Source organism: Lagopus leucura, unplaced genomic scaffold (genome assembly GCF_019238085.1).
Source record: "Lagopus leucura isolate 7727_CA_CO unplaced genomic scaffold, USGS_WTPT01 Super-Scaffold_741, whole genome shotgun sequence".
NCBI classification, from domain to species: Eukaryota; Metazoa; Chordata; class Aves; order Galliformes; family Phasianidae; genus Lagopus; species Lagopus leucura.
This window is the reverse complement of record NW_024962256.1, coordinates 8,628,516-8,772,694: the sequence shown is the minus strand read 5'-3', so window position 1 is coordinate 8,772,694 and position 144,179 is coordinate 8,628,516. Positions and strand designations below refer to the sequence as shown.

At 41.1% G+C, this 144,179-nt stretch overlaps 2 protein-coding genes, 1 long non-coding RNA gene and 1 other non-coding gene across 4 annotated transcripts; 2 read left to right on the top strand and 2 right to left on the bottom strand.

Moving 5' to 3' along the window:
• The first annotated feature begins 26,335 nt into the window (after positions 1 to 26,335).
• Positions 26,336 to 91,238, top strand: CPXM2 (carboxypeptidase X, M14 family member 2). The gene is made up of 13 exons (XM_042863887.1): positions 26,336 to 26,808; positions 49,531 to 49,640; positions 53,752 to 53,891; positions 64,985 to 65,069; positions 65,546 to 65,696; positions 72,348 to 72,436; positions 77,325 to 77,448; positions 78,558 to 78,754; positions 79,620 to 79,799; positions 80,704 to 81,001; positions 84,076 to 84,215; positions 84,466 to 84,565; positions 89,843 to 91,238. Exons 1-13 carry the CDS (start codon positions 26,481 to 26,483, stop codon positions 90,094 to 90,096), a joined length of 2,196 nt encoding a protein of 731 aa, XP_042719821.1. The 5' UTR covers positions 26,336 to 26,480; the 3' UTR covers positions 90,097 to 91,238.
• TRNAH-GUG lies at positions 78,285 to 78,356 on the bottom strand. Its single transcript has one exon. It is a non-coding gene; the product is annotated as a tRNA-His (tRNA).
• Positions 91,239 to 112,675: 21,437 nt separating the features above from the next.
• Positions 112,676 to 125,117, bottom strand: GPR26 (G protein-coupled receptor 26). Its single transcript, XM_042863930.1, has 3 exons — positions 124,450 to 125,117; positions 119,212 to 119,325; positions 112,676 to 112,907 (listed from the first exon to the last, which is right to left on the bottom strand). The coding sequence occupies exons 1-3, from the start codon at positions 125,115 to 125,117 to the stop codon at positions 112,676 to 112,678; spliced, it is 1,014 nt and encodes a 337-aa protein (XP_042719864.1).
• An 8,668-nt stretch (positions 125,118 to 133,785) lies between these two features.
• On the top strand, positions 133,786 to 139,855 carry LOC122175716. The gene is made up of 3 exons (XR_006177486.1): positions 133,786 to 133,809; positions 136,114 to 136,272; positions 139,481 to 139,855. It is a non-coding gene; the product is annotated as an uncharacterized LOC122175716 (long non-coding RNA).
• The last annotated feature ends 4,324 nt before the right edge of the window (positions 139,856 to 144,179 follow it).

Below are 144,179 nucleotides of genomic sequence, written 5' to 3'. Positions count from 1 at the left end.
TGGAGCTCTAGTGCATGATGTATGACTTATACCTTGGTACCTTGTCGGGAGTTAAATCAGTCATTGCAATTAATAGGAATGTGAAGTTTTAATGAGAATGATCACTGTGTGCCTTGGATACCCATCATTTTGCATGTAGGTTGGGATTGGTCAGTGCCAGCAATGGTGTCTCTCCTTTTGTGATATATGCCCTTTACATTTTTAGGGATGTCGTATGGAATGAGAAGAGAGAAGGAAACCCTTGGCCCAGGCTTACTTATCTGGAGGAATTCCCAGATTTTTGTGATTGAGAAGCCTAAAGCACATCGTTCAAAAAAATAAACATATATATATATATATTATTAAGCTGAGTTATTTACTAAGATTTTCAAAGACATTTATATATGGAGGAAGACTTCCAAGATGTTCCAGGAAGGACTAAGAAATCCTGTGAGTGGAGTAGACTTAAGCAGCAAACAGATCTTAACCCTTTCTCAAAGTAGTAAAATCAGCTGAGAGGATAAGTATCCAAATGTTTTCAAACTGTTCTGCTAAATTTGTCAGCTCGAAGGCAATATTTGCAGGAGTCAATAGTGGAAGTTCATTTGCCATCAGCTCCTCCATGCTGACTTCTGAGGTTTTGTCTATGAGATTTAAGCTACATTACTGTGTCTGTTTGTAAGATGTTCTCTTGACATTACAGACAAGTTTTAATTTTCCTTTTATAAGGAAGCTGCCTTTTTAAGGTTCATTTTACTCCATTGAGATTTGGACTTGTTTGTGTTCAATGTTAAATTCACATGTTTCAAAGCCCACCAAGATTTTGTTTTAATTGTGATAGAGTACCATTCGGTATGACTTCCAAATATTGTCTTTTCATTGTTTTAATTATGCCTGTCATCCTCAGTGGAGGAGGAGGAGCTGCACATAATTACTACATCAAACAAAAGTTTTCCAGATGTTGAACCACAGTAGCAATAGGTTTGCATGTCAGTTCTGTGCATGGCCTAGCTGAAAGCACCATGCCAGTTTGTGGATCTTCCGAGAGGGAAAAAAGAGGGCACTTCCTCATCAATTCTGGGTTTATCCAGAAAGATGTTTTCACTCATACAAAACAAATGTTTCACCCATACTGTCAGCAGAACGTCTCCTTCTGCAAAGGTGCTGCATCAGACCTCTGATAGAAGTCAGTTTTACTGAGCACTCCAGAGATCTCTGCTCTTGGATCGCGGTGTATATCACACTCGTGCAAGAAAACAGATAATCTCTAAAAACAGGGAACCACACAAGAAATCCTAGAATAATTCAGGTTTAATTAAAATAAGAAAAATATTATATATTACATGTGCATTGCTGCTAATCCCATATACTAAAAAACGTGACTCCAATGCCGTGAAATGTGAGAGAAATTAAAATAAAACATTTGGGCTCTTTCTGAAGATTGCATTTTGATCCACTGGTTTCTTATTTCATTTTCATGTTTGCCTTCCCAACCATGTGGGCTAGAAACAGCTTTTTTTAAAGGAAAGTTGAGATTCTTGCACACTAAATGAGTTAAGCTGGTGAGCCTCTAAAGAAAATATTCATTACCAGGCAACTTTCAATAACACCTTTTGGTGGCTGCACGGTGTTGTTCTTGGGCTGGCTCAGGTGTTTGGCCCACATTGCTCCCAGGTGACTGGCTGATCTCAGCCCTCAGCCAGAGTCAAGGCAAATGCTGAAAGCTGGTGTGATTGCAAGGCAGAGCATTGGCCCCATAATGCTGAAAGTGTGTTGGCTGCTCTATGGGTGGCGTTCCCACAGCATTGGGAACTTGTGTCAAGTATGTGCATTCATCTACTGGGATAAGAGATTCTGTTTGTGTTTTTGGCCTTAAGATAATGCCTTTCTATGCTTTTACCATGACAAATACTATATAAATAAAAATGCATTTTTTTTTCCTAATGCTTGAGACCGTTAGGAAATACCACATCTATGCCGAGTTAAAAAAGGGGGAACTGCCTACCTAAGAAAATAAAGCAGGCCTTGAACCAATTAGCACCACATGATTCCAGTCAACAAATTTATTATGGTTTCTAATAAAAAGCCAGAACTTGCTTAGTTACATAATGCTATCATTTTGCAGACAACAGAACTGTAACTGTTTTATAAAACATATTATTTTGGCTCATGATCCCATGAACAACTTTCTCGCTTTGCTTCTCTTTTTATGGAAGCAGGCCGAATCTAGAACCGACAGCCTAGAAGGAAGCAGGTACTCATTTTGTGTAACTATTTGTGTACTAACCACTTAAGTGAAGTGAGGAATGCACAGCCACATTTCCAGTTGCCATCACATTGAGTTGGGTACCACTGATGGAAGAAATCAGTGTTTTGTTCCACGCAGTGTTTTGTCCCACCTCTTCATCCTTGTGACTTGTTTTTTTCCATATTGAGTTATACATTTATTGGTAGTTTTGTATTGCTGCTTACAAGCTTTCCATACACATTTTCGTATATGTTTCCAGATAATGTACCATTAAAAGACTTGTGGTGTCTAATACTCCTCTTGATGCCTGACAATTTTATATCATCCTTTTTCATGAGAAAAAATTCACCTCACAGTTCAGGACAAGGACTATACCTACAATACCCTGAGTGTTGAGTACACAAGTTCTTGCCTCTCTCAATCTAAACTAGTTAAAAGGGCCTGTGGAGTTTTCACGTTATTGCCTCTGAATTCCCGCAATAGTTACTGCACGCTAGCACATAAGATAATTGTAGTCTTGCAAATGCTAATTGTTTTTAAAAGTTAGATGAAGATTATATTCTTGACACACAGACAACTAGAAAATTACCCCTTTGTTAGAACTCTAACCTGAGGAGAAAAAACTTTGACTCAGGACTCAGAACATTAAGAAATACAATAGGATCTTTCCTCCTTTTTTAATTTTCTCTCTTTCTTTCAGTAATAATAGTAGTAGCAATAATAATAATAACAGAGCCAGCCATTTATAAACCTGAATATATTGCCTTGATTGTAATGCAGTGAGATTCACTTAGATTGCCTGCAGTCAACGTGGCATTTATTTCTCCAAATTTTTAGTAGCAGAGCTGGGTTTCTGTTTTTCTTTTATGTTAATCAGGAAAAAAAAAAAGATGCGTTTTGCTTCTTTTCAAATGAAAATAAGACATGCAGTTTACTGCAGCACCAACACCACCACGTTTGTTATGCTTGATGTTCTTGCACGAAGTTCTGGCACGAAGGGCTGCTAATGAAGATGTCAGACGTCAAACTGTCACAGGTCCCACATCTTTGGTGACACATGCCTCTGTCTGTAGCACAAGGAAAGACTCCATGGTCTTGTTCTTCAGCAGGCAGCTTCTCCTCCCAGGGACCATGGATGGATCCTGGTTTTGGTCAGAGGAAAGCTTTGGGATTTGTGTCATCACCTCTGTTACACAAAACTTGGGTTCTGTTGGCACCATCATGGCCTGCTCCCAAGAAAGAGGCCCTGCATGCTTTTCCTCAGCATGAGGGTGGGTCAGTGCCACTGAAATCTCACTGGTGGGCTGCTCTTGCTTGTTTTTCTTCACTTAAAACACGTATTTGGACGTGCTATTGTTACTGGAACAAACTCTGGAAAGCATATGACGACTGCAAGCAATAAAACGTATTTTATTAATATCCTATGGGTGATTATCAAGACACAGTTGGAAATTTGAAAAAATCTGTTTTTATTTAAATATAATAAATGAAACAGGCTTGAGCTTTGCAAAGATTGTTTAATAATATTTCTTTTCATAAGCATGCATGTGCTCATGATAGATACAAAGCACAACTTCATGCAAGTTGTAATGGAGAAAAATGAGCGTAGGAGGGAAATTAAGGAAAGGAATCTGAAGCATTAACCACAGCCTCATGGTATGGGGAAAAGGGAAGAATTCTTGCAACTTTTCAGAGAAATGTATTCATCACACTGACATTTTGAGGCTGTAGTTGGGGGTGCTTTGAGAATAAATATTATTATACAAGGAAAAAGAGTTTGTAGGGTCCTGACAAAAGCAGATGCCAAGAACTTGATTCATTGCCTCAAGCAATTCTTCTATGTAAACAGAAGCTCCCAAACCCACTCCTACATACTACTGAATACATTCACTGTTTTGTTTAGTCAGCTGTTGAAAGTCATATCGCAGTTTGTATAAAGAAAAAGCCTTTTGTGTCTGAAAACATATTCTCCAGGAAATCACAAGAGACCAGTCTGTATAGCATAACATGCAACAACCTGAGATCCACGGAAACTCTTACCCTGGGAATATGAGGGTAAACAAAATACATTTCCAAACCAAAATATCTCTAGCTTCCTTGAACATATTGTGCCATGAACCCACCTTGTATGTAGCTTATAAAATATGGGCAGAGATCTTAAAGGAAAGAAACATATTCCATTAATTTTGGTCCTTTGAGGTCTCTCCTGGGGTGTTATTTATTATTTCTATTGCTATATCCATATCAACAGTGTTTGAATTCACTGATACAAATGTTTCTACCATTTCTGAGAAATCCAAATACGTCACAAATGTTCTGGTAACTTTTTTTAGGGGGAGACTTGACTTATTTTTCCTCTCTACCCTAAATATTTAAATTTACCTGCAACTTTGGGATCTGCCATACACATTTCAGACCCATCATTTACCACTTAGCATGTGATGATAAAGAAGACTAATGGGCCAGAACAGTCCAGCTCCTCACCGTAATTAGAACAACCCAGCTACAATTACCCTGTTGTATCTTGGCAATCACTTGAATACTTCTGGTTTGGTGATCTCCCAAGAAGTCAAAACTGTCCAGACACACAAATAAAAAATAGAGAACAATGTATTTTATTTCTATCTAGAGCAGATCAGAAAACATTCTTGTATTTATTTTCCTTGTCTAAGTCTCAAACAATGTCCCTAAACTGTTCTGTTTGCATAAGACTAAGTCAGGCAAAGAATGAAAAGCAGAGAAATATTGAATAAATATTTATCAGGGTAGGTGACTGTGATAGTCCATCCATGAGAACACCCTGGCCTACAGACTTTTTACTCTAAGGGAGAAAAAATGTTTTCCACAATTGTTTGCTCAAAAAAAAGATTTATAAAATAATTTAAAAACCCATCTAACCTTATATTGAAATCCTGTAATTGTTAAAGAAGTCCTAGGTACTCTCTGATTAGCTGAAAATAGAGCTATTTTCTTAATCTTTTTTTTCCCAGTTAATACATAATTTTTGCTAATGAATGGATGCGTCCATCAGAATGTTTCAGCAGCTTTCTGTCTTCTTTTAAGACTGACTCAGTATCCATAAAGACAGCAGTATGCCATCAGCTGCATCCCCTATGGCCTGGGACAGAGTTCTGCCAGTTTGCCATCCCAGTGAAGTGCTTCTGATAGAGTAAAGTACAGGAAGAACTTGTTTCAAAAAAAAAGAACCCATAATTGAGACAGGCCATTCAGGGTAGGGGACGATGACCTAACTGAAGACACTCCAACTAGACATGGTTTCTCATCCATGCAGCAAAAAGTCCAGGTTAGCCAGGCTTTGCTTTCATCAGTTTGCATTCAAAGCACACTCATTACTTTTTTTGCAAAAAGCCTGAATGCTTTGCAGATAGCAGGCTGAAGTCTGTCTTGCTAAGCCTTTTTCAATAGCGGTCTTCACGACTATGTACTAAGATTATTTTCATTTCCAGAGACAGCAGGAGATTGTTGTTCAGATACAGCGGTCTGAAAAGGCAGCTGGAACGTCCTCACCCAGTCATTAATTCCTTTGTGCCTGAACCTCAGATTTACCTATTATCCCCTTAATTTACCCATTGGAAAAATCTACTGAATTTCATAGTTAAAGCATTTTAACAGGAAGATGAGAGAGAGAGAAGACAATGGAACCAAAGGGGTGAAAATCCTTCATCTAATCCTTATTCACCAGCTGAGATGCTTATTGCCTCACATGCTTACACCCTCACAAGTCTGAGAAGTGCTCAGGTCTCAGCTCAGCTCCAGTCCTGCAGGTTATGAGAGGCGAGGCATGGCATGGCATGGTGGGTTGCTGCTCCAGAGCCAAACCTCCCACAACTGCAGTTAGAAACAGCCGTGAGGTTCCTCCCTTTGTGCATTGGAATGGAATGAGCAGGAGTGAAAACTGCATCTTGGAAATGCAGAGTTTTCCCAAATCACAGAGGAGGAAAAGAGAGTGGGCAAAGAATAGCTGGTTGATGATGACAACCACAGTGGCACAAGGCTGGTGATGGAGATAAAGAAAGGTTTCCTGCAGACTGCAAAACCTATGTCACTTTGACAGAAGATGTTATTTTCTTTCACACTGCCTGATGTGATGCCAGAGACTCCCCAGGGCCCACGGGGTCTCTGAGCTGGTGAGCTCATGATGCTTATACTTCCAATAATCAGAAAGTATTCCCAAGCATCTGCACTGATTGACAGACTGGCAGGATCTACCTGCAGGGTAGGAATAGCTCTGACACCATAACAGCAGCCCTGAGGGATTGATGTGGCGAGGTGCTGGGTAGGTTTGCTCAGCACTGGTGCAGGAAGAGCAGTGGGCAGAGAAGAAACAAGCCTGTCTTTTCTATTTTTTTATTCCTATATTTTCCTGGAAGCCCTTTTAGATGAGGGCTTTGGTTGTAAAGAGTTCAAAGTAGTAAGATTATTTACTTCTTTTCTTTCTATTAGTCCATGCCTTTCAAGAGGCATAAGTCTCACAATGGATTTCTATCTGTTTCAGCCATGGCAGTGCCACCATCAGGGGGTGGCTCATGATGGCACCAGGAGCAATGTCCTTTGGGGGTTTTCAAACCTCCACAGGCTTCTTCTAGGGCAGCAGGACATCCCAAACTACCAGCTGGGAACCATTTTAGACACCATAAGAAGGTGGAACCTGTGCACTGCGGCTAGAAAGCCTGTGGACACAGATTGCAAGTGGGGACATTGCTTCTCTTCCCCATCACCTCTGCCTTTGTGCCCAGCACTGGCTGTTAGAGGTAGGAGCTTTCCTCCCTTCTATGTATTTCTCCTAACTTCTGCCATATTCAGCATGTGGATATTATTGCTCATCTTGTTGCTTCTTCAGTAATGCTGTATTCTTCTTATCCTTTGAATTCCCTGGGCTTTGCATCCTAGAGGAGTGACCATACACTCTGCTTGTGCTGGTAAACCTAAGTTACATCTCTAACCCCATTTGTATGGAAGATTAGTAGCAAAGCGAGCTGTAGAGAGATGGTGAGTCAATCATTGAATTAACCTCCTGGTTAAATGCCATAGTATGTGACAGCACAAATGCATCATGGTCCCTCTTTGTTTTAGAAATGCAAATCTCAACAAGGGAGATTAGTGCAGTTTATAATGACCTAAAATGTTTGCCTTAAAAAAAATGATATTCCAGATGCTGGCTGGCAGACAAGGATTCAGCTTCTTGAGTCTCAGCAATATGCTTGCAACATGAAAAATGTGCTCTTATCAAGGAGTGAAGACTCCAGGCACAGTATTGATTTAAATTTATGAGAATATTTCAAAAGGAGCAACAGGTTTATTTAGTGTAGACAACTGGCTGAGAACAATGTTTACCTTGCTTCCCAGGGCCAGCAGAGGTAATACTGCATGTGCCAGGATTCCACCTGGAGCAGAACTGCACACATCCCCTTAATGTACAAGGGGGAAGCACAAATCCATCCAGTCAAGTGACAGAGCAAAAAGACCACCCAACAGCCTTGAAGGATCAGCTCTGGAACAGAATTTTCACGGAGTCCTCCTGTGTTGCTGGGGCATCAACAGAGGTGGCAGCTGGTGTGTGGACAACTTCAGTTTTGTGTCTGGAAGGAGAGAAGACAGCTGATCCCTGGAGACACTTAGATGAGCTTCTTTGCTCATTAGTGAGTGCTGAGGAGGATCCCATCCCTTTCCTTGCACTTGCAGAAGGGATGATTTATGACAATGACTATTCAGTATTGGAAATTTACTGCAAGCCTCCTAGTTTAGCTGTGGGTTGGCCAGCTTTGGCACAGAACTCTTTCTGAAGGCTCGTTCTTTAAGTGTCTATTATGGATTGTCTTATGTCATCCTTTTCAGCAGGTCCACACTCTTTACTTTAGCTGCATATAAATTAACTCACTGGTTAGCAAGAAATTAGGCTATTCAGCTTGTATAAATATCCCTCATATCTTACTGTGTATTGGCTGATGCAGAGTTCTTATCTCTCTTTTAGGACAAATGTTACATATGTTTTAGGAAGGATTCCTAACTGATTGAAGCTTGTACATACTTATATAAGTTTTTAAAGATTAAAAGAGGGATTTGGGATTTTATTTTACAATTAGAACCTTTCCTTCTGCTTTTCAAGATCTCAGCTATTGCTTTTCCCAAACTCTTCAACTTTCCAGGTGTGCACTCTCCATTAGATGGCGTGTGTTTATCTGTGATAAAATACTGCAGTTGAGTTCTTAATAATTTATTTCACCAAATTTCCTCTTTGATTCACATTTTAAACAGCTGCATACAGCCTTAAGAGAGTTTTTAAGCATCAGAAGAAAATAAGAGCATTCTCAGTACAAGGGTTCTTGACTTTTCTAGGCTGTTCTAGGTTGATCTAAAATTTTTAGAAGTATTTATTTCCACGACCAACGCATTTTCCACAACTGGCATCTTTTTAAGAAAGAATTTGTTTTATGCAAAACAAAAGTTCATCTGTAACCAATACACCACCAGACAATAAGAAAATACATAAATAGATACATCCCTTATGGCAGTCTAGGGGAGACTTAGAGGAAGGGAAAAAATGAGATTGAAAATCTGTCACAAAGCATTAAGCTTCTTACTTAACACCTTTATAACAAGAATCTTTGCTGTTTGCATGGTTCATAAATATGACAGGGAAATACAACAGCTCTGTGCATTAGTGAGTGTGAAGTGTCTGTCTTTTAAGTTAGGGCCATTCTCTGAAGATAAGAAGTGTTATGACACAGGGATGTGCCAAGCTGACTGACACATAGATGTGTGTATTACATTCTACACTATATTTTGCAAATGGACCCCGAAGAAAGAATTTCGCACTTAAAGGGAGACTAATTATATGACCTTTGTATTTTGAGGATCCGTCCGGAGAATTTTAATCACTCAGACAGCATGAATGATTCAAGTCAGCTCTACTTACAATCAATTCCATGTAAGCAGCTTTACTTGTACCATAAAACAAACTAGCAAGAAAAATACCTTGACAGAAATTGCACTGTTTGCACTGCATGCTAGAATACACATCATGATTTCTTAATTTCCTGATAGTAATCAGGAAGTCAGGACACCAGTCCTGCTGAATGTACAGCAGCCGGGACAATGCTAGGGCAGGACGGCACCAAGAAGCAATATGTTTTCTAGTTTAAGAACATTGATTTCTTTTGTTCCTTTTTTCCCCCTCTTTTTAACGTTTTGTGGGGCAAGCTGTGCTCTTTTGTGCTGCAGTTCAATGTCATAAACAACTTCAGCATCTTTAGTACAATGATCCTGCTACTCGAGCCACAGAAGACAAAAATGCCCAAAGGACTGGCACACCGTGCAAGTGAGGCAAATGCACACCTGGAGATTGTTCTTAAGGAGCTACAGTGGGGGTTGCAGTGTCACACGTCAGCTACAAAAGCCCTAGGCATTTTATAGGCTCTGTGTTACACAGAAACTTTGCCTATAGTCCCTTTTGGACAGAGAAATATAGTGAGTTGGTACAGGTAAATAAGGAGATAAGATATATAGAAGAGAAAGACTGGATGGAGAAACTGGAGGAACAAGAAGAAAACATTTTGGAGCTGCTATAATCATGACGTCAAGACTGAATTTTGATCTTATTATCTCGGACTGAGCAGTATAATTTCTCTTAATTTGAAGTCCACTTGAAGACATTTTTTCATCCTGTGAATAAAGCAAACTGACAAGAGCCAACAAGCCTCTATGTCTGCACATCTCTCCTGTTTTCTGCTTTTCTGATGAGGTGTTGAGGCAGTTCATTAAGAAGTACTGAACATTTGTGTGAACTTGATCTAAAAGGTGATTTCTCTATCCGTGTGCCAAATGACCCCTTTGCTGTAAGAACTTTCTGTAGCATATCACAAGGCTTTGGCCAGCACTGCTACAACGATGGTAATCTGTAGTGGCTGTAAAGCCAGCACATACATGGTCTTTGCAGAGTGTGTGGGCTGGAAGTTGCTTGGAATCTACTGTTCCCAATTATCTGCATAATTCTAGGGACACCACTAGCCAGACTTTGAACATTTCACTGCTATAGAGCATCAAAACTGTTAAAATCCTAAAAAGATGAGAACTAAACCTTGCTGAACCAGCAGCCATAATCTGATGATTTGGTATGCTTCTACATCCAGATCTAAGGCTGGAAATTCTTGTCTTTGTGATACTGATAGTAGTAATAAAAATAGCAGCACATTACTAATATGAAATACATTTTGATTTCCTTTCTGAACACAGGTCCTGCTGTCTGTTGGCAATGGATGTGAATGAAACTCATGGGAGACTGAAAACAGCATTTATAGGATTAGCATTACCCAGGCCTTGTGCCCCTATTGCTGATCATGTTGAAAAACATGCTGGTATAGCTGGAGGCCATATAGAGATTTCAGACCTAGATTCCTATAGGGAAATTAAATAAATAAATTTCTGTTTCAACAGCTGTAGGAAATGCTTAAATGTGCCCTTTAATTTCTCCCATCAATCAGTTAAGATTGTTTTTAAATGGGGATCCTAGGGGAACCATATGCTTAGAGATACTCCTAACGTTGTTCAGCCCAACAGAACTGAGCTTGCTCCTTAGGAGGCTAATTTTTCACCATAATGTTGTATTCTGATTGAATTTCCTAGCAGTGGGTGGTCGGTTACGCTGTACATCAAGGGCCGTTTCGATGAACTCCAAAGGAACGTGGCAGAACAGTTCTTATCTCACTTTCTTCTAATTGCTTAAACCATCTCCATATGTGAATGGTAGCACAGAGGCTTTGCAGCGAGCAGCGATCAAGGTCGGATCAAAGCAGGAGATTGTTGTGAGATACCGTCTTCATTACAGGAAGGAAATCTTTCCTTTGTCACACTGACTCAGAAGACCAACTTATGTACAAGCTCTGAAAAAAATTAAAGATTTGAAGGTGATTGTGTGTGGAGGTCCTGTCTCAGATCCCCTTCTGTGTGAAAAACTCCTTCCAAAATGAGCAATTAACTCTGAAAAGCTGCTGGCACTGGAATGGCAGAGATATCCATAAACACCCATATTTTATTTTCCCAGCTTTCTATTGTTTATGAAGGAGGCCCTTGGAAACAGAATGAACCACCTTTCAAGTCAACTCTAAACTCTCCAGCTCTGCTCCCAGAAGTTGCCTCTTGTTACAGGAAGGCTGAAGGCTGGGGCTGACCTCCAGCCTCTGCAGCTGAGCATGTGGACATGGCACACAGCTCTGTAGTACATTGGAAAGATGCAGTTTATGGTGTCAGCTCACCTACAGTGAAATGCCTTAAAATGGGAGAATTTCAGTTTTGCTGATGTTATCTCTTTCAGTGAAAGGAGAAACACTGAGCTCAAAAGCATATATCGAATGGATCAGCAGCAAAGGAAAAGTCTGTGTCCCGACTTAAGGCCAATAACTTGTTCATATGTGTTCACAGCTTATTGCCTGGAAAGGGAGGGTGTTTGGGAAGTGAGGGTTGACTTGCTCTTGCTCTTGAAAGGGAAGAAGCTTCTGCATGGGCCTCAGACCAGTGTCCAAGAGCTAACAGGACACATTACCTCTCAGGAAGAGGAGGATGAACACTCTTCAAGGCTAATGGAAATGCTGGCACTGGGCATTGCACGAATATCACTTGGTTCTTCTTTCAAAGGAATGTAATTTGAGACCAAATCCATTCTGAGCAAGAGATAATACATTAAAACTTCTGTTCATAGGAGGAAAAAAACCAAGAATGCTGCTTCTTTTGCTAATGGCTCTTTGCAGCCTTTGGCAACAGCTCAGCTTGGGAAATACTTTATATAGCAACATCTGGTTACACAGTGCAAATTAAACAATTTACACAAGGGCACGTGAGAAGATTTGACATAAGGTATTTATTTATTTGTTTCAAAGAATTGCCTGTATTTAGTTTCCATTCAGATATCCCATATATCCCATGAACAGACCCCATATGGGTTGTACAGAAGACCAGACCATTTTGGTGTATTTAGGCATTAAAATAACTGCCAATTGGCAGACTCAGGTTAAGCAGAGACTCATTACAATTTTCACATAGCACAGAGAAATATGGCAATTTTCTGCAAGAAATATTAGCAGTAAATTCAGAACTGGGAAAGAAGTCATCACAGTTCATAGTTAAGGGGTTCAGCACCAAATACAGGCCATCTAATTTATTGTAAGACATCTCCTATAGGGCATTAAGCACCAGCCATTAATAGCAAGCTTCGATCTAGAAGTGACGTGGAGTCTTCCATTAAGTAGAAGCACCTTTTATTGTTTAGATGGAACATACAACATGGCATTTTCCTAGTGCTTTTCCTCCTGAGAGAATAAAAAGTGTGCCTAATAAGATAAAAGTCATAGCTGTGCACATCATTTAGTTCAGTTCATGGTGATCGACTCAGCCATGACAAGCGTGTAAACTCTCCACATCTACATGCACAGCTGTTCATTTCCGCTCTTATCTTCCAAGATCCTGAGTATACAAAGTGGCCTCAGGAGTAAAAGATGCACGACTTGATTACTAAATTACAGATCTATAATGTCAACTTCATGTCCCTGTGGGAAAAAAAAAGTATCATTTTACAGTGATCAAGAGCAGTAAGTTAGCTAATTTCAACTACTTTACTCTGATTTCTTTCCAAATATTAAATCCAAGCCTCAGATGGGATTTCCAAATACTTTGTAAATATACTGAGCCGGTGAACTTGCATAGCTGAAACTCAATGAAATGTGAAAAATCTGTAGACAACATTTCCATCAAAACAAATTTCCAGAGCAGCAACATATGAAGCCTAAAAGTTAGAATCATATTAACCCCAGATCCTCATGTCATGACATTGCCTGTAGAAGAATGAGAAGCTGTGAATTTGGAAGCGATTTTAATGGTTATCCGGCTTGACATACTGCACAACAGAGACTAGAAAGAAAGATTGTTTAGATTATTTCTACATCAAAATTCATAATTATAAAGACATTCTCAGTTCTCTACTACATCTGTTACCATTTAAGTTTTTTTTCCAGTAAAGTTAGCCTTGCCATTAAAAACTTGCAGCTCATTCCTATTATGCTTTTTATTTATCAGTTGTTTTCAGCTACTAGAGCTGATAATTCTGGCCGTTGCTGAGCCAAAAGAGCCCTCTGCTGTTTGAAACCTACTTCCACGCAGGGGACTTCCAGCCCACAGTCAAGTGTTCTGTTGCACAGTGTAGACAAACTGAGTTTTCAGTTTTTGGAAGGCAATATTTCTTATTCTGATGTTCTTCTTGCATCTCTGTTCTGAAATGCTTCTAAAATTGCCAACAGTTGCGTGGGTTGGCATTGCAAATACTGGCATTTCGGTGAAAGTACTTTCAACCCTCTCTCCTTTTCTCAAGTTTTTAACTCTCAGATTTCACCTTCAAATAGGTATTCGTTAGACATTGTCTTTGGTGTGAGCTCAGCCACCACAGAAATCGAGAGACGTGTCACTGGTCATCCTTATAGAGAAGGCAAATATTGTTTGGACTGTGCCTCACAGCACAACCACTTCAACCAGAGTAGAAGAAAGAAGGATTTTAAAAGGCAAGATGATAGTGCTTGCAAACTCAGTCAAGTCTAGCAACACTCCAATGAAGCCTTTTGTAAATGTAATTTATTTCCATGGCTCTCACAAAAATGTGGCTCTCATTAGAAGTACAGACTTCTAACGTAAGCTCTGCTTTTGCTGAGTGAAAGCATTTGGCTTATGTGTCGTGGTGCATTATGTCCCTGTGCCCACCATAAGCATTAAGGGGACATCAAGGAAGAGAAAGGAGGAGAGCACAGTGCATGTTGGCTGGCAGCATGGTGGCTGCAGTATGACAGTTTTGACAGTACAGAGTAAATTCATTCAATGGAAACCAGGGCTGGGTAGTCCATTCCAGCCAATGCAGGCAGCCAGGATGAAATACTAGTTTTCTCCATAGCAGATTTTCAGCAGCTTAAATGTGTGCTACAACCTCCTATGGGCAGTTTGAAGCAGCATGCCTGGTGAATGGAGCTGATGGGACCCAGCATGGGCCATGCTGGAGGCTGGGTAAATGAACATGAACCATTCTCACAGCTGCTTTCTTTATTAATTGTAACGAGCATTTATGTACAATGTTATTTAAATGGATCCATCACACCTGAGAGAATTTCAAGGAAATGTTCAAGAAGCCAAAAAGAAATTATGCCCCTTGAGCTGCATGGGCTGCCCCTGGCTCTGTAACTGGCACAGCAGATATCTCCATGGATCTTATTTCATAGTACCTCCTGCATTAATCCATGCCTGAGAGCTGATCTGTTCAATACTCCACTCACAGGACCTTCCTCACCTTTGTCTGACGGTCAAGGGAGACCTGAAAATTACAGATTATTGCCCCAAAACCTCACAGCATGTTAATTGAACACATGTGATTAGTTTTATTAGTGCTCTGGATATTGTCATCAAATCCCAGATTGATTCTCTAATTAGCCTGTTTTTTCAATTAATTAGGCTTTTACATCCATACTGCCAGAACGTTTCCTCTAATAAATTTTCTTCCCATTGGCCAGACTCCTTGGGTTGCAACAGAGAACACAGAGTATGCAGAGATTTAAAGTCACTGCTGACTTCCTTTCCCACACGTTTTTTTGGTATGAAATACAGATTACCCATGCTCTGGGTGAGGAACAGGCCATAGCTTGAGCTGGCTTCTTCACAAATAGCACAGAATTTATGAGGGGAGGCACATCACGAGTAGCTCTGTCACAGTAAAGCATCATTTATCGTCATTTTTGTTGCAGTGGCTGATAACGTAGTGTAAATGTCCAATAGCTTCTGTTCTGGTTTTGAGGCAGATTTTTTGCCTGATTTTGCACTGCAGCTACTTCCCAGCCTTTGCAGCTCTGTTCAGCCTGGCCAACAGAGCCCAGGGAAAAATCAGCAAGGGAATGAATGCAGCTGGGGATCTCCACACCACTGAGGGCCATATGGTGAAACCCCAGAGGTGTTATGCAATAACATACCAACACAAGAGGGGGGGGAAAAACTGAAAATTCAAAATAAGGAAAAATAATTATCACAAATGAACACTACAGCAACACGAATGAAATGATGGAAACTCATTGTTTGCTAATGCAGACTTTGAGCTGCCACATTAGCTGCTTTGGAAATAGGAATAGTGATGTGGTCTGAAATGATTGGCAGTGAGTCTCCATCACACAACACGATCTGTTCCCAGATTTCCATTTATGGTTTAAATTAAGGTGTCGTCCTGGATGTGTCACAGCACTCAGGCTGGGGGCACTCCGCAGGCTTAGGCAGAAGGGGCTGTGATCAGAATAAGAATCAACCCAGAAGCAAGAATCCTCCTGAAACAGCATCTACCTGCACAGGGATGGGGATGCTCGCACTCTCCCTCTAACAACTCATCGTCATTTCTTTGTTATACTTAAAGGCTGGCTTGGCTGTTGCTGCTATTTATTTGGTATTATGATCTGCATTTATTTTGGGCTGTAACAGTAGCAATTCAAACTAACCCATTCTGACAACTATGGTGTGACAGGAGCGTTAATCTTCAACTCTCCAGAGAGACTCAGACAGAAGAGTTAATTAATAATGTTGACACCCACACACGTTGAAGGAAAGCTGCATGATGTCACCAAACATCCAGAATGTCAACAGGCATTTCTAAGAGTTTTTATGCAGCTGCTGCCCAAGACCACTCAGCTCCTCTGAGCTCCTGTGAAAGGAGTTAAAAATCCAATTATAACAATTTTTGCCATCCAGCTCAGGAGCTCATTCCTCAGAATTAGCCTGAACTCACGATAAGCTTGGAAGAAGTTGCACATCATTATCAGCTGCATGTTTTTCTGGACAAAATCCCGAATCCCTGACCTCATTTTGAAACTCTCATTAGCAGCACCTGTAAAGGAGATCAGCCTGCCCCATCCACAGAATTGGCTGAGCACACTGGGGCTATATGGCCAGGGGCACAGTGTGCTGTCCATCAGGCTCCCAGAGCAGCATCACCTCTTGCTAATGCTGGCAGAGAATCAGATACCAATCTGAAGTCTGAAATGATAGTGATTCAGAGCAGGTGCATTCAAGAAATCAACACTGATAGAGCCAACTGCTTATGAGGAGCACAGTTTATACAAACACGATCCTATTCTGATATTAACCCTAAATTTGGAAATGATGAAATTTTCTGAAAACTCCTAAGTTTTCCTTCTCAGTTCCTTTCTCCTTCACATCCCTGCATTGAGGGTAAACAGCAGCAGCCTCTCTAAAGCAATCTGCTAGCAAATGCAGTCCACCTGTGCTCTCCCAGCTTTTCCCATAATAGTTAGCACAGATGGGCTTCCCAATACCGTGTTATTAACTAGTTGTAAACAGCTACACACAATTTACATTACAATTCTAAATTTACACAGACATAAAATCCATGTTCCAGGTCCCTTCCAACTTAAGCAGTTCTATGATTCCATCTTAAGTTGTTTAGGTTAGAAGGGGCTTTAAAGATCATTCTGCTTCAACCTTTCTGCTGTGGGCTGGGTGCTCCAGGGCCCCCTTCAACCAGGCCTTGGATACCTCAGGTAAGAGCAGATGAAGAAAGTGAGTTATGGGAGCTGCAGCTTTGTGGTCGTGGTCACAGAGCACTAAGGAGCTAAAGGTAGGTCTTGGCTTTAAATATGAACTCCTATTCCCTGAGATAATTGCTTTTGGTATTTGATTTACAGAACTACAGAATGTATTTGTAATCCAGAATAACAACTATCCTATTGTGATGCTTGTTTATAGCACAGGTCATCTTAATTACAGTGTTAGAGAAAGGGAGTTGTGAATTGGAGCTGGGAGCTGCTTGCATGAGGCCATTCACGTTGGGATGCTGCTGCAGGTGGCATCTGAACCTGTGTACAGTTTTTCTTTCTGAGTGGCTGCAGTAGATGAGTGAGGGAGATGCTATGTACTTAACTACTAGGAAGTTTAAACCAGAAGCCACCACCACCATGCTTTCAGCGATCTCAGAAATTGATAAGTTGTTTGTTTGTTTTCCAGATCAACAACCATTTGTAGCATTGGGCTCTCTATCTGGAATATATGTCTTTGCCTTCTTCTGCCCTACTCTTTTGTTTTAAGCTTCTGGTGTTTTCCAGAGCATTTTCAACATTGCCTTATAAGTAATTTTTTCTTTCATGCCAAGTAGGCAAGAGGAATTTACAAATGATTGGGTGAAATAACATAAATATTTTCCGTTGCAATTACAAGATTGGCCTCCCCATACAAATTATTTATGGAAAAAAATGCTCTTAATGCTGTTACCCACATTTTCCAAGATAAAAGAGGATGAAACTGAGGTTGCTGCACTGCAATCCATTAGCCTGGTATGTATGATGGATCACAGCTAGATGCAAACCACGTACCAAGGAGCTCTAAGTGATCCTCCAGCTGACCCTGACTATTGAAGCTTATTTTCCACTACCCAGGTGCTACAGCCCAACAGAACTTTCTAGGCACGTGGCATCCATCCTCCCTGCTGAGCTGGCCCTCAGCTAGCTCGGAGGCACTTTGCTGTGCAGCTCTGGACTCTGCAGGTGATGTGCATATGGGAAATCTCATGACGTGAAACACTCCACACTGGAAAATGTAATGTTGGGAAACAGTTTGTCTGAGTGGATTCCTGAGTGAATTTCAGTTAATGTTGCCCTGCAGAACATTGCTGGATGTGTGCAAGGACACGTAGGGGAGGTGACTTGCTGAGCCAGCCAGTATCTTTCAGGGCCCTCTGCTTTTTGTCATCATAAAAATTCAGGAAAGATACCAAAGACTGCTTTCGTGTTACTTTATGAAAGAAACTAATCATGGTGCATGCTCACAGGTGTTAAAAAGCCCAGAAATTCTTAGTTGTTACCCATGTTCTACAGAGAGCAACTTCACTGTGAATTAGGACAAACATTGCAAATGCAGTTTCTTTCCTTCTTTTTACATAAGATGGATTCTATGTGATTTATATCAAATGTGCCTTGGAAGCTCCCTGCCATTTGGTGATGTGCTGCATATGTGCCTGGAGCCCCCTTAAAGAAGAGCTTTGGGCAGTCTGCCCTCCTCCCTGCTTGCATTGTGTTACTGGGAATGTCGACATGCCGGAAATGTTGGTGCAGAAATGATGTTGAACCACTGCTGACTTTTGCACAAAAACATCAGTGATATCTGCCCTCTGTGGATGGTGGATTTTCCCCCAGAAGAGACCCAAAACATGGGTCAGTCCATGGGCTTGTTCAGGGACAGTGGGACAAGATGGCCATAGTAGTCTTTGGAACAAGGCTGGTTTAGAAGAAGAAAACTGAGCTGGCACTGTGTGCGTGCAGAGAGGACACTGAGTATGATTCCTTGCCAGTCTCCATCCTGTGACCTTCTGTAATGACTCGATGCCTCTGATTGCCCATCACAGCCAGTCTGGTTTCCCCTCATGTCTCCTGCTCCTCCATCCGGAGTGAGTACTCTTGGCTCTTTTCCACACTCTGTAATTGCCGTCTTGGCAACAGGTTTTGTGTGCTTGAGTTGTTCTGAAAGTGTCTGTATGTTGGTAAATCAGCTCGCTAAACATAACAGAAAATCATTAAATTCACAGTGCAGTTTTCTTCTCGAGTTCCTGGCTTGGCTGTTTGCACACCATTCACCCAGTTTTCATGCTATATGAAGTGAATTTGGCTTCTATGTTTGGTTGGAATGAAATCCACCTCCACCAGGGATTCAAGCACTGTTAGGAGTAAGGCGCTGCAAACAGACGTAGTCTGGGAGGACCAGAGGACAGACAGTGCAGTGCAATGGGAAAAGTGTTTCCAAATGCTCTACCACAAAAATCACCTTCCATGGGCCTGGAGGGAGAAAAGAGGGGTAAATGGTGCTTCTGTAACCATCTGGATTGGTCAGAGGTAATCCAGATGTATAGGTAGGGTGTAACATTGGAGGTATAATCACAGATTTCAAATGAGTGTTTCTAAATGACTTGTACATCATGACCTCATAAGATTGTAATCTCTTGTATTAAAATACAAAGTACTCTTGAATTCTAAAGCTGTCACTCAGTATTAAATGATCAAAATATCTGAATGCATGACAGAGTTCTCCAGAGACAGAGAGAGAGGAGAAAGCTTTTCATTTTTGCTCATTTGCTGGTGAAGAACCTTTGGTAATGTTCCCTGTAAGTAATCTGGAGCTGAAGTGAATGAAACCTGGATGATGAATGTGTTTGAAAATGCTTGCTTATGTTTTTTTGTTTTTTTTTTTTTTTTAAAAAAAAGACAAGCATTTTAAAAAAACAAAAAAAAAAAAGCATTTAATATTGCTTCAAACCACCTGTGAAGCTAACCAAGGAAGATAATGGCAGAGCAGTGTTAGTCCTCCATAAATCAGAAGCCAACTCTGAAGCTCAAGAAGTGTTCAGTCCCTGGATCTCTCATCCCCAGCCTTGCTGTCAGTACAGTCAGGAGCTCCAATACCTCATTTCAAAACTGCTGCAAATTCTCTGCATTTTTCACAGAAACTGAGCCTTGAGCAACAGGCAGGTATAATGAAGCAGAACACAACACCAAGTGTGGATGGAGATCTTGGTAGCAAAGTTTGTATTCAAATCTTGGTGCAACAGTGAAGTTTAGGGGAGCTTGCTTGGGTAGGTGATGTCTCAGCATCAGGAGAAGCACTGTGTTACATCTCTGCTGCTCTCAGGGCTAGACCAACCCATGCCAAGGCCAAACCAAAGGTGGCTAATCCCAAATCAGATGTGCAGGAAATATGGATGGGAGAGGATGAGAAGTTCTTAGGCAATAACAGCCTCTACATGGATGACAGGAGAACCTAGAGATTGCTTTTTACCACTTCTGGTTTTCAGTACAGATTGAGAAAGAAAATTTGTCTGGATAATGTTCCAAAGGAGGCAGCAGTTCTCACTCACTATTAGTCACCAGTGATTTGCATTAAAAATAATTTTTGTTGTTATTGTCATTTTTTGTGACGTAAGCTGTTAAGTTCTGATGGATGCTTCTGGAAATAACTCTGTTCAGCTGACAAGCTTACCTGACCCCAAGTGAAGCTGAGATATTTCAATTGCTCTGTGTTTGCCATACCCAACATGGAGCAAGAGAAAATAGCCTGAGCTGTATTTTGGGCTGCATTTGACTGTAGTTCAGTGTCTCTAAAACTCAAATTCAGTAATCCAAATGTTAATGATGTTCTTAATGATATAACTCTACTGAAGTCAAGAGAATATCCTGAACAGTGCAGTTCCCATTAATAAGGGGCTGCACAAGCACATAGTGAGAAATAAAACCTTCCTTGGAGATCTTGTAGTCTACATGTTAGAGAGAGGAAAAAGGAGAGGCTGATCTCCTGGAGTTCCTTTCCAATCCAAGCTGCACTGTGATTTTAGGAACTGAAATACTCAAGATGGATTAAAAAATGTCAAGAATTAGATTTAAAAAAAATGCAGTGATTACTATAGCAGAGCCCTGTCCTTTTCCCCATCCTGTGTTCTTGGCAGTGCCCAGGATCACCATGAAGAAACACATTAATGCATTTCTCAAAGCGGTGCATTTGAGATAATTTATGCTATGCTGCATATTAGTAAACATCTGCATTGCCTTAAAGCTTCGCTGCATCTTCAGAGCTGATCACTTCACCTTTTGAACAGCTTCATCAAGCGTGCTGGCACAAGTCCTTTTTTAACAGCTATAAGTCAGGTTCCAACAAGTTTATTACACAGCTGTGAAATTATATTGTCATATCCAGTAATGTAAGTCTGACATGAATCTTTGATGCCTACTGTATGACAAGTGAAGGCTCATTTCAGAGACTATCTTTCACGTAATTTCTTGTATTTTCACTGCTTTAATAGGTGAATCCATTATGGAAAGTACTTACAGCATATTGTCAAGAACACAAGATTATGAAGATTAACAAAATTGGCTTTTGTCACCTTCAAACAAATAAATCAGCTATAAATACCAACATGTCACCAAATCCAGATTTGGATAGAAGCTCTGCGGGGACAGAGTTGTTGTGGAAGTATCACATTATGCATTTATTAGACCAAATGGATCACAGCCACGAATACCACTCATATCTGAAAGGAATCATTCCTTGCTGTTGTGTTTAAAAAGCAGTCCTTAAATACAGAATTTTTAAGGACTACTCTCATGATGTCACCATTTATTTAGCATGATAAAGACTGTTATATTTATCCGTTGCCTTCAGTCCCACTGGATTTTTGCTCATGACTTCTCAGGCTGCAGATACAGACCAAATCCTAGGGAAAAATGTCTCCTGAGTTGGTTTCGGACAACAAATTGCATCTCGCTGCTGCTGCCTGGGATGTGTTAAACATACTGCTCACACTCTGCATGGCACACGTACAGCAGTTTTGGTCCAGGAAATACCAGACAGAAATGTGAGAGTCATTACTTCTTGAGATTCAAATGTTGGCAGGTAGGTCCATGGGAATTTGCTGGAAGTGGCTGTTTTTGTATAAGTAAAGCAAAAATGCCGTTCCTGCTGCACATCACCCACAACCAGGGTATTTCTTCCCATTTTCTCCTGCTATTCCTTAAAATTGTTGTCATCCAGACATTTCTGTGGCACTAATGCTAGCTCAATCTTACAGTTAATGTGAAAGACGTGTAAAACTTGCTCTAGCTTGATCGATACAAACAACTCTAGTTGAAGCTGTTGACTAATGCAGACCTACAGTCTTCCAAATAGAGAGAAATCAGCAAAAAAAAAAAATAACATTAGCAAAAAAAGTATTGTCTATCTTTTCTGTACTGCTAATATCACAGACTTCTGAATGTAGCACCTTCTTCAGTCCCCTTTCCAGTGATAACCCTGCTGGCACAGACCCAGCAGTGGCTGCCAAATCCCAGGGCAGTATGTTGTCAACATGAAGTGTACAGCCCTTCTGGGGCATGAAGAAATGCAATTCCCACTAATACAAAAAAAAAAAAAAAAAAAAAAAAAAAAAAAAAAAAAAGAAAAAAACGATTGCATTCTTTGCAAAAATACCAGAAATTCTTTTTGGCTTTGTGTATGGGTTAATATTGTCTTTCTCAAAATGCTGTTTCTCAGCCGTTCAGTATAGAAGAGAAAGGAAAACTCTGGAAAAAGTATGCAGAGACTTTTCATTTCTCCAGTGCAAATGGGCTGATGCAAATGTTTCTGATCTGAATAACCCTGAATAACAAGGATGATGCATGCAGTCTCTGAGCCACGTTCAAAGCATTTCTGCTGTGAACTGAACTGTCACCTAAGATGGCTTTGGGATGCTCAAAACATGAAAATCCCACATTTCCCTTTCTTGCTAAGAAAAGGGTTCATATAGCAAAAAAATGATATCATAGCACAAGGAAGAAGAAAAGAACAAGGAACTTTTGTTTCCATGGCAATGTGAGCTCCTTCAGACAGAAGCACAAAGGCAATATGCTGAATGATTATCCGAAGGTCATGTTGTTCTTACCAGAAAAGTTAAAGAGAATACACTAGGCTGATTTCCCCAGGCAGGGCACATGCTGCATTGCTAAGCAGTTCAAATAAGCAATTTCTGAAAGAAATAATTGCCTTCATTAATGCCATTTGTTTATTTTAAAGTCTATTTTCATAAAGAAAACAGCAGCTTGCTCAGAAGAGAGGGGGACTGCTCTTCACTCGTATTTTGTACCATTATTTGATGCTCTTAGAAGACAGAAGTTCAGTTCCTGCATGTTTCTGATAGCCACCACCCAGTAAAATAATGATATTCTGCTTCACATCAGACGCCGCTTAACGATGAAAGAATGTCTCCATATAAGAACTGGTTTATGTATCCAACCAGCTCCACTGCTGCTGCCTGGATGCTGCAGGATGCACGCAGCCCAGATGGATACAATGGATAACCTGTTATCCCTCTCTGTAACCTACACAAGGAACGGGCACTCAAGAAACCTATAAACACTAAATGCAGTTTACTTTGTTCTTCCCAATGTCAGCTTTCTGTTTCCTCTAGGATGCTTTGACCTTGCTGACAACAGGAGTAAATACTTTATGTGGAAAAAAACCACCAGACTGCTTAAAAACTAATTCTATTCTCTTCCTCCACTCTGTTCTCCATGATTTACTACGGACCTGACAGAAACTTTCTGGTGTTCACAGGAAAAGTTATTTTTAGTCTTGTTTTGTTGCCAAGGTGTATAGAAACCTTATGTGCTACTTGAGGAAGTTACCAGGGAATGGGAATGGAAGGGAGATGCTTGGTTCTTCGCCTTTGTTTCCAACCACAAAGCTTTTCTTCAATTAGAAAAAAATGATGTGTGTGTTCAATGAGAGGTTGCAGGAGTCACTGTCCAGTTTGAACAATTAATGAAGGGATGTGTGAATATATATAATGTGGCATAAATATAGAGACCTTGGACTAGGACAGCACTTAGGCACACAACCCTACCTGTCCTTCAGCAAAAATTCATTCCTGAATCAGAGCTCCTTGAAAATGTGGTTGTCGAAGCCAGGCAGGGGGAAGCAAGGCTGAAGCCCACTTCTCCCAAGTCCATTATTAAAGCCATATAATTTCAAACTGGTATAAATGAAACAAAAGTTGGGAAAAAACATCTCAAGGGATAGGAAATAATAAAAAGTGCAGTTTGTTGGGGCAGGGGAAGCTGGAAAGGTTCCTTTCCCAGCAGTGTTGGTGGAGCTGGCTCACAGTACATGGCTTGGAGGAGAAGCCATAATGCTGTAAATAAATAATTTTTGAGAACAGAGAGGGAAACCCCTGCTTGTTCGCTGATAACAGTATGTTTTGTTTCACTTCAGAAGAACAAAGATTTAAAGTAAACTGTAGAATAACTTAAACATTGTCGTGGCGTTGTTCCAGGAGGGAGGATATGGCCAGCTGCAGTCATTCTGCAAACATATTAGCTTGCTTCATCTCCTTCCATATCAACTCAAGTTTTTAAAAGCTATTGTGATAATTCACAGGCAAAAGTAGGGAGCAGCCCTTCTTAAGCTGGAAATATTTCTCCGTTCAACTAATGAGGCTTCAGTGAACTTAATACTCCCATGCTGCTCTAAGAAGAAAAAAATATCTCTTCTCTTGTGAGTTGTGTATTGCAAGGGTGTTGACTGATGTTGAAAAAAAAAGAAAAAAGAAAAAAAGGGTGAAAACTGCTTTTCCTTCAGAATACCCAAATTCTGCCCAGAGGCAGTCTTTGGCATTGCAGCTTGGGTGCCCTAAAAGCAGAGGCAGACCCACAGGTACCCATAGCAGCAACAGCTATTCGTGGGACTATTCTTTGTATACTGACCAAGTTATAGGAAATATAAATCAGCAGGAAGGACTGAAGTTTGAGAAAAAGAAGTGTAGGCAAGGTAGGTACAGACATGAGTAGACACATCAGACAAGGTCAGCACGCAGAAATCAGTTATTGGGTGCATGGATAGTGAGGTATTGTGCTGGGGAACATTTGAGTGGAAATTTGTGTCACTTCAATGTCAGTTTTTACATGTATCAAACAAGTAAAGTCCTGACATTGACTGGGGAAGATTTTGCTGTACTACAATTAGCTATAGTAGTGCATCTATGTATATACAGGTAGTATACACCCATTAAAGAGGTCCAAGTCAGATGTGAAATATTGCTATAATATAACAGGTAAGAAATAACATATTATGTAGTATTATATAATATAAATAGATAAAATGCATAAAATGATAAGTTGGCTCTATAGAAAAGGTGTCATATCATAGAACAGTGGATGTGCATGAAAGAAAATACATGATCTTTGCGGGCATACATTATTGAAATGTATATGTGTAAAGGTGCCAAAAGCAAATAATTTAAAATTGCCCCAAATCATATTCCTCAATCTTTAATTAATATACACGACTCTGTCTTGCATGAAAATACTTCCTGTTTTGCATGGAAATATAAATAGTCTTCAGTTTCTATGGAACATTTTTTACCACTGCAATGAGTTAAATAATACTTTGCAGCCAAAGCTCCTTTAGTTACCAAAAAAGTAGGTCATTAATGATGACATGGAAAAGCCAAGTTTTCTGCAACTTCTGTAAAGATGTGGAAATCCATACTACTCACGGAAGTTTGGCTGTGCTACAAACAGTAGCAAAACTGTGCAAATTTTCTGCAGCCCGTGCTCTGCCCTCACAAACTGCTGCATACACAAACCGTGATTGAAAAGGCAGAACAGAGAGTGCAGTAACAGATGTAATGCTTTCTCCTGCATGACTGGGCAACGGGAAGAAATACAATACACATGATGAAAATATAAGCTGGTATTTTCAACACAAGAGAGAGGATGCATATTCCACGTGAGCCAACTGCTGCACATTTCCTTCAGCACTGAATGGTATTTTGGAGGTATGAAGAAGATGAAAGATAAGATTTAATTCCCAGACAAATTGATTCCATTAACAACACTGGGTTGCATGTGTGCAGCTGCCAGCACAGTGCATCCTAATCTGCTTGGAAGATGTTTCAGGGAGAACAGAAGTTGGGATCTTGCCAAGAAGAGCAAGAAAAAGGGCTACTGATGAAACATGTCCTTCCTGGCGTGTCTCCCTGCACCCCAGGAGATGCCCATAGCTGGGCACATGCTACGTGTGTTATATTGTTTGGAGCAACCAGGGAAGCTCCGATCTGTTCTAGAGATGGATGCTAAAAGAAAACACATTGCAAAAAGGTATATAATCCATCACACACGGGATGAGGGTGATGGGACACAGTTCCATTCTATGTCAGCATTTGCCCAGGGCTCAGAGTGCCCACCCCATCCTGCATAGCATCTCCCAGGGATGGAAAAACTCTTTTGCTGGGAGGTGAAGGCTTGCTGCCAACTTCACTGTTCTTTGAATAAATGCTCCCTTGGATCAGCTGCACGCGGGACGACTAAAGGAACTGCAAGGGGTTTTCTCCGGAGCTGTGAAGAAAGAAAACAACAACAGCAAAGGGAAGTGTGCCGTGCTGGAGGTCACACCTGCCAAGACAGCATCCTGTCCTGCCTTCTCCAGCGTGTCCATCCATCCGTCTGTCTGGCTGCCGAGCGCAGTGATCACATGCATCCCGCCTGCCCCCTCCCTCCCTCCCAGCCCTGTCCCGCTGCGCTGCACGGCTCCTGCAAACTCGCCCCAAGCAGAGGAACTTTCTGCAGACAGGCTTCTTCATCCCCCCTCTGCTTCCCTTCCTGCCAAATAAAGTCTGGGGGCTTTGCTTCAACTCTAAAAACTGATGATTGCCCTTAGGAAGAGAAGCTCATGCTCCTCTCAGCTGTTCCCCGCTCTCTGTGCCCTCGGGCTGGCCGTGCTGGGGGGTCTGTCCTGGGCTGTCCCCATGGACGAACAGGATTATTATCTGCAAGAGATTAGCAACAGGGATCACTATTACTCCTTTCCATACCCTGGTGAAGAGTATTTTTCTTTCACGGAGCAACCCGGAGAGGAAGGAACTATCCGTGCTTCAGCGCCAGAGGAGCACCCAGGGTTCAAACCGAGCAGGAAAGAGTTAAAACCGAAGAAAAGCAGCAAAAAAGGAAAAGCCATTCTTGAACCTCCACCAGGTAACTTTTCACCTCCTCCTCCAGAGCTCGGAGGCTCTGAATCTCACACTGACTGTGACTTTTAACATTAATGAATATCCCGCTAATGGCAGTCTTGGTACTAATAACAATAATATGCTTGTGGTGGTGATGCTGGCAATGCACTATTTTTAATATCCTGCTGAACAGCTCTACAGAACTTTTACAGGCTTTTTAATCCCTTCCTTGTTAAGGGAAGACTTTTCGGATTGCTAACATTAATTATTTTGCACTCTAGATAGGATGGTTTTCCTTCTTAATTGCACTTGACAGCTGGATTGTTGTGAGAGCTGCAGTTCTATGAGTAAATGAGGAGGGACAGATTCTGCAGCGTGGGCTGTCAGTAAATGCTGACACCTTGCTCTGTCCCCAGTTTCTTGAATATAAGAGAAGTTCCTGAGCTGATTTTGTTTACAGTTTTGACTTTCTTTGAGCTTTTGCTTTAAAGCTCTCCAGAGGAAGATATGTAGACATAGATTTTGTCTGAAATAGACCGAGTCACGGAAGCTCAATGTTGTTATCAGCCTGTAAAGCAGAGAAATTAAGCGACAACTAAAATTCCTTATTAAAAACAGACCACCGGCAATTTCCTTTGCGTTTTCTGCATGTGATTGGCTGAAAATATGCAAACATTATTAAAATGTATAGGAGCTGGGTCAGCTGTTACCAGCCAGTCATTCCCATTAACAGCTAGTTGCACCACCAAATCTCACTTGCTAAGAACTGAGCTCCCCTTTACTTCAGGAAGAAACTTTTCATGGCAACAGCCAGAGCACAGGGCATAAAGTTGGTAGCTCAGAGGCACTGCTGCATGCAGAGCAGCAAAACAGAGAGGCAAGAATTGTATAGGCGTTAGCTTTTCCTTGTTGTATCCAGCCAATAGAATATACAGAATTTTCAATTGAAGGTTAATGTGGATAGAAATCAATTAGTTTTTGATTCACAAAGACTTTACAATAATGAATAGTGATAAGGAAATATTATTTGTGAAATCTCAAAGCTGTTTGTGAGGCAGCCAGAGATCACAGATGAGAGCAGGACAAGCGCCTTTACGGGGGAATGGAGACATGAGACATCTATGCTGTTGGCTCCATCATAGCCTAGCTGCTTTTTGGCCTCAAATACTGCTTATTTTCTATCTAATCTGGGGAACAGTGGATTTTTAAGCCTTTAGGTATCAGGATTGCTCTTCCTCAGAAGAGTAGAGACAGCACCAGTTTCCCACCTGTAGAGGAGTATTCTGCAGTTTAGCTCTGCTTTTGCCTTTCCTGTTGGCTTTTTGCCAATTTCCCTGGCACTTTAACTACTTCAGAAAATGCAGTGGCAGCAATGAGGATGGCTTGTAATCTCTGAGAGCAGTTTTCATTCATCAGCACAAACAGGCATCCACCTTGCTGAGCGCCTTGCAGGTGCAGAGAAGCAGCAGCTGTACCAATATCACCCTCCTTCATTGTGCATCCCTCTTCCTTTCCCAACCTGATGTGTTTAATGCATTGTAGATAAAGCAACACAAAATTCCAAGTCTATCCACTGGGAGAGCAAACTGAGGTCTTACAGGCATTCTGAATATGGTCACTTCCTAACAAGATGGAATCATATTCCTTTTATACACAGGAAATGATGGAATAAGAAAATTTAAACAAACCTTCCATAAACCCTCAGAGAATACACCCTGTTGTGCACTGACCACTGGATTCATGCTGGATTAATCTCTTATTATCCGCTTTTTGCTTTCCACCCTACCTGGCTCTGAGTTCAGGGAGATGTTATTTCCATGTTCAGCCCAATGTGCTGAACTCAGCCTCCTCCTCTATCTCAGCATAGATGGGCACAAGGCCAAGTATGAAAGAAACTCATGATGTGCCACCAAATTGCTGGGATCAGCTCAGTTGCTGCTGCTGCCACAGCAGCCGTGTGCTCTTTTTGACACAGCTCCCACCTACAGGAAGATGTTTTAGAGCCTGTGAGCTTTTGCATAGGTACCACATACAACAGATCCCCTCCACCAAACTTTTGCTCCAGCACATGGAGCCTTGACACCAACTCAACAAGTTGGTTATTAGACCTGCTACAGTATAGTGAAATGCAGTGCATTTCCTCAGGAGCAGCTGAGCTATTTTAACTGAAATAGCCCTAATAAAACCTATTCAGGCACTCAGCAAAGAGTACGGCTACCATTTGTTGAAGAAGCAACAGTCATATATGACTGTTATATTATATATGTTAGGGTTATATATATATAACAGTCATATATACACATATATGACAAGAGTCATATTCAAAAGGAAGTTTCAGGCAACTTTATCTGAAGAGAGTAATAAAAATTCTGGCTGCAGTATCAGAATTCTTTCCTTTTCCCTCTCCCAAAGACAAGCAAGGACACCACACAGTAGTCTGGCATGGGCAAAGAGTATATGTACAGGTCCAGGCAGTGCAGGGACACCAAAGCCCCATGCCATGTCATTGGGTATCTGTTGGAAGTGAATACGTGTACATCTGGAACCATGCAGAAGGGACTAAATAAGAAAACCTGCCTGTAATTTCTCACATTCAGCCCTTGAGAAAGACAAATAGAAATATTTATGGTGATAACTGAACAGCTATGAACAGCAGCTACAAGTCTGGCTGTGTGAATATGTGTACATGTCGTATATATGCGTATACATCCATATGTTTATACGTGCATCCAGAACTGGAATTAATTTATTGGACATGCAATAAACACAAAAAATCTGCTTTTTGTGAGGCTCACTGGGAGCTGGGACATGTGGAATTAATTATTTGTAACAAACAATAGGCTGGCTTGGAGCTGGGATGAAGGAGGCAGAGGGCTGGGGACGTGTGATCTGCCCTTTGGCTGAGCAGCTGGTACTGATCAGCCCAGGCTTGGAATCAAAGCTGAAATCAAACATAGCAGGCTGAAGGATGCAGCTCGTAGCAGATAACACAGGCTCAGCTTATTTCAGCTAATTACTAAGAGTGTGAGAATACAAACATTTCAATCTGTGAAATGTTATGGTGGGAAGAATTCTATGGATGTCAGTGGGGTTGCAATGTCTGTGTTTTGTTTTTGTTTTTGTTTTTAAAATATAGTTAAGAACCAATATTTGCAAAATACGTGATTCAGATAAAGTAACATCAGCCTGCTTTCTTGCCCTGTAGATGACTCTTAAATGAAATGGTACTAGGCCATCCCTGGAAGGTAAGCAGTTGGATTGACAGGTTTCTGTATATACATATTTCAGTTTTCTAATTCCACCTTTGCTTTTTTAGGCCTCGATCCAAAGCCCATTCAAATCAGTGGAAAGAGTCTCATTAACATCAGTGTTTTTCTTTTATGAGTTTTTCAATAGAATTTAATAAATGCCATCTCAGCCACCACCTGGGTGGTAAATCCCCACCAACTCTGTCTGCCCATGGGCCAAAATTTAACCTCAGAGAGGTTTATGGGGCTGAGGTGCCTGTGAACACGGCTTATAAATGCTTAAATGCTGCATATTGCTCTCGATCAGTTCCCACTCTCACTCCTATTGTGCTTGAATTTGCCACAGTTATCTCTGTAATTAAATATTCCTTTATACTTTTGTTGCTTTTCAGCATAGCTATGAAATGATTTTAGAAAGATAATGCTAAAGACATCCTATTCCATATATCTGTTCAAGTCTAAGATTATACCATGCTTTCCAAAATACCATCTACAGAGCTTTCTTTGAGACCATCTATCAGGCTCACAGGGAGTGGAGAACAGGGGGATGTACCAAACATTGGCAAAAATTCTTCCTAGGAAACAAATTTGACTTAGACAATTATACTTGTGCTGGTGATTCGTCTTCTGTTTATAGCACAATTCTGATTGCTACTGGAAAATAAAGGAGTGGTGTTCATTTGTATGGCAGAGCTCAGAATGGTTTTTAGTGAACTTTTTCACATTCCACAGGTCTTCTATTGCCTGATTTCTGGGCAATCCAAAATACGTCATGATTTCCTTCCTTGTCTGTTTCTTTCGCCAAGTTTGTTGAAACTCTTCAGATACATCACTCTTCACTTCCCTCATATTTGTTTATTTTTGTGTAATATTGGCACACACTCAACAACGTCTTTTTTGCTGTTGTTGTTGTTAGATTTGTTTCTGTATATCTTGCATGGGTCAAGATCTAGTGGAACCACGTATCAATTTTCAGCATCTGACATAAGACAGCCCATAACCCCAGCAGACAGAGCTGGGAATAAAAAGCTCTCTTTCATCATCATGAAAAGCAGGAGGATGAGCCTGGGGAAATCTGCTTTCTGTCAGGCTTTATGAGGCACGTGGACAAAAGGAAGTTTTAATCCAGTCTGAAAGGAGGTCAAGGAGACATGCTTCCTCCCAAGCAAAAAGCTGCACAAAGGCAGGTTTTGACCAGATAGGTGCTGAAAGCTGCTGCCTTCATTGGCATGTCCTATCAGAGGCAGTAAGTTAAGAATGCTGGGGGGAAATTGCTGCTCAGCTGGTGTCTGTGGAGGCATTAGAGACGAAAGGCAAAGAGAAGATAGCATGGCCAGTGTCATGAGATACTGTATGAGATATGTCATGAGATATTGAAATGCAAAGTCACAGCTTGAAGCAGTGATTGAGCACCTGGTGGAAGGCAGGGCCAACCCAGGGCAGCTCAGGTGCATGAAATGCAGCTGAGTGACCAGAAGGGCGGAAGCCAGGAACCATCCCTTTCCAGACCTCATTCAAGGATTGGCAGTGGAGGTGAGGGAATCTTGCTGGAGCTCCCTGCATACTGGAGGCCTTCTGAAGGTAGCAGATTTTTTCCTTTATTTTTGTGCCTACGGCTTTTATATTTGAACAAATTTTTGCTTGCTGTAGGCTGGGACCTTGCTGCTCTGCTGTCATTGCTGAGCTTTCCATTCTGTTTCTGGTATGAGGTGAGAAATGCTTAAGGAGAGTTCAGCGAGTGAATGAAAAGCTGAAATGAGGATGTCAACTGTGGAGAACTGGAAAGGTATTAGAATCACAGAATAATTAAGGTTGGAGAAAATCTCTAGGATCACCAAGTCCAACCTACCATCTCCAGAAACAATGACTCCATCACCTCCCTGGGCAGCCTGCTGATAGATACAGAATGGGGACAGATATCTGAGGGGGGTATGGAGTTAAGTACTTGACTAGATTGTGGTTTTATACATAGTTAAAATGTGAACTTGTCTGCTCTGGAGAAGAGATGAGAGTGAAAGACATGGAATGGATAACTGAAAATACATAAGCAAAGGTTTCTAGGGTACTGGTTTCCAGCTAGAATAGAAGGAAATATAGAAGGAAGAGGTGCTTGTACTTGCCAAAATTTTGGGGTTTGGGGAGGGATTAGCTAGAAATGAGACTGAATGGGAAAAGGGGAGATTTAAAATGGGTAGCATGCTTCTAGGCTTAAAGGAAATCTAGGAGCAAGAGAGCCATTAAAGTCAGTTTTCTGAAGGCGCTTGTTGAACTTTGTTGGCAAGCTGAAGGTGGAGTAATGTCTCAGAGATGCAGCAAGGAAGAATTCATTAGAAATGTTGGCAAGATGCATTTTAGTGGAATGCCAGAGCTGAAAGCCAGGCAGCAGGAGGCTGGCCGGGGTCTGGGAGAGAGCAATGACAGCAACAGCTTTAGGCAATGTGGTAGAGAGTGGATGAGAGGAGAGAGATGAGACAGCAGCCAGAATACAGCAGAGATAAGGGGGGGACAGGGTAGAGGCTTTGGTGTTAGGGAGCAGAAGGAGGTGGTAAGAGTTGTCAGAGGTCATGACTGCATCCAGGGGCTGATATGTGAGTGAAGGCTATTCCATGGTAGGTGACTTATACAGAAACCAGGAATGCTATCAGTGTTGCTGCTATCTAACCCACTGGTATCTTTTGTCTTCAGCCTCATAGCTAGTTCCCATTCCTGTGTGGTCCAGAGAAAGTAAAGCACTCCTGTGACTTTAAAACTTCTGCTCAAAATTCTTTGACTAGCAAGATCTTAGAATGAATTTATAGGACCTAGATTCTCTTTGGAATATTTCCCATAGATTTTAATATAACATGTGTCATATCCTAATTGCCAGATGTGACAAGCGAAGCTGAAAACATCTGGCTTTTAATGAGTTTTTTCATCTATCAACTTCTATTTTCTCCTCCAGAAATATGTAGAAAACATAACAGAACCATTCTGTTTAAGAGCCCATCCTTTAAAGAATGTTACAACAAAAGAGGACAAAGATGACTAAGAATGAATAATGAGCGGGGCCTTCAAAATTGGCCAAAACTTTCTGATTAACCACGGCTCCAATGAATAATATAACATGAGAAAAAATGTAGAATAAATACATTTGATTATGCTAGCGAAAACCATTTTCTATGATAATTCTCCCAGCAAGCTTCTCTGAATTGAAACTAATTTTTAAGGTGAAAAAATAGCTCTTTAGAAGAAGGATGATTTCACTGAATAGATTTTAATAATACGAACCTGAGCCTAGACCTGCTCCTGAAATGCCAAAGTTTTACGAGTTACTTGTTATTTAAGCTCATTCTTGTTGTTTTTAATGTTATTCTCTGCTCATTGAGCTGGTTAGAGGGGTCACTCTAAAGGTGCACGATCGAATCTCAATTATTTTTTGGTTTTGGCAGGAAGGCTTCCGTCAGCTAGGCAGACTTAGAAACTATCAAAAAGATGAAGTAGGGGTATTTGAAGGTATGGTGCAGAAGTCATTTATTGAATTTTTATAATCTGAGCCTTTTCCTCCTGGAGTTTTGAGCCTCACCCAATTCCTCATCTGCACAACAAATGGACTCCTGAAGTCACTGTCTAGGAACAGAGTTGAAATGTGACTGACATATTCACACAGAATAGCTGCTTGTGATTACATTAATATGATAATGCAAAGCATGCAATGGATCTGCACCTTCATGAGGTTGTGTCTTTTGGTATTGCTTGTTTTATAGCGTGCAGCTCTTTGAAATAAATGTACAAATATATGCCCTTATCGTTCACTTTTGCTTATTCGTGGGAAAAAACAAATGAACAACATCAGCAACAAATTCTGATGCAGCTGAAATTTCAAAATCAAATGACTACCCACACAAAACACTCCCATAGCCTTTACTCAGCTCAGTCATTTCCCAAGAGAAAACAGAGGAATAGTAATAATCAGTCATCTTAGGTGCAGGCACCTTTTAATTTTTCCACCCCTCGGAGATATCTTAATGGATGGTTTGGTCCTTCTTAATTCAATAAGCCATGAGTTGAAGGGAGTCTGTTTTGGATTTCACTCAAGGTTGGTCATAGCCGTCATATCCATGCAGTTAGGTCTCTAACGCAGAAGTTAATTCTCTAAAACTTGCCTGAACACACTATCCATGCCATGACAAGTAGAAAGGAAATAACAGGACACTCTGGGTGGTTGCTGTGTGTTGGAAGAGAGGAGCAAGGCATCTTATTCTCTGTGCAGTCAACAGGCAGTGCTAAATCAATTTGACAGGCGTAAAAGGAAAAGCGTTTCTCTTTTTTACCCATAGCTAAAGATGGCAACAACAAAAAAAAGGTGAGAAAAAACAAGAGGGAGATAGAAAAGATGCCAGATGGTGACTTGGAGAGTCAGTGTGCCTAGGAAGACATCAGAGGAAGTGCATGAGGATCATTTAAAGCATCTTTACAGTACTTGGTATAGTTGATGATCTCTCTGTCTCTGAGTTAAATTATAAAGCATGTTCTGGAGACCAAGATATCTAACTCTTCTTTTAGATATACAATCATTCCTTTCTATGGGATAACACTGATACTGGGAAGTAAGGATTTGTACTGTATTATTATAGCATAAATGGAGACAAGATAAGGTTTTTATTTTTCATTTCCAAATTGTGAAATACATCATTTTTCTTAAACGAAAAGCTTTAGTGTGGCTTTCTGATTCTGGAGTGGTGTTTAAAGGAGCTGTCTTATAAATGGGAATCTGGCTCAATATATTGTAAAATATATCTTACAATAATGTCTTCTAAAAAATTATACAAAATACTGATATTTCTGAGTTGGAGGAGCATGTTTTACATTAGGAAGAATATGAATGACTTCATATTCTGACACATAACTGAACTGTAAATCCTTATTGTGTTGTCTGAGGCTGAGCCTCAGTGCACACACTGGGATTTGATATTGCAGAAGGTCACAACAAAGCTGGCATACTAGACCACAGTGACCTCCAGTAACTATTAATCACAGCTGAAATTGAATATCTGATCATCTCGTCTATTATTAGTGAGTACAGATACCAAAATAATGATCAGGTCAGGATTTCTCACCCTTTATCCCTTTGGCTAGAGAATCATCCCCGTATTCCCCAGCCCTCATTTGGTTCCTTCTGAACTCTATGAAAAGTGCTGCAGAATGGGAGCAGAATGGGAGCTAATGCTAAGCTTTAGCAGCTTGATATGAACTCAGCAAGCTTACCTGCAAGACGTGTATTCACATCAGTAATGAGAACATTTTAGCCATGTGGGCAATCACTTGAAAGAAGATAATGATCCTCTTCCATTATCTTGTATGATGGCCATGTTTCAAGCCTGGTATGTTTGACATATATGCAATACATTGATATCTTCATAAGATGTAAACAGACATGCTCAATTTTGAGTCTTAGTACATAGATTTTTTTTCTTCACGTTTCCAAATGTTATCACAAATGTAGTACCTTTCATGACTTTTGTTCTTGTTGGCTCTGCAAGATTGATTCTTCTGTCTGGAACCTAAAAGGGAACCTGATAGGAAACCCCAAAAACCCAACTTGACTTTCAGATTTTTCTTTATGAAGAAGTCCAGTAGTTCTGTGGCCTTTGCTGTCACCACATTTGCCTTTTCCCCGTTTCCTCATATGAACTCTGGCGAGCAAAACAATCCCCTTCTCGGCCCCATTTCAATGGAAGTTCTGTTGACAAGAGAGTAGAGAGCGAGGCCAAGTAGCTCCTGCTTCCAACACGTCTGAGATTTCCTGTAAGCTGCCTGATTGCACTAATCATTGTGGTGTGCTGGGAGACATGGAGTTTGAAATGAGAGCAACTGAAAACCACCTCTTTCAACCTTTCCCAGAAATATTCTTATGTTTTCTTCTGAGAGACTGTATTTTATGGTGATAGGTTTATGGCTCTGCTTTACTGTCAGGGTGCTCCTAAAACTTCTCTCATATGAAGGGAAAAGTTCAAATTTTCTTTAAAAAGTTATTTCAAATCTGGATGTGAACGTTCCCTTACCTATGCTCTTACTAGTGAGCCTAATTCCCTCTTTGGCTTTCACGTAAACTCCTTCTTCCCCAAGATAATTTTCAATGGTGTCATGAGTTTGTGTTCATGAACTGAGTTCACCCCTTCTGAAGATTTGCATTGGCCTCCAGCAGAAATTTCAGCTTCAGCCAAAAGCCTTTTACATGTGGCTGTCTGAAGTAGAACTTAAAGCCCTCGACAATGTGAATTTTCTGATTGTTTTTTTTTCTATTTGTTTCTTACATACTGAGAAGTTACAAAACACACTTCAGAAACAATGAAATTTGACATCACACACTGGATGGCAAGTACTCCCAAAGATAGACCCAGTCTTATCCTACCAAGTGCTCAATCCACACCCTCTACATACTTCAAATTTCAAGGTAAAAGTCCACTCAAAACTCTGCTGAAAGTACATCTGGGTTGTGAATGGCCTGCAGGTATGGAATTTCCCAGAGTGAACTTACAGGGCTGATGGGAGGGAAGGATGAATAGCCAGAGGCAGTCACAGCCAGGGCCCTGGATGTATCACAAATGAAGAGAAGAATTCCTTATAGGTATTTGGTCAGATGTGTTACCCTTAAGCTCCTCTGTTTTGGATCCCATTGGAGGACTGCAGTCCAGATGTCTTCCAGGCTCCCTTCAGAAGCATCTCACATCTGGCCCAGTTCCTTCACATCAGGTATTCCATCAGTTAAGTGTAATTGACAAAAAGAGGCTCCCAAAGTCTTATTTCCTTCTTGTGGAGGGACAGGTGATTGAGAAACCATATAGAAATGCAGAGAGCTTTGAGTTTTCTTCTAAAGACCTTTGTATGTGCTTTGTATGTGCTGCCATAGGGAGATACTACAGAGACCCAGAGATGGGTGGGATGCACACAGCTCAAATGGGAGAAATGGGACTGAGATAAATTCCTTCTGAAATCATAAGGAACAGCATCTGTTCTCTGAGTGATCAAATTCTTCATTTATTTAAAAAGAAAAAAAAAAAAAAATAAATATGAGGGGTTAAATAACCCCAAATTTTTTTTTTTTTTTTTTTTTTTTTTCTTCCCTGCAAAGTTATTGCTTGGTACTTTGGATCTGGAAACTCTATAAAGAAAAAAGGATGATGTCTGCTTGCAAGCAACAGTTCAAGTCCACAATGAACAAAGAACAAGACTCTCATCCAGCAAATGAAGGCATTCATTGTTATTTTAAGCTATTAAATGAAAAGGAGGGAAAAATTCTTGTGGATCTACTTTCTAAATAGTCCAAATCATGACAAAGGCTAGTAATATGTGGAATGTGAACTGCTGCAGACACATCTGAATTGTTTGACATTGCTAATAATATGCAGAGAGCAAATATATACTTTGTGCTTTTTAATGCTTGGATGCCAGTCAAATGGCAATGACTGAGAGAGTCCATACAGTCTTCTGAGAGGACTAGAATGGGAAACCTTTCAAAATGTAATTAAAATGCTAGGATGAAAGTTATGCGGCTAAAATGCCACTGAGATCTTTGAAAGCATGGAGAGAAAATAGCATGCAACTGTTTTCCTGCAAAACTTCCTGATTTCTATTCATTAATTCTGAACTAATTTTTTTCCTCCCAATTAACGAGTTGAAAAACAATTTGTTATGCTCATGGAAGCTTGCCTTGAAACTTTTTCTATTCCACTGCTTTCCAACTGCAGAATTCCCATGCCCACTGAATGCTTCCAGCTCCTGTGGGTGGTTGGGAGGGTGGGCGCTCAATGGCAGTGACTGATTTACTGATAAATCCCAGATCATGGCCTGAACATTTCACATCAGCACATTCAATCTTTGCATTGAAAAGAGTCTGTTGGAAACATTGTGGACTACTGCTGCTATAAGACTTGTGCGAGTAGTGTCTATTAGAGACAAGCAGTATATATTGGGGTTTGTTTGAATGCATTCCAAGGATCCAAAGGATAGTAAGGGCACATCTTTTGGTGTGAGCCTTAAAGAAGAACATATGTATTCACACGCACAATTTTAAACTCATGAAAAGCTTGTATTTGATGTCAGTTGAAGACTCTGACACACTCAGCTTTGCATCATGGAGACTTCCTATGTGCCAAAGGTTTGGCCTGTGATTAAGTGCCTTTTCTGGACCAGAGGAGTGTTTTTAAACAAAGCAGAGAAGATGTTTAGACAGAATGAATTTTGGGAAACTTTTTGTGGGCTGCGCAAAGCTGAAAGTTCATAGGAAGCTGGAATAAGGTGGAAGGACCTCTGGACACTCAGCCATTTGGATTGGAGAGGTGCCCACTGTTTGAGATGTTTGTCTGAACCTTACTTGAACTATTTCAGCTCCTTTACTTTCTAGCATGGATCTGGAGCTTTGCAAGAGCCTCCCTGCAAAACTTCCCTTTAATCCATTCAGAAAAACAGTGCCATGCCTTTCAGCATTTCTGCAGGCAGGAAGACCAGAGGTTTGTAAAAATGTTGAGCCCTCAACATTTCAAAGATATCAACGGAGCTCTTAAGACCACAGAATCCTGGTACTTGGTCTTGAGGCATTTTTTTCCTTTTTTTCCTTAAAGTTCACTAAGTTGTATATTTCATGGCTAGCTTAAGGGCAGACAGAGATGGGGAGATACAATGGATGGCCCATGGTGTGTTTGAACTCTGCTTTCAGGGTGCACCAGCTGGGACATAGGGTGTGCTAAAGGAAGGGAAAAAGCTTTGTTACATGAGTTCCTAAATGTTTTTAGGATTTCCAAGTGTAGCCAAAAGACCTCCATTATTTTGTGTGTGCTCTTTGCAAATTTCTCATCCCATCTCTAAAAGCATTTCCACTATTCAGGACTGTAATTGTATCAACTGTTTCTGCTGTCCTAGTATGGTATTAGAGCTAAGTTTGGGGGAAAAAGAGAAAAAAGAAAAAAAAGAAAAAATCCACCAGAAAGAATAATTAATTAAACAGCAAACAGTCAACTGAATTTATTTTTCTCTTCTGCCGTGCTCAGGATAATACAAACATTCCTTTTTAAGGGCTGGGAAGGAGCACGTGGTTTGAAATCAGGTTAATTGTAAGCACATAACTTTCTTCCTAAATCCTTGTCTGAGTAACAGCTCCAGGCACTACGGTGACTCCTATGCTTTTTGAGGAGAGTTCGCTCTTATTAATTCTTTGTGTTATTTCATAAATAGCAGTAACAACAGATGTAATTTTGGGGAAAAAAATATGTAAATGTCTAAGCTCCCTGCTAGAGCAGACACACCGTGTCTCCGTAACACCGAGCCTTACTCTGTATAAAAGGTTTTAAAACCAAGTTGGATGGATTTTAGGTATTTCCTGTCACAGGCTCTCTATATAGGTCAAGTATTCAGCCCAGATGTGCAACCTGGAGGAGGGCTGGGCTGCAGCTGAGAGCAGCCTGCATGGGGTGGTGGCTCACAAACAAACCAATGAGCATTCCCATCACTCCATGATGGTTCCTCATGGTGGGCAGCCCCACTGCTGCTGCTGTAGGAAGAGGGGCAGCTCAGTGCAGGGAGATGCTGCATGCACAGTTAGGTGCTGGGGTGGTGATGGTCGGCTCTGCTGAGATGCTCAGCCCATATTTGGGGATCTTTTTCCCTTGAGCATGGAGGTGTGTTTGCAGCTGTGTGTTTGACAACTTAGAGGGGAAGGGGATTTTAATGCCACTTAAAGGCCACACGTCCTTTGGAAAGACTTAAAACTGGCAAGGATTTGTTTTTCGTTCAGCAGAGGAAAAAAGACTCTTAAAAAAAAGTGGTCACAGGTATCATTACAGATACAGAATACTTCTACATTCTGTTGGTAAATGTGTATTTTTAGTTCTAATCATGAAAAAAATGAAAGCTGACATTTCAACTCACAGTTAAGATGACTAATGACTGTCTGCTGCCTAGAGGCACTGCTCCTACTGCTCCATGGTGCTGGCACTGAAGCTTGCTGGCTCCCACCAAGAGCTAAGTCAGAGAGCTAAACTGGTAGAAAACAGCCTTCTCTGGAACCCAAAAGTGAATAGCAGAGTGATTCTATCTTCATCACTCATTCACTTGGCTTAGGCCTTGGACTGCTTCATCAAAGGAAGCTAATGCATCTGTTTTGATATCATATTCAGCACATTTTCCATCTTTTTGGAATGTCAAAGAAATGCAGTTTGGTCTATTCTAGAGCTTAAACTCGATTGGAAGTTGAATGGCATTAAGTGGAGATGGAGCAGATGACATTTGAATGGCATTAAGTGGAGGTGGAGCAGACGACATTTAAGGAGATTGCTTCCAACTCAAACGATTCTCTGATTCCTTGAAGTACTGCTTACTGGAAGGTGGCACATTTCAGTCTTTCCCAAGTGTAAATTGAGTACTTAAGGATGGAGGCAACAGTAACTATGGCAAGAAGATGTAATGGTTCATTACTGCTATGAAGAACTCTTTTATAATTGTTCAGGTTTTTTTCTGCTTGATGTCTGTGGGCTTCGTGTGTGTGCTAGGAAGAGAGAAGGTGGTGGGACTAGATGACTTTAGTGGTCTTTTCCAATCTTCCAATTCAATGTGTCTATTGCATGATATCAGTGACAAGATAACACTCATTTCAGTGAAGTGATGTGTTTGTAGAGAATGGAGTTTGTATGAATTTCACTACTGATATAACTCCAGGTTTGCCTCCAATTAAAGCTTGTAGAACACTTTGTAGATGCATATTTCCAGGAGCCAAAGCAATTTTTTCATCTTATGCATGTTTGAAGAATTTCATGCCTATGCTGTTTGTCTGTACAACTGTGCTCTAGTTATGACTATAGTCACAACTATAGTTACTGCTTCAGCTTCTGTAGGAGCAGGGAAGAAATTGATTGTATCATAAGACACTTTTGTACAACTGTTTTATGCAGTTGTACAATTTTTGGTAAAATAGACTCAAGGGGAATCGTTCAATTTGTAAATTTTTGCACTTCAAAAGTGTCTTGTTTATTGGGCCACTGAAGTATCTGATGATAGCAGCTATTTTGTCTTGCTTTTTTTTTACTTGTTAATGGTATTCCAAGTCTCAATGTTTATTTTTAATAGCTACAATTATGTTCTTATTGTAGAATCTTTGGTCCTGCAGTATACCTCAGTGATTTGATATTTTAAGCTATTTTTGGCTTGAGCACATTGGATAGATACACATTTTAATGGTTCTTTTAGTCCTATATCCAGCAAGTCTGCTAGCAGTTTGACTGCTTTTTCTCCATTGTTTGTCTAAGTCTGTTTGTTTAGATCTGGGAAGAAAAGAGTGGTTCTCATTTTGATGGCTGTATTCAGTTTTGTGGCTTTAGTTGGAATTACAGAAAGTCTTCATCCTGTGCTTCAGAAAAACAGAGGAGACATTTTAAATGAATAACACACAAGTCAATGTTACTCAGTGCTTATAATAAAAAGAACTGATAGAACACTTGTTGGTTCTTCAAAGGGATGTTTCTTTCCCAGAGCAACTAAATGCACATATTCCTTTGTACAGAGACTGGAGGCCATGGGTAGCAACGAGGGCGCACCATGTATTACAAGGACCTGGAAGCTTTCCTCAGGCTATGCCCATGGTGATACTTAACAGCTCAATACAGTAATAGCACTGAACACCACTTGTTATCACAGCAATTCGTTTGTCAGGGCTTTGTAGCTGTGACCCTGTTGGGAACGTGAAGCTGTGTGACTCCCACTCTCCTTCCCCACGTCAGCTCAGTGTAGCTGGTGTTCCCATGGACAAGAAGAGTGGGAATTCTGGTGCAGGCCTTCTTTTTCTCCACCTTTTTCTTCTCCTATGGATGTATGGGCTTGGCTGCTGCTTCTTACGTTCTTGGGTACTTTCTTAAGTTCTTTGCTATGGGAGTGGTGAGGTGCTGGAACAGCAGCCCAGAGAGGCTGTGGATGCCCCATCCATCCCTGGAGGTGTTCAAGGCCAGGTTGGATGGGGTCCTGGGCAGCCTGGGCTGGTACTAGATATGGAGGTTGCTGGCTCTGCATGTGACAAGGGGTTGGAGCTTGATGATCCTTCAGTTCCCTTCCAACTCAAGCCATTCTATGATTCCCACCTCCCAGAAGGACCATGGGCAGAAAGATCCAGTTGCAGGAGAAAAACTGGGAAATGTTTCTTGTGTTCAGGCACACCATGCATGGGGGGCAGGGATCCTGTACTGCCCACATCACAAATCATGCCATCTCTTAGGTAGAATGTATGACAGTAGCAGCAGGCAGCTCTAGGGAGACATGGCATCTGGAGTGTAGCTGAGCCTCCTGAGCCTGAAGTCTAGGTCAGAAAACTCCTAGAGAACAGGCTCTCTGGAAATTCCTGCCTCCAGCTGTGCCAGGAATAATAGATACTCCTCCTGTTAACTGTGCTGTTTTGTCACCACGAGAACAATCTGGATGTGTGAGGGAAGAAAACTGTGTAGTAATAAAACAAAAGAGTACTTTTCAAATTCCAGAAAAGTTTGATTTCATGTCAGATACGACCTAAGGATCAAAATAATCCTTAAATTATTCTTTAATTGCCTTGAACTGCTGAGTTTTCCCTGAATTTTAAAGGCAAGAGAGGAAACTCTTCTACTCTTGCATAGTCTGCAGCCTTCTTGCATCAGTCAGCATTTAGGTGGCAGGAAGGAAGCTTTCCTTTTCTGTGACTCACAAAAGGTCCGTGAGGCTGAGGACATAGCTTTGGTGGCCTTGGAGACTCTGGAAAAGGGTTGCAATAAAGAAAAGTATCTGATCATCCAAAGTAGCTGAAAGGTATCAGATGGGTGATGTTTGTGGAACCCTCACTGAGGTTCTGCCTTCACCTGGAGCCCATGAAAATGTTCCTCCTGAGCTAAGGAGGCTTCGTCAAAGCAGGCTTTTGTGGTTTCCAACTTAAGGTGTTCATTGTTTTAAATATTCAACAGGAACCATTAGAAGTGCATGCTGCAGCACAGTAATAAACCCAGCCTTCTCCTCTCATACAGCCTCTTACATTTTAAACTCCTGTGCAGTGTATTCTGCTTGTATTAGAAACATACACAGTTTTGATGCAGCATTAGAGTGCAATTAATGTTGTCTCTAGATAGGAAAATGCGGCATCGACTCAATCCTTTGATTGATCTTTGATCTGGGACTATAATTCAGCTTATTTAACTTCTGCCCAGGAGATTTGACGTGTTTGCTTTGTTCTTTTGGTGCTCAAGGAATGGGTTTATAACAAAAAGCAAATAAAGGCAAAGTGTGTTTTGCCTGAAGAACCTTTATCTGTCTTCTTCAGTTAATCTGGCGGACTGAAGTCAGGCCAGAAAAGAAACTAGCATGCATTAATATCAATACTTAGTGAACGTGGTCAGAAACTGCTCAGACTGAAACCTACAGAGCTGTTTCCAGGGAAAAGCTGGGCCTTACCAAGTATAGAGTGTGACTCATGAACATCTGTGAGAATTTCACGCTTCCACGATCACATCTTCAAAACAGCAAAATTCAGCCACCCCATGTCCCCCTACAAATGGCTTAAGACTGTAAATATAATGATTATTTTTTTTTAGCATGGAGAACCTTTTCCTGTTTAAGTCAGCCCCCACAAAGACTGTCTGTGACAGCCAAACAATCAAAACACACTGTTGGCAGGCAGCAGCTCAGCAGAAATGTTCTCTTACTTGTATTTCACCTTTCAGGTGCATTGCAGTTTTAAAATAGTTTGCATAACTGAGAGCTAAGTCTTATTAGAGACATGGGAACTAGATTGCCAGAGTTTCCTTTAAAAGTTTCCACTACTGGGAGATGAATCATAAACCACACATTCCATAGGAAAAGCTCTACAGAAAGCTAATAGGGCTAGACTTATTAAATAAGCTTCATTAAGAATTTTTGTTAAAAACAAGAAAGGTCTGAAATTGGACAGACTAAAACTGGATCAAAATAGTAAGGATAATATAAGTGTTAAAGTTTTCATCCCCCAAAATATATGTGTGTGGGCTTAACTAACCTACTCTAGCAGCTTCATACATTTGCAGCTTCTTCTCTACCTTTGTTTAAGTATTTTATGTAAATGGAACTCAAATTCTGCTTCTACTTTGGGATGACCCAGAAAAAGAAATAGGGAATCGGAAGCTGAAATGACAGCTGCCTTATGACATGTGATTTTGCCATAGGTTCCTGAGCAAACTGTGTCAGAAGGATGAATTTTTAGCCCCCAGAGAATGAGGTCTCTGGAGAAGAGATGTGCCTGTAGCCAAGTTAGACAGGCAAACTCACACATTTGGTTTTTGTTTCGGGTTGGACGTTAGGAGACATTTATTCTCAGAGTGCTGATGCAGTGGCACAACTGCTCAAGGAGTGGTGGGATCATAATTCCTGATTCAGGAACCATGGGGATGTGGCACTGAGGGACGTGGGCATGGTGGGGGAGGCTGGAGCTGGGCTTGGGGATCTGAGAGGTCTTTTCCAGCCTTAAAGATGCTGTGGTTCTATGACTCTATGATAAAAGCAGTAGATTGCTATCAGAAATACAACCTGAAGCACATCCTGCTGGCATCACCCTGCTTCCCTCTCAGGCAGTGACAGACCATCTGGTACTGCAGGTGCTTGCTGGTCGCTGTCATGCTCCTGCATGGTGAACTCTGGCCATGTGGAGGCTGAGATGTGCAATATGGGCTTTTGATTCTTTAAATTGACCATCGTTGTTTCTAGAGATACTTAATTGCCCATTGAGAGAACTTGGGCTGTGCTGTGTTACTGGAAATTGTTCTGGCAGTGTATGTTTGGATGGAAAATGCACAACCTGAAGAAATAGGTTACACTGCAAATGTCAGGAGGTCTTTTTCATAGTAAAAATCTGATCCAACTTCTATGAGAACAGTGGGGGTTCTTCCATTGACTCTGGTGGTGCTGGCTCAAGCCCCTAGTGCAAAGTTATAGACGTCAGCAGCAACAAGAAACTATGCTGGCTCTAAAGCCATTCTCTGCATAGAGAAACTCTCTGTCAACTTGTCATCAGTGCTGCCTCGTCCTCTTCCTGCCTGTTTCTACAGTGTAACTTCCTTTCTCCCCAAACAAACATTTCAAAATACAAGGAGGTTCTTAGGTATTTTAAAAAGAGAAAGCTCCTGGAGCTAAAACACATTGGAATCATAAGGAATAACCAGTTAGCCAGAGCACATCCTGCCTCCAAATGTCAGGAAGCCTGTCAGACAGCACAGGACTGATATTTCTCCATTTCCAGAGCTGAGAGTGAGGAGTTAGACAAGCTCAGACTGGTGTGGATTGAAAAGGATTAGTGATATGGCTCCTAAAAGTGTAAGTAAAAAAAGAAACGTGCTCCTCTTTTTTTTTCTTTTTCATTCCATTTGAAAAAAATGAGCAGGTTCTTAAATTGATGGGAAACATTCTTTAAATACAACAATCATTTGTCTGCTGTGCTTTTTAAAAGATAATAAAGAGTAATTTCCTAAATGCTTTCCCATTAGATACCAGAGCTGCAGAGACAATCTGTGCTCACCCGAACATCTTTATTTGGACCAGCAGAAAATAAAATAAATGAGTGATTTAGGAAATAAAGGTGAACAAGAGTGTTCTCCTTGCTCTGTTCATACATCCATCTTCTATTTACAACATTAATCTGCATTTCCAAGGATGACTGCTGATAATTTTATCACAAAGAATAGTTAATCTTGCAGGAGATTAACTATAACTATACTGCAGGTGTAAGGACAAGCAAGATGGTTCTGTTAAGGGTGTTGTTGCTTTTCTTTTTTAGCTGAGTTTCAGTGGTAGATGCATCGTTAGGGCATGGCTATCCTGAGGCTGAAACTGCTTTCATACCTGGTTTAATATCTCTGTACGGAGCCAGGCTGAGATTACAGCCTGAGGTGGTGCTGGCTGCACCTTCAGCTAGTCCTCCTGGTACAGGCAATACCCAAGTCATACTGGGTCAATTCAGATTGCCAGAAATGAGCTGGGGATTGAAAGTAATTCCTGCATGCTTCAAGGAAGAGGTGATGGCTCACAATGCCACACTTTGGAAAACAATCATTTTCCATCTAGCTAGCAGAAGCAAAACTGAAAATCATGAACATGGAGATAGTTAGCAAATCTATTTTGAATTGGAACCCCCACTAGATCATTGTTGAGGAGGCAAACATTACATCTGAATCCGTACCCTGCCTCTTTTTAGGCCTTGGAATTAATTAATTTGATCCAGATATCTAGTCAATGTGTTGTTTTTAAAGTGAATACCCATTCATGGTTGAAAATTGCATGTGAAATCATGATTGGATACAGCCCAGAAAGAGAGAAATGCCCACGCCTCAGCCTCTTCCCCAAACCTGCAGGATGAATGCTTGCTTTTCCGCCAGCGAGAAACATAAATATGTTGTTGGATTTTGTTACCACATTTTTATGTACACAGCATTTGGATTAAAATGCTGAATTTCCTGTATTTTCAAATTCCTTTTTTCAACTAGTTAAAGAAATGACAAAATAATTGGGTCGTTGCTTGCTGAATCTGTAACATAAAGCTGTTCTGGTTGCTTATGCTTCCCCATTTCTAAAGCTTCTGCATGTGTTTTCCAAACTAGCATTTAGACAGTCTGCGTGGCAGTTTTCATTGTTATATGGAAAGCTTCTCTAAATTACTTGGAATATATTAATTAATACTTTCAGAAGTGCAGGCTTAGCCATAAAGCACTTTATTTTCCTGTATATTTCCTAAAAATAATTAGGTTGTCTGAGTTACCTCTAGAGGAGTTAAGAAAGCTTGTAAGGGAGGATGAGCCAACACAATAGTGTAGATAAACTGAAATTCACAGTATGACTCTGGATTATTTTTTTTTCTGTAGTGTAATGGCAACTTCAGGTTGATTGTATGACACTGTAGGGATTAACTTGGACTTCATCTGATGAGCTTGTACTGAGAGCTTTGCAGTCACCATCTCTGTACATTATAGGTCAATGATTTGGTCCAAGATGCTTCACAGTGTATCTCTTTATTGATGATGGAATTTGTATGTCTGTGAAAAGAATGAATATTTCTGTATTTTTCATATTTCTACATTATTAACAATCAAATGTTGTCATTGCCTCCCCTTCCCCAGACCAAACAGTCCCAGCCTTAAAGCCTAGTTCACTTTCAGAGGCAGTAAGTTAGGTGCTCTCTTATAAATTTTTATGAATAACAGTTAAAAAAAAAAGAATTGCTGGGTATTATTGAGAGGCTATTAAAAATCCTAATCATTTCACTGGATATATTCTAAGCATTGACAACATGAAGATAGGACGCTGCATTGCTAATAATATATTTTCATCAGAAGTATCTGTATTTTGTGTCACCTGCTCTTAGATCCTACTCTGTCGTCACTGACAACTCCCACAAACTGAGCATTTCATAATATTGGCCTGTTGACCTGATGCCTTTACAGGCAATACAAATAACTGATGCTGAAAAAAATAAAGAGCAGCTAGGTGCGTTTAACAGGGATCCATATGAACAATGAGATAATACACACCAATACATGCAGGCTTTTTTTTTCCCCAACATCCTGCAGCTTAAGAAACCCTGCCTGAAATCCACCAGTAATCCCAGAAAATGGCAGTTTTACAATGTTAAGAGTATTTTGGTCTGAATAAAACCAAACCCAGTTCTTTATACATACACTGGCACTGCATGTCACATCTGGGAAGGTTGGGGAGCCTCAGCCAGTATGTTGCTGGTGGAGCTGGCTGTTAGCTCAGTGGGAAATGCTCTGCTTTTTCATTAACTCCCTTTAGAACCTGCACATTGCTCCCCTAGCCTGTATTAGGCATGGTATAAACATGGAGCAAGTGATGCATGAGTGGTAAGGCAGCTTGCTCTGGGTAGATGCTTTAGTGTTGTGAGGGTGTTCGCAGACTCAAATATACTGCAGTGCAAAAGGGTTTGCAGGATTACCTGTGAGATTCATTTCCCAACCTGTCTGCAGGACTGAACTTGCTAAAGGAAGGCAGGCAGTCCCCCGCTCTGTAATTTACTCCCGGTAAAGATCTGTCAGAGCCTGAGACTTCTTCCAGTCGCAGTGCAATGAAAGATGGAGCAGTCTGGAAGGAAATGCAATTAAACCCATCTGCCAATGAAACCCAAATCCTCTGAGCTGCTCCGTCCTCTGGTTCTCCTTATCCATCCTGTCTCTTCTCTGCTTGGGGTAATTAGATTGAAAGCTCTTCAGAATGAGGAACTGTCTGCAGCCTGTCTCTTGTGCACCACTACGATTGCAGTTGGTGCATAAGAAAATACATCTGTAATTAACGTTTGTCTTTGCCGCCTCTGATGAAGACATTAAACTTTGGCCACTGATTTCTGTGAGAACTTTCCTAAGGATGAGCACACAAATGCTAGCACAAATAGCACGCAATGGTTTTCCTGAGGGATTTTAGGTTGTTGTGAGCTGAGCAGGAGCACAGCAAATCTCGTATACATTTTGACAGTTTGTGCATAGCAATACAAAACCAGTGTGAGAGTCAGACCTGGCTAAATAAGCACCAAGGCGCTGTTTCCCACCTCTGCCATGTGCAGGCTTTTCAATCTTGGTCAGTGCTGAATTCAGGGCCCCTGAACTGTGCCCTTCTCTACCATTCAGACCCTGCCAGAATGCCTCTGTGCTTTTGTCCACCTTCTGCAGAGCACAGCGTGCACCTCCCAGCCCAACTACAGTGTTTCCAGGACAAATACACTGAGGACAGTGAGAGACTCAAATACTGGGGTCATCTCAGACCACAGTGTTTTCTCTGAAAACAATGAAGTAGACTCTTTCCAATGCCTTATCTTCCAAAGCCTGAGCTCTGGGCTCTAGCTTGCTGCATTCCCAGCTCACTGTTGGGGCAATGAGATCTGCTTTTCTTTCTTTTTGCAATTTGGAGCCGAGAGAGATGGCCCCTTGTTGCAGAATTGCCCTCTTTGTGCTCAGTCATTACCTCTGCAGCTCGGCGGTCGGCCTCCCGGACCTCTGTAACAGATGCTATTGTGCAATGTGAATGACTGTGATTGAACTTTCCAGAATAGATTTTAATTAGAACCATAACTTCATACAGTAGCTTGGAGTGAGTACAGGGGAAAAATCAAAACGAGATGAAAAAGAAAAATGCCAAAAGACAGGAAAATAAAAGGCCATTCTTTTGGCATCTTGTACTGAAACACACTGGACAGGAAATATTCTGCATATCTGTGAAAGACAAAAGCATAGAGCAAGCAATATTAATTTTATGCAAGTGACAAAAAACCAGATCCTCACTGGTGTAAATCAGCATTGCTTCATTGGTTTCATGAGAACTGCCATTTCTCATCGACTTCACTGGTGCTGTGCTCATTACACCAGCTTTGTGCCCAGGCCAGCTTGGCACAAGTGAAACCAAAACACTTGGAATGCCTGTTTACAGTTTGCTTTTTTAAAATAAATCAATACACACTATATATATTAAGTTTTAATAAATCTTTTGTTTTGTAGATTGTCCTCCACTTGGTCTGGAGACACTAAAAATTACTGACTTCCAGCTCCATGCCTCTACAGCAAAGCGATACGGCCTCGGGGCCCACAGAGGAAGGCTTAATATTCAGGTAACATCCATTTTGCTGCTAAGTGGGAGAATGGCTTCAGGTTGTACGGCTACATAAAGGGAGCCAGTGGATGGTTATTGGTTCTGACTTCCTTGACAGCTCATGTAATTCAAGCGAAGGGGAAACGCTGGAATTGGAGCAGTGAACAGGGTTGATGGATCACCCTTAAAGTTGTGGGGTTTATTTCCCTGGTTATAGAAGTCACGTGCTGAGGGTGCAAACCCCAGCAGAGCTCTGTGGGTGAGCAGAAGTGGGTGCTCCCTGCGTGGCTGCAGGGGCATCTACAGGGAGCATCTGTGTCTACAAGGAGGCTCCCACTATCAATGACTTTTTGCCATTTGCCAGCAGTTAATGACAGCAGTTAATTGGAAGTATGTGGCTCTAAGTGAAGCTCTTGCCCTGAGGCTGTTTTTCAAAGGCAACAAATATGCTACAAAAGATTCTGCAATTTGTAAGCCATAAGCAGACAGTCTGCTTTCTCCGCTTTTATTTAGCATTAATGTTGTGCTTAGGTACTTCGTGGGTCCAAAACTCTATTTCTCTATTTCTTGTGTTTCTCTTTTTCAACTTCAGTAGATTTAATGGGTTAGTTTTTGTCAGGAGGCCCAGTAAATCAATCTGCAGTCTCTCCAGCAGCAGAGCCAGCTTGAGTGGAAGGGGCCCAGGTGCAGCAATTGGGTGCATGTGAGGTCCCACCTGTGGGCTCTGCAATATAGTTGTACTGAGGGCTGAGCAGTTTTCTGCTTCTCAGAAAGAGTGGCAATGCTGCAACATGCTGTTCTGTTCAAGGAGTGTTCAAGAACTGTGGAGATGTGGCTCTGAGGGCTGTTGTTAGTTGGCATGGTGGGGGTGGGCTGGGGTTGGATTGAGGATCTTAGTGGTCTTTTGCAACCTTAATGATTCTATAAAACTACATATAGGTGTATCAAGAACTGTGATGCAAATCTCTGAACTCTGTGTTGGCTGTGCTTTTTCATGATCTCTAGAGGTCCCTTCCAACCCCTACCATTCTGAGATTCTGTTAAAGTCCACTTTATTTACAAACATAAGAATAACATACGGGTGCAGACCAGGAGCCAATCTAGCCTTGTATCCCATTACCACCAGTAACACCACCTTGAAGTAAGAGGAGAGTCTTTGGTGTAAATGATGGATCTCCTAATGGTGGTTTGGAGCCTCCAATGGAAGCTGAGGGAGCAGTCTTCTGCTGGGAAACGAACAGCAGGCAGCTCTTCCTTCCCAAAGGTAGGTGAGGCTTAGGGGAGGCTGGCTTGGTCTCTTTTGGTGTCCTGTCTCCCAGGTTATTGTGGCTGCCCTGATCTCCCCTATGTTCACCTGCTGGTTATAATAATAATGCTTCTGCCAGGTTTGTGATGATGGATTCCGTTAATTTGTTCTACAAAAAAAGTCTCCTTTCCTCAATGCTGTAGCTCTGTGCCCTCTGTGCAGTGCTGTGGGGTCTTGAGTGGAAGGACCTTTGCTCCAGTGCCAGCTTAAATGGGAGATTCTCTCTCTTCTTTGGTCTGAGATGTTTGCGTAGAAAGATTGTACGTTTTACTTGGTAGATTGGTTTGTTTGTTTGTGGATTCTTTTTCCCTGTGAGCACAAATTTCATGTCACACTGCTGCTTGATACAGATTTTCACGTTCTCATTTCCTCCAGCTGCAAGTTCTATGTGGAATGATTTTCTTAATATGCAACAGCTATTTTTGCAGTTCTCTGGCACATGAAGTTATCCTATGGCTCTAGAAGGCCTGTATACAAATAATGCAACAGCACCCAGCTCATGGTGAACTTCAACTTCAGTGACTGCTCTGCTGTATTTTCTTGTTGAAATGTAGCCTTTTTCTCTGCTACAACCTTAGCTCTAAAAGGAGATTTCTAATAATCCTCCAATCCACTATTTTCTCTGCTACTGAAAGCTTATCTGTATGCTATAGACACAGCAATTCCCCAGCCCCCTTGACCATTAGGAGTTACCACTATGTCTGGAGCTTATTTCTCCTTAGGTACTGCTTCCTTTGAAATCAGCTAAAAATTAGCAGCACTTACATTTTGCAGCTCTCTTCGTGTACCTTGCTTTTCAGCATTAAGTTTTAAGGCTTGTGAATTTCAGTCCTGTTGCTGTGGTGTGTATGCTTGTCACCAAGCACACGCCAGACTTAGCAGGGCTGTGTAATGCCCTCGAGGATCTGCTTCTGCAGAACCCTGTGTTGGGTGGCACCTGATGTTGGATGCTGGAATTCCAACTTATCTTTGTTCTTTGAGGAGTATTTCATGATAATTGTTCTCATCTTTCCGGAATGAAAGCTTTCCATAGAAATGAATAATAATTCTCCTCTCTTTCTGTCTTTCCTTGTAGAGGAAAAGTTTACAATGCAACAAGCATCATGCTAATGGGCAGCACTCTTAGTCTGATTGAAGACTGAGGGTCCCAGCCACAGCAATGGGAGATAAGGGCAGAATTGGTGGAATGCCATCAGCGAGCAGGGGATTAGCATGACGTTGGTTCAAGGTGCTCTGCAGATTGTAATGCTTCCTGGCAAGCACTGGTTTTCAACCCTAAGGCTCCATCAAATTCCATTTCATTTTAAAATGCCCTGAAACCTTTGCTTGAGAAAGGTTTAAATAAGGCAGTGATCATATCTGTGTTGTGTTTCCCACTGTTCAGGCCTCTTGAAGAATTTCTCTTTCATTAATGGAGTTCCTCACCATGCAGTGTGCTTCCCCTTGTACATGAGCTTTGCTTTTAAGATACTGGAGTGAGGCCATAGAAGTAAGTGGCTTCATGTAAATTTGGCCAGTGCAGGAAAACTAATAATACTTAAGCTTCCCTGATATTAGATTTGAATGCTGTAGAAAATGAGAAACCTCAGGAATTGAATCTGTGTCTTTGCAGTGCTCTCTTCAGATGTTACCAGACTCAGTCTGGAGAAATAGGATTGACAGCTGCATCTCCTTTTTGTGGATTAGACCAATCCAGCACCTGTGACAGAAATTCTGTGTACAAATGGAGACAGACAGTTATGTCAGTCTCTGACATTGTTACCCAGCTACGGCTGTAATCTCAATCCAATGATGGCTATAATTTCAATCACAATAATAGAATAGCTGTATGTCAGAGCTTAAAGGAGTCTCTAATACACATATTCAAAGTTTTCCATACTCTTCATTTCTATTTGGGAAATATTTAAAAATATCCTTTCTTGGAGTTGCATGGATGGCAATGATAAATCCACATTAAACACAGATGATATAACATAAAAATAAATGTAGCCTCTGAGAACCATATGGAGAAGCTTCTGTGCTTTCCATGACAGTAGCCAGCTTGATGCAGAACATTTCCTCAGTTTCAGTAACAAGATAAATATCTGAAGACCTGGCATGACATGTTTCTTTGACTGTTACTTCTTGTGTGCTTAGATTGTGCAAAATAAAAATATCTTATGGCTATCTCCCCTTTGAAAATGTGTAGACGACCGCTTGTGGGGTTTATTGTTGATATAGTTCAGAGTATAGATTGGTAAGCAAGCTGGAGTCCAGCAGGGAGCTGGCACTCCTTAAACTTAATTTTCTGTAAGGTCTGAAAATCCCTGATGTTGAAAATTTAGCGATGAGAATGAGAACTGGTGGAACACGGCATTGCTGTTTCCATATGCATTACAGTCTCTTTTGCTGATTCTGGAGGAGGAAGAGTTAACTCCACCACAGACTATTACTGAGATGGAGCAGAGATCCCTTTTTAGGACTTCCATCACTCTGAAGACCATGTGGGTAATTTGTTCTTGGTGAAGGCTCTGTCAGGCCACAGGCACAGACAGGTGGACTGGACTAGACTGAAGTTCTGTTTGTTCTCTCTGAGCTATATTTGTAAGTAATGGCTCTGAGGTTTTGAAGGGGTTTTGCAGAGTTCTTTCTCCCACACACTTTGAGCAAGAAAACATTTTGGCCATTCCATATAACTGTGGAGAATGACAGTCTCAGGGTGCTTAAAATTGAGCCAAAGGAGAAAATGAAATGAATGATGACTTCATGTTTTCTTTTCTTTTTCCCAAGAAAGACCTTTGGTTTCCTGGTTCTGATTTATGAAGAGTTCTGCTTTCTTTTTCAGGCAGGTGTTAACGAAAATGATTTTTATGATGGTGCTTGGTGTGCAGGAAGAAATGATCCATTTCAGTGGATTGAAGTAGATGCTCGAAGGCTAACAAAATTCACTGGAGTCATCACACAAGGAAGAAATTCTCTCTGGTCGTAAGTACATGCTTGATTTTTTTTCCTTGAGATTCTGAACTTTCAAGCCAAAGGATTCATGCTGCAGTGTGCTTCTGTTTTTCAAGAAAAAGAAAGAATGGAAATGATGCATGAAGTTGAGTATTGAATGGAGGAACACTGAAAGGCAAAGTGCTTGTATGTGGCATAAAATGCAACTTTAAAGGTAGCAAACTTCTATAGTCATTATTTACATCTGTTGAAGGAGGGAACGGGTTATTTGCCTTTATACTTACTTAGCCAAATTTCATTCTGTTAAGCTTTCTAATTCTTTTCCAGAATTAACTTGATTAGCTTATCATATTAAAGAGTAAATGGTGGCACTCCAATATGGTTCTGAAATTAAAACAGCTTTTTATATCCTTACTTTTTGTTCTAAATTTATAACAACCCAAACCCATGCAGAAGGTTTTGACCAGGAGCGAGCTGTTTGGTAGCAGGCATGCAGTTTGGGCTTTATGGATGGGACGAAGACTCTGTGCATTTCAAGTCTACTTGCTATGAAGATTTTAAGGAGAGATTGCAACAAGTCAGGCAGTAGCCTAATTCTGTTGCTGCAAAGAAGCAATCCAGCCATGCATAGCCCAGGTCTACCACAGTTGATTCCCCAATGTTGGCTGTTTCCAACACTGAAATCGACTGTGAGCTTTCTGGTTATTTCTTGAGTTATTGGTTGAGTATATTGCACTGGGAAATAACTGGTTTGCAAAGAGTTGTATGCATTTGTGTGCACTTACTCATCTGTGGCCTGCTTCTGAGTGTAGGCGCTCAGATTGCTATGATACAATTGGAATGAGATGTTAATTGTATACCAGGAGCAGAGCAATCAGTTGGCATCAACAGGACCTGGAGGTGAAGGTTTATCTTCTTCCTGAACTTTGCACAGTGTTCACTCAGTCTCGCTTAACTCCTGGTTGGGTCTCACTGCGTTATGTGAGCAAATTACCCTGCTTGTGGGGAGAAGCCTTTTCCAGCAAGTACACAGGAGATGCACAGTATAAGATCGGTTCTGCTCAGATCCCTCATTAAGAAAATCTGTGTGATGCACAATAAAAGGGAAACAAGAAAAAAGGAAAACATCACCATAGCTAGGAAAAACATTAAAAAGATATAATTTTCCTTCCACTCTAATTTTCTGATATTTCGTTTCTTTAAACAACCGAGTGGAAGCAAGAGCCTTTTTGGCAGTAGGGTTTCTATATTTATTCCACACTGTTCTGCATTGGATAATTACAGTAGCAAAGGCGTATTCTTTCTTGTATTCATACCCTTGACGTTGCTATTCTCATCAACACCAGCACTGCACTGCTTTATCTTGTCACACTGCTATTTTTAGTTTGGCTGTATTGTGAGTTTGCAGCCAGACTCTGTGTTCTATTTGTAGCTGGTACTGTCTGGGTTTTTGGAGGTTTTGTTTTTGGTTTTGTTCTTAACTGAGTCTTGCTCCATGAAAAGTTGGTGGGCAGAGTGGTGATGGCCTTCAGGAGGATTGGGGCTGATGCTGGGAGAGCTAATCCAGGCTCTTCCTGAGTTGTTGCTCAGCTTGCAGTGAAATTGGCACATTTCTGCCTCGTGGAGCAGTGGTGCAGTGTGGGGCAGGTCAGTATCTCCTGGAAAATGTAGCTTCTCTTGTCAGGGTCTGCTGTAGTAGGCATGGTAGCATGGGTCAGTGATTGGACTAGATGATCTTAGTGGTCTTTTCCAACCTTAATGATTCCATGTTTCTAACTTAGTTTGTGGAAGTGGCATCCCTTGACTCTACCTCATTTCCTCAGCCCCCATCATCAGATAGAAAAGATGAAATCTCTTTAGTTGATGTTTGGGTCATCTTTTACATGTCAGTCTCTAGATTTTAAAATTAGCTTGATACTCATAGAGGTACCAAAATAAGATTTTCAATATGTAGCCCTCATCTGGACCAGGATGGGTATCCTATGGTTTCCAGCATCACAGCACTAGGGGACAATGTGTCCATAGCAATGTCACGTGCTAATTTCCAAATTAGTTATAATGGGGCATCCCTCCAGCAGTCAAGGAAGTGAGAGAAAATTAAAACCATGAAACCCTGGGGTGGACAGGAGCTGCATGAAGAGAAATGGAATCTCGTAGAGACTGAGCATGAAGCAAAGAATGCCTTGGGTTGGAGTTGAGGAGCACTGGTGGGTACATTGGTACTCGTGATGGCATCAGGATTGCATCAGACACCAGCCTGGTGGGACTTGTGTTGCTGTGGGCAGGTGCTTTGGTGAGTGTTCTATTACAGTGGGCACTAAAGACAAAGGAGAGAGACGTAATCTTCTTCTTATGCTTTGCTGCCAGTATCAAAAAGCACTACTGATGAAATGGGAGTTTGTACAAAAGATGCCGTTATGCTACCTGAGGCATCTTCCCAACTTTATGAAGTTATGTGACAGGAAAAGTGCATTCATAGATAATAGAAACATAGGTATAGTGGAAAATAAGCTTATTTTGGGTAGGAGAGACAGAAAACAGCCTTCTCTTCTGTGTCGTATTAGAAGCAAAAGCCTGCCAAGCCTGAGAGCCAAGGTAGGATTTTATTTAAGCCTTGGAGATTTTCCCAGCATTATATAAGAAAGTCAAGACACCGGGATATGTGTGTGCTAGGTTCACCAATGCTATTATGTGATACAGATTAAGAATCAGAAAAAGCAATTTTTCTGTCTTCATATTGAACAAGAAACTTGAACAAAGCGGGGAAAAAAATTACTTAAATGAAAGTCACCTGTGAACTACTGCCCAGATCAGATTCATACCTGTCCCTGTCCCTTTAGCAGCTAACTTAATGGGGACATGTAATGACAAGGAAAGGCAGGCAAGGGCACTGCACCGAGTGCCGCAGGAAATCACTCTGCTCCACGTTGTGAGGCTGCAATCCTGGAGCCACTGGGAATCTGGCCTTCGATTCTGCAGCTACTTCTGATGCTGTAGCCAAAGCTAGCTTACTGGCACAGGAAGCAACCCGTTACTTCTTTATAACAGCCCTGGCAGCTGTCGTCTGGCTTTGCTGACGCCTGCTCCACCCAAGCAGAGATGGTCTTTCCACCTCAGCCTTGTTTATCAGTTTGAGGGACTTCATAGGAAAGGGATGAGCCTAAAGGTCACGCCTGACATAATGCAAAGAGCACAAAAATGCATGAAGCTGTCACCCTTTGTACTCTGACAAGAACTGTTCCACCTTAGTTTGTCCTCTCTTAGTTTCACTTGCAAAGTTGCCTTTTCTGGTCTGCCTTCCCAGGACATTTGTGCCCGAGCTTGAGACATGAGAGCATTAAAGAGGAAGAGGCCAATGTACTGAAACAGCTCTTGAAAGCACACGTGACCTGACTAGAGAAAGAAAGAAACCATGCTTGGTTAGTAATGAATACTTGAATTGTTTAATCATTTCCTTTATAGAGAAAAACACTTCTCGAAGTCAAATTCTGTTCTTGAGCTGTGTGGCTGCAAATTCCATGACAGCTACTTGGAAATGGATTGTTCTGCTTTTCTCTCCCTCTCCTGTCACAAGCAGAAACAGGCCTTGCGTGAAACCTCCTGAACTGGGAGGATCTTTACCAGTCAAAGCAAATATGTGCACTTGGTGGGCGTTGCAGTTTGGGCAGCACAGGCACTCCTGAGAAACCCAAAACCATGGCAAAGCACTCTGTTTACCATCATCAATACCAGCTGTGGGTTGGGCTCTCCAAAAGATCTGCAGATGTTGAGTTTCTGAGGCAGTGGGGAACAGCTCGGAGAACCAGGGCTCCTTTCTGGCTTCCATTCTGATGAGATGTGGAACTCAGTGCTGCTTGTGTGGGCTGGTGTGAGTAAGAGCTAACACCTTGACAGCGTGTGGGGCACCCATTTCTTCCTATGAACTGAGCAGTTTTGGGGATTAGCATCTCATGGCCCTTACCACACTGCTTCACTGTGAATATCATTGTTAGCAGAAGGATGTTACTGAACTCTGTTTGCAGAGCTGTTTTGTTTGCCTTTCAAGAAGGTCGTGTGAGAGATGTAACCTTTAGAGATGTACAAGACATCCTCTTCTTAGAGACTGAGGATGCCAACAGATCCAATCTAGCTGAGCTACCGAAGGGTTTATGGCTGAATATTTGGGGGAGAAATATAGCATGTAATTCTCTTTAATTCTGCCAATACATCTTTGAGTTTTATGAATTATGTATCTTCAAACAACTGTTCAAGGCTGAGAGGGGCACTGGAGGCATCACAGTGAAATTGGGCTTTATTTAAAGCAATGATGTGATAGTTTAAAATATGCACTCTTTTGAGAGAGGGGAAGAAAATATTAATCACTCTTAGCAGTTTGACAACATGTTTCCCACAACCCAAACAATCTTTATAGCTCAGTGCCATCTTAAACCCATATGTTTAAAGAGACTTGGTGTGTTAATACAAAGCTTCAACAATTCCAAGGCAGAGGATGTTTTGATTTTTAGAGAAGTGGATGAGATGTTTCAGCAAGTTATATTTGTGATGATGCATTCTCTTTAAGTTAATCTTTCAAATATGCTAAATGATGCACTAATATTCATTGTCAGGAAATAAAGTGACAATGTAAAAAAGCATGGATGCAACAAGCTGTGCAGAATGCTCATTCTGGAGTAAATTTCCACAGTTTAGCAGGAGAAATTCAAAATATGTGTAATATATATTTATTATATGTATTTATTATATGTATATTATTTATTATATAATATTTATACATAATAAATATGTGTGTGTATACATATATATATATACATATATATATTCAAATGTAAAACATTCATTTTTAATTTAAGGAAACAAGTGTGGACATGGCAGTTCTCAATGCTCATCACGACCCCCAGCATCTCTCTTTATAAACCATTAGTAGGGAACAGCAGGGCTGCAGCAAGCTGAGGTTAAACTGAAGTCAGTGCTGTTTATTTGCTGCTGATTTGGGTGGTGAAGAATGCTGCTTTTTCTTGACTCATGAGCTAAATGTGTTGCCCCACTTTCTTGTTACTGCAGTGTTCACCTCCATTTCCTGAGGAGCCAAGACTCATTTCTATGGGACAGCTCTTAAGTGAGGATTCCAAGATGGTAAAATTTGATGCTTGCAAGAATGTGAAATTTATTCCTTCCTCTCCTCTTTTTAGCCACTTGTTATGTCTTAGTAATAGTAAGATTGTCTTTTTTGTGAGTCTTATCAGCATCTTTGGTATTCCAATAATCAGGAATTTATCAGGGATGGCCCAGTGTTGCACCATTAGAATTTGGGACAGCAGAGTGGTTATTTATTGGTATTTGAGTCGTTGCTACAGATACCCAAGAAAACAATTTGCACAGTACGTGAGAATAAGGGGTAAAACACAGTGATAAAACAAATCGAACGCAACACTGCTTTGGAAGCACAGCAGAATAAATTGTAAACATGGTCCAGTTCACGAGAAAAACAGACATATTTGGCATTGACTTCCAAAGCAATACCATTTTTCCCCATGTTGAGGATGTGAAAATAGAACCCTCAATAACAACTTCAGCAAATTCAATGAAAATGTCTCAGTGTTTTATTCGCATCCTGTAATAAAATAGGCAGCTGCTGTGTACGGACACAAACTGTTAAGGTGCATTAAATCAGCGTGAGCTGATATTGGCCCTGACTGGGTGACAGGACTGCAGAGATTGTTACAGCCTCCCTCAAGTCAGGTCTCACTGAGTTGAGTTCCCAGTCCACTGACATCATATCAAATACATCATGCAAGTTATGCAACAATCTGATTTCAGTGTCAGTAGTTATCATTGTAGAATGGCTTGGATTGGAAGGGACCTTAAAGATCATCTAGTTCCAGCCCCTGCCATGGGCTTTTTCCCTAACTCTGGCATGGTGGAGATCCCTTGTGGGGGGAGAGCCTGCCCTGCTCCTGGGGGTGTTCAGAAGGGGAAGGTTACTGCAGTGGGAAGCTTTAAACCAAATGAGCTGAAGCTTTTAGGAAAAGGATATACCAGAAAAGTACAGGAAACAGATTAGTCAAGTGTATTACCCACAGCATTGATTTGTATATCTTTTAATGTGAATTATGTCTCTTTGCAATGAGAGTGACTAAGTATGGGGTTACCAATAGGTTGTTGTGCAGCTACTCCTTTTCCCCTTCCCAAGCCAGCATTCCTCTTGCACACATCAAGAGCTTGGCCATGTCTTTGTGCATACTCAGTAGGCAGGAGCCCTTTCAGCATTGCTGTAAGTGTGCTCAGAGCTGTGCACACAAGTGGCAGTTTCTGCTGTTTACTGTCAGAGCAATCAGAGGCTGATTGTATTTAGCAGATATAAAAGATGGGGAAGGTGTGGTGGAGGAAGAATTTCAAGCACGTGCAGATCCCTTTGCAAGGAGTGGCCTGTGAATGAAAAGTTTTAAAACTGTAAAACCTTTAAGGCCAAGGATATCTTTGACCCCATGCAAGAGGCTTGGGGCTATACAGTGTTTTTAAAGCGTGAAAGCATAGTAGTTTGGGAAACACTACAGCTGGATTTCCACTGGTGCTGCTGCCCAGAATTACATGGTTCCCATCCCTGAAGGTGCCCACATCCATCAATGGGCCTGGGCAGCCTGAGCTGGAGGGGGCAGGCAGCCCATAGCAGGGGTTGGAGCTGAATGAGCTTTAAGGTCCTTCCAACCCAACCATTCCATGGATTTTCAAGGAAGGCCAGAGACTAAAATCTTACAAAAACTCACTGTAAGATGCTGCCATTGGATGGGAAACACATTTACGAATTCACTGAGAAGGGAGTTAGGAAAAAAAATATAATAAAATCCATGTTTAATTCATTCAGAGCAAGAGAATTTCTTGCCTTGAGCTTTTCTTCACAGGGTCTCCAAAGAGCCAGATCTCACAGCAGTGTATTCATTTAAGTCAGCTAGAAGCAATTTTAAAAATTAAATATTCAAAGATTTCAATTATTAAAAAAAAAGCCCACCCTTGCTTGCTGTTCAAGCTCCATCTCTTTAAATCATGTTCATTTTAATTAGTTTGTAGAACTTGCTGGGCTACCTGTGGTTAGCCAGAGTATTTTTTAACTTGGCTTATTTTTGAAACTGTTGGGCAGTTGGTGCTTTAAAATGTTAACCACGGAAATGTTATTAGGCTATATTAATGGTTTTATATTTATTTACGTGAGATTACAGATTACTTTTTCAATCAGAAAATCATTAACTGCCAGCACGCTGATTGTATTGCATCATTAGAGATTAATCTAATGTTTGCCTAGCATTTTTTTTTTTTTTTGTATAAATTCTTCTATTTCAAGCACTTGGACTTGTTGATTTATGTATTGTTGAAGGATACAAATCTGTCTGCCTATAGTTTTTATTTTCTACTTTTGAGTTTTGCAATGTAGACAGATTAGATTGCCCTGACAGCAAATGAATGACACAGTCAGCTTGGAGTCTGGTGATGCTCACCTGAACTCTGCCAATGCGTTCTGGTCTGCTCTGCAGCATCTCAGTGGCTATGGGGTTGAATCGTTGCCTGTTTGCCTTAAATCCTGTGGGACTGGGTGGTGCAGATGAGCATCCTTTGAAGCTGGAACAACTCACCTGTTGCTCACACAGCTGTCCATAATGGAGAAGCTTGGCTCTAAATAGTTCACACAGCACAAACTAAAACCATATCCAGAAGTCAGAGGTTGATGTGCTCACCTGCTGGAGGTCAGGCAAACCTCCTGGCACCTCTCCACTGTTGCTCATGGAGGAAATCTGCTCCATGCTTTGATAAAGTTTCCCCTCTGTCCATGTGTGAGTTGCTTAGGCTTCCCCCCAGCTTGGTTTTTTGGATGGAAATGGATAAGCTGAACATTTCTCATTCATCATAGGAAACTGAATTTAAAATCGAAGATCTCCAGATAAGCATAGTCTGTAGACAATGCATCAAGGATGAAAATTAGCTAATTATAAAAAATGCTTTTTTTGAAATCCATTACAGTGAGTAAATTTGGATTGTATTTTGATACTTGCATTTACTTGCTGGTTAACTTGCTGACTAGTCTTAGCAAAACACACTGAGATTTCTCAGATAATTTTCTCTTGAAAAGTTAAGGCTGGCATAAATCTCACAAGGAATCATTAATGGGAAACACCTGAATCCAAATAATTCCTGTCACATCTGAATCTCATGGCCATTTTGTAGCTCAGATGAAATGGGGGCAGGCATGGAGGTGGTGCCTGAGCTCATCTTTGTGCTGGTGCGTGATGAGCTAGAGGTAACTTTTAATACTTCAGCTGTTATGTTTCTGTGATGAGTTTCCCTGAACACTTCACATTTCTGTGTATACCCCAATAAAACAGGCACTCTGCATGTGTCAAACTCTTCAGTTCCAGAAAGTGCCATGCTTGCCATACTCAGACTGGCTGCTGGTTGGAGCGTGTGCACCACATCCATTTGCTTCTTGGAAGTATCAGACCTTCTGTGCTGCATGTGTGTGAAATACCTGCAGCTTTCAAGCAGGTTGATCATGTGAATGCTGGTCTGGTTCCATAGAAGTACCCTGAATTTAAAGACACTCAGCTAGAAATGTGACTTCAAGACAGAAGATGCCCTTTTTGGAGGGGAAACTGAATTTACTTCAATTTCCTTAGCAGTGGCAGAGGCTTTTTGCTTGGTTAATGGCTTTGTTTCTTTGGTTTTTTTTGCATGTTTTTTTTTTTTTGTTTTTTTTTTTTTTTTCTTTTTGATAGGTAGAGGGAAAAAAGAGGAAGAACTTACACCCATAGATGCAGTTTTGGTATTTATTGCTAGTGGGAAGGAGAAGGTCACCTGTGCTGTGTTTATTCTGTACCTCACAAGTGCAAAGAGGATGTTTATTCCTTACAGGCGAGCCATCGTGCTGATTTGTGTACTCCCAGGATCCTCTGAAATCCTCCTCTTCTGTAACTGTACAAGTCTGGATGTGATCCCATCTGTATTTTAATTGGCAGGCTGCCTCTGAGAAGCATTTCACTTGTTATCACTCAGGATGGATTATGTGTACAAAGATTAGTATACATTTTCCTCCAGGAAAAGTCTGAACTTCTATTGAGTATACGGAGTGAGAAAATTAAAATATGGAAAATAAGTCCTAGCTGGGGAGTGCTTCAGAAGCAATGATGTCTCCTGGTTTGTAACACTGCCTCTTTTGGTTGTTTATCCTCACTCTGTAAACTGGCCCTAATTCAGTTATGTGCATTGAATACATGCGTCCCCCATTCAAACCTGGGATTATTTCTCTCAGACTTGATTTCTTTTTCAATGGGAAAAGTTATTTTTTTCTCTTATTTTGGTTTTCCTCTTCCTCTGGTTTTGGTGTTGACCATTTCTGAAATTCTTCCTTTCTGTCTTCACTGGATGGAATCATAGAATCATAGAATGGTTTGGGTTGGAAGGGACATTTAAGATCACCTTATTCCAACCCCCTGCCATAGGCAGGGACACCTCCCTCTAGACCAGGTTGCTCACAGCCCATCCAGCCTGGCCTTGAATGCTTCCAGGGAGGAGGCATCCACAGCCTCACCAGGCAACCTGTTCCTGTGTATCACCACCCTCACAGTGAAGAATTTCTTTCTAATATCTAGTCTAAGTCTACCCTCTTCCACTTTAAAACCATTTCTCCTTGTCCTGTTTCTACCTGCCTTTATAAAAAGTTTCTCCCCAGCTTTCCTGTAGGCCCCCTCAAGTTCTGGAAGGTTGCTGTAAACTCTTCTCTGAGCCTTCTCTCCAGACAGAAGAGCCCCTGCTCTCTCAGCCTGTCCCTGTAGGAGAGGTACTCTATGGCCCCTTTAATCATCTTTGTTGCCCTTCTCTGGACCTGCTCCAACAGCTCCATGTCCTTTTTGTGTTGGGGGCTTCCTTAGGTGCCTTACGACCTGTTGCATCTCCCATAAGTGCCCCAGTTCTTTCTAATCCCAGGAGCTTTCCTCGCTCTGCTTTCACCCCCAACACCTTTAATACACAGTTCAGCTAAGAACCTGCTTTTAAGAAAGACTGCTTTAGAGGACAGCTGGTTACCCGTGATCAGTTTACGTACATGAAAACAGGATTTAATAATCTGGACTGACTTTAAAGTACAAAGGTATCTCCAAGGCATGGCTCTCCTCTAAGTCGCTGTGTATTGGAAATTGCTGTTATGAAAAAAGCAAATTACCATTACTTCTTCAGAACAGAAAGCATGATGAGATATTTGGGGCATTACCTTCTCTGTAGCTGTACATGTTGCCATGGGAAATGCTTAAAGAACCACATCAGTTTTGCTCCACTCAGGTTATGGGAAGCAATGACCTATTTCACCTCTTTGGTTGAACACAAGCAAGGTACTGTCTTAACATGAACAAAGATTTTGTTTTTGTTGTATTAGGGTATTTTCCTATAAATTAGGAAACTGGTATCTAGGGTATCTCACCGTATCAAAGTCTGATCTCGGTGTGTAGTAGTGTGCTAGTGCTGTGATCAATTGCACTCTGCTGTACAGGGGGAGAATTATGTGCATCTTCCTCTCTACTGCTAATAAAACCAGGAATTATTGCAGGCTGTGGTTCACAAGCCATAGTATTCTCAAGACCCATGCCAGGTGGAGGCCTAATGCTCATAGCAAGGAGTGGAACCAGCCTGAAAACAGAAGGAAAATCAGAACCAGGGAATGAAAATGTTCCTTCTTAAAACTGGCAAACTTTGTAGAGGTTTTAATTTATTTTTTCCTAAGCTCTATGATGACAGCAGCAGAAATAAAAAATATTGTGAGGCTGTAAAGGTAAGACTTCTGAACGTCGGAGTGAATGTACGTGATGTTTTTCTTTCAGGATAAGTGGCCCCTCCAGGAAAGCAGTGTTCTCTCCTGGAATTCCAGAATACTCACTTGGGCTTTTCTCTGCTTCTGTTCACTAGGATTTTTTGATCATCTGCTAAATCTAGATTCACATGTCACTTTTTTCATCTAAGTGTTGATGTGGCTCTGCCAAGTGGGATTTCCATTGCTAGCAACCTTACATGCTTTATAACGTGAGACAAAATTTGCAGTCAGTTTTAGCTGTGGAAAAATAACTCCAGCCCTCTTTGTCTTTTTCCAGGAGTAACTGGGTGACCTCCTTCAGAGTATTGGTGAGCAATGACAGCCATGCATGGACTGCTGTCAGAAATGAATCTGGAGATGTGGTGAGTCCCAAGAAGCAGACGTTTTTCTTTATGAGGTGAAGCAAATAGGATAGAGATGGGGACTGTCCATATGGAGCTTTGGTTTGCAACATCAGTCAGTACAAAAGGAACATCTCTCAGTGGTCCCATCAGCCTGAAGTAAATTTAAGAGCACATCATGTAACACAGGGAGAGGCTCGGGCTATCCTTTAAGGGAAATCTCCATGTGTCTGAGCAGGGCAGTGGATGCTGCCCTGATGCTACCTGAGATGAGATATGTGCATGGGTTGGCATCAGGCCACTGTTCCATGGGGTCACATCATGTACTCAAATGCCCATTACAGAGGGAGGGTGTGGGCTCCTGCTCCTCTGCCCCTCTCTCAGGAGGGCTATCAGTCTGGGGCTGTAACCAGGTGACTTTACCTGATCCTCTCACTGTTCCAAAAATATTTTGAATAACTGATCTTAGCATTTTCATGTGTTTGGTGCCTGCACAGATCTTTGAGGGAAACAGTGAGAAGGAGATCCCTGTTCTCAATATGCTGCCTGTGCCACTGGTTGCACGCTACATCCGCATAAACCCTCGGTCCTGGTATGAAGAAGGCAGCATCTGTATGAGGCTGGAAATATTAGGGTGTCCTTTACCAGGTAAGTCTTGCTCAGTTGGTATTGCCATCAGTGCCTGTGCCAAGACACAGCAATTTTAAGTCCTTTGAATAATTTTTGCTCTTGACACAATACCTCTCTTTAATGGAGAGAGCTATGCAAAAAGAATTGGAAAAGTATCTGTCCAGAGATGTGGGCAATATCAGGATAACTCATTTCAAATGAAACTCTGTAGAATATATAATTGGCTATATTAATAAAATAAGATTGTATGGAAGATCTAACAAGATTGTCTCTGTTGTTTGGGTTGAAGTGTAATGTAATTAATCTTACTGAGTGCACACGTACTAGGGAGGCAATAGAATTATATATCAGGACAATCACTTGCGGATGTCTTTAGTTTTTGAGGCAAGAAAGAGCCATTATAATAATGCAGTCTGATTTTTATTTTTATTTTTATTCTTCTTTTTTTAACTTTATTGCACAGGCTATAGGACTCCTTTGAATTAATTTGAAGGCAAATGCTCTGACTGATGGTAAATGGTCTTAATCCTTGGTTGAGACTAGAAACTGGGTGCTGAAATGTTGAGCATTTGATGTTTCTTTTATAACACAAGTGTAGAGTATAATTAGCGTTTGTTGCTGCATACAAAGTGAAACCTTAGAAAAGGGGCCTTCTATATGACAGACCCATATTTCTGATAGCCATGTCGTAAACAGTCTCACGGTGGATTAACTTCTGCATGTCTGAAGAACTCTACGTCCAAACCTTCTCTAAGTTGCCATTCTGCTTGCTCCAGATCTTTCATCTGCTATTTTTTTTTTCTTTGCTCTTAAATCCTGGCACCCTGGGGAATCGTTCTCTCTCTCTTTTTATTTTTTTCAGGGGGGTATGAATAGCATTTTCAGAAATACTAGAACCACAAAGAGAACTGCCTTTCCAGAGCTTATCATTATTGCTTTAACTGTACCTGCTGCTGTTCAGAGACTTGCTGCCTCCCATACCACTGTTGATGTAGGGTCTTCAAATGCCAAGCAGAGGTAGCTTGATTTTTTTGTCCTTCAGGTGTTTCAGTACTATTTTAGAAAGCAACTTAGAGAGTAATTCTCTCTAAGGACAGAGGAAAGAGCAAAAATGCAGATATTTTGAAAGACGTGTTTTTGTGAGCTTGGTTTGTTTTAAGTTGCAGCAGTTTTACACTTATATCCTTACTGGGTATACACCCATATAGGGCCAAATTCTGCTTTCAAGTGTTAACGTTTGTCACAGCTTCACAGCACCATACTGGTGGTGAAAGTGTTACTGAGATCAGAATCTATCTGCACTTTGTCTGCTGTTGAAATGAGTACTGTTACAGCTTGCTGAAGAACTTGGATTAGCACAGAAACAGCACTGGGGCTTCCTCCTGACAGTTCTTTATTGAGTTAATTGTCTGCAGTGACCAGTTCTGTTTATTCTTGAAAGAAAATGCTATATGCATTCATTGGGCAACAATTGAATGGGGTGGGTTTATTCAAAATGTAATTGGACTGCAGGAACTAATGAGTTTTGATAAGCTGCTGGCCCATCTTTTTAACTCAGAGAGGACTGACATCTCTTTCTTCTAGCTCACTTTATTCATTGCAAGCAAGACACTCAAAAGAAAATATTCCCCAGGTTGCGGAGGCCTTTCCATGCATGTTTTTGACCAGCAGGATATGGCTTATTTTTTGCAGTTCCCTGTAAATGAATGTCCTCACCCTTTCTAGACTTAACTTGATTTGGTTCCAGTTAAATAGCCAGCTGGTTTGGCCTTCGGTTCAGCCTCGTTGATCATGCTGCTCTGCTACACTGCATTGACTGTGCAACCAGAAATCAAGCTTCCTTTTCTGAAAGAGGATTCCCATGTAAAACTGGGAAAAAACAAATTCATAAAAAACAGTGAGTAGGACTGTGTCGGTTCACCCAACCTTATCCTTCCAGAAGCCAATGATCCATAGAAGTAGCCATAGAAGTTGCCATACTCAGTTTCTTTGAGTAACTGGTACACTTGTCATTTGCACCCTGCAGGTAGATGTACAAGATATCAAATTGTCAAGAGGAGCAGCTTGGACAGATTTCAGAGCTCCCATGCACTGTGTCCTCCTAAGCCAGTGTCAGTGCACAGGTAGATAGGGTGTAGGGAAGCAACCCAAGATGAAGAGGTGGTTTGTAAGGAAGGAAGATGGTTCTGCAGGTTTTTTATAACAGTGCCTCATTTCATGTCATTTTAACTTGTAATAGTAGGTTTTATGTCTTTATTAATCCCTGAATGCATTAAGTGGTTGGCATTCAGCCGGTGCTATGTATCAGCTTTCCATCATGTAGGCTTAAAGGAGAAGAAATACCAGATGAAAAAAGAAACCTGGATGAGATATTAATATTCTAGAAAAGCTTGTTAGCACTGGCAGGAGGCCATGAAAACAGCTAGAGCCAGTGAGGTCCTGTAGTAGGACCTGCTAATTAAATCTGCAGTGTATGACCCAAGCATGGACAAAAAGTGAGAAATCACTGCTTGTGGTTACAACAAGACTTGTACAGAGATATTACTGATTAGATCAACAGTATTACTAAGATACTTGTCACTTTTATCAACACAATGATTATATATTATTCATGATGCATCTTTGCTGTACTGCAGGCTAGTTTTGACGAACAGCCTTTTCTAGATTATGACTGTAGCTCTTAAGAAACGGCTGTGCTATCCAACAACGTCAACAATGTACTGCCTTTCAACCAACAGAATACATTTACCATTTCACCAATGGAAAAACACTTAACTGCTGGGAAAAGGTGCCATCAAATCCTACCTGTGCCAGGGGATCGGAGCTGCCATTTCTTGCTGGTGAAAATAGAGGACAAATGCACCCGCCCGTAATTCTCTCCCCGATCTCCAGAAACGTCAGTGTTTACATAGATGTAGACTGACACACACAATCTTTTGTAATTGCCTCAGAGGGATGGATGTACTTTTCTTGCCTGTTCTTTTTCAAACTTAAGGAAAAAAAAAATCAAAAAGAAAATGTGTATGATCAAAAGTAGCCAGAGAGAAGAGAGAGAAAATTAGCCTAGCTCTTCATGCATTTATTTATACTGTCGAGTATTCAAGGCAATAGGCAATCTTTTAAATTGAATAAATTTGTGATAAAATTTAATTTTTAATAATTCTTACATAGAAGAACTATCATTGATATCATGATTATGCCATCGCTTTCAACTCGAGATAAAAGATGAACTTTAATTCCCCTATAATGGAGTACTGCAGTAGATGCATCATTCGGTCCTATTTTCACTGCTTGCCTCTTTTTGTCAAGCTACCTGGTTAAGTGCTCACTTTGTATGAAACTCCACAGTTAGCTTTGATTATTGGTGATCGTGCATGGAGCTGCGCTGAATTCAGTGCATTACTTTTGAGAGTAAATTTTTGCTTAAAATGACAGCCTGTCCTCAGGTTCTGTTTGTATCGTTACAAAGCTAAAACTTAATCTTCTACAATTTAAAACTTTTTTTGGAAGTTCTCTTGAGCAAATACTGAATAAAAATGAGACCAATTTCAATACTGCTCCTGGGAAAGGCCAATGCATTATTTATCTCCATACTCCTCTCAACAGATGTGATGTCTTCAAAGAATGAAGTGGCCATCTTTAAAAGGCTTTTGTTCATATTTTATCTGTAGAATTTTACCATTCTAGAGAAGTATTGCCATTGCTCATTGTTATTATGATTTCCATTAGAGTTCTCCATTTATTATTAGAATAGAATTGTAGGAACTCATTAGGAAGATCAAATGATGATAGAAAACTTTTAAGAAGAAACTACCAGAGGTCTTTTCTCTTGCATATCTTATTCGGTCTGTTGAATTGGAATTAGTTGTGAGGTATTTGACTATACCTTAACATATGTAGAAAATAATCCACGTGTAGCAGAAGAGTACAACAGAAAATCCAATCTACGTATCAAACTGCTCAGCAATGGATCTTCTCTGGTGCTAGGTTTAATTTATGGGCAATCCCCAGAGCTGTCATGATGGACTAGTGGGCTATTTTCAAGCTGATCTCCTTTGATAGAAGTGGAGATAGGAAAGACTTCCTAGCCATTTGCCTATCTTTTTGGAGAAATACAGTGTGAAGGTAACGAGCTATCTTTACCTGAAATCTTATTTAACTCTCATGGTAACATAAAGATAAATTAGTGGAAGAAAATGCTGATATATTCCTCAGTTTAAATGGAAGTGCCACACATTTGCAGTATTTTTCCCCCTTGGAAGAAAGAGAGGCTGTCTGAGACGATGTTGTGAATAAATGAGCACATTTCAATTCAAATTATTCTCTGGTTTGAATATCTTTCACTCCATTTCATGAAAGAAAATAATTTTGCCAAGGTGGTCCTAGACAACTGTGCAGGGTATTTTATGCATTTATACATTTCAGTCCTTAAGTTTCTGATCTGTATTCCTGCTGCAGCAGAAATCCAATGATCCCAGCCGACTTGGAGTAGAACCTGGCAAAATATGTGTTAACTCTCTGGGGAGCTGTCAAACAGTGCAAGTTTTCTGAGAAGGTCTAGAGATGCCATCGTTCTCACTGTATGTGTTTTTCAGTTCTTTGACTTTCCACCAGCTCTGCAGTATTCATAGTCATTCCCATGACATTAATGTTTGATGTATGGAAAAAGTGCCAGATTTTGAAAGGAATGGGATTAAAGTATCAGGAAAAAATCAGCTGCTGTATACTTTGGCTTGTGGTGATAGAGAATGCCTTCAACATCCCGGCTGTTTTGTTTTTTTTATGCTTATTTTTATAATAATTTTTACAACGTAGATATTTTTACGATGCTAAAGATATTCCTTGAGGCATTAAGCACGTTGCATCTTTCTACAAGAAGCGCTTTTACAATTTCTATTTCTTTGCCATCGATACATTGACAAGTAACCTCTGTGAATTAGCATGGGCTGACCTTGAAGAGTTTGGCATCCCTGAGTTGTCTGCAGGGTTTCTGCAGCACTGCTGCTGTGGGTGGACCTGGATGACCTGCAGTTGGTTGGGAAAAAAAAAACCTGAAAATGCAGGTGTGCTGTCTGAAATGTCACCCTCTTGACTCTTCAGAACTTTTTATAGGCAAAGGAATCTTGTTTCCTCACCTGGTTAAGCTCCAAATGAAATAATTTTCCAGTTGGGCTTGCTAAACACAGGTCCATGTGTATTGAACAACCAGATTTGGGTGGGACAAGATGTTTTTTGCCTTTTTACATCCCATTCAATAGACCATACAGAAGTATTTGTAGAAATGAATGAAAGGGGAAGAGAAACACTTAAATGAAAATTAAATATGTGGTAGAATACATGAGTGATTTTACAGTAAAGCCTAATAAAGCTTGCACGTTTCATTTCATAAATAACTTAAATGATCCAAAAAACCCCCAACCCCAGAACCAAATATAAATACATTAAGAATGTTATGGGGGGAGGAAATATGAGAATTTAGATATTAATATCAGAAATGTGAAGCTTTAAGGTATTCCTAGGTAGTTTTCCATAGTATCAAAAAGCATTAGTTATTGCAAGAAATGACAACAAATATTCCTCCTACCAGTAGTTATCTTTTTCCCTTTCAAAAAATCACGGCTGTTTAGTGGTACTGGTTGTTGGTTTTTTTTTTTTCTGTAAAGTTGTCTTTTCACTGTGTGAACAAGATAGAATGATATTTAGATTTTAATATTTGGTTCTCCCCCTAAAAATTTTAAACTATTCAGGATGGTTTTGTGGGAAGAGAAATTATTTCTCAGTTTGACAATTACATGAAGAATAAGATGTTCTAGAGAGAGCACATTAACAAATGTCTTTGTTATCCAAAAAGCTTTGTTTATTCCTAAAATAAATCATGATAGATTAGATTAGGAGTTTGTGTATCATAGAATCTAAAGCTAAGCCCTAACAGTCTTGGCTGGTTGTTGTTGTTGTTGTTTCTTTCCAGGTGAATGGCCAGAACACTCACCAGGAAAGTCAAGGAGGAGAAAGGTTTTTTATGCAAACCACATATTCACCTTGGATAGTACGAAACACATGAATTACAAATTATACCCCTATAGAAAAAAGCGTGATTATTTGAAAGTTTCTTTTTTAAAAAAGGCCTTAGACATCCATAACAAATGATGAGGGAAACAATTAGGGATGTTTAGTATGTTCAGCGGTTCCTTTCTGTAGGCAGCGCAAATACTCTGAGAATACCACACAAAGTTAAAAACAACTCACCATTCCTTGCGAGAGCAAACTGATTAAGTAGACATAAAACATTTACTGGGGCTTTTTCCTCTGATGTGAGATATTCTTTTCCGCCCTTTTATCTCACATCTGTCTCATCGTCTGCCCAATGTCCTTTGCACTCCCCTGTGGCCTGTGGATGCCCTTTTGCGTTTCTGCTGGAGTTCAGCAGTGTAGCTGCCCAGTGAGCAGATGCCTGCTGCCTCCTTGCTTTTGTTCAAATCAATACCCGTTGGTTTCTGCTGTAACAGGGAATATTTCAAACTCGTTCTTCCTTTTCAGTTTTGTTTTTGAAAACCCGTGTAGGAGCGTGGAAGTCAAGTTTCCACATTCCATGCCTGCATTACAGTTAAGAATCTTTCTATTTCTAAATGGCTAATAAATACGTGAAAATTGTTCTGTTTCTTTTCTCAGACCCAAATAATTATTACCACAGAAGAAATGAGATGACAACTACCGATAATCTCGACTTTAAGCATCATAACTACAAAGAGATGAGGCAGGTAAGCAGGGTCTGTGACCTTCTGGAGGAGGAGGTGGATGGGTGTAGTTCTTCCAGAGCTCATACAGAGTAGGATTTCTTCCTACTGAAATGTTTTTAAATGTGCCTGCAATCTATTCAATTTTTATCTCTTTTATTCCATTATTAAAAGTTGCAATCTATTAAAATCTCAGTACCTAAATTTGTAAGTCATCTTAAGCAAGAGTCACTGCACTACAAGGGAATATTTACACCTAACATGCCATCATTTTGCTTCCATGTGTATTTAGCTGGTAAACATTACACAAGTTTCTCCTTACAAATTTGACCCTGATTTGGCCATTAGAATTCTTCTATCTTGCAGTGGTTTGGCATAATTACAGTGAACTGTAGAGCATCAGGTTCTGTAGAGTACTGAAAATCTCACCAGAAACTGTTGAAATTGTTTTGTTGTCTTAACAAGCAAAAAGAAATCCAGTTAGTTTTAGTTCTAAAACTCCTAGTCTTGTTAATTTTGTTCCTATTGCTTCAAACAGTCAATCTTGGTTTAGTTTTTGTTGTTTTTTTAATCTTGTTTTGAATCAGTGCAGACATAGGTGTGGATTGCACCAAGGAGATGTTTCTATGTTTCTGCCTCCTTTCTTTTAGGATATAAAGATAATATATTTGGACTTGAAGTGTGTGAATCATTTGCTGAATTTTCAGTATATTTGTACTGCATGAATCACTGTTCATCTTTATTGAGCAATTGTGTACTGAGTCACAGGGCTTATTTCAGCAGAGATTTCATGGCCTATATCTCTTAGCACAAAGATTAGACAAGTAGAAACTCAATTGGCACTATTACTGCCAAGATCAATGAAGTAAAGGGTACTTTAGATTCTGATTGCAGAGAGACAGGTTGATCAATTTAGAAAAGTCTTTGGTAAAATAAATAAAAAATAAAAAATCAGTTTTAAAATTGGATGCTTTTCCAGTTTTAATACAAGCAGAAAATTTGCAGCTGTGGTTGAGACTGCTCAGTTGCGACCTGTCTGTGTGTTCTCCCATTATTTGTGTTCCTGCATGTCAAAACCGTTTGTGTGTTCAGAACTGACTGCATTCTAATTGGGTTCTGCTGCTGGTAGGCAGAAGATTGCAAGCTGGGACGTGTTAAGTTTTATATCCCCCAAACTGCCATTTGGTGACAGCCACAGAACTTGATGTTTCCTTTCCTGAGTATAAAATAGAACAATAACTGTCAATTTCTACAGTTAACATCTTTTTTTTCTTTTTTTTTTTTGTAATACAGAGTGTTGTTATCACTTTTGTTAGCACTGCCAATCATCTCATAAAAGCACTGATCTTTGGAGTTATTTATCATAAACACTGAAGGAGGAGGAGGGTGTTTCCCTGGGCCATGTTTTGGAAGCATTACATTACGTTGCAATATGTCAAGCAAGTAGGAGGGAGGGATTTTTCAGTGTCTGATTATTTTAATAGAACTCTCTATTTAAGATGTTGAAATTTATAGCATGAAACGTTTCTTTGGGAAAAGTGCTTGACTCTTCCTTCATTCGATAGGGACACTCACTGTAAGTCACACTCAGAAGCAGGGATCATCTTATAGTCCAGAAATACATGATGCATTTATACTGTAAAGCAAGCTTTGAAAATGGCTGACGGATATTTCTGGAAATAATTTGAGATGGACACTTGAGTACACGTGTTGCTTGTGTAACCTAGGTGAATCATACAAAAGGATGGAAAACCATCCCTTCTCATAAGATGGAACATCTGATTAAATAGAATGTAGGAGAAAATCCTGTCAAAGTGTCTGACATTTCTTTCCATGTTAGAGCTAGCTGTTCTAAAATAGTTATCTTCAAGCTTCAGAAGGAGGTGAATCTGAATATGGCCCAAAGCTTCAACCTTGTCTTTGTTACAAACTGAAATGCCTAACCAGAATCATACTTTGCTTAGAAAATAGGAGTATTAATTTTTAAGTCTGTTTAACTGTGCATAATTCTTTCCTCTGGGACAAGTCAGATTGCAGTCAACCTTCAGGTCTTGTGTTGGTCTTCACAGCCAGCTTTGTTCATGGAAGTGGTGGAATGATAGTGTGGAATGTTCTGAATTTGAGCTGCATGCGTTACCTTTTTATCTAAGGGTGAGCCAATGAAATCTAGAAAACTAGTGTAATTCCCAGCCAACATCCCGTGCTGCATACAAGGCCAAACTGACGGCCTCCATCTCTCCACTCAAGAAGGAGGCAAGTTCTGTTTTGACATGAAGCAGAACAGAGAACACAGAGATATCTATACCTGGTCTGTTGTAGGACTCAGATACCCAAACGATTTTCTTAAAGGATAATGGATAGCCCTAACCTGAACGGCATTAAGAGGAGAGCCTTTTTGCCTCCTCCAGGTTTAGGCAGCACTCAGACCTACATTTAACACACCTTTCCTGCCAAACTGAAGAACTGGACCTTCAGACACCAGCTCTGAAGGGCTTCTTCAAAGCCTGCATGCAATTTTTCCAGGGCGCTAACAAGATAAATAATTGGTACTGACAAACAAACAGGAACTGTCAAATAAGAACTGCTGGTGAGCACAACTCTGGAAATGTTTTACAGCCCTGCTGGTTGTTAATAAAGCCCTGACGGACTATTATCATCAATTGTCTCTGACAGTTTGTACAAGCGCAAAGAAAACACTGTGACATTCCAGGTGACCTATTGTGCCGTTTGGAGGAAATGGGCATGAGAAAAGCAAATATGAAATATGTTGGTTTCCAGCGTTGTATTTATATATAAACACTTATCCACGTACCTTACCCACACTGCCATCAGAGGGACCTCAGTGGAGAGTGCCGTGTAGGACCTGATTCAGGAAAGGTTCTTCGTTTAACTTGGAAATCCTCACAGGCCTGAAATAAAACAGATGGTTGGGAGTTTGCTGAGGCCAATACAAATATTTCCATTGTTTGTAAAATGCTTTGAAATTCGTTCTAGGCATTTTTCTCACCAGGAATGAACTTTAACATGCTTTCCTAAATTGATGCTCTGGGTATCTGGTGCCAGGTACATTGGGAAAGCTTCTGCACTGCAGAAGGATTTTGTGAACACTCTGCAAGGACAGGCTCATCTCCCTATTTCAGAGTTGAGTAGCTGCTCTAGTAAGAAATATTTCCATAGCTCATTTTCCATTGGTATTTTTGGTTCACTGTGAGCAATTTCAGACACAGTGGCTCTTGACCATGGAGATGTAAAGCATTCTGTCTTAAAAACTTGGCAGTGATTTGTTAAATCTTGTGTAGAAAATGTAAAACAGTGTCTCCTGCATCCTATATATGCTTCTAATGAAAAAATAAATCATGGTGTACCCTTATGTACATGCCCAGAAGATTGGAAAAGTTCCATGGGAATATTTGGGTCCTCATAATACCAGCACATTGATGATGATGGCAGTGGTGGAAAAAAGTACATACAAAACCTGGTAACACACTGATGAAGCATATGTGAATGCATTTTTAGAGGAGCGTTGAGTTGAAATTTGCAAAAGAAATTGTTTCTCATATGCATAAAGCCAATGTATGAGATGGAAAAGCCTTTGAGAAATAAAAACACGAAACATCTCTTCTGTCTTTTAGTACGATTATAAATAGAAGTCTTTTATGAGAGGAATTTTAATGATGTTCTTCTCAATGTGAATTGTTTCCACTTTGATTTACTAAATGGTGACATGGGAATTGGACACAACTAATTAATGTTTTTTTAAAAATCATCAGCTTTGTTATCATGCAGTATTGTCTCTATATTAATGCTGTGCGAGCAAAGAGGTTTTGTTATGCTGCAGTACTTCTTCAATAATGCATGCACCCTTGTTTATGCAAAGATTGTCTAATTAATAAACCCTAGGGCTCCAATTTACAGTAAAGTCCTTATTTATTTCTTTAATCCCTTCCACTGAAAAAAAGATCAAGGCAGATAAATTTTGTCATTTAAAGCTATTTACAAGAATTTCTTAGTAAGAACACATGTTTTTAGTCTTGTTTGTGAGTCTTAATGTTCACCTGAATTGTCGCAGTGAAAATAGGTTTTGTTTCTTTCTTTGAGGGATGATTTAGACTGCAGATGTCCTTATCTGGATGACATCTGCAAAACACCACTGGTTTAAACAGAACTACAGCCCATAGCATGACCTTCCTTATGCACTTTATTAAGCAGTAAGGCTAATTGATTACATTTAGATGTCACGTAGTATCTGGAGGAATGATTAACTGAGTAGATTTTGACAATGGATGCTTTCAGACGGATGTTGGCATTGCCATTTTTTTCTTGCTGAAGCCTGGTAAAGCAATTCACAGGAATTTGTTATGCCATTTATTTGCTGAAAGAGTATATCCCGTTATGTTTATGGGAGTAATTCAGATAACAACCCGTCTTGCTGTTTTGGCCACATCAATACTGCCTACAACAATGATTTTACTCATATGAGATTTTATATTGCAATACAGAGCGTGTAGGAAGAGGTGTTGAGAAGCCTAATTACCCTCCATCCGTCGTGTAATGTTCTGAGAACATATGCTCTATTATCTCCTGATAGTGTAGGACTTATGTAGGCAATTGTTTGTTTGTTTGTTCTTTATTATTCCTTTTGAACCTACCCATCACGCAGTTAATTCTGTGATAATACCACAAATACATCTCATGTAAGCAAGATATAGAACTTCACCTACACTGTGCTGTTTCAGCTGAACAAAACTGGTGTTGTGTGACAGTAGAGCTCTGGTTCATAAGTTAAGCATAAAGCATTTACAACTAAGAAATAAGATAGAAAATGAAGAGTGTCTGAAACAACGAATCTGGAATAAAATCATGATACTGTTGATGCTGTTAGTCTAACTCTGTGTCATTTTTTCTTTGGCAGTTGATGAAAACTGTGAATAAAATGTGCCCAAACATCACAAGAATTTACAACATTGGAAAAAGCCACCAAGGACTAAAACTGTACGCTGTTGAGATTTCCGACAACCCAGGAGAACATGAAGTTGGTTAGGATTTAATCTAACTAATTATGTTGGAAGGTGTTGGGCTTTGGTTTTTTGCTTTGGTTTTTTTTTTTTTTTTTTCCTCCTCGTTCTATCTGCAGTAATTATCCCTGATGGAATTATATTCATGGCTGCAATGATTTTGAATGTATGTGGGAGGAACTTCAATGCTGAGTTTCTAAAATGAGAAGAGTAGGATGAGCACAAACAGAAGGCATTTTGAATGTAGGATCAAATTCTTCAATGATAATGAGTTTTATTCTTTGCAGTAATAAAGTAAAAGTGAATCTTAGCACTGGGAAATGGATTTCAGTGCTGAAATTTATGTAGCTTTGGATGAAAATTTGCTTTTTTATATGGGAGTGTATGCATTGCAAACAAAGACAGGTCAAATCTCCCAGTATTCTTTCAGTGGTGAGCGTTGGGGGTTCAATTTCCTGCGGTAATATCATCCCGCAGGACAGATAGTCATTCAGTCTGATCCCTCTGTGGGTATGAATAAAGATCTCCCTGTGTTGCTGTCGTCAGGCATTGGTGCGGATGCACTCTGCCGTACCTGTGAACACCCTGCTAAGTGCTCACCCCATAGCAAGGGAGGTGTTACCCAGGTGCTAACACCAGAATCTCATGTCGTTGCCCCCCTCCCCATCAATGCCTGAGATCGTGTGTCGCGGGCTTGGCAAGTGGGAGGGTGGGCCCATCTGAGGTTGTCCCTTTTGGATCTGTTCTAGTTGGGGTTTGCAAGTCTTATTCCTTCAATGGACTTGGCCGTGTTGATCCTCATTGGGTTGAGGTGGGCTGACTAAAAAGGCAGAGCCTCGTGTGTACCACCAAGGTGATGCCGTGACTCGGATTCGAACCGAGGTTGCTGCGGCCACAACGCAGAGTACTAACCACTATACGATCACGGCGTGCTACCAGGGCTCTGATGCATATGCCCGTTATTTTAGAGTAACTACAGAAAGTAATTATTGGTTTCTTATGTGTTTTCATTTATTATTTTTTCAGTTAAGGTATTTCTCCAACCCACACTAAGTGAAAAGCTGCTGCTTGACATCTGTAGACCCCTCATTTGCTGCTCTGACTGCATTTCTGTCCTATGTGATTGCCAGGTGAACCGGAATTTCGGTACATTGCAGGAGCTCATGGGAATGAAGTGCTTGGACGTGAGCTGATCCTTTTGTTAATGCAGTTCATGTGTCAGGAATACCTCGCTGGGAACCCGCGCATTGTGCATCTCATCGAGGATACCAGGATCCACCTTCTTCCCTCAGTCAACCCAGATGGATATGACAAGGCATACAAGGCGGTAATGTTGAGGAATTATTTAGATCTGTTAGATTAATGTTGTCCTTTTTCTTTTTTTTTTTTTTTTTTTTTTTTGTATATGATATTTTGCAAGCAACTAAAAGAATAAAAATCAAAAATAAAAACAGAAGCATCAAAGCAAACATAAGCCATTGAAGCATCTTACCTGGCGCAAAATTTGTATCGGTCTTTATGTGATACTGGCTAATATGAGGATGCATGTGGAAAGGAGGGGCCCTAAGACTTCCACAACACACAGTACTGAGGAGTAAATCAGTGAGAGCACCATCATGGAAAATGGAGAATTTGTGAAGCCTGTTTTGCCATGGGAAACCAAGCTTAAGCACATGAAAATCTGTGTTCTTTTGTAGCTGAAATTTAATATAGCACCTAGCACCTTTAAAGAGCACACAATGTGTTGGGCATCATGATATTTCAGTCTGGAATAAGACAGACAATGGGAAGGGAAAATTCATGGGCTCTGTTCAGGTGCACTGGAAAATCTTCCTGGGCAGTCAGTAGCAGCAGACTAGAATACAAAAGCTGTGCTCACAGCCATAGAAGGGATATATGCCATCTCCACTGTAACCTAGGGAAAAATAGTCTTCTGCAGAAACCTTGAAAACAAACCAGAACATTTTGTCTAACCCCAGGTGTTTTGTCTTTGGCTTTACCTCAATCAACTCAACTCAAAAAAAAAAAAAAAAAAAAAAAATCCATGTTTTCATTTCTGTGATAGAACTAATTCATCCTTCCATTTCTGTGCATGGATCATCCCCAATTACTTTGCTGGGGATTACAGATTATCATTTTCTGAATAATCATTTCTTTTTCTTTTTTTTTTTTTTTTTTCCCTTCAATCTAAGGGCTCAGAATTAGGGGGCTGGTCTTTAGGTCGATGGACTCAGGATGGCATTGACATCAACAATAATTTCCCCGATTTAAACTCTTTGCTCTGGGAGTCTGAAGATCAGAAGAAGAGCAAAAGGAAAGTTCCAAATCATCACATCCCCATTCCTGACTGGTACCTATCTGAAAATGCCACCGTAAGTAGCACTGGCTCCGGAGAGATGGGAAGATGAAGTTGGGGGCAGGTTGAAAGACTGAGCTTTGTATTTTTCGTGGAAAATGCAGCTTGCAGCTGCATACCTGCTCTAAGACAACTGTCTGGGCTTCCCTGATAGTCAGTGGAAATAAAATTGCACCACAAAGATACAGTTGGGTCCCATGTTTTAGCAGCTGCCCTTGGAAAGGGAGCAGCTTCCTGGAGTGCCATGTTTTTCTATTTTCCAGGCTATTGGGTGAGACTGGGGGGCTTGATACCTAAATTTGAGTCCCAGGCAGGTAAAGAAAAAGAAACACAGCATAAGCCCACAGCTGGGCTCACCTCTGAATAAGGCTGCTCCCCAGCTTTGCAGCATGGATGAGCTCTTTTACAAGATATGCACCATGCAGATTTCTCCTGCTTTTTTTTTTCTTGATGTTGCTTGAAATAACACCACAGTTGCTTATGCTTGCCATGTTAAAACTTAACTTATTTTTTGCATGGCATTTGAAATAACTATTTATAGTGGCCAAGCTTCCCCTGTTTGCAGGGAAGGTACTTAACTGCAGCAGTTCTGTGGGCTTTAGAAATATTCCCCTGCTTAAAACCCCTTATTTCCCAAACTCATTCTAATTGATGCCGCTGGGCACAGCATTATGATCTGACAACTTGGTGGTTCTAGATCACTCCTGCAGGATAAAACAAAAATGTTAATGTTTGTGTTAGCTTTTATGGGTTGTCAGTGGCCTCCAAAATGTGTCTAGCAGACACTGTCATAAAAATATTTTCTTCTTGGCCTCATCTCTTGTGCTGACTACTCACTCTGTGTGAAGCGTCTTCCAGTTTGCCCCAAGAAGATTTCCAGGTCTGACAGGCCACAACAAAGCTGTTTCCTTCTTTCCTAGGTGGCGGTGGAGACGCGAGCAATCATTGCATGGATGGAAAAAATTCCTTTTGTGCTGGGGGGCAATCTGCAGGGAGGAGAGCTGGTGGTGGCGTACCCCTACGACATGGTGAGGTCCCTGTGGAAAACACAGGACTACACACCCACACCAGATGACCACGTCTTTCGCTGGCTCGCCTACTCCTACGCCTCCACGCACCGGCTCATGACAGACGCGAGGAGGAGAGCGTGTCACACAGAGGACTTCCAGAAGGAGGACGGCACAGTTAATGGCGCCTCGTGGCACACAGTGGCTGGAAGTAGGTGCCTGAGGAAATTAGCAGAGTCACAGAATGGCTTGGGTTGGAAGGGACCTCGAATGTCACCTCGTTGCAACCTCCTGCCGTGGGCTGGGTGCCCCCCCACTAGCACAGGCTGCCCAAGGTCCATCCGTGGACATGAGCATCTCCAGAGATGGGCACCCATTCTTCTCTGGGCAGCAGTGCCAGGTCCTTGCCATCCTCTGAGTACAGAATTTCCTCCTAAATTCCCATTTATTGTGCCATTACGCTGTTAACCATGATAATGACATCACTGCCCAGTATACACTGTGGAGGTAAAGGTGGTAAAGTGTGCTCTGAGAGCAATATTTCCTCGTCTGGAAATCCATTCATTGCGTGTCATCAGGTAGTAGCAGATTGACAGGGGCTGCTTTGTCACTAATACCCAATGGCCATTCTGTTTACTACCAGGGTTTCCAGAAGTGCAATGTGTTACTGTATAGATTCTCTACATTCAAGATGGTTTGCTGGCAGAGCAACAACCCAGACCAAATCTCCTATATATCAGGGGAACCTCAGCTGTGTTGAACAGACCTGCTTGCCTGCTGCCATCTTCTTTTTAAGAGACCTGGATGTGCTCACGCTTAAAATATGAATAGGCTCCGCAGGCATTTTTGCTGCCAGAATAAATTACAGAGCACATCACTCACAGTGTGCCCCAGCCTGTGTCACTGTCACTGAGCACAAAGGGGAAGCTGTGTCCCGTAGTGCAGTCAGAGCATCACTTTCTAGGGAAGCCCAATTAAAGACACATTATTATCAGCAATAGCTGCAGTTATCTACAGGTGCACACTTGAGCAGACTGATGAGGCGCTCTGCAGAATCATCACAGCTCTACTCAAAACCAGGTGCATCAGTTAGACAGCACTTTCTACAGAATTAAGAAGGAAGCAGCGTGCCTGAATGATAACAGGAGCCACTGCAGCCCTAATGGCAAACAGATGCAGGAAAGCATCTGTGCATACCACATTTTTATTGGAACTGGCTCTTGTTTGTAACTTGCAGGTAGTTTCACTGCATAAACGTTTCTCAGCTTTGGACCTTTTTTTACATTGGCCCATATATGATTAACATTGGCCAGCCTTTGAAAGCCAGAGCCAAGAATTTACTTTTCAGATATTTTTTCAGGAGGTTAAAAAGTGGTGGGTGAGTTTCAGGGAGGGGGAAGAGGAAGATTGAACTGCTCAGGTTGGAAGGCCAGTGTCTAATGATAGGTTTGTATGCATTTCTCCAAATTTTTTTAAAAATATAGAACTTGCTAACTTGACTGCTTAATTATATAATTTGTGAGCTTAATTTTCCTAAGTGAAACACAGAAACACAATTATGAATCAACAGAGAAAAGATGGCACTGGCCTGACAGATATTGGTATTAAGTTACATTAAGGAACAGTGTGCAATGTGGATGCTGAATAATGTCTTGATTTCTTAGAAATGATTGTATATTGGATTTTGTTCATCTGATCTATTTTATTGCTTTATGATGTTTCTCATTATATTACATATCCTGCTTTATTCCATAATAATAAGACTTCCAATATTGTCTTTGAGAGAAATGCTTGAAATATTGCTTTTCCCTTTGTTCTTTACATCCCAGAGCCTAGGCTGAACCTTGGATGATGTGGTCTCCATTCAACCTGTGAAATGGTTTTAGACCTCATCTCTTCATCGAGAAATGGAATGAATTTTGTGGTGTAGATATGTGTACACACATAAAGACATGCACATATGCACACAGACATATTCTACAGCTGACAGTAACCAACAGCACCCTGTGTTCTCCAAATATGATTTCAGAATTGAAAGCAAATTTCTCTCATACTTTTTCCATTCCATTCCCTCTGTATTCCCACGCTGACACAAGTATAGATACATTGGTCACTCAACTTTCTGTTTATTTACCCTTTAGTTCAATGTATAACAGTTTCTACATGCATTCTGGACTGCAATGAATGCAAGTTCTTTAGGCAGATTTACATATAACATTTATGCACTGGATGTGCTGCTCGAAGGCAAAGAACAGATGAATTTTATTTTATTTCTAGTGTTTTCAAGGCTGGAATTGCCTGTTAATACACAGAGAGTTGCTCTTGGCAACGTTAAGCCATTTTCTAAAATACACATACTAAAACTGAGCAATTGCTATGTATTGCAAAACATTTCACAATAGATTAATCAGGATGTGATAGAATATGTGAGGGAAAAATAATTGTGGCTGTTTCTCAGATGGAAGGGAAGCGCATTTGTGCAGTGCAGCATATGCCACTGTCTGATATTCAGGCTTTCCCCACCAAGAAATGTGAAGAGCATAACATCTGCCTTACATAACCCTCCAACTCTGCACCCAGGAGGCTCTGAGGTCTCATTAAATATTTGACTACTGCTCTGTGGTAATTGGACAGGACTACAGTGTTTGTAACTCTTAGTAACTCTTAGTTTGTAACTCTTTTCCATTAGAAGTGAGTGCATTTCTTTATCTTTGCCAATCTTTGCCTTTGTGAAGTATAACTCTTAGTGATCGTGAATAAACATTTGCTTACATATTCTTTCATTGTAAAAGCAAGTGGATAGTAATGAAGGAAGCTCCTATCACTCCTTTCTCTAATGCTCATAGACCGTGCCATGTTATCTGTGTGGTTGTGAAGAGCGAATAAATGGAATTTTCCAAAGGAAAATAGCTGCAGGAGTTGGAAGAGAAAGCTGAAAAATGGAAATAGTTGAGATCTGAATCTAAATACAGTCTTCCATAGCAGTCGAGACCTTTGTAAAGGTCACTGCACTTTCTGTAATGCAGACAAGCTGCAGCTCCTCACAGGCTGATGTTCCTGGGTTTTGGTCAGGACAGATTTCTAATGGAAGTCCATATCACAGAGAGATGATGCGGATTGTATTCCTTTGCAAAGCCATAAGAGGAAACACAGAATGGATTCTTTCACTCATTACAAGCTTATATATATATATATATATATATAATGTTTAAAATCTCATTGTTTCCATTTTATTACGTTCTATTGTATTTTACTCCATTATATTTTTTTACTCCCCTTTGACAGGCATAAATGACTTCAGCTATCTGCACACCAACTGCTTTGAGCTGTCCATCTACGTGGGCTGTGACAAGTATCCCCACGAGAGCGAGTTGCCTGAGGAGTGGGAGAACAACCGGGAGTCCCTCATCGTTTTCATGGAGCAGGTATTCAAGAGCATCATAACTCCTGACCCACTTGTTGGCTTCCTTCTCTGCTTCTTTCTCTGCATGTCAAATCTGTCGTATTCAGTGTTGCTGGGATCCTGCCAGTATTTGTAAGCTGAATTCACGTTGTATGAACCCCAGAATAGGTACGCTTAGCTCACATGTGGAATTCATGATTTGCTCCATCTTTCTAATGGCAGTGCTGCTCCTTGCTAAGTAATGTTTATTTTTTTGCTTGTTCTCTCAACAGGTCCATCGAGGCATCAAGGGCATAGTGAAAGACATACATGGAAGGGGGATCGCAAATGCCATTATTTCAGTAGAAGGTGTTAACCATGACATTCGCACAGGTAATGAATGATGATAGTATTGAGCAAATAACCTTCCATCTGCCTCTTATCAATTGCTTGAGTCAAGCTATGTTAAAATAATTTTTATTCCTCCTTTTCTCATGAAAAGCTAATGCAAATTTCAACCCAGAGTAACTGCAGCACTGACAAACAAGGCTGTCGTAGCAGTTTGCCATACAGTGTTCCTCTGGCTGTTAAGTGATGGGAATGTGTTGGAGACGTGAGCCTGAGCTGTGTCCAGAGGAGGAACAGCTGCTGCAGGAAAGGGGTTTCACACACTGCAGTCTTCTGCAAAGCATCACAGCTTTGGGAAAGAGATTTTGATGGAGCTCGGCCAAAGCAGTGTTTCGTATGGGTGAATGTCAGCCTGAGAATTAACTTTCAGTATGTATAGCTAAAAGTAAAAAATGCACAGATGTCTGTTAGCCTTGTTTGATCTACACCCAGATGTAGCTATTTGTGCTCAGAGTAAACTCCAGGCCTATTTAATGGCCTGGCAAGTAGACATGGCACTAAATAAAGCATTGCCTTAAATAGACACTAGTGACTACAGGATTAATAGTAATACCTGAAAACTGTTGTTGGCAGGTCAGGGGCTGGATGGTGTCCACCAGCTGTTGTGTTTGTGGAGGTCCTGTGTGATTGCCCCCAGTGGCTGGAGCACTTCTGAGCTCTGACGCTAGGAGAGGGGCGTGGAGAGGAGATGGGTAAGCAAGAGGTGATGGCAAGGGCTGGCTGCTGAGGTGCAAGATGGCATACTTTGGTGTGTTGGCTGAATCCAGGCTGCGGCGTACCACGAAAATAAGAGAGTTCCACCTCCTTATTCTTTTGTTGGGGACGGTAATAAATCTTGGAATATCTAACTTAGTTTATAAATAATTTTATTTCGGTGTTACTGTGTCCCTGTTGTAAAACAGAATGTTGAATAACAGATTCTTAATTAGGCAGTAATGACTCTTCCTTAAATATTTCACAATTGGACGAGTGGGAGATGATATCAGGAACGAAAGTAATCACTTGGTCTTCTCCGTCTTGGAGGAGGGTCACAAACTGTAAGTTGCATTCTTCTGCTAATAGAATTAATGTATTTCTCTGGTTGAAACCAAGCAAGTGCAACAGGCTCCAGCTCTCTGTATGCTGGATTCTCACATGAAAGAAAAATCAACTGTTTAAAGACAAGCATATGGTAGTGAGTCCTGGTGGCATGGGGAGAAGTGCACAAGGTCCCAGAGCCCAGCTTTTACCACTTGAAAGCTCACAGCTGCTTGCATTAGGCTTACTGCTGAGTTTTTGTGGCTTAAGGCCATCTCAGTGCAAGCAAAAGTAATTGCTTTATTATTTTTACTTATATTTTTAATGAGAAATAAAGTTGATACCGTGTTTGGGAATCACTTTTTAGATTGGAGCTACAGGACTTTGTTTTCTGTTAGGCAGATAACAATGTATATGTTGTTGGAGACAAAAAGCTAACGTGCCACATACAACATTAGAGAAAGAAGGTAGACTGTTGGCATTCTCCTTCCTTCTATACCTTTTAAAATGAAAAAAATATATATATCCATTTGAACCTCTGAATTGTCTTGATATAAAAATAGTCCATTTAGGAGGAGAGTTATGGCCATCACCTTTATTCATGTGACTTTTTGTTTCAAGCAACCTAGGCTGTAAGGTGCCTGCTGTTCCTTTGGTGCATCTACGTGGTAGAATACCTTGTAGAGCAGGCAGAATTGCCTGCAAAGGCCTTCTAACATCATTGATTTTTTTTTTTATTTTTTTTTTTTTTGGAGAAAATCTCTTTCCAAATGTGCACAGGAAGCACTTTTTTATTTTCTCTTGGAAGTACAATATGTCTTATGGGAAAAGGAGACTGGAGGCACTGAGCTGGTAATATTAATAGGCTATTTGGAATTATTGATTTTGAGAGTAAGAGCTTTATGGAAGATTATGCCATTTTCTCTTGATGCAGATGCAATTATTGATTAACTGTGATTATATTTGATTTACAATCATTCTATGATTCTATATGGTGTTATGGTTAGACGTGGACTATTTTCTATGAGATAACCTTTGGAGAGGAGTTCATCAATTGGGTGAAGGAATGCACTGGCTGCCCTTATTCCCTGATGCTCCAAATGCAGTCAGTTTTCTGGGTTGTCTTAGTACCGTAGAATCATTCTTGTTGAAAAAGACCACGAAGATCAAGTCCAACTGATCATCACCGTGTCCACTAACAACGTCTCTAAACCACATCCCATCACTCCCACTAGCAGAGATCAGTGGAATTTCCACCACAGAGGGAAAGTAGTTTGCTAAATGCATCTGATTTACCGTGGCCACTGTGTTTTAAATCAGACTTAGGTGGCAGCTTTCTGAGTATCATAGAATCATAGAATGGCCTGGGTTAAAAAGGACCACAATGATCATCTAGTTTCAACCCCCTGCTATGTGCAGGGTTGCCAAGCACCTGACCAGGCTGCCCAGTCCTTTGGAAAGGATTGCATTTTGTTTACTACCAGCTGCACGCAGTAAACAATTAATATATGATTAAACCTGGAATATTTAGTGAAGGGTAAATCGTTTTCTGCATTTTTGCACACTTTGGAAATCTCAAAGCAAGTCTCAACCAAGATATATACAGATCTCTTCCAGTGAAGCATTTTGTACTGGAGCCTGTACCAGAGCTCAAAGACTTGTGTATTTCTGTGTGATTTTTTTGCAATTAAGCGTAATTAATTTAATTTCACACAATGTTCAGAGAAAAAAAATTATGAATAATTTGGTAAACTTAATGTGCTTTCAGCATACATTATGTAACCAAATTCAAAGATTTTGAAATAGCATCTAGTTAGTATTTAATATCATTAGTCTCAGCTAGGCATATTTCTATTTTTTCCTCCTTGCTGGCTGCCTTTCAGTGGAGAAGTTAGATTTCAGTTATTATATGCATTGGGCGTACAGCACTATCACTTGCTTTTCTGGGGACATTTTTGCAGGTAACAGAGTATTAGGATAATTTATATAGGGTATTTAATAAAATTTGTTGCATTTATCTTAATGACTTCATTTTAAAACAGGGGCCATCATAGTATTAGAGAATAACTGAATCATTCAGGTTAGAAAAGACCACTAAGAGTATCTAGTTCAACCATAGACCCATCAACACCACGATCCTATCAAGGAGTGAAATACATCCTGCTCACAGCTTGATATTTGGTGTTGAAATGATTTCCCAGTGGTGTGTCAATGGGTAGATGTTTTCCTGGTGTGTGGCTGTGATAAAACTGCTTATCAAATGTGTTAGAGAAATGTGGGTCAGCCTCGGGGTGGGGATGCAGCATCCCCAGGGATGTGATGGTGGACACATCAGTGGTAACCCCATCCCCTTCCTGATTCCCTTTTCCCTTGAGGGGCATAACACAGCATGGCTGCAAGCTGAGCCCATGGGGAGCCACACTGAGAGCACAGGAACTGCCAGAGTTGAGGGGGTTCTACAGCTCAAAGTAGGCTCTTAGGGAGAAATTCAAGCAACATGGACAGCTTTCAGTTTTGCCTTTCGGTTAGGATGCCAACAGACCCAACAGCAAGGGTGAATAACTAAACAAGGAGCTCCTCGAAGAGCCCATTCTGAGAGTGAGGTCGTTCTGTTCCTGAGGTCTAAGAAATAGGAAATCTGGACCTTGGCTGTCACCTCACAGCAGGTCACAGAGGCTGAAAGAAAAACCTGAGCAAGGTGCTGATACAAGATCTAACACAGGTGTGCTTGCACACAGTTTCACGTTTGCAGTCAGAGGCTGCAATACCACAGTATATAGTTCATATTTCTGTTTTGCTAAGGCTTGCTATTTGCAGTTTTTTACCATGCCCTAAATTAAAATCATATTTTTTTAAACCAAGGCCAGCAAGTCTGATCTTTTCCCAAATATCATATTTTTACCCAAATGATCTTTAGCTTTTGCAACACTGCATTGCAAGCAACCCAAGGCAAGTGGTAGTATGGCTGTCAGCTGTCATTAGAGCTAAAAACAAGAACAACCAAAAAACCCTCTCTGTATAAGAGATGCTGTGCTTCTATTTATATATAGAATTGCATGCTTGATTGAAATATCTATTGTCTTTTTTTTTTCCTCCCATTGTTTTGAAAATGTTGGTGCCATGCTCTGTAGGGCTGGCAGGAAAGGAGAGGCACATGTGCCATGGGGCAGCCTCATAACCATCCTCCTACCACGAGGCTGTCAACTTACCCATGTGCTGGCGAGTCTGCATTCACATCAGTAACACTTCACTCAATTTCCCCTGGGGAATAGTGTCTGTACCATGTGCTATTTTAACCCCTTTTTGCTTTTCCTCCTCATGCATTCACATGAAAGCATTCTTTGTGTTCATTTTAAGGTGGTCCTTTCTGGAAATGCATTTGATTCTTCTGGCTTGGTTTTGCTGGTGACATTTCCTTCAGCCCTGTGTGTATTTTACTATCTAGTGGAACATCTGAGGGGAAGTAGGATTACTTTGTATTTAAGTTTACAGAAGGCTGAATAATAAAATTTGAATGGATTTTTCCATTGTCTTGCACACGGAAGCTTTGTTTGCATTTTCATGTACAAGCCCAGCTAGTTACATCTGCACACAGCCAGGTCCAACGCCACATGCCCATGTTGTATTTTTGAATCAGGAACATTCCTTCTTAAGGCATGAACACGTATTCAGAATAAGGAACATGTTTTCCCACTATTTTTTGAGCAGTGGTTCACCACATAGGGTGGCACAGAATGGTTAGAATTGGAAAGGACCTTTAAAAGCCATCTGGTCCAACTTCCCTGCAATGATCAGAGATATCTATAGCCAAATCAGGTTGCTTAGAGCCCCATCCAGTGATGATCTCTTCCAGCTGTGAGGTTTCCTATTGGAGCTCCAGATGAGAGATTTTTAGGGAACACACAGCAAGGAGTGCATCCCACTCCCTTTGCCTCTTGGGCTGGGGAGCTTGCATAGCTAGATTACCCTAAAATTCCTCTGTATTAAAGGATGCTGGTGATGGCCTCAAGTGCACCATGAGTTTGGTTGTTAGCTGCAAGGTCTGGATGGTTGAGAAGGATGGATGCAGAATTGCCAGTCCAGCGTCTCATCTCTACTCGTGTCATTTGAAAAGCAACCTCCAGCTCATGTTGGATACCAGCCTGTGCTGCATGCCAGCCTGTGCTGCATGCCAGCCCACACTGGGTACCAGTATGCACTGCAGAAGAAAAAAACCCTGTCTAAAAGCATCCCTTTTCCACACAGGAGCTGATGGAGACTACTGGCGCCTTCTCAACCCAGGGGAATACATGGTCAGTGTGAAAGCAGAAGGCTACACCACCGCCACCAAGAACTGCGAGGTGGGCTACGACATGGGAGCTACCCGCTGCGACTTCACCATCTCCAAAACCAACCTGGCAAGGATCAAGGAAATCATGAGGAAATTTGGGAAGCAGCCCATCAGCCTGTCCCTGCGGCGGCTCCGGCAGCGGGCTCGGCAATGGAGGCAGCGCAGATAGAGCCCAGTTCTGCCAACATCAGCCCAGCTGTAGCACTAGTGAGAGTTGCATAGCCCAACCCTTCCTACGCATTTCCCTGTCTGAGGCTTTTCTGCTAGTGGAGCTGGATGTGGGTTTGTCAGTGTGGCAAAAAACTGGAAGCAAAGATTGGTTCAAGCTGAAGTGAAATAAGCCCTGGTGTTTGTGGGGGGAGGGAGGTGGGAAGAATGGAAAGATGTTTTGAGTTAAAATGAAATGTTTGGGGTGGTTTTTCTGTTGTGTTTTTTTGTTTTGTTTTTGTTTTTTGCCTGTGGATTATTTAATCCTATGTAAATCTGTTTTCTTTAAAAATAGCAAAGGAAGAAAAAAAAGATACTTGTAAATGAGAAATACTTTTGACTGAAAAAAAAAAAAAGATGTTTCTAAAGTATAAAATTGATATATTTTTGCAATTCAAAAAAGTTATGACGATCTTTAAATTTTCTTCTTATATGGGAGAAAAGCTGAGAGGGCACTGCTTCTGCTGAACATCATTAAAATGTGTCCAAATTTTGGTCTCCATTTCCTTGTAAATCCACATTTTGACAAGCACGGTAATCTCTGGGGGAAAAAATATCCTGAAGTGAATAAACCATCTCAGCTTTTCTGTTTTGGTATTCAAGAATGCCTGATGACTCCAGAACTTAGTGCCCAGCGTTTTGTTTTCAAGGCTGTGTTTTCACTCTGAACTACACGTAACAAAAAGGGCGCTGGGTAAGGACTGCTGCAGTCACAGCACCTCCTCTCTGACGCAGGAAAAAGACTTGAGATGAAGCTTTCCTTGTGGACGCAGGCTTGGGCATGGGCAAAATCCACTGACAGCATCTTTCTTCTTGATTCTGGCCTGCCTATAAGCACCTTTGTGCTCACGCACACCTCACGTCGCTCTCTTCCACAACCTGGCAGGGACTCACCTTCCTCCACATGGTCTGTTTGTCTTGCCACTACAGCTGCTGCTTTCCTGGCCTCGCCGCTCCGAGAGCTGGACTTGTGCTTTATTATTGGCTTTTAAGTAACAAAGTTGTACGGCAGAATGGGTTCGAGGTTTGGGAAAGATGCAGATTGAATCTGGGAAAGAATGAACTAAATAAACACTGGTCAAGCCATCAGCTGGTAGAAATCAACTTTGCTCTGTGAGATTCAAAGTCGTGACCTTGGTTGTACCAAAAGAAGGGCCAGCTGTACCTTTTTAGCCAGCCAGAAGTCTGTGGATAAATAAACATCTCTAGCATGCATGGTAGTGAGGCTGCAGTGTACGCTTCCACATAGAGTTTTATTTAGAACCTTTTAATTGCCGTTACAGTGCTCGCCTATACTGATGTGATTCTTGGAAAAGATGTTCACCCAACCCTTATTCCAGACCAAGGAGGAATAAACTGTGAGTAGAAAACTTACTGTAAGAATATTATGTGCCATCTGTACTGCATCTATTTTTATTTTCTCAGCAAAGAATCTTGAAAACACAAAAGGCAAAATATGGCAGAGTGAATAATATAATCAATAACCCTTCCATAATAAATAGTCCTGTTCTTAAATTTCTTAGATAATTCTAGCCTATCCTTGTTCTGCAAATACCATTAAATAACAGCAATCTGTGTGACAAAGAGAGAACAAAGAAAACAGCAGAGTGCAGACATAATTCTCCTCAGCTGAAATTATGGAACTCCAGCTCCATTGTCAGCACTGTTTAAACTAAATCAGAGACTCAGACAAATAATCTAATCACTACATTACCATTTTGAATTGTATTTTACTTTGCCAGTCTATTTACCACCTTTGCAGCATTCTGTAGTCCCTTCATTTGTTTTGAACAGCAATTGTAACGGCACAGTTGTCAGCAGCTCAGATGTCATTCTTTTCTTGGGCAGTGATGAGAAATATGTTTAGGAATATTGGAGTAGTGACAGCATATCAGTACACCAGCTAATTTGGTTCATTCATTGGCATGCATAGGTTTTGCCACCACCGCAATGCCAGGTTTTCTATGTTATGATCCGATGAAGGTCTTCAGGTTGGTTCTCTATGGAGTCCTATGAAGTCCCAGCCATCTTGCTGGGGGTGGAGGTCTGAACAGTCATACAGGGAGCAGAGCAGCCGCATTTGAATCACTGATAGCTGGACTGAAGGTGGAAACCAGTAGATGGGCAGTCGTAGACGTGGCAGGTCAGTTCTTTCTACTTTTAAGTAATGTACTTTACAAACCCAAAGGTCCTCATGCTCTGTTCTCAGGTGTGAGGTTATCTCAACCACCAGGTATTTTTATTCAAGGAGTGGATCTGATGAGAAATTCATTGATGTCTGATTGCTAAGACCTCAGTACCGCCAGCTGCTGAAGATGGTGGCCTTGGTGCTCTGTGCTGGAGGCAGCCATGCTCACACATACCCAGTGCAGCAGCACTATGACTAAGGCAGATGACCTCACCCTATTAGGCCCAGGCTTTACTCAGTAAATGGCCTAAAAGCCATCGAGTGCACTCATCAGTGCAAGTTTTTTTGTTTTTTTTTATTTATTTTTCAGCACTTTTAGACCAAACATTCCAGTTCAAAAGGAGTAGCTTTAGATGTGTGAACATCTCAGACTGAGACAGGGCGCTTATGCCTGCCCTGAATACAATAACACCAGAATGAAATGTGCCCTAGTTATTGCTGTAGTTACGCACTTGAGAACTAAATGTTCACTTAAAGAAAAATACGTGGCACTACTATTTAATCTCTATGTAGATCCAGCAACAAACCAATAAAGGAAGTATTTTACAGTTGTCTATCTTCTCCAGGTCTTTAGAACAGCTAATTTTTTTCTAAATTCTTTGGTTTTTATCTCCTTTATTTTTGTACAAAAAAAAACCCACAATGCTGCAGAAATAACAGGAAATAAAACTGGAGGATAGATACGCTCCTTTTATAATTACAGATCCCTTTTAACAGATACTTGTTATGAGGACTTTGCCAAGCTTCGATCATTCCTTTGATCATCTCCCCCTTATCAAAGGGAAGAAAATATCTCTTCAAGTAATAAGAAATTCAACATCACCCACGCAGTAAAGGTTGAACAAATAAAAGATTAAAACAGGACGTATTCTGTTCTCCTTGATAATACCAGCCATCAGTCATCTGCTCCCATACAGAGCCCCTGCAGTCACAAAATGCAGCATCAGCCCACTGCCTTGAGCAACTGTGTTGTGCCATCCAGTTACTCATTTGTTAATCTCTATAACAATCATTATTTCTATCACTCTGTGTCTGTTTTTTTCATCCATCTTAGTTACTACAAGTAAGCAAAACTCTGGAAGACAAAGCTCATTATCTGTAGATCAGTATGGGAATGCTGAAGCCAATAATACTGTATCTGCTAAAACTGTATCTACTTACCCATGTTGGGATGGACGTACTGAATCATGGTAATCTGTAACTCAAATTTAATCAGAAAACTGTTAGGATTGTCCGATTGTGCCTTTGAGTGTGAGGTTGAACTCTGTGTGGACAAAACACGCTGATAAAAATGAACGCAAACAAAGTTATAGATGATGCTGGGGAAGAAATGCAATTTTTCATGGGTTGTTTTATGCCTGCTGTATGTTTTCGGTTTCTCTCACTTTCTTTCCCCTCCTTGATCCATGTATAGTTGTTTTCCCTCTGACTTCAGCTCGTTATTTTTCGCTCTACCTTCAGCTCATATTTTCAGTGAATCTGGGACATTTTACCAAAGTATGGATTTTAGCTGTCAGTAACAGAGTTACACAGCCGGATTTATTTTCCTCTCATCATCCTGCAGTGGATGCTTGACCTTTCTGAGAAACAACTGAACAAAGGGCGGTTAACTTGGAGTGGAGCACAAGTGGTTCCACACCAACACCTTTCCTTAATTAAACCTTTAAGGTTGGCATATAAACGCCTGAGTTTGGAGGGAGAAGTGGCTTTCTATCGTTTACTTTTGTAATGGTCTCCACATGAATTCACCCACCAGCCAGGTGTGAAGAAGTATACAAGCTAGTGCCAATAGCATAGGTTGGGGCAGCAGCATCTCTTGTGGCTGTACATTTTTGGGCTGGACAGGCACACCTCCAGCTGTTCAACAGCAGTGCAGAGAAGCCCTATTTCTTAATAAGAAGATACGATTCACATCTTTCTCCTTTCTCACTCTTGCGCACGTGGAAATGGGGAAGTGATTTTTATGGTTGATTCCACCAGTAATCGTAAGGGCCACTTTTCCATATGCTTATCATTCAGTCCTGTTCAGTAATAGGTGTATCAGTCTTTAATGCAAGGAATGATTGTTTTTAAGCTTCAGGTGATTAACTTGTAGATGGTGAAGATCTTTATTCCAGCGTTTCCTCAGTTTTCCAAGTTTAAATCACAAGTGTATGCATAGACTAACATGCTTACTCATCTTTAATTTCTTTCTAAAGGTCATTTAGCTTGAGATGACATTTTTGTCTTTCACTGTGACACTTTAATAAGATTTTTGAGCCGCAGAATTTATGGTCAGTGAAGCCATCATGGTGAATGTGCCTGGAACAGCAAGTCACTAAATAACCATTCCCTGCCATCCCTATCTCTGTACAGTTTGTGTTGCCAGTATACATCTAGTTGGGACTTGCAAACTGAGCAAGTTCACATTCAGATTTCTAGGACAACTTGCTCATGAGTTTTTGTGGTAGCTCCTCTGTCCTCTTAACCCATGAAATTATGGATTTTTTTCCTTCTCTGTGTGGATTTGGATTACTGCTTCACATTACATTTTTGAATGGTGCACTCCCACTGACTCCATTCTCCTTGCTCATCAGGCAGCAAAAGGACAGGTTTATGCTTTTTGTGAATTTCAGAGGGGCTGTGCTCCTCGGATGACTTTTGACATATCATTTTAACTCACTGTTAGCTGAAAAGAACATATTTATCAATAAATACACCAAGAACAGAACTTTAGAATGCTAATGAAATGGTCATAAATATGCTTGATATATCTGTGTTTCCGTGCTATTGCCTTTTTGGCCTCACAAGCTCCATTAATTACGTGACACAGAGGGCCAGGCTCAGAGAGGTTACATCCATCCTTGCCTTTCCTCTGCCTGATGGTTTGCACAAGCTGGATCAAACAGCATCCCACACAGCTTTACACTCAGGCCACTTTGCTTGGCTCTCTACTAAATGATCCTCAGAGGCCTTCCAAGGACTCACCTACCCACACCAGCCAGGCTCACACACAGTGCTCTCAAAGTATGGCAGAATACAGCAAAGGAGCATCACACCTTTTTTTCCCATTGCCTACATCTTTAGCCTAATTCTATTCCAGGACAAGACAATGAATATTTAGTGAGATTAAGGTCATATATATACATACATTTAGCGAAAAAGCCAGAGAGTTGATAAACAGTGGCTATTAAAAAAAGGTGATGAAATGATAGCTCAAGGTCAGAAAAAAAGGTATATGGAAGAGATCATATCCCAACCTGATGTTATACAGTTTGCTGCTTCAAGCATGGCAGCATGGTATGTGCCCAGGTAGTGGGAGCCCAATGTGTGCTCCCTTGTGATAACATCTCAGTCCAAAAATGACATATATAGAAGAGGCTCTTCCTGAGAATGAGATTAAAGACAAAACCAAACAACAAAAACAACAACAACAAAACACTTTTCTGCACAAGAAACAGAACAAGCAAAATACTGCCTCTGTATATGTACCAATAGTAACACCAAAACGTGTTTATGGAAAAAAAGCTTTCTCTCTTAATTTCAGTTTATTTCCATTCCAGATCTCTGGGATTTCTCTATTCTGAAATACTGGTGCTTTTTAGAGCTAACATGTAGCAAATATTCACTCCTGTTATCATACTCAGTTAAATCAATCATCCCATATTTTAATTTTTTTAATCATTAACTCTTACTCAATTCACAGCGGCTGCTTTCCAGAATTCAATATACCACTTATGTCAACACCACAATCACTCTCATTAACTCAGCACTACCCCAAGAGCAACAGAAAAGAGCACTCAGGATAAACCACCAGTTAAAGATCTAACAAAATCCAGCCAGCCTTATTGGCAGCAAGCAAAGATATGAAAAATGGAATTACTTTTCATGCTTTAGGTGTGACAGAAATTCAATACCTGGGTTAATAAGGATCAATGACAGCAGAATCTCACTTGAATAGACCAGAGGGATTTAAATTTGAGATCTATTTCTTACCACAGAGACCTGGATCTGATTACATGGCTTCAGGTGTTGTTGGTTTTTGTTAATGTAAAGGGCTTTAAAACCACATTCTTATTTATTACAGTGCTCTGAGACCTCTAATTGGTAGGTGAATGGAGTCATTACTCTGCTTGTCTCCATGGTGCAGCTTTAAGGCAGCTCCCTTCAAGTGGCTTCAAGGGTGGATCAGGCCCTTAGAAGCACAACTGATAGATTTACAGTATAATTTGGAAAGGGATGGAAGTGGAAAAACAGCCTACATGCCTATTTATCTTGTATCTACCCAAATGCAAAAGCTTGTTTTCCCATATTTGGCAATTAACAACATCTAAAGCTGCTCTAATAAATGTAATGCTTCCTGGCAATGTTTCGGTACCCCTCTGCTTGCACCAAAGAACCAAGGTCATTGAGTCAACAGTTCCAACAGAAACTGTAAGCTATGGCGCTTTAAATCTTAAAACATGTTGATTGAATGTTAAATCTTGAGGTATTCTTGTGTTTTACTAAAATTTTGCAGCAATATTTCATTGCACACTTTATGCTATTTTTGCCCTAAAATGTCACCAGGGAGAAATTTAACAAATCTGAGTCACTTAGAGTGTACTGACGCATGTACTGAAGGTACTGTATTGTCAATAACTGTGCAACTTTCAGCATTAGGTAATGTGTAGAACATACATGACTTGGAGGAAATCCAGCAGTATAAAATCAGCTTCTCTCTAATGAAAGCGTTCATAACATTAATTGATGAATTTTCACCTCGGCTTTGGAAGCAATCTATCATTCCTAAAGCAATATGGGCCTCCTGAGAGAGCTTTCCAGATTATCACACTCCTCAGATGTATCATTAATTATTTGACTGTTGGATGATTTGTGGTTAGACTGAAATTCAAATGTAATAGGCATTTGGGATGGGGAAGTGTCACTTAGCTGTTTTTTTGGAGGCTCACTGGCATTAACTCTGGAGACAATGAAGAATAAGTCTCCCAATTTCTGAAAATGTCTCAGTAATGCTGAATGAGATGAGATGCTTCTTCTCACCTTTTTTTCCATACAAGTTTTTCTCTGAAATGATTCCTGCTCCTGATTTTTCAGATAGTCTGCTTTTGACATTCACTGAGATGTCCAACAAAGAACAGAAGTAGAAGTAGCTTTCCAAGATTTCCAACCAGAGAACTCAGAAGCAGTCATTTCTCCCTAAACACTGATAAATGTAATTGTTCAAATAACAGAAAATGACTGAATTTGGGGATCCGGTAGGAGGGAAGAGGGATGCAGAAATAGAGCTGGCAAAAGGTCAGGCTAGGAAGCTGAATGGTCAAGAAAGATTTCTATCAACAAGGGAATGGTTGGACATGAATTCCATGTTTGGTGTGAAAAAGGAAATGGTGCTATAAGCTTCTGATGGCAGAGAGACAGACAGTCATGAAACTCAATGCAATAAGCTAAACCAGGTTTCCATCCACCTTCCACTGTGCTGAATGCTTGGCCCATGCCAGGCACAGGCACAGATCTAAATTACCAGTCCCTCAATTGAGAATCTAGGGAGAAGAGATCAGTTTCTAGAAGTTATAAAGGTAGCATAGACTGCTGAAATAATTCATTCTAAATCTAAAGTAAAACAAATGTATAACATTAAGGGGAAAAGATTAAGGCTTGATGGGGGAGAAGAAGCAAATAAGGTTATTAGGAACAGTAGAGTTGAAATGCATCTTTTATGACCCATGACAATATTGGTATGTGTATTTATGTGGTCTTCTGTGGGTATGTAGCATACACTTCATATGCTTACTTGTAGTAGACAGAAAAAATTATGAGGACAAGCAGCCCTCAGGGGGCATCAATGCTACAGAGCTGCCAATTGCTTGACGTTAGGAAAGCCAGACTGTACAGATGTAGCCTTATTATAGTAACAATCAGAGCAGAGTGTGGGAGTCTGTAGTATTTATCAGCTTTCCTGATTATGTCTCATTGAATTTGTTTCAGTGATCAAGCTTTAGCCTAACAACTCAAGATGTAAAATAATGGTTTCACCATCGTTCCACTTTTTAAAATGGGAAAAAGCTGATGAAGAAAACCCCATGGTCTCCTGTGAGTTCTGCATTTCAAAATGCTATCTTGAAATATTTAGTATCTTGGCTAGGCTTTTACTTTAGTCAGATTATAAGGAGGCTTTGGAGTAGCAACAAGAGCAAATACGGGTTGAAGCCATCCCAAATCGACTGGCATCAAGATAAAATTGCCCAGATGCTTTTTGTTGCATTTACTTTCTTATCATGGCTCCTGGTCATGGCTCACGAAGAGTTTTTGGTTTTATCTGATTCCCAGTGAAAAAAAATATGTTGATTTTATGTAACACAAGAAACTGTGACCCACCACCACTTGAATATCTGTGAAAGGTTCCACATGTGGGTGCTCTTGTAAACATGCTACTAAAAAATAGCATATAATTTGGGTTCTGGTGAAACATAAACCAACATCTCTGGTGAAACGAGATAGGTGTGCTGGAAATCTCCCTAAACAGCCTCAGGTGTTTTGTTTTGGTTTGTTGTTGTTCTAAGAAATTTCTAGACTTAGGAGCTATAAAGGAAAGCCCCAAATCACATGTCTGCAAGCTGGAGAAACCATGGCCAAACACCACTGTCCTCAATTATGTTTTCCCTGTAATTTCATCATTTTTAAGATGAACTCATGACTTTGCATGAGCCAGAATAAAAAATTTGAAGACACTGGCTCAACACTGTTGTGAGAATATTTTGCTTTTTCACTTATTACTTCCTAGAATCATAGAATGGCTAGTGTTGAAAGGGTCCCCAAGGATCAAGTTCAGATCTTCCTGCCGCAGGCACCAACATCCAGAGACTTCCTAAGACTGCTGCTTCTTACAGGAGCTGTATGTTTATCATTATTTCTGTATCTGGGAGATCAATTTAATGACCTCTTTATTAGCCCACAGTCCCTGTCTCCTTTGCCTCTTTCTCCCCTCCCTATGCTGCAACCCCAATACCTTAAGCAACAAGCAGAGATGGGCCCATGATCCAGGTCACTGCTGAAAACTGCTGCATTTAAGTGACAGAAGATTTTGTAAAGTTGTATTGCTGCAAGAGGGAGAAAAGAACAGCTGCAGAGTCCCAGCAGAGGCAGGTGGCACTGTAAGGGAATGTGGGGACTGAGATGGATAACTGGCACATCCAGTATTGTACATTTATGAGTTGTAGAGAAAACTGCCTAAAATTCAGCAGTACCTGCCTCCATCAGCCAGTCCTTACTGATTTGTAATGGTGTGGATGACAGCAAGAGAAACAGTGTAAGGGGACACGCACACCAAGAGAAAGGAAAGACAAGAAAAAGCCTGAAAGGAGCACACTGGCAGCATGCTCATGCAAAACATGAAAAGAGCACGAAACAGCAGTGATGCAGTGGCACAGCATCACTGTGGTGAGGTCACCATCCCTGGAGGTGTTCCAGAACAGTGGGGATGTGGCACTGAGAGATGTGGGCAGTGGTGGGTTGGGGCTGGATTTGGTGATCTGAGAGGTCTTTTCCAACCTTAATGATTCTGTGATTCTATGTATCAGAAGGTATCTGAGGTTGTCATCTTCATCTTCTCTGCAGGAGCAGCGCTTCTACATCTACTCGCTGTGTCTGGGCAAGCAAGGAGTTTAAAGCAATTACATCCAGTGACATTAACAGCTGCCCAGAAGCTCTCTTGTTTTATGCACAGTTGGACCAGAAAGCTGACAAACACAGTGTGGAAGGACAACCAAGCTCAGGCTCTACATACTCAGAGGGCAGCACGCATGCAGTTATGATCAGGAAAACTCAGATAGTCCACTGGAACTCAGTGGGCACCAAGTGAAGTGCTAGATATAGGCAAACCAGCTTGAAAAGTGCCCCATTACATTTCAGAGTCCGAGTGTGTGCTGTAAGCAGCACTGCTCGTGCCCCTCAGCCCAAAATATCTGAAATGTATTACTTTGGTGACTCAACAGCTCTATAAAGCTGTGAACTAGCAAGGGACCATTTATAAACAGCAAACAGGGCTCAATTCAATTAGCTGCTCACAATAGAGCTTGAACAGCTCTGTATACACAGCCAACACAGATAATTTTAATGTGAAAATTATAGCAAACACACAATCATTTTAATAGGATGATTAAGAGCTGCGGGCTCCTGGGGAGGGCACTTCAGCAGTGCGTGCACCTGCATCCATTAAAAGAAGCAAAACATACAGGCTAATAGGCATATCTCATCAGCCTGTGGGCATGTTGTAGCATGGGGCAGGTAAAGCTGAGATGGAAGAGGAAACTCAGAATAAGGACCATTTACTGAAAGCCTTGAACTTAAAGCCAAGATTACCAGGGTGCTGATCTTAGGTGTGCTGAGGGTTGGTGCAAGGAGCATGAGTCTGGAAGCCATGTGGGCTGTGCTGAATGCTCACCTCCTCCAGGAACTCCTCATCATCAGTGGGGATTTTGGAACACACAGGTCACTTGGGGTACAAAGTGTAACATTGGAAAGGCGAAGGCAGCGTCTTCAAAGTCCCACAACTCAACCTCACTGCTCACTTCTATCTTAGGTAAGAATATGCAAAAAGTCAGGGCAACTTGGCCAAAAACAAGAGGAATAAGCAACCTAAAGTAATCAGAAATTCTTCCGAGATGACTCTCTCACTGCCTAAATATATTCAGTATTGGCTGGCAGCAGTGTTTGCTGGTTTCTATTGACACAGAAGAAGTGAAAATAATTACACTTTTAAAATACTGATATTTTTATACAAATAATTGAGTAATTTTTAGCAGATAATAGATTTTATTGCCTTTTTTTGTACCTTCTGGAGGCATACATTTGTAAAACACATACATATTTATATACAATATAAATATCTAAGCCTATATATATGAAAAATGCATAGATATTTTTCCATGCCTCTTCTATCTTTTGCATTGCAATGGAGAAATACAGCATGACTGAAAATATCTTTGGACAAATACACCCTGGCTCTACAGAACAGTGTCAGACTTTGCTGGTCCCCTTTCAGGCTGTACTGCAGGTACAGATGTGGGAAACCCAGGTGACCTGGTTCTTTGCATCGCACTCATCCAGATTGTATTTTATATTATGACGATACTCAGTCACCTGCCTGGAAGCAACCCCCAAAATACTACTTTTGTTGGCTTTTAGTGTTACATTTCATTTCCTCACTGAGCTAGAGGGCACTTGCTACTTAGGCTACGATGCAAATGCTAAGTGGCAAATTGCCACGCTATGGCTATCAAGCACAAGGTGACGTTTTATGTGGTTACCAGTGGTGAGCATTAAACCCAACATATCATATCTTGGTAGCAAAATCATAAAGATGGCCTGAATGGTGATGAGCAGGCCCTGCAATGTACAGCAACTGACAATGTTACGTGTCAGCCAAAGAAGGCTGATATGTCCCTCATATACAGGATGCATGCCCTTGAATTCCTGAGCAGTGCTTCCTTAGGAGGAGCATCTACCTGCTGCTAAGTACACTATTATTTAGAGAACTGTCTCAGTTCAGCATCATTTTCCTTTAGATGCAGCTACCTTCTGCTGCTGTTTCCTTTTCCTTTCTATCACGGCACGTTATTATCATACTCCTAAGCATTTCTTCTCTTGTTCCTTTACACTACAAGCTTTGCTTTGGTTTTTTGGTCTTTAGCTTGCTTAAAACCCGCAATTATTAGGAGACACTTAATGAGATCAACAACAATGTTTGGTGCTGTGCAAATATTTCTGAAATGGATTAAGCAAGGACTGATGAAGTGTTGAAAGCAATCTTTGTATCAGAAAAATGGAAGGCTGTTGACTCTCATGGTATCCTTTCCCTCTGAATCCACACTGTGCAGGAGGATCCTTTTCTAGCAAAATACCTTTCAAGGATGACTGTTGTAACTGTCAACATTTTAACCAGCTGCTTTACATAATTACTATTCTAACCTCCAGAATATTGTGAAATTTTTAGCATCTGAAATTGTTGACAATCAACATCAGCACGAGAGCTGTGCTTTGCTCAGAGCAGTGATCGACTCAATTTGGGCAGAACATGGAGAAAGGGGGAGAATCAGCAGCAGCTCTGTCCTCAGACTGCAGCACGTGGCGTTGGCAGTGCCCATGCTTGTTCCCATGCCCATAAAGAGGTGGGGTCACCATCCTTGGAGGTGTTCCAGACCCACAGGGATGTGGCACTGAGAGACATGGAGGCATGGTGGGGGTGGGCTGGGGTTGGCCGTGGGGATCCTAGAGGTCTCATCCAACAACTAAGGCAGCCTACCAGAACTCATCCAAATTCAGGGATACTTATCTCTCTTTCCAAGCTTAAAAATAACACTGGAAACACTGCAGTCTATCAGGGATTCGACTAACAGTTTACATATATCAATAATGTTGTGTGTCACGTATAGATTATTTATGAAATAACGTCTTAGGCTTACTACTGTAGACTGTTGTGAGACAAAAAAAGCTAAGATTTTAACCAAATTTTTGGTAAACAAAGTTTTCAAAGTCTGTGTTGTTGAATTTTTTTTTTTTTTTTCATATTTCATCATCTCCTGAAGTCTTCTCAAAAAAATATCATATGACACTTGCTCTTGATTTATCAGCAGCTTGGAAACAATGCAACCAAATTGTGCCAGCATGCATAAAGTGTCCTATTGTGCAAATGTTTATCCACTTCAAGGGTGTTTTGCAGGAGAAAAGAACCGGGGAACTTTCTTCCTTTCTCTGAAAGTTTCCTTCATGTTTTTAGTGTCTCGTAAATAGAGCTTTAACTCTTCAAATTCTCATCTGCCGTAACTGCACATGCATAAAACAAATCGAGATCTATAGAGTTTGCATCAACGTTTGCAGCAGAGATATTACAGAGATTAATGTAATAGCAGGAATCATAAAATTGAAATTGCCTGGAGAGGATAGATTTGTGGAACAACCATGGCTGGGGTTATCATGTGCTGATGCTCGATTTGTTTTAACTGAGCCCATCCGAGGGCAGGAGCCCCAAATGCCCAATTTGCTACAACGTTTTCTTTACTCACTATTTTCTTTGCTTGTCTCCAAATCGTGGCAGCTGGAGATGATTCTGTTAGCATACGCATGGCAGATTAGCCATCAGCCAGATTGTAAATCTGGTGTTTATGGGCAAAGAGGGAATTCTATAACCCAGTTTCTTTAGATCCAAGGCTTCATTTGGTGGAATGCTTCAACCATTAGGTTGCTTCAGATCCTTTCTTAAGAATCTACTGCTGTCATCTGCTGTCCCATTTTCCTTTAAATTCCTCCTTACGGTCGTATGAGAATTTCAGCTGTTTGGGATTATTCATGCTCACAACAGAAGTATAACAAAAGACAAAAAATATGTGCTGGGCTTGTACAGCAGCACTTCAGATATTATACACAAGTTTTGGTTGAAACTCTTTTAGCAAATTTATTGGAAGACATTCCAACATCAGGTCATACCACTTACGTAGGTATCATACTGCTTCCAACGTGAGGGTTTCTGAACTACCTTCTGGAAATGCAGGTCTCTATTGACTGGAAATGCAATCCTAGGCACTAGGCATGACAAGTCGCCACTGGCAGAGAGGCAAAGATTGCTGCTGAAAAATAGTCTACAACATAGATTCTCTTAAACAGGGATGAAGGCTCTCGGGCCAGTGTATGTAATGAGCAGAGCAGATTATATTAATTTATTGAGAAGGTGTAAAGAAAATCATCTTCTTAAGCAATGAGACACATGGCTTCCTAAAAGTCTCCATGAAATATTTATGGTTATTGGCAGCTCTTAAACTGAACAACGAACAGAAAATGTACTGAACCCATGTTGATCCTTCTTGTGTCCATTTGAATGATGACAACTCTGGAGTGGTGGTTTGAGGACTGAGTGGCATAGGTGATAATGTGGAGGGATGTCTCTTGCCAAGCAAAGCCGGACCTGGAGTTGGGACCCTGCCTAGATTCTGTGCCCTGTGGAGACCATGGGACCCCACGTGAGCAATCCTGAACACTGTTTGTGTAATATTCTCTTTCTCTGGAATGCTTCTTCCTTCTGTTCGTACAATGCTAAACACAGCTAGCTGCTTATTTACTCCTAGATAATTGTGTGTGATTTCCTTCCTTTAACTGTATTTTTCATTAGAGTCTTTCTGTCAAAAAATACACTGGGAATACAGGGAGAGTATGGAGTGATGGGGCCAACATCCATGGAGGTGTCTCAGAACTGTGGGGATGTGGCATTGAGACACATGGGCAGTGGGCATGGTGGGGGTAGTTGGGGTTGGGCTTGGGGATCTGAGAGGTCTTTTCCAGCCTTCAAGAATCTATGAAAACTACTGCCTGAGCTGAACAAGTCAGACTGTGTTTTCATGCCCTAAATTGATATCTGGAGCTTTCTATCTGCATTGACCTCACTATAAATTAATGTGGCCATGAGCTGAACATGAATAAATTATTTTCCCCATCCTGCCCTGCGAGGCTTTCTGAGATAATTGCATCTCAGCATCAGTGCTCACAAATCCACAAACACGGCATCCTCACAGCACTGTCTGCATGTGTGAGGAGGGAAAGTGTGCACACCAAAAGACAGACTGAGTGCTGAGCAGTTTAAATAAGGGGGGATATGGGAACCAAAGGCATAGCACAAAGTAATCATAATGGTCAAATCTGAAATTATTCAATGTCTGAAACGCTGAGCTCTTCTGGAGGTCTCTTCTGCTTTTCTACACCCACAGGGGAAGGAAAAGAGTCATTAAGAGTCCTCATTTATGTACTGGAGTGGGATTTAATCTTCAGCTCAAATCAAGAAGTCTGGGGGTATTTGTGTCCATTTCAACGAGTTGTGTTCAAGGTATCAAGGAAAGTTTAAGGACCAAATGTATCATGACTAGATAAATGCATAACGTATTAAGGTTCTCTCATTATTTCCCCTTTGTGTTGGTCGTAAGCACACTGAAGTAATATTTTGTTGCAGTTGACTTCACTGACTTTGACTTCAGCCGAATTTTGGAAATCAGTGATGAGGTCACATCACTGCCATGGCTTTGCAGGCTTAACTTTCGCAACAAGGAAATGAAACTGATTTTTTTAAATGTAAAGTTTTATATGAAAAAATAGCTCACACGAAGTCATTTAATCATGATCACACTTCATTAACAGTAAATATAACAAAATCACAACACACTTGTATAGGACATATTTATTTATATGTTACTTTGTATTAACCATTAACTTCATGTATTAAAAATATATTACAACATTTGATATGTATTCACAAAGCACAAGCCATTGTAAACAGAATAGGCAGCACAGGCCCCTTATGCAAAAATCTGAAGTCAGGATTAAAATTCATTGTCCTGTATTCCTTTCAACAGTATTAATACAACATAATTTTACGTTTCTGTCCTTATGTGACAGAATAGGTATCTCTGAAATACACACTGGGAATTGATAACAATTTAGCTTACTTGGGACTTCTAAGTTCCATGGTCCATTTTAGCCCATGGAATTCTTGAGCATCTTATTGTTACCTGTTGGTCTGTGCATCACTCTACCCATGTTTCCATATTGCCTTTTTTCCCCCATATAAATAGTCCCATAAATTACAACTCATTGTTATTAAAAAATAATAATAAAATGCAATAAATTATAATAATATAGTTTAAACATGCTCTACCTACAGCATTTATTCTTAATGCTATTTCAGAACTATCTTTCTGCAGACTGCCTAGGTGCTAAGAAATAGGAAACCATATATTTTTGATATCTCAAAACAAACCAAAAAGGTTTAAATACACAGGCCAGATCCAGTCTTATCCTACGGATGGTCCTTACTCATCCAAGGAATACCAGTGTCCTTATTGCAAGGATTTGTTAAAAAAAGTCCCTAACTTTTTCCTCTTATCTTTTTTAAAGCAAATAATCACCTAATAATCTTATTTAAAGGAAAAGATTGAACTGCGTCTATTAAGACTGGTAATACATCACATTTTTGCAAGAATTCGGAGGGGAATGATTAATGATTGCCAAACATATGAGATTTTGTAATCCTAAAATGATGTTAAGAACATAAAAAGAATATGAAAAAATTCAAGGTTTACAAAAATGCTCTGTGTAGAAATAAAGGTAAATCAAGGCACCTTTTAGTTATCTATTTCTATTTTCCAAGGCAATTTGTGGTAATGGTTTTTCAAACGTTATTATCTGGGAAGCCCTACGGTTTCTATTATAAATGACCCATCACACACTGTGGCTGATGCAGGTTGGATTTTGTGGTCAGAGAAGCAATGTAAACCACTTTAAACCCAATAGGTTGTTTTTCTAATTGTTTTCCAGGACTCAAGATCGAATAGGTGCAAAATGACTGAATAGGACTATCTGTGGTGACCAACAAGGAGAGGGGTACAGCCACGTTTGCACAAGGGCTCACACTGTACACCCACTGGCATCCTGCTAGGATGCACTGGCACTACATTTCAAAGCACCTGTTTCCCTCTTCCTTAAGAGAATGATCTTGCTGGATCAAATCCCAGGAGGGTGGAGGCTCTCCATTCCCTTTCTTGCTATTTCTGCAACCTTTAAGAACACGTTTGTTTCAAAGCTGTAATTTTATAACTACAGTGATAAGAGTTTCCCAGCATTCAGTAAGCCCCAAATGGAGATCCTTTTTCTAACATATCTTTGAGGACTGTTAATCAGCCGTGTGGACTCAGGCCTTTGGGTATGTTGTAACCATGTACAATCTTCTTCAACAAAACAAACGTATTTTACTATATAATTATCACACGTGCATGCTGTCATACAGCAGATACATTTGCTTCTCAACACACAAAGTTCTGAATTGCACTTACAGCCTAAAGGGCTAACCATCTCAGTTATAAATACAGACATGTATGGGAAACCATAGCATCCTCTCGTTCATTAGATCAGCATCATTTGCTTAAAAACCAACAATTCTAAATACATATTTACATGGTACACATCAGGACTACAGGTAAGAAGTAGACAGTACAAAGACTGCAGCAGCTCTTATCTCCATGTAAACTTTTATACCTCCTAAAAAGGACAGCTGTCTGTTTGAGAAGGATGGTTGATGGAGAAACTTCATCCATCAGAGATTCTGAGATATAATTAGTGCTCTGGATTAAAGCATAACATGCAAATTAAAAAAAAAATAATAATAAATTTAAGGCTAAACTGTTATTATTGTCTCACCTGTTCAGGCTAGAGTAGCTTATATAGTCCCTGAATCTACAAACAAGGAAGCCTATGTTTAGAGCTAATTACCCAGGGCCTCCTGAAGCAAACACCATAGGATCCACTGACCTAACTGAGCTTTCTATGCTGAACATGGTGTGCAGTAATATACTGGGATTGTTACTGTGTACTGAGATGTATACTGACATGGGTGTGAAGTCTCTGGTCTGGTTCAACATAAATTTTATTTAATCAGAAGATGGTGAGGGAAGAAGATGGTCCTGGGAGCAGTAGAAAGTGAGCAATTTCCAATGGGCTGTTTCGAAGGATCCACTGCTCAACGGACTGGACAAGGTGCTTAGGGACCTCAGAGCCTTTCTTCAGTATTAAGAGGTGGTGAGAGAACTGTGAGAATTTAGGCAAGTAAATCCAGAAAAAGCTTTTTTCACACAAATGACCCAAGCCTCTGGGGCTTTAAGTATTAGGCTGTCTCTCAAAGCAAGACTCACCCAGGTGGAGCTTGTTTCAGGCCATCAAGGTGAGGCTTTCCCACACATCCCACCTGAAAGCTATTTAAGCCTTCCCAAGCCAACAAGGACTCTTCCATGGAGGCTATGCTGGTTGTGGAGACTGGGATTCCTCCATGGCAGCTATTGAGCCTTACCAGAAATGTTGTCTCTGTAAGTGGATGGTAAGTGGATGGCTGTGAGATCTGGCAAAGTCCTGGTTTGGGAGCAGGTCATTAGGGAAACGACCACTACAGCCTGGGTGATGCACATCACTGCAACAGAATAAGGATGGGAATTCACAAACTTTCTGGTCCCAAGCCTCTCGATCATATTTTTGACCCAGTATAGTAACCTCTGAAGTTGCACTGATGCAGCTGTTTTTGATGTCAAGTCTAAGCCCCAACTAATTTCTAGGAAGACTTTATTTTTTATGTGGACTATCATCATCTAACAGCACTATTGTAGAGTAAACACGTGTACTGGCAAAACTGAGATGGCAACATGAGGTGGGGATTTTCTCTTCGGAGGTGGACAAGATGACCTCCGGAGGTCCCTTCCACTCTCAGCTGATCTGGAACAATATGATGCATGTGGTACTGCTGCAGAAGTCCTCAGCTTCATAAGGAGTTGTCTGGGACTTTTAAATTGTCTAGGCTTGATCATTTCAGGAATAAAACTTGGTGCTGTAGAAAGTGTGGCTTGGGGCCGTCAAAAACATAATTTTGAGGATTTTTTTTAACTCAAAAAGGAGTAACAATGGGGATAGATTTCATTTAAGATGGGTCTCATGGCTGCCTAACGCTGCAGATGAGCACTTACACTCATAAGGAACTCAACAAATCCTGTTTACATCTTGTCATGTGTAAATACCTTTGAAGACATGGCCTTACACACCTAGAAGTCAGAGGTATAAAATCTGGATATAGTTATCTAATGGGACTGAATCATCAACTGAAACAATAGTTACGTTGATTTATGTCTGGAGGTGGATTTGGTACTGCTTATTTATTCAATAAACTAATTTTGTTCTCTTATGCATTCTGCCAAATGGAATTACCTGAATCTCCACATCTAAACTGGATTAAAAATGTAATACAAAACGGCGTTCACAACTATGGCTCTGAAATCATATAAATAATATATGGTTGTAAGATGAGTAGTGGAAAAAGCTCAGAACCTGCAAAATGACATACTGGGTTAAATACTTTTAATTGTCTGCCAGTGTTCTGCCTGCCAAACTTACAAGATAGGAAGAAAATGTTAATTGGACATGCATGTGAAAAATAGATATTGCATATGGATTGCAGATACCACCAAACAGACAACTGCATATTGCCTAAGCAGCTGCACAAGCTTTGCACATGCAGTTCCATATTTTGGGCACATTGTAGCTGTAATTTACAACATTTTTCCAAAAACATTTAAATAACAAATGGAAAACCCAGCCCTCGCACGCACCCTCTCATGGGCGTTTGACATGAGAACGGTTCCGACTGACGATCAGAGATAATGAAGTATTGAGCATTATGTCTGCCATCGTTATTCTAACTCACTGGAGTGAAAGTGTTGTACAGTACATACAATGCTCAGCAGACACGTCGTTAGTCATAGCTACATTCATCACTTAGACAGACATTTCAGAAGATTTTGCTGGTTGCCTATAAGAACCCAGCTGAATAGCTAGCACTTAACGAGCCACAGTATCATATTTCTATATCTTATAAAATGTCATCCGGAAACGTTAGGGTATTATTTTTATTTGTATATGGAGGCAGTTTGCCAAGTGCTAGCATGCACAGCTCCCGCTTGCTTCAGATGGTAGAAATATGACAACGTGTCAGAGATCTGATGTAAGTAAGGGGAAATTATGTTTATTCTCTGCTATGAGATTAATTTTGAAAGAAAGGCACAATGAAAGAAAGACAAAGCTTTAAATGCATACAAGGGGAGAGATTTATTGCTCATGGTGACACATAAATCAACCAGGGACTGACTGTGATACACAGTCTGCTGCTATATTCTTCTCCACCTTTTACCAGTCATTCTAACAGTAGCTTTTCTTTCTTTTTTTTTTTTTTTTTTTTCTGGGAAGTTATTTTTCTCTATTGGAATAATGGATTGAAAATGTGAAACCCCTCTGGGGCTGAGTTTATCAACATGCAAACCTCCCTTTGACTTGGCAGCAGCCCAGTGTATAAACTGGCAACACTTACGGACTTCAACTACCACCCCATTCTAATTTGCTTACATAGAAAGGGTCTTATACACATATATATATGTATATAAGTCAAATACATAGCATCTTGGTACAATGCATTTTACCTTTTTAAGCTCACTAATAATCACAGAATCACAGAATGGCCAGGGTTGGAAGGGACCTCAAGGATCATGAATCTCCAATCCCCTCCCCCACCACATGCAGGGCCACCAACCTCCACATTTAATACCAGCCCAGGTTGCCCAGGGCCCCATCCAACCTGGCCTTGAACACCTCCAGGGATGGACGGGGCATCCGCAGCCTGTCTGGGCAGCCTGTTCCGCCTGGCCCTCCTCTGGACCCTCTCTGACAGCTTTGTAATATCCTTTCAGGATACAACAAAGTTATCCAAACAACTTGAATTTCGTAAGAAACAAGTATCAAACAGGGTTTTTTTACTTATTGCACCTGAGAAAATTACATTAAGCCTAACAAGTTCAATGGTTAAGATGAGGTAGACAATGCAATATGACTAATGGCTAACCTTGAACACAGTTCCCATAGATCCCATGACTATATTTGTGTATGCATTTTACTTTACTTATGCTGTACTTTTATAACTAAACTGGATAGCTAAGCTGAAGATTTTTATTTACGTGACTGTTACTGATCTTCATACTATCAAATCTTGCATTTACAACGCAGGTGGCAATGAGATTAACATTAGATTAATATTTTCCTTGCAGCTGTGATATCATGCCAGAGAGTGGGGCTAAGGCAAGGCTCTGCACACCAGCACCCGAGCTATTACCCCTAATATATTGACTTTGGGGTTCACTGAGTTACCTATCCAGGTTTTGAACTGATGGTGAGCAACATCAACAGTAGATGCTTTTTGCAAGGTATCAAGGCGATTGTTGTTGTCGTAATGTCTGTCGTGTTAAAGGACAAATATTCATGGTGGAACTTGTAAAACAGAGTATGCCGAGGTTTGCAAAATGATTGATACTGGTTATTTATCATAAATGAAGCAGAATATACTAATTTAGCTACTTTCTCTTGTATCTTCCAAGCAAAGGGAAGGTCTTTTGCAGAGCTATGGACACCATCCAGTGCCCTTTGCTTGGAGGACACAGCTAAAAAGTAATTCCATCAATATGATTCTGATTTCTGTATTTACAGTGGGAATATAAGGAAGAATAAATGTTAACAGAGCCAGCTGTGACAGCTGTTATATAAACTGCCACTGCATGCATGGAACCTGATAAGCCAAGACTATTCATTATCTGGGCATGTGATACATTTGCTGTTTCACCTTACCAACAATTCATGTACTTTATGGCCACTGAGCAGAAAGTTTATTGACGTATTAAGTAAAAATTTCTTATGTTATCTTACCTGTGCCTTGTGGACTTTGCTGGAGACAAATGATTAGAGTTATGGTCAAAATTGATTGCAAGTCTTTTGCCTATCAAAGTACAAATGTAAAGCCTCTGAGACCAATAGGCCTTTACCAGAAAATAATTTCAAGATATTATGAGGAGGATACATTTTCTTGATGCAAGTTGTATTATGAATTATTACTAAAATCATAGCAGGGACAACCAATTAATTATTATTCTAGATTTCATGATTTTTGCAGCTTTGGGACAAATTTCATCTCTTTATAATTCAGAAATCCTAAAAAGGGGGTCGAGGGTAGGCAGGAGGCATCCTAACCATTCCATCCTATTTATCTACCTTTTTTTTTTTTTTTAGTCTTTTAAAATTTAATGAAGAGGAAAGTAATAGAATTCTGTGAAAGTTACTTAGAGGACACATCAGAATCCAGCCTGTAATGTACTCAAAAGAGATTTTCTTTCCACTCATTTCTACAGAATTGTTCAAATGATATGTACCAAATGAGATTGAAAGCTATACTGGTCACTGTATGAGTGCCCAGGTAAAGATTCTGCTATTCAGATTTTCCTATTAAGATCTTTACTGTAGGGTACCTGCTGAAGCAATCAGGTTGAGGTTGTTTCGTAAAGCTGGCAGATCCATCAGAAAGACCCTGATCTGCAGCCAGTGAAGAACATGGCACAGATATATTTCTGTGTGGCTTTTTTAAAAATAATCTCACTGTTTCACCTTTCTGCTCCTGCTACTCTCATGAGCTCTCCCACCAAGGAGCAGCTTTTCACTCTATGTGTAACTGCGGATGGAAATCAATGGGAGATTGGTCTTGGTGAAGTCTGCAGGGCCACGCACCAATAGCACACTGCAGTTGGAGAGAGGAAGCTCAAAGCAGCTTCCCATGGGTGTATGTGGGCTGTAGAAGGGACACAGCCCCTGTGACCACTTCCCAAAGCCTTGACAGCTGAGGATAGCTATTAGGGATAGGCCAGTTACTGTTGTTTCTCGTATATCATTTAATGCTTCTGGAAGATCCCATACCCACAAGGAAGGCTCCTCATTCATTCAGCTGCAATATATTTCGATTGTGCGACTCGCTCGTGAGGGCAGACGAGTTGATGGAGCTCCTTTTGAGGATCTTGTTTATGATGTCCTTCCATGTCTTCTTGTACTGATTCCGTAGCAAAGAGTAAACAAAAGGGTCTGAAACTACTTTGCTGTAAGCTAAGCACTTGGAGATAATTCCCCAGTGGGAGCTGATGGGGATCGAAGAGGATAATTCAACAAGTCTGTGGGAAGAGGAAGGTTGAAAGAGTGAGTATTCCAGCAGCACAATGAGAAGTCAATGACACACCCCTCCCCAAATTCCTGGGACTGTGCACACTAGCAATGAGCATAACTTTCTCTGATTACTCTAGGGTTTTCAGCCTTAGTAAGAGCTCTTGTTGGAAAGCAAAGTTTTGCAGTTGGTATTTCTTTTTTGTTGTTGTTGTTATTATTTAGTGTTTTCTTGTAATTTCTTTCTAGTTGTGTAATGCCATAAGATCATGTTTTTAGCAGCTGAAGCTCATCATAGACTTGATTGAACTCTGAAAGATATGAAAAGAGTATAACTTTCCCCAAAAACATTTCCTGATGACTTCCATGCTTAACTGCACCATTTAATCCACCGTGCACACCACGTTTAATAGCAAATATAATAGTATACATATTTCTATGTAGCCCAGCATCATTTCCTAACTAGTGTTGCAAAAACTTTGGGTTCCTAAGTCTTAGATCGAGACACTGACCATCATCACTGGGTTTAGTGGGTGTCATATCTCCCTATTGCTATAACTTAAAGTACAACATCTGGTCCATAGTCATCCTTCAAGTTCATCTCTGGAGTATCTGTGAAACCATCCTGCAGTGATACATATCGTTTACAAGTCCAGGTTCTGGAGTGTGATGCGTTTGAATAGTCTGACTGAGTCATAGGTGAAGCACACAAGGAAGGAAAATTATTCACTAAGAAATGGCTCAATTAATCTTACCTTTTAAAAGTGGTCAATTTGAAGACAAAAATACTATTGTAATAAATCTAGCCCAGAAAAACATTTAAGCTATTGGGAAGGGAGGGAGGGAGGGAGAGAAGAGCTTTATATGCATCTGACACCCCAGCACAGGCCGTTCACTTTGTTCTGAGACCTCCAGTGTTTTTGACAGTGCAATATTGATAACTCCACGAGATTTTCTTTTCCCTTGTCTTTGAACAACATTGAAGGGCAACTCTGTTCAATATGTCTCTACAGCTGTTGAGTAACTATTGATTTTTCTAGAGGAGAATGATTCCAAAGGGCATATGTGCTGCTACAGAGCCCCACTATGTGATAGCAAATGAGATCTTTGATGACAACTATCTTCAGACACAGGTGTTTTTAAACCTGCCTGGAAAAATCTTCATCTGCTAACCTTTCCATAGACAAAGGACCATTTCCAAGGAGCATTCTCAAGTGTGATTTCTACAGCATCAACACCAACACTGCTAGCATTTCAAGCGGTTTAGAAATAAGGATTTCCTCAGCCATTTTGTTTGTATTCTGTAAAGTTTCCCTGCATTTTGTTGTTTAAAATAGCACTGGCAGATGGCATGGTCTAGTCACTGGAGCATGAAAGTGGGGCTGAGGAGCCCGAATTTGATACAGTGTGGCAGTAGTGCTCGAAACATCCCAGTGCTCAGGAATGCTAGGATGTCTACCACTCTAAGAGGTACTTCTGCTCTTGCAAGTTCTTTCTTACAAGGGCCTCTCTGTCATCTTGAAATGGTTTCTGAGCACCTCTTTGGCATCAATATGCATATACTGCAACAGCACGCAGTGCGAGCCTAAGCTGTATTAAATTAATAATTTCATGGAATCATGAGATAAAGGGAACTAATTGAAGTTCGACAATTCATGTTATATGCTCCTAATTTCACTGTCAAATAATTAAGTGTTAGTCACTGATAACCACCATGTTTCACCAAGAAATATCATCCTGTCGCAATTAACATCTTTACATTAATATGTCCTATTATCAAAGAACAAATTATTTTCAGGCTCTTTATATCTTTACTGAGCTCAATGGCCATTTCAGAAATGTTCTGCATTCGTGTGCTGTTCTCTGGGGAGATCAGCTTCAGTGGAGACAAGAGCTGAAAGTATTATGCATATGAAAAGAGGAATGCCCAGTACTTACTGGGGTTACGGGCTCAGGGGCATGTAAAGCATTGGAGTTGACCAGGCTATGTTATGTGAAAATGCTTGAGAATTTGGCTCAACTCATCACTGTAAGCTGCTCTGAGTTCCCAAAGAACTGCCATAACTTTCCTCTCCTTTCATCTTGCCTAAGTCAATGCCATTCTTCCAACCTCTCCCTCTAACTTGTGGTTGATATCTTTTTTTACAAAGCAGCACCCAAATTCAAATACAATTACCTTCTATTCTGGCTGCTGGAGGTCTGGTCCTGTAAGAAAATATAGCTATGACACTCATGTAAATATGTTCTAAAATGAGATTTGAATATTTGGATATTCATCTTCTAGTGAGTCATATTTACTCTGTAATCTACGGTGAGCCATCCTTCTTCATATATTTAATGACTTCTTTGCATTTAAAATTTTATCATCTTGAATTTAATGTGGTTGATTTACTTTGGTCAAATGTTTTACAGATACTGAATTTGATTAAGTTTAATTAGGTGCAGTGGATGCTTTGAATGATCAAGGTATGACAAATTTGTGTCTGAACCTCTGTCCCCTAGTCCTATGAGCTGTTAACTGTCTCCATTTAGAGCACATCACACGGACACTGTAAATGTAGGTGTACAAATTCTGCCCTCAGTGACTGACCAATTAAAAATCCAGCACTTTTATCAACAGAATCTATGACATTTTCCTCAATTATTACCTCGTGTCCTTGACATTTAAAGATCTTGCCATTTTTGTGTATTATATTTGACATTTGCAGATACATAGCAACAAACAACTGCAGATAAGCCCCAAGATACGCAATTCTATTTGATGTAGAAACAATTAAATGTCTTCAAGTCGTGTCATATACCTTATTACCTTTGAAAGAGGGTTTTGTTTCTCATTAATGAGGGAAATTATAAGCATAGCTTCAATTTTCATGAAACATTTCAGCCAGGAAGATGTTTTCAGTGAAGGTGCATTAATATTTCAGTGCTATCTCTAAATTAAATTCTACAGCATTGGCTACATAATTCCCTAACTTGCTTTCAAAAGCCACCTTCTACTTGTCTGATACCCAATTCCTGTACTTCAAAACTATAAACTGTTTTGCCACGATAATTTTTTAATATCTTAGAAACATAATTCCATGGTGCACTTGGTGGCAAGTGGTAATCCGATTATTTTATTGCACTTTCAGAAGTAAACAAGGATGTCACCTTGAAGAGTAAGGCCTCAAACTCTTATGCAGATAACACAGAGGGAAAATGCTTTACATCCATGTGCAGATTATCACGTTAGTAAAATATTTTACAGGCCATATATAGGTCCATATGGGCAGCTAGTATAATGGGAGCATCTCTCCCGTGCACTGACTCCCCTTCAGAAATTAACAGAGTTTTAGAGAAAACTCTGAATAGGCTGGAGGTCCTCAAACAAATGATTATGTCTTGTTCAGGGGCGAAACTGAGCAGGAATTCAGGAACTTGGATCGACTCTTTAAGCTTATAATCCTAATCCTAATTTTAGTTCTGCTTGTTACCAACTCTGATTTTCTTTGTTTATTTCACACAGGACTCATAGTATCAGAATTTTACCTTGGTCTTTTTTCTTTTATTAATGAATAAGCTGAACAAGATGATGAGTGTTCCCACTTCTTTTCTGAGAGGAAATACTTTTTTCCTACTACCCTAAAACCTGAACCTCCCCTGGCACAGCTTAAGGCTGTCACCTCTCTTCCTACCCCCACCTATGTCATATGAAGTTTCGAGGAGGCCTAGAAAGCCTTCAAACTTGTCAACCTATAAGTGCACGCTTAGGAAAAGTGTGCATTTATAAGCAGACAAGCAAGAACATAGATCAGAACTCATTTGTGAGTTTGCCTGTCTTTGTGCCCAAGCAGCGTTTGTATGCAGAGGGCAACCAACCAATGTAAAAATGCATTTTGTTTGTCCCATTCCCCGGAGATGATACGAGAGAATTTCAGCCTTCTGCCTCTTCTGCCATCCTTTTCCCTAACCCAAGGGCTTGGGACTGCACATCTTTTTCTAATATTACTTCAGAATTTTTAATTTAGGGCCCATCGCCCAATAGTTGACAGCATTTAGTAAATCACTTGAGCAAAGTTCTGGATTTGTCTGAAGAGTGTGGAATTGGACACAAATATTAGAAAGTAGTATGACTTCTTATGATTTTCCTCATGAAGAAGCTTCTTGGAGAATTCAGGTTTTCAACACTGTTTTCAATCACATAACAATAAATATAGCTAAAGAAGGAATGTGTTACTAAAGCATTTTTCCAAATCAAGCAACCAGCTATACCTAGCAATATCCAGCATATATCTGGTATGTGAAGACACTGAATCAATAACAGAATTGTTATTATTAAGATGTACTACTTAAGGTCAGCCACTGAACTAATTAAATGGGCATTTCCTTGACAAAAGGGGTGACTAATCTGATCTTTACCCTGATGTAAGCTGAAAAAGACTCTGGTTGACCTAGAGAGGCATTTGTCCAACTGCAGCTCTAGGCATGGCTCCCTCCCTGGCTCGTGGGCTGCTGCAGACAACTGCTGGCTTTTGGTGTGGAAGCTGAAAGACGTTATAAGGTAATCCAGTACCTGCTCAAATTATCAGCTGGTTTAGAGCACGTTTAATGGAAGTGAGTGCCACTTTGAGCCTGCTGTTCACATGGGAATGACACGCTTTGTCAGCTATCTTCTGTTCACTGCCTAGAAAAGTGACTGTTTGCTCCATCTTGTGAAGTGCAAAACACTCTGGGTTTAGTCCAGAAAAGAATACTTGCTTACATAACTAAGCTTCCTCCTCGTTGTAGGTTTGACATCAGTCACATGCAAATATCCTTTCCAGATATCATGGTGCAAAGCATCTCTATACTGTTAGGACTCTAAGCCTCAGTTCTTCTGGTCACCCCCTGCAGAAAAGCCATCGGTCCTTCACGGGCTGAAGACTTGTGTGAATGTTTAGTGAACCTTTTAAGGATTGAAGCAGGTAGGTTTTTTCTAACCCCCCCCCTTTTTGTACTTCAGGATTAGAGGCACACAGGCTGCCTCGGAGCTCAGTGGTAGTGGGAAGGTGGTGGCTGAACTCTGGGCTGAGCTGCAAGGAGCACAGAAATACTTCTGACAGCCCTGGCTCATGTGCTCGGTGTCATCAGGGCTGAGCTGAGAGCTATTCAGTGCCTGTGATGATTTTCATTAGCTTCACTCACCCAATATAAAATGAAATTTAGCCACTTGAAGCAAGGCATACTCTAATATCTTACAGCCTGACAGTTAGGGCTAAGTGCCCATAATTTTAAATCCTTTCTTACCCTTTCAGAGCACAGGGCAAGGTCTCTTTTCCACTGTAAAGTCAGGGTGAAGAAAAATTTCATAATGCTGTACAAATGTACTCCCAACATTGTCACAAGTTATTAGCACGGATCAATTAGCTGTTATTATCATGAGCATAAAGTTAATGTGGCATGCAGTTTTTTCTTTCTAACAAGAGACTACAAGACTGCTTGTTAATTGTTTTGTTAGAAACAGAAATTCAGGATATTGTACTGTGATGGGAAAATGGGTTTCTCTATTGCCCACTTACACTGAGTCTTAATTCTGGTTTTTCAATGTAGGGTTTTTTTTTTGGCAATTCTGAATTTGACTGACATCAGCCTCAGTAATTTCTCCCCAGTAATACTGGAATAGGTGATGCTTTAGGTGTATATATCTTTTTCTTTCTCTGCTCCATATAGCAGTATTTCAGTTTTTCCTGAGTTTTAATAATGAGCACAAGTTGTAAATTTCCTTTCAACAACTTGATAACACTAATCCAGAAATACTTGCTTTCCAACAATTTTGTTTCATAGGACTACTTCTATGTTTCCCACAGGAGCCATTTTTAGAAATAAGCTGCTAGATAAATAGGAACATCTGAACATAAATTGCAGGACTTTCTTTAGCCATAAGCCAGACTAACTTGATGTTTATGACCAAGCATTCAGTCCAAGAAAGCTGCTGTTTAAATCTGAGCTCTGCATCCTGACCTATTCGGACTACTGTCCTACGCTATGGATTAGCTCACCCCTACCCCACTGGGGTATTCTGAGGTCTCCAAAATTCTTGGTCTCAGAAAATAACTACAACATCTCCTGGCACCTGGGGATTGAACTCCCTAGTCCCCCCCATGCAACCCATCCATTGACTTGGCTCACAGACTACAGATGGGTTGGCCTGGCTGTGACATTCTACATAATGTGGTTGGCACAGCAAGTAGAATCTCTCGTAGGTGCAATGTAACACAGAACTTTCACAGGGAGCTTGCATCAGTTTCAGTGCCCTAATTTTCTGACCATTTTTTCAGAACATAAGTTCCTGCTTACCTTGTGATAACATAAGGTGCAAAACAAAGTATAAAGGTACCAATGAAGGTACTTATTTTCTTTGTTGCTCGTTGCCTCCGTCTCTTCTGCTCTTCTAGACAACGCTCTCTTACACTGTGCAACATTCAACACAAACAAGAACATGAATCATAATATCAGGTAGCAGACTTGAACAGCTATACTTCTGAAATAATATAAATCAATTCTTCCAGTACATGCTGCTTTCACACAACTCAATAACCAATGCATTGCATTTCCACAGGAGAAGAGTGACTATTAATGCTTTACATGACCTTACCTTCCAAAACCAATTACTGAGAAATGCATGCATGTACACTCATATCACATATGCGCCCCATTACATTGATTTATTTATGGACAGGCTGGTGGCATTCAGCCTTGAATCCAATGGCATCTCCTTTCTGAATCACTGCAAGCTGTATTTGAGTTTTCCTAATGATATTCAAAGGTTTACAAAATAGTAATAGAGTGGGATAGGCAGCATCCTACTTCCATAGGAAAGGCAATTCAAACAATCATATCACGATAGGAGAAACAGCCCAGCGAGGTAAGAAATAAAGCACAATGAAAACATAACAGGAAAAAATACGCTCTTGCCAGTCAGCCCAACACTGGGGCAATCATTATATCCAGTAGCTGTGAATAATGCAGCCGTAAATCCCACAACAGCTTGTGCACGTGTTGAGCACTTTGCAAAGCCTAGACAACAAATCTGAAAAGCTGAGGTGTTCTGACTCTGAGGCTCAAACCAGCCTTTTTTCCAATCAAACAGACACCAATTAGTCCTGTCCTGATTTTTCCATCCTCCTCTACCTGCTTGTGCAACTTCTGTGCTGGCTGGGTGAAGACCAGGGATGTGTCTGTGGCTCTCCATGTGTTTCTGTGGGATTGGAAGTACAGGTTGTACGTCCCAGAGCCATCTGCACCTGAACTGGTGAATCTGCCAACATACTCCCTTTGGGAAAGGATGAAACCAAAGCCAGGCTGCCTGCCCAAATCCCTCTCTAGGCACATAGCAGTGTTGCTGCCTGTGGGCCCATTGCACATGCCTTGTGGCAAAGTAACCACGTGTCTTGGGCGAAGCCGGTGGTCTGGCCCATGCACAGCATGTTGTAACAGCTTGGAGCTCATCTCCCTCTGATGTTATTGTAAATTTGTAATTGATGACTCATTGTCAGGTTCCACGCTTGCATATGTTAATAGCCGTGTGGTTTATGACCGCACCTGTGTGCTGTTTGCTCTAAATGTCATATCAACATCTAAGCACGTGTTGTGTCCTGAGGATCTCAAGGTGCTTTGGGGCTATCTGTGTCAGACAGTCCTAATGTCATCTTTTGATTGGGCTAAAAAAAAAACCTGTTTCATTATTTCCTTTTTATTTACTCTCTTACATCCAGTTCCTAGAGCAGCTGCCATGATGGAAAAGTGAACAAAAGGAATAACAAATTGCCTTGCTCTTAAAGAATATGCCTAAGTAGAACTAAAATGTGTCTAACAGTGTTACATGTTCTACATCTGAGTTATACGCAGCTCAAAATGACAGCTGAGCAGTAAAAAAAGAAATCCACCTGTTTGAGGGAACCTATGCTTCCAGTTCTGCAGGAGCTGAAGAACTTGGTGTACTTTTAGGTGCAAACAGGATCTAAGAGGTTCAGCAGCTTCACTTAAGACCTGCGCTGAGACTCATAACATCCCAAGCACACATCAGTTTAGGAAAAAAAATTTCCAAAGCCATTTCAATTAGGATGCTGTTAGGGTGGGGAGGGGTATTTTTGTGTCCAATAGTTCCCTCCGTTATCTCTCTCCACTCATTAATTGGTATACAAAGCTGTTATTGACCCCAGGAGCTCACGTGTGACATGGGAAGTCCTGAAGGCTTCGGCTGATTTCTTTTGTTCTGCATTTCCAGATGCAGCTAGTAAATACCACATCACAAATGAAACTATTTTATCTTGTTCCTTCATATAGATCCTGTGCTCAGATGGGTATTTTACTTTTGTGTTCTCTTTCGTGCAGTTAGATAAGAACATAAACATGGGTTCCACGGATGACATTGGTAACAGAACTGGATTGTTGACTAAGCTTTCATTCAAAGATTTTAATATCCTGAAAAATCTGAGATACATCCCTTTGAAGCTTTGGTATTTTAAACAAAGCTTATGAGATACTGAAACTTAAGATCCACTATCTTTAAGAGGTGGATACACAAAAAGATAGCATAGATAATTTTGGTTGAGAAATACATGAGTTAAGCACTTAAGAGAATTAAGAGAATCCTTGCCCAAGCCTCTCACAATAACTCAGATAGCTCAGTCTAGGGAACAAAGTCAAGAGAGAGCAGTACCAGAAAGCAGTACCCAGTAAAAATGCCAAAGCTAACTTGAAAGGACACGTGCCCTAAACATTCACACGGCTCTGTGCGGTATTTAGAGGTTTCCTTCGTACTCATCTCAAATGATCTTCAGAAGATCACTTGTGTCTCCCCAAGTCACAGGTAATAAAGCCATCTGTCATAATGCCTGTCCCAGAACCCCTGGCGGGTGGATTCTGAGTCACAAGGAGCAGAAAATTGTCTGTACACATTTCTCAGCTTTGAAAACAGACCACACAAAAGCCAGGGGAAAGCTAAGCTACAGCTGCAAACTTTGGCCTCTCATGTACGTCCTCCCAGTGCCTCCCAGTGTTTTGCTGTTGCATACTATCACAAACACTAAACATTCCTGTACGTGTGCCACTTATATAACTCAATGCAAATCCCTTTGTGAAGAGCCTCTGTGTAGAGTCTAAGATCTGACCCTGACCCTAAGATCTGACAGCAGCTGCAGCTGTCACTGATAGGACAGCAGCACTGTAGGTTGGAATCAGCCATCGTTGCTGTAGTCCAGAGAAATCAAAAGTCCTCTTTCCTACAGAATGGCCTGATGTAAGAGCTGAATAGCAGCAACAGAGCAGCAAAGTGCCTGTAAAACTCCATCTCCTCCAAAGAAGGGGTACGATACCCACAGCCCCATGAACCTGCTCTTCTGTGAGACGATTAAGAAATGCAGGAATACCTTCAAGTTAACTCAGACAAGAAAAAATGCAGAGGAGGAGAACACCGTTGTGATTTTTGCCTTTTTTTTCTAAGCTTTTCTATACAATCCAGCCATACTTTAAGCATTAGGTGTAAGGATTGCTACTTCTAACAGCCCCAGCACATGCACGTCTACAGCACTGCACTGCAAGTGGCCACAGCATCCCACAGCAGGAATTAAGAGTGACTGGGATACAGTTTAGAAAACCAGACAGCATATGGGGAAGGAGGCTGTTTTTTCCTCTCTGTGACTTGGTGGATAAAGGAAGATTTATACATGTGTTTCTCAAAAGCAGGAACAGGACTCACCCAAGGTTCTGCTCCACGTTTGTGGTCAAGACACGGATCAGACAGCTTAACTGAGAATTTTGAGCAAATGTTTCTGTTCCTCTGACACAGCACTGTCCTGCCCTGATCCTTTCAGACTTCTTTGCCTCAGGCTAAGGAATCCCCAAGCTCTGACCTCATTTTGAGGACAGCCACATGTGCTTCCTTCCACTCCTGCAGTTGGCTGCAATACAGGAGCTGCTGCTTGCCTCCAGCCTGCAGAGAATGGCAAGGTGGGATGCTGCTATGGGACAACCCCCCTCATCTGCTCGTGGCTTTCCTCTCTTCTTCCCCAGCTGCCAGCACCTTGCTGAAAGACACTTCCCTTCAGTGTGCACTTACAGACTCAGTTTCTGACAGCCTCCCAGTCATCATGCGCATCCTTCACAGGTGCTCCACAACCCCCCATAGCCAAACCATCTTCTCCCCCTTTCTCCAGTTGAGTCCATTGGAGCCTTTCCTTCCCAATCACCTGCTCCAGTCACACTCCTCCTCTAAGCGAAACTGTCAGCAAACTGGGCCCATTTCCTCCCATGCTACAACCAGTACCCCTGCTTTCGTGGAACCATAGAATTATAGGCTCATTAAGGTTGGAAAAGACCACTAAGATCACCAAGTCCAACCACGAATGCATCACCACCATGCTCACTGAACCATGTCCCACGTTTCCCCTGCCCACATCTCACTCTCTTTCAAGGTGTCTTTCCCACCTTGTCCCAGTTCCAACTGGTCCTTAACCTATCTACCCCAGCTCATCGGAGCCTCCAAGCCCAGAGCGTATTGTGGTCCATCAGCCACTCCATCCCACTGCATCCTGCCTTAGCTTTGTGGATTGATTTCTGATTTCCCCTTTTCCCAGGCAGACTGCTCTGGCATGTCCTGACGCTGTCTTCTCACCGGCCCCAAGTCCCAGGGCTTCCATCCAGCAAACCTTTCTCTCCTTCAGCTGTACAGCTCTGCATCCCTTAATGATCAGGAAAAAGTCTCTTCCACTCTCCCTTTCCCAGCCAAATCTGCTTCACTTGCTGACCCAGACATGTCCTATTTATGCAAGATTTATAGCCCGCACATCATCTCTGACAGGACTCTTGCACAGCTTCCCGACACACATCCATGCCTGCTTGGTGCTTGCCATTCTTCTCCCAGCCCCTGCAGACTTTTCTCCTAAAAATTCTCTCGCTTAAGGACTCTCATTAGCAATGAGCTTTCTACATCCCTCACTTGTCATATTAACATTGCTACTGAGGTATCTCAGTGGGATTTACGTACAGGCATTCAAGCATACCTATTTAGCAGATGTTATTCCCTTATGATGCTGCCTTTGGGAAAGATAAAGTTACAGAGAGCACAGCAACATGGACACAGCTGGAGGAGCAGCGAGTGCCCCAGCTCCCCTTCCCTCTCAGCTCTGAGACAGGGACATGTGCTCCCTCTCAGCGAGAATCACTGTTTCAGGCTGACAGTGCTAAAATCTGTGACTCTATCAATCACTAAATCCACTTTCTGAGACGAAGAGCAGTCGTCTGATCACTGTTTCAAAGGGAAATGCATGCTCAGCCAAAACTGCTTGTTTCTTTGCTCTCCCTCCCAAAACAAGCTCCTAAGAAAGAAGACTTGTTTTTGCAGCCGGATAAAACACAAACACAAGTACAAAGCAACGTGCAGAACAGACACCAGCAGGAAGGATGCTTGTTTTCTCCCCCTCCCAGTCCCTCCCTGCTGTGACACTGCTCAGACTGCATTTAACATAACACTAAGCCCCGTCCTCACTTCCTCTGCAGCCAATATTCTTTCTTGCTGAGCACACAGGCACCTACCTGGGATGGATGTCCACAAGCAGTACCAGGGTCTGCATAGTGATCACGTCAATCCGCTTACAGTGGAACCGTGCCACCTTCAGCACTTTGAGATAAGTGAAACACAGGACTATAAGGGAGAGGAGGAAGCTGAGGGTGTGAAAGACCCCAGTGAAAATCACAAACTGTGTCCTATCCTCTGGTCTCTTGTTGTACAGGGTGCAGGAGGCATAGAGGTGATGGAAACCCACCCAGGAGAGAGACGCTGCCACTATGGGGAATGACACAGAGTGTAACCACGTGTAGCTCAGGATGAGAGCAGCATCTCTGTACCTCATTTTGGAGTGGTAACTTAGAGGGAAGACCACGGCAATCCACCTGTCAATGCTCAACGCTGCCATGCTCAACATGGAGTTCGTGGTGAGGAAAGTCTCCAGGAAGCCCACAGCGTGGCAGATCTGATCTCCTCCCGGTTGCCTCTTGTAAATGATCCCAGCCAAGGTCAGGGGCATGCTGGAGACGGTCATCAACAGGTTGCAGAAGGTGAGGTTGAGGATGAACAATCCTGGGACCTGCTTGCGGATGTCGGCGCTGTACAAGAAGCACATCAGCACCAGCACGTTGGCCAGCAGGGCCACAAGCATCAGCACCACCATCACAAAAGCCAGGATCACCTCCCAGATGCTCATGGTGCACCCAGTCACAGAAGGGACATCTCCGAGTGTCCGAGGACCATGGTGCGAGCTGCTCTCCCCTCGCCCTCCTTCGCAGCCTGCTCGCACTCTCACATGCCCTCCGTATTTTTAGAAGAGCTGCCGGTTTTTTTCTCCAACCTCCCCCTCCTTGCTGCTCCTTTCCACGTCAACGCTCTCTGAGACGTGCACAAAAGCACTGGGAATGCCCATCAAACTGCGAGGAGGGCTTTAAAAATATCAGCAGGACTGAACCACTGTCTCCATTTGGTCCATCCGAAGGCAAGCAGGTTATTCTGAGAAACTGCACCCCTGAGATCCCTAATTATCAGCCCAAAGCTTGCAAGCAATTCACTGAGCGAATAGCACTCTCTTTCTCTCTCGCTTTCTCTCTCTCTTGCTCTCCCCTCCCCTCTCCTCCAACCCTCACTCCCTTCCAGGCTGAATGTAACCTGCTTTTTATGATCACAGATAAAAACCCCATTAATGGATTAAAGCATGCACACTGCTGGTGATTCGCAAATGTGATTATGTCATCCCCACTCCACAACCCCTCCCCTTCTCCTTGCAATTGTGACTAGACTTTCCTCAAGAGAAATCCCATGCTTTTATTTAATTGATTTAGCCATTAATTTGCAAACAGGCATGTAACCAAATTCCTGCACTACACTCAGTTTTCTGTATTTCAGTGCATCACTTTCACAGTTGCTGCCTGCTCTCTGCTAAGGCAGGGGAATTCTTTTCTGTGCTTGGAAAGATGGGGAAACGGATGTACTCTGCTACTTCTCTGAAGCCTTCATTAGGCTATCAGAACAACTTAGAGTCCTCTGCCTCCTACCATGATGTAGGAGGAAAACAGTTGTCTTCCTTCTTCCTTTAAAAGTAGGAAAACCAGAATTCCAACTGCCCAAGCAACTTGCCTGAGGTAAGAGGCAGGTAAGAGGCAGAGGCAGCCAGTCTCACCGTTCACTCTGCTTTCACAGCCCATGTTTCCCCCAATTACCCTTCCTTCTTGCAGGATGAGCACTGCAACCACAAAGGGGCTTGGCGGAAGCAAGCAGGGCTGAGTCTGCGTTGCATTTAATTAGATGTTCCAATTAAGTTTGTTTCAAAGGAAGGAGTGGGAACAGTTTTCCGATTGCCTTTGCTGTCACTTTAAAACCACTTTAACCAGGAATGCTAGAAGACTGCAAGCAATCAGGACAGCTTTCTCATCAAGGCAGCCAAGCCTTAATCCCTGTACAATGAAGAAGGAAAAGATAGCCCGCAGCAGCAGTTATTGTGGCTGGGTAAGTGCCTCAGCACACGTGCGAGAGCTGGATGCTGAGGTGGATTGTTCCTCTGTGCTTGCAGCAATCACTTGCCAGAGCCATGCATGCTTGATTTACAGCATCTCTTCCTCTCAGACATTCGCTTGCTCAGTGGTGGAGCTCACACCGCACACAGCGTCGGCACTTTGCACATGGTAGGAAGGCCCCTTTGCTTCAACTCAGCTGTTTCTGCTGGCGATATTTTTTCTTAGACCAAGCTTTAAAAGGCTGACAGCAAAAAGAATTCACTTTTTTAAGTGAAAGGGTTGTCATTAGAGACATTACATAAAGCAGATGGTTGTTTCCTGAGGTGTTGGTACCCATGAGAAAACCCTGTGAGAGACCACTTCTAGAGACTGTTCTAAGGTCCCTGCTGAGGGACCCTTCTAAGAGGGTACAGGGACACTATTAGGAGAGATATGCTGAGGGGAGAAGGTGCAGATCTCACTGCAGTGCAGCTCTAGAAAATGGGAGTTTCTTTGTTGGGTACAAAGGAAAAGCCCTGGGTGAGAATGATGCCCTGGAATCAGCAGACAGAGCAGGTGATGGTGCTAAGGGATTGGACATGGCCTCATGCTCAGCTATGAAAGAAAGGCGCTGTGGGTCCCCAGGAAGGGAACACAAGAGCTGGGAGGTGCAAATGCTGAAAGCCTGGGAAGTTTGTGAAGACATGGGGAGGCATCCTGGGAGACTAGGAAGGATAGAGAAAAAAAGGAAGGGAAACCCAGGGAAACATGGGACAGATGTAGGGCAGCAGGCTTCAGGTCCACTCCCACTGCTGCTGTTAAGGTGACACTGATCACACCTTCCCACCCTCAGCCTCCTCCTTGGTCCTAAGCAGCCCTACGTGGCCCCAGCCACACAAATCGTTCGAGGCCCAGCAGCAGTACCGGCTCTGGGTAATTTGGACGTTGCCATGCTGCACACAAGGCCAGATCTGCTGCATCTTGTCACTGGGGCAATGACATTGCCCCAGGGTGAAGGGAAGCCCTCCACCTCTGTATGGTGTTGTAAGAGATTTTTCTTTTACATCATTGTCTCAAAGCTTGCTGGGGACACAGACAAACAGTCCAAGCAAGTCCTGGGCAAGGGTTGAGAAATCCTTTGTCTGAGGGACACAGACAGACAAGGCCAGGGGCAATGAGAGAGAGGTAAGCCGCAGCTCAATGGCCGTGAAGCGGTGTTTTGTGTGGACTTATCTCAGGGAAGATGGCCATCTCAGGAGGCGCTGCACATGACTCTTACCCAAGCGCCCAGGAATGTCAGGACGAAGGATAAAAAGGGGACCTATAACCTGTATTTGAACCACTGTTTCTTAATTTCACGCCCGCTATACAGATATTAAAAGAACCTCATCTCCCTCCTATAAGTTGGAGCGAGACAGGTGTCAGCTACTTCTCCTGAAACCTGGCATCCCACTTCTCTCCTCCCAACCCTTGTTCCCCAAGGGTTCAATGTGGCACCGATAACATTCCTATCAGTGTGGAAAAGCTACCTTCAAGCAGTAGATCCAGCTCATGCTTCAGTAATTATCAGCCAAAATGAATGAATCTTCCTAGTTCCGTGTTTCACAGTTTTCTGACAGTTTGGCCTTTTCCTACCAAATAATTCTTGTACAAATTTTGGGGGGGCGGGTTAAGAAAAAGCTACATTCCCTGTACTCATAAGAAAAATCCATCAGTTAAAAAGGGCTTAAATCTACAGTCTAGTGAAAAAGCACTCTAAAGTTCAGGGAAAGCTGAAATTTTCTTTTGATGACTGCCTTGAGTCTCGACGCGTATGTCTAACTCCAAAGGCCCACATACTTTACATAACTGATTCCCCTGCTGCTAATCCCTGCAGTTGAGGATATTTATTAAGTGTTTCTGGATTTATTTATCTTGCATAGCTAAGTGAGCATGATGGATCCAACAAATAGCTTCATTTTATACAAATCAGAAGGAGTTTGCTGTGCATATTTTACCATGGTAGAGGGGATGAATGCTTTGCACAGCTTGCCTGTGAGCTCCTAGCGGTGGGGCCTGCATGTTTTGTTTGTAATATTTCAATGACAGACTACATTATGAATGAGCAATAAGCACTACTAACAAATAACAACTATCACCAGCGACCTCTGACAGTGTTTGGTCTTGACTTGGAAAATCAGTACTCCTTTGACATTTGTTGCATTGTCAATCACATAAAACCACACAATATTTACTATGTTTTCAAATATTAAAAAGCAGAGGTGGCTCTGTGAAGCTATGGCCTGGCAGATGGGCACTGGGCCGATGACCAGGAGACCTGGGTTCTCTATGACCACGGAGACACCAGTTCACCAAAGCTCTCACCCCTTTCCTCTATTTAGGTTGTAAATTCACGGGGATAAAAACATGAAGTGTGTACAGAATGAGGACCTTATCTTTGAGGGATCCCAGAGGCCTTATCTCAATCAAATAACGAAATTTATCCACAAATGACTTGTTCTAGAAGGGTTACACAAATCTCTTGCTATTTTTTAAAACTACAGCTAATGGATTAGTGGCCTACATACCACATGCATACCAGGCTACCTTGACTGAGATATGATTTGTAACGATATTGTGCTAAACAGGAGGAATATTGCAACAATATGAAACTTCTCTAGATAAGAAGTTAATTTATCACTCTGCATTTGGTAGTTTGTATTACATTTTTGTCTATATTTGGCAATGGACAGAAAAACATGAAGCTGATGAGATCGCCAATGTTTAGGCCTGACCTCTGGTTCAAAAGTTCTGTGACACACAGACAGAAGGTTTGTCTTTACTGGAGTGTTCATAAAGGAAAAAGTTTTTTTTCTGCATGCTGCTCTACTGAGATTATGAAATAGCTAGTTGGGATCAGCAGAATTTTTTGAGGTTGTATCCTATATATATGTGGTATAAGAGATTATTTGATGACCTAACTAAAACACTTCAGTCACTCATTTCGTAGGAAACCAGTGTTTAAGGCTGAAGAACACCAAGAAAACTAACTGAAAATCTAACCTGAAGATGCATTTGAGAACTGATACATTTCCTTTGGACTGAAAGATGCAGCTGCCAACTTTCTCTATCAAATTTTGGCATCTCAGTGTCATGTTTTCACTGCACTATTTTTCCCCTACTGTCTCCTCTTCTTCCTTTGATCAACAGTGTACAAGCTTCTCAGGACTTTAATAATAAGAATACTGACACATGGAAGAGTTTGTTTCTCCTCTATCACAGTCTTAGCCAGCTCTAAGACAGCCAATTTCCTCTGGGAAGCCCACATGCCTGCAGACAGCCCATGGGTATATCCTCTTCCTTCCATCAGCTTTTGCTTTTTGCTTCATTGCTGTTTGGAGAGTTTGTTCGTGAACTGCAGAGCTGATCCTTATGGATCCCTTCCTGCTCAGGATGTTCTATGGTTCTATGAATTATTTCCTTTCATAGTCAATTAAACCGACCTTGAGTAACAGCAGTATCTTTCCACTGATTATTTGAGGGTCAAGTGTCACACTGTAAAAAGCAAAATCTTACCCTTTTTTACACATACAAGACAGAAAATGGCTCATGAAGTCATCATTCAGCTGGATTGATGGTAGACATTTCACTGACTTCAGCAACCAGAATTTCGTCTTGTACGCATTGCACAGATAACGTAAGTAATGACTTGTGTAACATCTACATACTTGTCAGGATGGCAGACAGACTTAATGAGGCAGCTCATTGCTCCACTGAAAACGTCAGGCAGCAGACAACGCTTTCTTCTCTGCATCTGCAGTATCACAACCTCTGCATCACCGTGCAGAAGGAGATCTAAGCCTCTGGTCAGATGGCTTCTCACAGGCCACCAGTTTGGGGAACGAGCAAATGGAACCTTCACTTTCCTCACTTTGTGGACATGAATGCCGCAAGAGCTACAGCACTTCACTGAAACCCTCCTAGTGAATTATTCATGCCCAGGTTGTCACTGTTAGTTTGCTTCACGGAATCAAAGAAACGTCAGGTCCTCAGGCAGATGGCTGATGCTTCTGGCGCTTCTGCCTGCCGGATGGATTTTTAAGGGCTGCAAGGGCAGCTAAGGAAATCAACTCAGCAGCAGCAGTGAGGCCTGGGAGCCTTCAAGTTAGGTGGGAAGACGTGTGTAGGTGGGTGGCACTGCTCTCTTTATCTCCAGGCTGTTTCTGAGCAAGGTGAAAGCTTTCTTCCCGGGGACCAATTAGTGGATGAGCAGCTCAGTCACCCCCAGTTTGAGTGCAACTTCATCTTTCGGTGTTATTTCTGCAAATGTAAGATGTGAAATTACATGTTCCAGCACATTTTCACAATTTATATTTTAGAGTCATTCAATGACAATATTAGCAATGAGGCACATCTTGAGTCACACTTCATACTGAGCTATATTAGTCCCATTGGAAACTATACATTTTCATAGGAAATGGTGTTCACCTAAAGGAGAAAGTTCATGGATGAACCAGCCTTATGCCTACAAAGACAACAAGGAGGCCTCAAAGAAAAGCTCAGTCCACAGGGCTTAAGTGAACTTTCTATTTTTCAATTAATTAGCTATACTTTATTCACATTAGGAAAAAAAAAAAAAAACTGAAGAGGACTTTTGTTTTCTGATTTTTTTTCATTCTAAGTCTGTTTTTACATCTTAACTTATTCCTCTTTCTTACATACAAATGAAAGAGTAACAAATGAGAAAATTAACACAATTTTATAGATATTTTGAAAAACTCCATCAAACAAATGATTGAAATATTTGGAAATAGAATTAAAAGAATGTATCTACAGTATTGCAACATTTAGAACAATATCAGAGAGGGGAATTAATTTTTCTATCCATCAGCTCTTTCACCATTCATCACTTTGAATTCATATCTCCAGCCCAAATCCCAGAACATATTTCTGGAAAGGCGCATTTCCAGCCTCTGGAAACTGTTGAAATATGATCCAGGATGCTGTATGCACTAAGTGACTGAGAATTGCCTTTGGAAAATTGGGAAAATGGGTCCCATGTCCTGATAACTAAGTGGCATTTGTCATAGCCGTGCTTTTCTAGACAGAATTGGTTCTCTTTACCCCATAGTTCTTCAAAATGTCAGAGCAGAAATCATTTTTGTCACACTTGCTCTTTTTAAACATGCAGTATTTCAATTTCCTCTTGTTTTAAACTGGGCCAGCTCCTTCTCTTCTCACTCAGCAAAGACAAAAATAGAGGCTGGCAACAGAAGGCTTTAAAAACGACACATAGATGGCAGTGCCTATTTCTACATCCAAAGTAATCCATGAGCACCCACTCTCAGAAACTTCTGTTTATCCATTAACTCGGTATTGTCATTTCTTCTAATTGTCTCATTTTTACTTGGCTATTCAAATCTATTCACTTTTTTGTCTGCAGGAAACATTCATTATTAGAAGTGATACCTGAAATAAATGACTTTTACATCTTGTCGTTCTACCGAGCAGATTGTCATCCCTGCTCTTTCTAACAGGTTCTGTATGGGAGGAGGTTAGCATGCTTATAGGGATCATCTAACCAGACCCATCTGCTTTATTAGGGAACAGTATTTGGATCTGTGCCTCAGGCTGGGCAGAAGAACTTGGGTTCAAAAAAATATTTGTACGTGATTGTATGGATTTTTTACAAAGTTTTCTCCATTCCCCTCACTGTGATGGAAGCAGGAGTTCAGAGCTCAATTAACTGTGCATCACCTGAAATTCTCCACTTCATTGCCTAAGTATTTTCCTTTTTTGAAAAATTAATGTCATTTCAAATCAGAGGATGCAACATTCCATTCATAGGTCTTTAAGGGACTACAAGGCTCAAGGTGAAGCAGACTGTTAAAGGCTTAAGTTATTTCCCTGTAACAGTAATTTTGGGTCTGTGATCCCTTTGGATTTGTGTTACATTGATAATGTATTTATAAGGCTTTTCTCCCTTTTTTTTTTTCCTGGAAGATTTTCTACAGGTCCACTATCTCTGAGGATTTCAAAATGTTAATTAATGCTTTAACTGGCTCGCCATGGTAATGAAAGAATTAGGCAACCTTTCCAATAAGCCCATGCAGCCTTTTTAAAATAGCTAAGTTATTTCCAGGCCTGTCCTTTGGAAAGCAGTATTACATGCTCCTGCTATCAGTTTAGCCTTTTCACTGTAAAATGCTATTAGCCTAAAGGTTGTAGGGTAGAACCTGGAAACCTACTTCAATACTTTGCAATCAAAAGCTATTAATCAAAATATGTTAATATTAAAGATGGTTGGTTGCTGTTTTAAATCCAATCATTTCGCCACCAGCCACAAGTAGGGCTCGCATGAAATTACCACAGCGACAGCTCTGCTGGCATTTTATCTTTGCAATCAAGACAGACAGTGGCCTCTGTTTGAAAAACAATTTTGCCTTCTTGTATCAAATTTTGAAGATCACAATAAACTGTGTGAGCTGATTCTGTCATCTTTTACTGACACCAAACAGGAGCTTATCTCCATAATATCCCAGCTGTGGTGTCACCGGTTGCTTTCTAAAGCTGCCAGCAAACAGAGCATTCATTTTACTGCATCTAAAGGGCAGTGGATCTCCTCAGTCCTGGAGCAGAGCATGCTCCAGCAAAAATACAAGTGAAAATCAGAAAAAAATACAAATGCAAGTCTAGTTGGCAAGCAACTGAGCTGATCAGTGTGGGCACTGAAGGGGCAGGAGGTGCTGCTGACCTACAGGAGCTCACAGGGGCACCAGTGAAGTCAGAAGTCTCTGTAGGACTGATGATGAAGTTAAGCAAAATGAAAATGTGGAGTGATAAAGGTGCTGACAGCCACGTAGGCTGGATGGGAAATCACTGAAAAGTCAGGCAAACAGCTTCTGGAATCCCTTTGGGCAAGCTACAAAATGTACACAGGATTGAAATACATGGATCAGAAAGCTACAGAGCAAGCACTGATTTATCTCATTGGGAGATTAGTGTCTGCTAAGAAACATGGCATCCGTATCAGGCTAATTTCTTTAATTTCATCTTTTTCTTTTTTTTTCATTTCATTGATTTTATATCATTTATGTGCACAGTGAATACAACATACTGTTGTTGACTGATATCTTAGATTGCTTAAAAGACCTCTTTAAAACTGCATAACGATGAGAGAAGATTTTAAATGTTTTTAATGCATTTGTGTTTTTTGAAAGCTGTAGCAGAAATGCAAAGTCACAGCTTGAAGCAGTGATTGAGCACCTGGTGGGAAGGCAGGACCAACCCAGGGCAGCTCAGGTGCATGCAATGCAGCTGAATGACTGGAAAGGCTGGAGCCAGGATCCACCCCTTCCCAGACCTCATTTAAGGGCTGGCAAGGGAAGCAAGGGGTCTTGCTGGAGTTCCCTGCATGCTTGAGGCCTTCTGAAGGTAGGAAGCTTCTTTTCTTTATTTCTGCACTGGTGGCTGTTGCACTTGAGCAAATCCTCACTTGCTGCAGACTAGGACTCTGCTGTCATTGCTGTGCTTTCTACCATCTCTTTCCACTATCTTACACTTGGTGAGCCAGGTGGGTGCAACAGTGGTGTACTAATTAGGATGGGTTATCTTAAAAAGATGGTGCATTGGTTGGTCACCAGGACCCCTAATACCTGAAAGGAGGAATTCCTGGGTTCCCTGTGGCTGAGTGCTGTATGGATTGTTGTCAGTGGTTTATGGGCTGGTTCAACTTGGTTCCATTGTAATAAGTGGGGGCCAATGCAACCTGTGTGAGGAGGTTGACAGTGTACTTTGTTTTGCCCCTGGCATAAAATATGTGGATAAAACTCTAAAAAACCATAATGCTTCAGCCAACTGTAACTCTGCCTTGTCATCTTCTTTATTTTTTTTAATGCAGTAAATATTTTGTTACCTCGAAGAATGAAATAACAAGTGTTGGCTACTTCCTTCCATGTTCATGTCTGTCAGCATGCTCCATCTGGGTTACTGATAGTGAAGGAGAACTTAATTAAACCATGTGCAGAGAGAGATTAAGCAAAGCAGGAGTCCAAGATCAGCCAGTCAGTGATAGACCAATCTGGAAAGTATACATTCTACATTAGTACTGAGCAGCTGTAAGCTATATGCAAAGAGTGATTCTGTTAGCTCTTACTGAAGGCTTTTCTTGCCTGGTCTCAAGGGATTTCCATCCCATAATAGCAAAAGTGAATTTAACCCATATTCATAGAGAATATTTCCATGTCTACTAGACAATACATTTGCCCCTTTAACATACTCTTCTGATAAAGGTTCAGAGGAACAATGGGGAAAGAAGCAAACCAGCTCCTCAAGAAAATTGAAGATTTGTGGAAGAAGCAAGTGAGGAAAGAGACTCTGAAGTGATCAGTTATATCATTTATATCATAATATTCCAGAGCACCTTTGACTTTTATTATATTAAATTTCACCTGGTAGTTGAGAGTCTAGCTACAAAATCTAATTATATGGCAGAAAAAGAAGAAAGCGATGAAGTTTTGTCTATGTCTTTAATCACTATTTGATTTTTATCAACTCCAGGCATAATAAACATTGCCTGCAATTATCTCCCACGCAGAAAGATTATTTCCTTTTGTCATGAATACCTGTCATCCAGACCCAGGAGCACTGTGCTGTTATTACTTGGGGCTCAAGGAACACCTGTGCTTTCTTGGCAAGCTCTGGGAAGGAAAATGCTTTAGCAGTATTCATGTAAGAATTTCCTCTGCATTCATGAGTATCTCATGATCTGGTAGCTGTAAAGAGAGAAAAATTAAAGGAGCTGCTGACTGATCCCTTTCCTCACCACTGAGGATCTTCCACTCTTCAACACAGCTTTGAGATGATATTTTCATAGAGAATGTTCACGTTTTGTTGGAGAGTTGAAATCCCCAAGGATTTCGACAAAAAGCTCCAAAATATGTTTGCATTTTCCTGACGAAATGCGGTTTTCTCCTGAGTAAAAGGAAAAAGAAAAAACCTAATTATTGCCATTGCTCCTTACACTTTAAATTGCTAGAATTCAGTTCTCTTCAATGGTTTCTTTTTTTCTCTGCTTCTGGGCTTGAAAGATGAGGGGGCTAGAGCCAGGAGCCCTCCATGCATGGAGACGCAAGCAGTGTCCTGCAGCCCTACTGAGGATGCTGGAGTGACCTTTTCTCTTTCACATGAAAAACAGCATCCACAAAAACTGCCTAAATGCAGAGAACTTAAGGTTGTCTTAAAACATCCCCTGCAGTATTACAAGCAGCGTTGCTATTTTGGATTTCCAACTATTACAGATTCCCCTCTCTGTATGTAATCCTCTTCCTTTTCTTGATACAGTCTCTGTGAAGTCACAGAAGATTTTGCATTTGTTTACTCTAACCTTTCTTGCAAATTAGTGGAGAGAAATCAAACAGGACTAAAAACTGATACTTTACTTGTTTGTTTTGTTGGTTTTGTTTTTTTTTCCTCATAGACCTTTTTAGCATCTGATAATCTGTCTCTTCTTCAGTGTTGTCTCAGGAGAAGGAAAAGGTATTACAACAATCTCTATTGGAGAGCACACCAAGAAATTCAATCCAATTAGTTTCAACAGTGTGGGTTTTTTCCCTCAGGAAAGCCTCTAACATACATTGGCAGGGCAGAGATTCAAGTGTCAGTGACACCCTTCAGATAAATTGCCCTTCCAAATGGCATTTCAGAGCTTAGGACTGACTTGTGTGCTCTGTCCCTCAGACCAGAGGATGCCTGCACCTTCTCAGCAAGGTCTTTTGCCTGCAGGGCTGCAGTGACAGCCACCACGTGCTCTGGAGGGATGTGGCAGAGGTGGACAATGCACACCACTGTTTAGAAGCAACTCTGATGGAGTCAACCAGGAGAGCTCGAGTGCTCAATGTAAGTGACACATGTGGGTGGACACACACTGTCTGTGTTTTGAAGTAGCTATGGCCAGAAATGATGCTAAGGGGGAAAGTTGGAGGTGAAAGAGGAATGTGTGCTTTATGATGCAGGAGCAACTCTGGCTTCTAGCACTGGAGGACCTACTGCAAGACTAATTAAAGGCCTCATTTACGGTTTCAAGGAGGCCATTATAACACTCAAAACTCCCTGAAATATCAATGTTGTAGCCATGCCCTGCTCTTCTGGTCATAGAACCATATAATGGCTTGGGTTGAAGGACCTTTAAGATCATCTAGTTCCAACCCCCTGCTATAGGCAGAGATACCTCCCTCTAAACCAGGTTGCTCGAAGCCCCATCCAGCTGGTCATGACCTAGCATGCCCTCCTGGCTAATCAGAAGGCAAAAGCTCCTGACAAAAGAGGCTTCTGGGCTGCCAGAAGGGCAAAGAACCTGTCCTGGGAGGAGGATATGGCACGTGCTTCAGGGTGGCCTGTTAGATATGTACAACACGTGCTTTAGTACTTCTAACCTGCATGTCAGGTCAGAATGTGTTTGGTTACAGCTGTCTCCTTAGCAGATAATGAAAAGGCACTGCTTTAAATTGTTTAATAATTCAAGAACTGTGAATGTGTGTCATTCACAGTGTATATGCTAATATAGCAGCTTGAATATGTGATGTTCCTCTTTGCCAACATATGCTTATAGATAAAGTTGCAGGTTACTCTTCAAATGCATACTTGCATGCATGTTTGTATGTGAACTTGTAAGAATTCGCCTATCTTAGGAGTGAGGAAGTGCTGCCGTGGCAAGTGGAGGAGATGACAAAGCAATGTTGAAGCAAACTTGTGCTCGTTATCAACAAACAGTTTGCTTGGTGTAATAAACCAGCAGCGCAGTTCCAGAGCAGCCCCCTCCCTCAGCAGCAGGGGCACCCAAACCACATGATGTGAGGGTTCCTGATGCAGAGTAGAAGCTCAGATTTATTGTCTGAGTCATGAATTGGCTAAAATCAATATCTTTAATTTAAAGCATTGTTTGGGATTGTTTTTTCATAAGCCTCACAGGCAGAGGGCTGCACTGCTGAACCTCTGCTTTAAAGTAACTTTTTCTGACATGACATGCATCACTGAAAATATGGGTTTGTAATGAAAGTGATGGCACAATGCTGTAGTGTTGCAAACACAAACCTGCAGTGACAGTATCTCAGAGTTCTGCTCTGATTTTTACATGTTTATTCTTAAGAAGTGATCTCTCCTTAGTGAGAACCTGTGACAGCTTAACCCGTACCAGATCTGAACAACAACTCTGTCTTTTGGGTATTAAATAAAATGGTCTCATCCATGGCAGCAAAGGGGATGAAACAGTGAGTAAATCACCCCCTGGAGATGCTCTGGTATGGGTGGTGTCCCTGGTTATAGCAGCAGCAAACCTTCACTGTGTCTTCATCTGTCACAGCTCAGAAGGGTGGTGACTCAGTGGTGAGGCACTGGAACAGGCTGCCCAAGGTGGCTGTGGATGCCCCATCCCTGGAGGCATTGAAGACCAGGCTGGATGTGGCTCTGGGCAGCCTGGTCTGGTGGTTGGCGACCCTGCATATAGCAGGGGGGTTGGAACCAGGTGATCTTTGTGGTCCTTTCCAACCCAAGCTGTTCTATGAAGTGTAGAGGCTCTGTCTCCCAGTTACCCACAGAGATCCTGCAATGGGAAAGGCAGGAAAAATAGCCTTTCCCCTTGGATGCTGAGCTAAAAACAGGCAAACTGCTTTTGCAGCTCTTGGTATTTGTATTCTTCTGCATCCTTCTTAGACTCCTTTAATTCCTGATGGAAATAAAGCTGTTGCTTTCCTAAGCACAATGATAACCCTCATTTCTCAGATCTCCTAGTTGAGTAGACTAGATAGGTAGGCAGACAGATATAATATCCAGCAATATTCCAGGATATTACCTTTATCCACGAAAGGATAGAATTGCTTGCTGTGAGACTTTATTAAATGCTATGTCAGATCATTTTCACCATGGGAAGCTGTATCACATAGCAGATGAAAAAAAAAGTGCAGAGCCTGCAATAAATATTCTAAGAGGCAATACATTATCCAAACTGAACTTAAAATCCTCTCAGAGATTCTGAGAGCACAGAGCTGTGTCTCATGTTATCAGTTTTTTTGATTGCCCCATTGCAAGGTGCTCTGTTTTGCATGTAGAAAGCCAAGGATGTGTTGTCTGCTAATGTGATTTTCAGAACAGCAGAGAATGCATCACTTGAAAACCTCCTAAATGAGATCTATCACATTAACAGCAAGACAAATGAAGAAAGCCATTTTGCTTTTCTGTGTGCTGAAGGAGCGTGAATTCTTAGAAAGGCTGTTGATGTGAGCACCCAGAGCTACAGGGTACGGGCTTTGAAGAAGCATGAAAGCCAGACCTTACAGAAGGAAGAGTCTGCTCAGACTTCCAGCCCCACTAAGAAAATATGTTCTACCATCAGTTTGAGTTGCTTAGGATCTAGCCTGACTGCAGCTTTAGAAATGGCCCTATTGATCTGCCACCGGCTCTGCTGGAGGAAGATGCTTTACAATATAGCCATCATTAGTAAGTTCTCCTTCAGCCATTTACTCAGGTTCAAGTGTTTGGGCTGATTTTTTTTATTACTATTTTTTAAACAAGAAAATATCCTTACTTAATCTCCTGGAGAAGTATTCCCTTCTACTTTGCTGCATCTCCCTTCTATTCTGCTGCATCTGTTAGACTGGTGTGTTTTGTCTCCAGCACTATTTACTACTTTGATATAACAAGGTAAGAGGGACAAATGGAGCATGTTGTTTTCAAAAAGAATCTGAAAAACTATGGCTTCTGTGTTAGGTTTGGTTTTATTTTATTTTTTTTTCCCCAAAGAAAAATCTCATAGGTGAGAAAGACAGTACAAGAAAAATGCCTTTTTTCTGACCAATACATGAAATAAACTGTTCAGGAACAAGTAATCCTCCAAAAAATATATATATTTTGAGCAATTCTGGTAAGATTAGGGAGGGAAGTCTTACTTGTGTATCTCGCTGCTCTTGCAGCATGGGCTAGAGGTGTGAAGACACAAGTTTTCCAGGGTTTGGATATTTTAGGTAATCTTTCTTTAGCAATTTGTATTATTCTTTATTCATGTTACTTCTGTCCTCTGTTCATTCATTTAAGACTTCCATCCCTATGACAGGTGGAATTTAAGGCCCAATCCTGATGTTGGCAAAGTTAGTAGAAGACTTACTGAAAGACTAGTGGAAAGAATTTGAAGGGTTTTAATGAGGAAAATATTCCCAAGCGGAGGAAAAATAAATGGGTTCAGCTGCCTGCCTTTATTAGGAAAGGCTACTTAAGAGAAGACTTCTAGAACTGGGAGAGCATGGATTAAGTTATGAAAGATATACATGTGGCCATTCCATATGTTTGTACCAAAAATGTGAAACAAGAAAACCAACCCAGCAAAACCATTCATGAAACAAAGGCTGAAAAGCCATGATTGATGCCAACAAGGAGAGAAACGTTAATATTTCAGATTTATTTTACTGTGTGGTGTTATCTGTTGTGCTCTGACAACTTATGGCACACGATCTGTGCAATAATCAAGGCTTCTTGCTGAAGACAACACATAAACAAGTCTGGTTAGAGCTAGGAGCCTGAGAGAGCACCAATGGATTCAAGGATGAGCATCTGGTGGCATTCATAGTAGTAGTTACCAAGAAATAGATGATCCTGGTCAGCTAAAAGCAGATACACCAGCACACAGACTACTCAATTCTGCACAGAAATGCAAAAATGGTTTGTTATGGAGTGGTCTGAGGTGTGTCTGACTGGGAACACACCAACTCCAGGGAAAGGAGTTTGGAAGCCATATAAGAGATATGTTTACAGGTGATGGGTGGCGCCTCCGCTAAGCTGTCAAATCCTGAAATATTAAGAGGATCTCTCACTTCCCAGAGCTGTGGAGACATTTATCTGCACTGGACTTTGGTACCACAATTGTGTCTGCATCTGTTCAGAACTGAGAAGAAAGACAAGTGACAACCAGTCCAAAGTGCCAGACTGAAAGCCTGTTCCAGCTTCCAATACATCTTTCCCAGCAAAGTGTCGGCAAGCCTGAAGGGTTCTCTTCAATCAGTTTTTTTTACTTGCTCATAATTGAAAACTGTCAAGTGTCTGTGAAGATTTCCCTGATTATTTTTTTTGTTTGTTTTTCAGGGGAAAATTACAACTGCATGTCTCAGCTTGCATCTCTCTGCTCCTTTCTATCAGCAGAGCACACTGTACCTGCTCAAAATAATTACTGCGCTCTACCTTGTGCATAGAGTAACTGAAACTCTCCATCCCCTTCAAGGATGCTTCCTCCTTCCTGCCTGTTTTCAGCCACGTGAGGCCACGCTAAATGAAGACTAACCTGACTGCTCAGTGAGCTCACACAGTAGGATGCAATGGTTTCCTCCTGGCTAACTTTGCAATCCCAATGACCAATTGTCACGATGCGACTGTTCGGCTGGGGGTGAGCTCTGATTTCTGCTCTTTTTGAGGGACGTGATTGCTGGCTGCTTGTGGCCCACACTGCCCTATGTGCCCTATGTCTGAAGTGCATTCAGGGATACGAAAGAAAGACCAACCTGAATTAGAAGGTAAGGATGAGACCCTTTCTAAAAGTTTGACTGCTTGCTGCCAAAAGAAAAGCCCATTATTTCTATCTTCTGATAAATGTGGCTTTACAGAGTTAGAACGGAAGTGGTTGTGTTCTCATGCATCTTCAACAGCTGAAATTATATTGTCATGCACTTCTGTAGTGCTCTAATTGTTACAAACTAGGTTTCTGTTCATGTTTATGGACAATCTGCAGTTATTTCTTAAACAGAAGGAGCTGTGTATTTGTGTGGCCCTTCTTGTTCTAGTCATGGATTTAAGTGCAGTACAAAGATGGTTCTATGTAAACATGTTCCAAGCTCTGGAGCTTTTAAGTTAGTTTAATTACAAATATGTATTTTATTCAGCTACTTATCTGAAATTTATCAGCCTCAAGATACTCTAGCTGAGATAATCATGTAATATTTAAACTGCAGGCACAGACTGTCGTTAGAATTTAATACAAGTGGTATTTCAAAGAAAATCTGGATAGAGGCTGTTACACACCAAAAAGGTTTGTGCAATATAGGCATGTGAGGAATGTTTTTCAATTCTACAGAATAAAATAGGGTTAGAAAGGTGTGGCAAAGGGATCAGAATGGGTCAGAAGCCCCTACTATCAACTCCAGTGTAGTAAAGGCACAGAGGACAGGCAGGTGTAAAATCTGTAGTTTTCTTACCCACAAGGCAGAGCAATTCATCTCCTCATGAGTGCAGCCCTTCACTGTGGCAACCATGACCTGTGTGGAAGACACAAGTCAATGTTGCTCTGTGTTTTAATAGGATTGATCTCCTCTTCCTGAAGAGGAGAAAGCACAGTGAATCAGCTTGGTGCCTGTGAACCATAATAAGCCCAAGGAAACAGCACTCAGACACATGGATTTGGGCATGCCCAAACCTTTTGCTTCTCTGTTTTAAAAAAAAAAAAAAAAAAAAAAAAAAGTCATAGCTTAATGTTCTGCCATATCCAGGCTCTTTTAAGCTTTCCATTCTGCAAATCACTCAGCTTGCTGACTTTTCAACTTAGTAAAGAAAACATCATGCTTTTCCATGGGGTGGAAAAAGAGCTGGGAACAAAATGCTTATGCAAAATCTAATTGGCAGTGGGGAAGAAGATCAGATTTATGGGGGGGGGAAAAAAAAAGTTTGTCTAGCAACCCTTCCTGCTCTGTTGACAGGAAAGTTTAAAAAAAAAAAAATAAAAAAATCTGCTGAATTACTTATGTCCCAAAACTCCTGGCCTTCCTAATGGCAGTGACGCAGATACTGGGGCCTTGAGAAGAAGCTGGGATCCTTCTGCTGTTTAAAGAGCATGTATCAGGTAAAACTTTACAGGAAGGGCTGTTAAGCACTGGAATAGGCTCCCCAGGGAGGTGGTTGAGTCACCATCCCTGGATGTGTTTAAAAACCATTTGGATGTGGTGCTCAGGGATGTGATTTAGCTGTTAGAGTTAGGGTGGGATGGTTAGGTTGTGGTTGGACTCAATGATCTTTAAAGTCTTGTCCAACCCGAGCAATTCTGTGATTCTATTTATGAGCATTGTGCAGCTGCGTTTTCCAGCCTCTTTGGTTAATGAGAGGATTTCTAATGACAGATCCCTGAGGTCTGTCAAACCTCGCTGTGCTGCTCTCCCATATGGAAAAGCACAATCAAATGTATTGAAAGCAATTAAGTTGGCTTTTAGAAATACAATGAGAAACCATTGGCAATTAAAGACTGGGAATTTTCCACATGGAAAAGAAGCAGTTTTTTGTTTTTCCATAAACTCACTGAAATTTTGCAAAGACCTTAAATATCACAGTGCTCTGGGAGAGTTCAGCTGCAATGTTCTGTTTAATTCTCAAAAACCAACTTGAAAATGGGAAATGGAAATGTTTTTGTTTTCATAACAGAACTCTGCAAACATCATCCGCTCTCTCCCCCTCAATTCTGTGGGAGAAGTTTCACTTCTTCTAATAAAGTACATGGGTTTCCACCAAACCCTATCAAGAAAATGACTTTGCAATGAGCTGACATTGGTTGTTATCCTACACCTTGCCACATTTTATTAACTTGGCTTTTAACAGATGGCTTTTAATGAATAATTGCACAGTAATGAAGAAAATATCTTGCTCTTAAATAAAGCTGTATGCAGATTTACTAATCAATTTAGACACTGTATCTCATTTGCTTATGGTACACCTCCTGCTTGGAGTATAATTATCCAACTTTGTGTCTGCATTTAACTGCCTGAATTGAGAGGAATAAAAGTGGGTAGAAGTAATTAATTGTCAATGTTACCCACCAGCTTCTATTGAAGGCTTCATCAGCCTGGAGCTGATGAGCTCTGAATACTTCAGGCTTTTAGAGATATTGAAGATGTTACTTGTGAACATTTTCCTCCTTTGTGGATACAGCATCGCATTGTACATAACCTGCACCATGCAGTAAAGATCTCTTGAAGCATGCAGTTCTTCCTGAAGTATCACTGTCCTTTTTTGCTACAGCACTGCAGTGGATGGAAGGGAAAAACAGGCTTTCAACTCTCTTTGAAGCATGACGTGCACTACGGCACTGTGTGTTTATTAAGATGATGAGTCTGGTCCAGCTGCCCTTCAAGCCCAGGGAAAGCACTGCCAAGCCTTGATCTGTTCCCTGATGGGCTTCCTGAATTCGGGACAACTCACCACCAGCTCTGTTTTCTTCTTCCATTGAGAGCCTTTCAGTTCACTCATAACTCCTCTGCTCCTTCGCTTTGGTTTCCCATAGCACTTTGATTCATTCCTCATCCTCACACACATTCCTCTTCACGGCTGAGTTTTTAACTTGTAAATCAGAACCAGCAAATCCCAGCAATACTGTAATTTACCACAGAGCTCTCCGTGAAACAGTCACAAATTAGCTGTACTAATGGCATCTAACTGGTTTGATGCTGACGAAGCAACAGCAAGACCCAGCAGTGGTGTCATCAGCTGCAAGCAATGCTGGTTTTGTGGGGCTCTTCAGAATGATGGGATTTCACAGTCCTTGCGTGGCTTTTTGTCTCCATTTCTGTCACTGACAATTTTCCATTCTTCTCAGTTTTTTCCCTTTTTTTTAAATGAGCTCCTATAAAGAACTCTGTTTTGCTTGGGTTTGCGTGCAGGGGGAAGCCTCTTATTTAAAAGCAGACAACCTGGGGCACTGCTTGGTGTCATTTTATTTTATTTTTTCTTTATTTTGCTTATCGAGGCTTCTATACTCTGAAAGATTGTTATGTGAAAGCTTTTAGATC

Bases quoted from the DNA above. Each gene is read 5' to 3' on its own strand.
- CPXM2 (XM_042863887.1), top strand. From the start codon at position 26,481: ATGATTGCCCTTAGGAAGAGAAGCTCATGCTCCTCTCAGCTGTTCCCC. The intron at 53,892-64,984 runs GTAAGTACATGC...GTCTTTTTCCAG, and splicing joins GGAAGAAATTCTCTCTGGTC to GAGTAACTGGGTGACCTCCT. The intron at 72,437-77,324 runs GTAAGCAGGGTC...TTTCTTTGGCAG, and splicing joins ACTACAAAGAGATGAGGCAG to TTGATGAAAACTGTGAATAA.
- GPR26 (XM_042863930.1), bottom strand. From the start codon at position 125,117: ATGAGCATCTGGGAGGTGATCCTGGCTTTTGTGATGGTGGTGCTGATG. The intron at 119,326-124,449 runs GTAGGTGCCTGT...AATGTTGCACAG, and splicing joins CTTGTGGACATCCATCCCAG to TGTAAGAGAGCGTTGTCTAG. The intron at 112,908-119,211 runs GTAAGCAGGAAC...CTCTTCCCACAG, and splicing joins GCACCTTATGTTATCACAAG to ACTTGTTGAATTATCCTCTT.